At 41.7% G+C, this 144,179-nt stretch overlaps 4 protein-coding genes across 7 annotated transcripts in view; 2 read left to right on the plus strand and 2 right to left on the minus strand.

Annotated features, from left to right (window-relative positions):
• Positions 1 to 6,089: 6,089 nt before the first annotated feature.
• On the minus strand, positions 6,090 to 12,778 carry LOC118771253 (annexin A13-like). Its single transcript, XM_036519194.1, has 11 exons — positions 12,687 to 12,778; positions 11,183 to 11,258; positions 10,697 to 10,791; positions 10,150 to 10,320; positions 9,795 to 9,828; positions 9,191 to 9,270; positions 8,899 to 8,967; positions 8,264 to 8,365; positions 7,908 to 7,983; positions 7,391 to 7,503; positions 6,090 to 6,688 (listed from the first exon to the last, which is right to left on the minus strand). The coding sequence occupies exons 1-11, from the start codon at positions 12,699 to 12,701 to the stop codon at positions 6,569 to 6,571; spliced, it is 951 nt and encodes a 316-aa protein (XP_036375087.1). The 5' UTR covers positions 12,702 to 12,778; the 3' UTR covers positions 6,090 to 6,568.
• A 13,269-nt stretch (positions 12,779 to 26,047) lies between these two features.
• Positions 26,048 to 88,062, minus strand: gpr158b (G protein-coupled receptor 158b). Its single transcript, XM_036519131.1, has 11 exons — positions 87,049 to 88,062; positions 79,197 to 79,302; positions 60,157 to 60,259; positions 56,583 to 56,812; positions 54,236 to 54,304; positions 39,600 to 39,709; positions 36,885 to 37,123; positions 34,336 to 34,474; positions 28,837 to 28,942; positions 28,567 to 28,713; positions 26,048 to 27,947 (listed from the first exon to the last, which is right to left on the minus strand). The coding sequence occupies exons 1-11, from the start codon at positions 87,930 to 87,932 to the stop codon at positions 26,106 to 26,108; spliced, it is 3,975 nt and encodes a 1,324-aa protein (XP_036375024.1). The 5' UTR covers positions 87,933 to 88,062; the 3' UTR covers positions 26,048 to 26,105.
• Positions 88,063 to 105,988: 17,926 nt separating this feature from the next.
• LOC118771246 (hypoxanthine-guanine phosphoribosyltransferase-like) lies at positions 105,989 to 125,674 on the plus strand. The gene is made up of 9 exons (XM_036519184.1): positions 105,989 to 106,104; positions 107,570 to 107,676; positions 109,495 to 109,678; positions 117,304 to 117,369; positions 121,260 to 121,277; positions 123,401 to 123,483; positions 123,621 to 123,667; positions 124,056 to 124,132; positions 125,405 to 125,674. Exons 1-9 carry the CDS (start codon positions 106,054 to 106,056, stop codon positions 125,450 to 125,452), a joined length of 681 nt encoding a protein of 226 aa, XP_036375077.1. The 5' UTR covers positions 105,989 to 106,053; the 3' UTR covers positions 125,453 to 125,674.
• A 9,543-nt stretch (positions 125,675 to 135,217) lies between these two features.
• The window catches only part of LOC118770857 (rho GTPase-activating protein 21-like), an 82,661-nt gene continuing 73,699 nt past the window's right edge, over positions 135,218 to 144,179 (plus strand). For all 4 annotated transcript variants that reach the window (XM_036518601.1, XM_036518602.1, XM_036518603.1 and 1 more), the window contains exons 1-2: positions 135,218 to 135,566; positions 136,958 to 137,199. In XM_036518601.1, coding sequence (XP_036374494.1) covers positions 137,125 to 137,199 — 75 coding nt within the window. In that variant the 5' untranslated portion in view covers positions 135,218 to 135,566; positions 136,958 to 137,124. The remainder of the gene's footprint in view (positions 135,567 to 136,957; positions 137,200 to 144,179) is intronic.

Here is a 144,179-nt window from a genome sequence, read left to right on the forward strand (position 1 = left end):
AGTTTCAGTGCTAAAGTTCAAACAAACTCTGAATAACCTTTAAAAGCCAAGCACTCTTTATCGTTAGTCTGTAAGTGTCTTCCTCAAACACTCCACCAAAGTTGCCCCATGTGTGGCAATAAACGATTACTCAGAGTGTGGCATGTCTTGCAGAAAGGAAAGTCGGAGCCATCCGCTGCTGTTGTCTCGGCTTTGACACTGGGATGAAAGACAGGTCAAAGTTAAAGGACACTGCAGCCGTAAACGCCCTTGTCAAACTTGACCTATGCCTGAGCCGAACTTTGTTGTTTACCACCGTTAACTCAAGGCCTCTTTTTTGGTAGAGGTAAGAGCAGTCAGTAAAACATCAGTGCTGTAAATACACAGGACTGATACAGCATGTTAAGCCTCAGTGACTAAATGGGGCCAGCAAGCGGCCCTGTGACCTGTGATACTCTTAAACCTTTGTCCAAGGACCTCACATCAAGCACTTCCAGGAGGCTGGGAGCGGTGCACGCATACCAAAAGGAGTGATGGACTGATTTTAAGGAGAATGCTTTAGAGTTATAAGTACCATGCCCATTCAGTTCAGTTCATTCAAATGTCTGAATACACCATGTCACCAAAATAGAAAGCAGGCATAACCCAGAACTCACTGTCAAACTTAATATTCAAAATTCTAACACTGAAATGTTCAAAATTCTGGGAAATCTCAGGAAAGAATGATTGACACTTTTTTCCTATTCATAACCGTAGTGCAATTGTGTATTTTTAACAATATTTTTCATAGTTGTATCAATAATTCAGAATTATCATTTTGAACATTTGTATCTACTGTATATCTGCACACACAAAAAGTTGAAGAGTGGATTAAGTGCACCCAAAGCTGTTATTAAAGCTATTATTTTATTCTAAGAAATGGTACTTACCTGTAATTTTCATGTTTTCTACGACAGAAAACGTCCATAACATATGCCTAACTTTTTTTTTTCTGTAAAAACAAAACCTCAATATGATGCCTATTTGGAAATAAAATGTTGTCTGTGTTTGATCAGATGCTTGTATCCATTAAACATTTGTGGTTATATTTCATTTCAGGACTTGCAGATTAAACAGGCAGAACCAGGAGTTTGGATGAAAGTTAAAGGTCAGAATTCATGAGGATAATTTCCTTCTGCAATAGATGATTAAAGTATTAAAACTTCATTTGTTCACATGAGATTCAGTGTCTCAGAATTTCTCTCATATGACATATGTCAGGTTAGGCCACATAATGGCTGACTATAAACAGATTTGTATGGCCATCCAGAAATGTAATGTATGCATGACATTTTATAAGAATATTACCCATCACATTTACAGTGATATTTTCAGTGCAGAAATTTCCTGTTCCTGTTCTCTGACACTGATGTATTCAATGTGAAAACAGTGATATTTTTCTCAGGCTCATTGATATTTAGGGAAATAGGATCAAGTTTTGATGGATAGACATTCCTATGCTGAAATAATTGCATCATAAGATTTAGGGTATGGATAGGAAAGTGTAACACAAATACATCTCTTAACATTCTATTTTGTGCAATGTCCTTACAGAACTTTGAAGAGGAGTCTCATTAGCTCAACCTCTTCTGATTTCCCAGGAAAAAAAATGCACAAATGAATCAACATTGATTTCCAGCTCAGCTTGAATTTCAGAAAGGGGACACTGATATTCATAAGAGATCACCCCTATATTGGTTCAAAGACATTCAATGTTCAGAAAAACATGAGTACACAGGCAAAAGTTCACATTCTGCAGAGCTAGTTTATATATAGAAAGAGTATTTGAAAAAAAGTTGCCATAAATCAATGAGCAACATCCTGAAATGTCAAGTTATCTGCCATGTGTGTATATATATATATTTTTATTGCATTTCTGTGGCGTTCCTCGATAGACCCGGGGTAAAAGCAAGGCTGTTATTCATGAGACTGTAAAGTGAAAAGGGCTGATTCAGTAAACATCACAGACTCTGTTGACTCTGGTCGAGAGCTGGCAGACATTCAGGCTCTGGATAAAGACACAGACCTGACCCTGTTTTTTTTCCCAGGGTTTTCGGAGGTCGAGGGGTCAGCTCCCTCCGAGCTGTCTGTTGTAGGACAGACCACTGTCGAGCTAGGTGATGGAGGTGAGGAGCCCGGTGGTCCCCCACAACATTCCAAACAAGAGCTCCACATATTCCATATCAGGCTAGCTACCTATGTGATGAGCATTTTCAAACTACTGTGAAATTAGAACCCTCAATATTCATTTATTTAAAATGATTTGCATCCCATAAATGACACCAAAAAGAGTAGCCTGATTGGGAGAGGCTGGAAATATCCATCAAACTAAAATCTGATATCCAATCAAACTAAGAAATTTTAATATTGATACCCCCACCCTTTAAATCTTTATTACATATGTTAGTATAACAGATGAAATTGTTCTGTTAAATGATGGGAATAATTGTTGATGGCATCACACACCATGCTTGCCGTTGTCTAAAGCTAAACTTAAAGCCAAGTGGAATAAATTCCCAGACTTTCTCAGAAGGGCCTAAAATGTCAGTGTAACATTTCAAAATCCAGGAAAAATTCAAAAGACAGTAGACATCAAAACCTTTTGGTAACCCCATAAACTCAACTTCCAAGATGATATTAAACAAAAATAGCCAGGTGACCCCAATATAGACAGTACTACTGGCTGTCGTGGCATAACCATCAAGAGAATAACAAACATTAATTATCCTGACTTTGAACCACCACTGGTTTCTGTTACTGGGTGTGGCCTCAGAAGAGCCCCGCCCTGAGGGGCAGCCCCAACGCCTGTGATTGCCACGGTCCTGTACAACCAACGTGTGTTCTCTGAGCTGGCTCCCCCGATACACATCTCCACCTTAGCTCGGATGGCTCTCATTTCAAAGGTGTTCAGAGAGCACAAACACGCTCAGTGTCACTCTCACACACACACACACACACACACACACACACATTTTTGTGAACGTACACTCACAGACACACGCGCACAGAGCTGTACAAGAGCCACGTGCACAGCTTACCGCCGCGTTTGAAGGGGAACAATCCCCCATTGTTCCCTGAAGACTCCGGTATGCTTTGAGACAGTGAGTCTGAGCCACTGTAAGACTCGCTAATCCGGCCAGTCACTGCAGTAACTCACACATGCGGCCCTCCCCTCATGCGGATGGAGTTTAACACCTAAGGATCCTCACATGATAGACTCTTGGTGTCTGGATAGGCATATGTCCCTTTATGTAGCTGATGAGGACAAAGCTTGGCCATGTTTCAACTTTTCACCAGCTTTTATGGCATTCATAGCAACTAAATTGCATTTGTTACAATACATTTTATGTACGTATTTTTTTTTTATCATGGCAGAATTTCCAAAAATGTTGGCGTCATGCAGGAAATAAGATTTTCCTTTCATTCCTCTAAGATGTCCCTCTAAAACATTACTTTTCTTGTCACTCATTAACTTCTGTCAACAAAGCGACATTTAGACGGCAGTCTGGAGGGTTTGTGCTCTGAGGACCTGGCTGCACTGAGCCTCTCCCTGCACTTGAGTTCTGTGGATTTCTGAAGGTCATTCACAGACAGAATGACCACAACAAGGCCACAGCCCTGTACGAACCCACTAGTCCTACCAAAAATCCTCTTGTGTTATAATGGCAATTCTGTGCATATGTTCACTGTAAATGGCAGCAGTGTAGCATATTGGTAAGGAACAGGATTCATAACCAAAAGGTTCCTGGTTCAATTCCCTGCTGGGGCACTGCTGGGCAAAGTACTAGTAGCTTCTGTAAATATCCAGCTGTATAAATGGGTAATGTAAAAAAATGCCAATAATATAATGTAATGAAAAGATTAACACACCCACATTGTACAGAGATTGGAGGTTCCACATGGCACCCTCTCTATGCTGATTACTGTGAAAAAGCAGGCTGATTCTCAGATTCTCATGCAAGTAGGCAACTCTCATTTAAGGGAGTCCATCTCATGCGTACAGTTAAAGATTTATTACTTCCTGCCCGGTACACCAAACATAAATGGAAAACCACCTTTTGAATTAAAGATGCCTGTGGTTTGATGTTTCTCATACGAATTTGTACCACAGAATTTGAGAATGGGAGAGGACCAGCTGTTCCATTTGAATTCTTAGTGCGTACAGTACATCTGTACATGAAAAAACTGTGTGAAACTGTTTTTTGAAGGCTGTCCAATATGAGTCCAGGGGTGGGGCTGCCCATCTAAATCTGTTCTCCCTTTTGGTAGGAAAAAAAAATCCATCTGGTACACTGAGATATTGGGACACTGTCTCCACCTAGTGGAGCCAAAGCCCAGGATAGGTATGCACTGTGGTAGATTCATAGTCATTGTTGGCTCTGATTTGTCAAACCTTTCTAGCTTATGGTGGTTATAAGGTTGGTGGTTTCTAGCTTATGGTGGTTATATTCTAATCAGTTTCTGTAAAAACCATATTTATCTCAGCATAAAAGCATATTTTTATGATAGAAATGTAATCTTGGAGTTTTGCATGTCCAAGAATGAACTACTTATTGAAATAAGTAGAGTGCTCTCATTTAAGTTTTTCAACCAGATAGTCTTATATGACAACCCTGTATTTATCAAGGGGATTTAGGAAGAATTTAGGAAGCATTTGATAAGTTAGCTTTGGAATAGAGGTTGTTCAGTTTGTGTGAAGCAATGTGGCTACAGTTATTTATACATGTTTTGTAAGTGTGTCCCCTGACTTACAGAGATTAATAACTTCAGCCATGTGACTGACTTGGTGCTTTTTGTGGAGACTTGAGGGTAACCTTTATGTAGGAGACAAACTGTCAATTTGTGCTTTCATTTTCAATTAGGCTATCAAGCTTACAACCTGTGGCAGTAAATCCCAAAGGAATATACGTTTTTACTGTTACTGAATAGCAGCCTTATTTAAGTTAAAATAGATTCAGTTTGACTTAAGTTATATAAGGCTAAAAACAGATGGGGTGTAGATAGAATTTCAGCAACTACATTCACTAAAGATGCTCTCAGATGTGTTTCAGTAAGGGTGAGGCACTTCAGTGCAATGGTGGTATTCTGATGGCAGCCTTAATACCGCCGATTTTATCCCAGAAGCTTATATTTTAAGTATTAATGTAATCTACTTCTGCAAAAATCAATTTTACTGAACTGATAAATAAATAACTCGGCTGTAGGTCTTACTTTTTTAATAATAGCAAGAACAGTAGTTGTAGTAGTACATTAAGCCTTAGTCTCTGGGTGTTGGGATGTGGGGGGTTGCTGTTTGGTTTGTTGTAAATGAACCTTGCAATTGCTCAGTATATAATCTGCATATGCATATATTTTAAGTAAGTTATTGCCCTATCTTATTGGTGTAAATGCATAGACAGTAAATGAATCAGACAGAATGGTGTGCTCATTTTCAGAAGTCTTATTCTCAAGAAAACAACAAACAAATTTTTAAATACCAGTTTTAATATATTAATATTGAATCACACATCTTTGGATATACTCAGGCTGGCTCTGGTCCCAGTTCTGTTCTTTTTCCTGGACCATAAGAATTACATTCTCTACCAGACCAATAAACTCTCTTGTATGGAATATACACAGGTAGCCAACAGTTTCGGTAAGTATTTGAAAGAGTAGAGTAAGATATGTCTGGTGCGTCCTTACATGACACTTGTTTAGAGAGATATGAAAACCACTCCTGTGATGGAACATACATATGGGTGCCATTAGTGTGATAAGTATAACTTCAAGCTTCAAACCTTAGTTTTAGAAAGGACACTGCATTACCTGGTCATCCTGTTATGATGCACCTATCCCTCAAAGCAAAGTAATATTTTACATTTAAATATATATGCTGATTATGAAGCATACAATATGAAGATTAATATTTTTTTTACTAATTTGTTCTTACAGAAATATTAGAAATATTAAAACAGTCAAAGTGTACATGATTTGTCAAGGCAGTTTTTCAGTGTAGTAAATTGATTATAACAATATATATTATTTGAATTTAGCTGAAAAAAATGGAAAGTGATGATGATTTTAAAGCCAGAGTTTATGACAAAGATGAATCTTGTATGGTCCCACACAATGGATGCATCCAGATTTGATAGATTCATATGATAAATGCATTTGATATGAATGGTTTTCATAAAACAACTCCAAGTAGTCGGCACTTGAGTGGAGACAGGCAGGACTGCATATTAAAACATATTGTACTAAAACAAGGCATCACTACCACTACAGGAAGTGAACAGTGGCGGTGCATAGTGGTACCAGAACATCATCCCAGCTGAAAGGAAATGGTGCACTAAAAACACCCAGAAACTTATTTCTCTACCTGACTAAACATGGACTACACTAAGGTTGAAGTGTGATTTAAAGTCAGACAGATCTGAAGTATCCAGCACCACTCCTGTTAAGCACTTCCTGTGTCAGGGGACAGTAAGGCTGACTGCTGTAAGTGGAGTTAGTTCTTTCAGTTGCTGCTGTAGCCAGTCTGAGCCAGTAGGTGGTGCTGTTCTGCAGCGTCTCAGTGCAGAATCTCGAGGAGGAGCCTTTTGAAATCACCACCACACTCTGAGCTGAGGGCATCCTTCAGAGGGACGTCATATTTCTCCAAGTACATGTCCTTGATGGTCTCCAGGTCAACCTGGCAACCACAAAAGCATACTGAATGCAACCTGTCTCAGTTCACCTTTCAGGTGCTAAAGATATTGGTACTGTGGTTTAAAAACACAGTAGCGTGACTGCAGGTCATACCCTTGGCAAGCTCTCAAACTAAAGTTCAAAAACAGGGTGTGAGATGGGGAGCATATGATCCAAATCAACCTAATACACTTTTACAAAGCCACTGCAGTTATGTAAAATCAAAGTTACATTTTAAGAATGCTGCAATTAAAAGCAACCATACAGATTAGTGTTGCTTTTTCATCTAAATTTCCAATGTTAATGTACTCATGTGAGAGTTTATCAGAACCAATATTTTGACATATTTGTGTTGGTAGCTGGAGCCTGCGTGAAAAACCCAGCTGGTGTCAGAGTTGTGGAGTGAAGATATTTCTATGGGTAACCTTACTCATACCAAGGAGATTTTGAAAAGGCCACTCTTTGGGGAAGTTATGTTTGTTTCATGTGATTGTGCACTCTAGAAAATGTTAGCAATTTCTCAGTTTTATAGTGTTAATAATTATTATTACTTTAAAATGCAACTTGCTTGTGTTTATTGCATATTATACATCTACTGTTACATAACTAAAGCAGAGATAACTATCATTTCAGTGAAGGGATTCTTTGACACTGTAAATGATCATACCCGTCTGTGGTTATCAGTGGATATGTGAATAACTCGTACCTCAGAGCGGCCGACGATGATGCGGATGAGGGTGTCTTCATCAGTGCCCGCTCCCTTCATGGCGGCATTCAGACGCCGAGCAAAGTACAGCTGCGGATTCTTGGCACACCTCACTATGGAGACACCCAGGGGGATGACCGTGAGTCTGTCCCTCTACCCTCACACTGTCCTCATAATGCCCCCAAACACTGTCCCCGTACCATCCCCAAGTCTCCTCCCCATAATATCCCTGCCCCCCGTGTCGGGGGTATTCAGGAACCTCCAGCGCCAATATTGGTAACAGGATTCTGATGTCAATGCAATAATCATACATAATCTACTAGCAAGGACTATTAGGAATGCAGCTTGTGTTGTAAAGACATCACTTCTCCGTATCATTTTGCTCACGTCTTAATTAATCTACCTGGCTTTACTGAGTCGGACTGACTTTGTCTGAACAATAATTAACTGTGGCAGGGAGACGCTGATGCACCGGGGAGAGATCTTCTGGGAGATTTAGCTGCGGGTTGATACCAACCGAGAGTGATGTAGCAGTCCTTTAGAGTTCCGGCAGCTTCATTGTCAATGGCATCCAAGATCTCAGTTCCAGATAGCTACAGGGCGAACAAAAGCACACGCAGGAGTGATTGCCAAGTCAGTTACAATAGAAGCGCACGCTGGTGACTGCGGTCGTCTAGGGGAGCTGTCAGCCTTTTGTTCTTGCGAAAAAACACTGCAGCAAGTAAACGCCACTGCGTGGCAACTCTGTTTAATGAGCTACCTGACTTGGTGTGATAAACCCAAACGTACGTTTTGAATTTATAATGCACGGAAGAGGTCTGCAGGTATTTTCTTTTACAGGACTTGTTTTCTGTCTGAAGTGGGAGGACGTACCGACTCGTAGATCTTGAAGGTGGCCTGGAGCTGCAAGTAGTTCCTGTGGGTCAGGATGTAGGTGAAGGTCGATTCGTCCGTGCCAAAGCGGCCCTCCCCAGCCTGAGAAAACAAGATACAATCAACGGGCTAGAGTCAATACGGACGTGATGAAATGAAGTTTCCTATATGGCTTCAGTAATGTGTAAACATGCTAATGAAGAAAACAAACGTTAAATTCCACTCTTTTAAGAACTTGCAGTTGAGGGATGAGACTGTCTGATACCTGGTCTGTCACCCACTTTTATCAGCACAGATGTGTGTATAATGCAAATGGCTTCCATGATTAGGCTTTCTCTTCCCCCTGTCTATGTTTCTTCTTGTAGTGACAGTCAGAATGCATTAAATTGCCCATATAGTGCAATATTTGATGATGATACTTTATTGATATTGCTAGATGGTAGTTTTATTGATATTCAAAAGGCTGTACTCAGCTCTGAAGGGGGCTGGGATATGCCTTAGTGACCCCATGACCAGGTTGCGGATGTTGTGTAAGCCTGGATGTCAGTCTGTGAAGTCATGAATAATCTCATTCAAATACGCTCAGGTCTGTTCTGAATGTCTGAAAACAGCCCCGACCTTAAACGTGACCTTACCTCAAACAGGGACACTGCATCTTGTTCAGCCAGCCCCTCATCCACCTCGTAGGTCTCGTCCCTACTGGCCTGGTGGTTGGGAAGCCGACACAAAGCACTTAGATTTCTCAGGGATTAAAACAAGACGGGTTTCAGCGCCTAATCTAGTACGTGTTTTAGCTCTTGAGAGAAGTTACCACTTGAGGATGACAGAAGGGTGTGGAAACAATGAAGGCGGATTAAGTGTTAAAACCCGCCAATATAACCGGAGCAAAAGGGCCAGTGTTTAATTGTATTTAGGCACAAGCTTCACCTGCAGGAGAGAGACCAGCAGGTTTTTGACATCCCCACTGGTGTCCCCTTCGATGTCTGCCTCCAGGTCCCGCTCAAACACTAAGAGAGGAGAGACTGAGACTGTCGAAAGGTGACAGACGCATGACCCCAGCCAAACACATTATGCATCCATACTACATAAAGGCTGTGCTGTATAGTGGTGGGAGTACTGGAGCCAGGGCTTTGGAAGAATTTTGTTTGGACTTGGGCTCAAGCTTGGCTCAGAATAATATTTTTACCCCGAGTCTCATTCTTTCCTTCTGATAAGACATTAATCTGAGGTCCAGACTCACTTTAGTGATTAATGATCCATTGGCACTCAATGTAAGGAGTAGAGGGTTTTGACTTCAATGAACAGAAACATGCAAAACTGTGTGGAAAAAAAAATGTTTTTTTTTCCGCTACAAACAGCACATGACGTAATCCCCCAAGGGTCATACAGAAAATCATATGAGTGTATTCATGTGTGGTTTGCACATGGTGAGAATTTCATGGAAGAAATGGCTAAAAAGCTAGGCAAATAAAATAAAACTATAGATAACACATCAAAGTTATTTAAGTAGACCTGCTGTGAGTGTACTTACATTGGACATAGGCTTCTTTATAATTTAAAATATCCTGTTGGGAAAGGATAAAGCAATATGCAAAAATGAATTCAATGGATACAAACTCATTCCTCTCTGACACACAATTGATTACTCTGCTTCAAAGAAGACAGGTTGTTCTCTTAAAAATGAACTGCAATAAATTACTGCTGACTCTCTCAAATCTTATTTACATCTCAAATAGCAATGATATTTCTATTAGTTTCACCTTTTATTTTGACAGTTTACCATTCCCTGGAGATGAAATCTGTCCACAGTTCTGATGGAAAGCACCTATCACTTTTTTGTACTTTTGGCCCTTTTCGTCTAGTTTGATTGGAGGAAAAGGACTGACCTGATTGGTGCTGGTACACAGGATCTCGACGAGGACATCCTCATCAGTGCCTGCTCCTTTCATAGCCCTCCTCAGCTCCTTGGCCATGTAGATGTGGGGCGGGTCCAGCATGGCTATGATGGCCTTCTCAAAGTTTCCTGCAAGCTCACTCTTTAGGACCTCCTCCAGCTCCTGGAGCCAAACGAAGCCACTAAGCTTATGAAAGCACTGCCCGTTTCTGTCCTTCTTACAGGACATCTCTAAAAACTCATGTCTTGATTCAGTCATACTACATTACCTTCTAGATTAAATTCTGAAAAAAGGACAGAAAGTTATGATGTTTTGTTACTTATACACATTATATTGTTTTGTTGTCGCTGAAACGAACAAAAATGTTGTGCAAGTAACAGAAAACAGGAGACCTTATATAAATTATGTGTTATAAAATTAAATTCTGATGCAATTCTGATTAAATTCAGGCTCCAGTCACCAGTCTGGGGGAAAACGTGTTACCAGTTTCCAACTGATTCTGAAAAATCATGCAGTAAGGAGGAAACATGTGACTTACATCATCATACTTCTCAAAATAGGCTTGTTTAATCTCTACACGTTGAGCTGATGAGCGATTTGCTAATATGTTAATTATGGTTTCCTCATCCGTCCCTGTAAAAAAGAAAAAAAAAAGACATGTTGATTAGCAAATTATCAGATTTTAAGAAAAGGCAGAGAAAGTGTTTTACCAGTAGAGCTGTTACTGTAACACCCTCTTTTCCCAGAAAGTATGAGCTGCGATGTCAAGCCTACTCTGGTGTCAATATGCACATCGTTTAGCTATATTTAAATCAAACTGGAAAAAATGGGAAATTCCATTCTCTTTTGGGTTACAATGCAACCTGTAGACATTTCCTGAGTGAAAACAGTATTGATGATACAGATTGACCTTGACACTGATTTGGATTCCATGACATATTTCAGAGTCAGTTTGCTACAGTATGACATCAGCAGATCCACAATCTCTCAAAGGTGGCCAATGGACAGAAACTGCTCAACCTACCCATCCCTTTGCAGGCTTTTCGGATAGCCTTGATGTCAGTAACAACATCAAACTCTTCGAATGGCACAATTGTAGGCTGGCAAAACAAAAGTACAGAGCATGCATTTTTAATGCAATTTAAACAACAGTTTAGGACTGCATATTGTGTAAAAAATGAATGATCAAGCCACAACCAAGAGAGACCTCCCAAATCCCATCGTTTCGGTTTAAATTAATTTGTTTTAAAGAAACCACGGACTTAAAAGTTTTTTTTTTCTGATTTATAAACAAAATGCATTTTTTATACAAAGAATACTGTCACCTAGTGCTCACAACAGAGATGGACATTAACTGTGAAGTACATTCATAAAGGGGCGTGAATTCATTTCATTGCTGTTGCCCGTGTTCGTATATTTTGAATGATGCATGATGTAGATGAAACACAAGTTTCATTTATTTGCATTCTATTTAAATAATTCTTTCAATTTCAGCCTTCAAGAGCAAGCCTAGATAAATCTTCTGACTGTTATTAATTAAAAAAAAAACTGAAATCATTGTGGGGCAGTAACTTAATTATATTCCAACTTCTGCTATGCTGAGTCATAAACCTCACCAAAAGCCAGCACTGAGGAGTGTTCGCTGACATAAAAATACATATTTTAAACACCGAATAGATGAATGCGCATTCAGTTTGCAGAAACACAGGTGTAAAACGCGCAGACGCGAGGAAGGCAAATCTAGACTCCAAACGCACAACGTAAAGTGACGTCTGATTTTCAGCACGGCAAGGGTGTCAGTTCGGGGGCCCTGGTGACTCGCAGGAAGGGTGTGTGTTGGAACTGGACTGAACGTTCCAGCTGTCATTCCCACCAACCCACCCACCGCGAGCTGTGACAATGGAGGCTCATTGATTACGGCAATACCGAGTGATACTGATACATTCCACACGGAAACCGCCGCTCCCTCTCCGTCTCCTCCGGACACAGGTCACGTGTTACGGTGCTGACAGCAATGCAATTTTGTATTCTACTACATACTGACGGGATATGAATTCACGAACTACAAATTAAGCACACAAAACCATACAAAACGTGCATAACCGTTCCATTCCATGTGGTCAAAATGCAGAAAGGTTCTACTTTTATTTTAGGCTACAAATTTCTAGATAACCGAGCTCCCATAATCCAAGTATTTTAACTATATTGTTATGTATTTTAAAAAAGCATTTATTCAGACTGCTGTTCCCTGTCTGCCGTGTATTTTGTGCATTGAATTTAAATATCTATTATTTAAACGTGGCAGACCAAGGAGGTTTGTTTTTTGTCTATGTAAACCTTATTTAGGCTAGACATGTCGTAGGTAGATCAGAAATGGTTCTTTTAATGGATGCACTTGGCAACGTCATTCCCATTCATACTCCTTTATCCTAGCTATAAGCTACATTCAGGTACTGTTCGCGCGTTTATGTAAACGAGACAGGTGTTATCTGGCGCTCGCAGAAAAGGAAATAGATGATGATACCCACTTGGACGTTGCCCATTTTTGTGATGCTGCTCTGTCACCGTGGAAGCCGGTCAGTGCCGCTGTGCTCCTCTTTGCTCGACTCCCGCAGAGGCCCGGGCGCTGCCCCACTGCACTGCAGCGCTGACGTCACCACAGCTGGTGCGCGGAAGAGACTGCCCGCTGAATGCTTTTACAAGCAGGGTGGAGTCCGTTTCATAATAATAATAATAAAAAAAAACATCTCCATAGTTGCATGAGTTGTAACGTATGCGTTACTGGAATATTAAAGTTTTAATTAAAAACAAAACAAAAAAAAAAAAATGGCCCCCACATCTCACCCAGATTTGGGCGCCTGGATTCCCCCCAACCATACCCCCCCCCCCCCCCCCTCCCCAAAACACAATCGAATTGAGATGGTAACTTGGTTTTAATTTCAAATGATGGCATACTGTACAATATGTACAAAGAAAAAAACTGAAATGTGCTAATTACCTGAAAAACAGTGAGAGCTGGATATAAATAGCCACATGCAGCACCATGATATAAAGGACACAACATTTCACTTAGTTACAGTTAGACACCCACACTTTTCAAGGCATGCTTTATAACCTAAGTGATCGCCGACATCCAGCACTTTATTTTATGGTCAGTCTATGCCTTTCTGTCTTCCTGACAGAGTGCTGCACCGACAGTTATTAACTGATTCACTCCTCTGCATCTTACAGTAATGTCACAGTTCACTTCTTGCAACTAATAATGGTCCTTCTGGTTTTTAGCATTGCAACTTCCCAAAGAAATATTGGACTTGTTGTACTGAATGTGAAGAGGCAAGAAAAATGGATAGATAATGAGAATTAAGACAAAAGATGCCAGTTTACAGGAGTAGCTGTTGTGACAAATGACAAATTTTCTCTCTCTCTCTGTCTAAAACAGTTCTGTGAAGTTGCTTTTTTATCCACATTGTGTACAGTATATTAAAACACCCACTGCCGCATGCTTTAAAAAACATTGTGTAAAAATAACTATGATCTAGGTAGAAATATCAACATGTGAACACAAAGTAACTATTGGTGCTTTAGTTGTGGGCTGGTTGGGGAAAAAAGCTTTCATTGTTGATCAATTGGAAACAACATAGCTTCAGCCCACAGACACTGAGAGTCTTCAGGATTGACCCCTTTACTCCCCCCACGAATGATTAGCTGTGAGCTCGCTAGCTGATGAAATGAAAATTTAGTGTTGAGTGTTGTTTACTTTTATGAAACACGTGAGACTGAGGAGGAGGAGTCTGTGACCTATGGACTGAGAATTGGATCTGAGGAAACACATGAACAAGCTGAGATCATAGATAGACATGAATGAGATCCAAAGTGTGGCTGCCTTTTTTGAAAGTATTTTTTTTCCCTTAAGTGCACCTCTGCTGTCATCATTGATTGCTTTGGAGTGTCTTGTACATTTCCAGTTAGTGTGCACAGCGTCTGGCTTTTCTGGTTGGTATGTTTACAGAAGCTCATTTGTGTGCTGTAAATGGTTAAATGTGGAGGATTTGTCTGTATTGTGCTGAGAGCACAGCCTGGCGCCTGTGGGGAAAAAATATTAAAATCACGTGGCAGGACCAGGGCTACAGTAGAAGACACAATTCACAGCAATGGTTTTTTTTTTTTTCTCCCTTAGCGGAATTAATATTTTATGTTTCAACCCATCCATTTGCTTAGGTGAAATAGGAGAATTAAGGATGTCACTGTTTTTTACTATTTTTGCACGTTCTCATTAATTTCAGTTACTCCCAAACTCATTTTAATTAGTAGAAAAATATTATTCAGTTCATTGCTTGCCTCAAAATTGAAGTACATTTGTTATAGGTAATGAAATGTGGATCGTTCCAGATGTATAAAAAGAATAAGTATGCAGAACAATTAGCATCCTGCTTGTGTTTTTCTTAATCTGTGCTTAATGGCTGTATCCCTTATCAAACACCTGTCCGTATGTGAAATGTAGCCTGTGGAGTGAATCGTTTTATCCTTCTTTATACACTGTTTCTACTAGCCTGCCTTTTTGCCAGCCAATAACATCTTTTCTCGCATCGATATTCTACCCTGTTACTGCCTGTGTTGATGATTCTGTATGAGGATTCCAGACTACTGAGGGTGAATTTCTATTTTCAAATCTCTGTCACTGACTTAGTGGTGGGCCATATGACAGCAGTGTAGGCACCACAAGGATAACGTAGGACCGAGACATCGCATACTGTACATCACTCAGTAGCTGTTAAATATGATAATGTCCTGACACCTGAGCAAGCCACTGCATGTTGATTGTTAGTCAGTAAATATTGCAAATGAGTATGTGGTTTTAGTGGAATTCTGGGTAAGGAATTGCATACCTTTCAGAGCAACCCATTACTTCAGTGAGATGTCAAGGGAGCGATTAGCAGTTAGCGTCCTCTGAAGAGAGGCCCTGTGGAGTTACTGCCTATATGTTTGCTGCTGTATGAGTTTTTGTGTTTGTCTGCATCATTTCTCTCTCTCTCTCTCTCTCTCCCCCCCTGTGTGTGTGTGTGTGTGTGTGTGTGTGTATGTGTGCTGTGCATGCATTCTGGGTGGGGAAGGAAGGTGATTAGCATATTAGTTTAATAATAGGTGTTTCACATGGCACGTCATTCCCTCTGGCAGTACACAGAAAGAACAAGTTAGTATTGAAAATACCAGTCCTCTAATAGGGTTCCTGCATGCGGCGATCAGCAGTGACTGCTGTTGTCTGAGGGAAGGCAGAGGAAGACATCAGCTTGACTAAACAGAATAGGAATGAGAGGGGGGAAGTAGGGAGGAGGAAGTGTTGCAAAAGAAACATCACAATCACATGGATAGAATATATGGTTCAGAGTTCTGTCTGTTATTGAGGATTCTGAACTGAGGTAGAATTTGACAGGCTGTGTTGTGTAACAGCTTGGTGATTAGAAGTGAACTCACTGGGCTGTGGAGAAGTGGCGCAGGTACAACTTGTTATCCCTTAACACCCAGGTATTTAACAAAACAGGCAAATGCGTTTTGAATGTCAGGTGAGTCAGGTGTGTATTTCAGCATCCTTTAAGCTCACCTAAGAGCCACTGAGTAATGCTTACCTTGACCATTTCTTCATTTTAAAGTCTATAGTCTCTGTGATCCGGACAGTTGAGTCATAACTGTGTTTTAAATTTCAGAAATGGAAAGTAGTGATGAAAAAGGCTAATTTGTAGGTTACATTTCCAGAATTAGTCTGTAAGTAGTCCTATCCACAAATACAGTAGGTAAATTGTGATTCCAGTTTGATGTTCAAAGACAGTGTCTCTCTTTAAAAGAATGTCACCAGAAGTCTCTCTGCTTTGGTTTTTTGCTCGTTTTACCTAAGACATTTTGTAAGTCGCTTTTGTAAGCCACACTGGGTAAAAGCTTCAGCCAAATGACTAAATGGGTATGACTAAATGTAAATATAGACGTTTCAGTTCAGGAAGACCTTGATGTGTTTCTTGCATGTCTGCAGTATGTGTCATCACTCGGCAGTGAAAATGTTATTTCCATGTGACTTTGACACACTGAATCCAAGCCAATCCTCTTATCTTCCTCTCTAGAGTGTGTTATGTAGAAGTCTCGAATGTCCCTCGTCCGCCTGCACGTTGTACCCCTTGCATGGCCTGTAGAGGGCAGTGTTGAAGATCTTGGCCTTTTACCAATGCTTTTTCCCTTCTGTGCAAAAAAAAAGCAGAGAATGAATTATTCAGACACTTCCTTGATTCAGCGCGGAATAAGGAGGAGCTGTGCCTTTCGGAGAGATCCAGAGTCATGGTCGCATCGACTTCCCACCAGTTCTGCCCTCGCTCACTGCTCTATTAGGTCTCTCAGGTGGCCATAAAAAGCCTTCTCACGGGGAGAAGGCTATTTAAGGATAGCCTGGAAGGAAAATAAATGGCCACGAACACGGAAGCGAGACAACAAGTCTTACACACAAAAAACAATTACAAATGACCTCGTTTTTGTGCTTCAGACAGCAGATTCACATCCTGATGTGAGCCATGCTGGAGGTTGAAATGGAATATTATTGTAAAGGAAATGACCATCTACGAAAATAGAATAATTATACATCAGTCAAGGCAATAAAATCAGGCTCAGATGATTTCTTGTGTGTTTCTTTTCTTCTTACTGCCCACACATGACATGCAATAGCAATTAAAATGTCCTGAAATAACTAGTGGAGGATGATTCATATATAATAGGTCATATACACCTATTTGCTTCTTCTTATGCTTCTTCCAAGCCTCAAATTGTAAGTTTTGCACATGAAATACTTTTATTTGTACTTATATTATTTGTACTAATGAGCCCCACATGATACTCAAACGATGAAACATACAAACAAGTACAGAAAAAAGCAGATATCCAGCTGTATAAAATAAATCTGATAAAATTTGTGTACTGATCGATGTGTTTTGGATTCTGTGATCCAGTGACTGTGATGTATGGTATAATACTTGGCTTTGCTTGTCTAGTCAGGTTGCACAAGTTAAGTTGTGGTAGGGCTTGAATGGTGTTATGCTCACACTCACTGGTCTGGGAGTGTTGTTAGTCTGGTCTGACACAGCTGCTCTTTTAACTTCAATGGATACACTGCTGTTCTTTTGTGCAGGAAGTCACTCTGGATAAGAGCTTCTGCCAAATGAATGTAAAGTAATGTAAAATTTAACTTTGGCTCTTTAAAGAATTAGGTTGGTTATTAGCTCTATTCTCTTTTCTTTGCCTCCACCCCCACACATTCAAAGTATAATATCAGATGCATGAGAGAGGCCACAGAGACATTATATTATCTTAATTATTCATACTAATTGTTGTTCCTTATGCATTACTTATGTTCAGCGTAATTACATCATCATGTGTCCAAATGTGACCAAAGGATGTGTTTCTTTTTGCCACTGGGAGGCAGTGTTTCACACAAAAGTGCAGGAAAGACTTTACATTGGGCCCAATATCAACTGCACTACAGCTATAGCAATTCTCTATATAACTATGATCTGTGTATCGTCTCCAACCCCTCCTAGCTAGATGGCTGCATTCTTAAGAAGGTGGCTTTTTTTTGTTTCAAGAGTGAAAAATAGCACGAAAAGTATGATCTAGATGTAGACCTTTCTCAAAGAGCCCCGCTGCTATGGAACAGCCTGTCAAATTGTGTCTGTGATTCAGACACAATCGCAAATCTTTAAATTTTTAAAACTTTTTAGTATGTCCTACTGTCAGTTTTGGTGCTGAGATGGAGAGTAGCTCTTAGCTATAGGAAATTCTGTGCTCCGAGCTGTCTGCACTCATCACTTTTATATGCTGTCATAGTTTATCCTTGCTGAAGCCACAAAGCTCCTATTTCTGCATTATGTAATGTATCTAATTGCCCTTCTGACCAGCGCTTTTTTCATTTACTTAATAAGCCTGCATACTGAATAACTCACTCCTTAGTTCATTTTGAAATCACCAGAATGAATTAACGGTCACTTGATTTGTACAGTTTCTGATTCTCAAAATATTAAGCACAAAAAAGAGAGGGAGAATCTGCAAGTAAAGTGCCATTCAATTCTGACATCTCTGACAGTATGACAAGAGTGTATGTCATATTCACTTTGGGCTGTTTTGGTTGAGTCTATTGCCTTTCTCACGTTCATATTCCTTTTATTGCACACATCATCCAGTGCATTGTCTGTAGAAGTCACATGACAGGGCTTGAATGACAAACGCACTTGTAAAAAGTACACCTGCTTTCACCTTAACAATGCTGCCAATGACCCCTGAGTGTCTGAATGGGTTATGTACAGTGCTGCTGCAGAAAAGCAGGCTTGAATTGAAATGGTAATATCCCTGTTTGTGGAGTGAGTCACTCTTGTAATGCAAATGAACACCTGCACATTGCTTGATTCAATATACTTGATAAATATATTCATATCAGACTAGTCGTAATAGACGTTTACCTATTCAACAGGTAAACAACCTCATTTGTGTTATGTCACCGTTGTTGTTGCTTAATAACATTGCTGACTTTTTTTCTTGCCCTGTCCAAAATTAATTATTTTTCATTATTAATATAATTTAAGTGATTTCAGTTTAAATAAATGTGTTCGGTTATTTGTCTGCATCCACAATGCGACGCTTTACTGGTGTGTTCATTTTCCTTCCAGCCTAGTTCAGTCTTTAAAAGCTGCTCACCTCTTTTAACCTCAATTCTGTACATTCAAACTGTACATTCATGGACCTTGACGGACAAAAGCGGAACATTTGTCCTTCCCGGGGCTGCAGAAGGTCATCATCATCGCTGTGACTGGTTGCGCAGCATGTGAGGTTATTGCTGAAGGAGGCAGGCCCAGGCAAAGCATCAGTGGCTGGTGCTGCGGTGTGCCGGGGCTTTAATGACTCTCCTAGCGGGGGGATGACAGATTGAGTGGGTGTCGGGATTAGAATTAAATCTGTTGCGTAACCCGAGCGACCACGGCTTTCCCCGCTTTGGGGGCTCCGTCGTCATTTCTCCGCAACTCTCAAGCGCACAGAAATGAACGCAGTTCAACCTTCCCTAATTTAAAGAGGGAGACGGCTGGGTTTTTTTACATCCCTCAGCCCAAGGAGCAACCGCTGACGACCTTATTATTCGCCCTTGAAAAGGTACCCGGTGAACCTCTGTCCTCTTTCGCCAGCCACCTGCCAAGCGTTGATGAGGTAATCACAGCGCACCTCTGGTGGTTTCCGCGGGGCACGCCGCAGGCCAGTCAAGACTGAGTCATGGGCCGCAAGGCAGGCGGTGACCACCTCGACCCTTTCATATAGCACCCCCGCTGAGCGATGACTCAGTCTTGTACCGGTGCTCGCCTGACCTGGCAGGTCTCTCAGTACCGAGGCCACAACTTGACCCACTTTCTACAGATTTCTGTAAATACATGCACATCTAGAACTTTGTGTGCATTTAAACAGATTCTGTGACCTTCAATGACTTCCTTCAATGAGCTGTTATCTGAAAAAATCAGTTCAGCATCTTTGTACATTGAAGGGAAAGAATGTGCTTCCATAAATACAATTCTTTTTATTTTACTAAAGGTATTGGCATAGTGCATATACTCATAGATACAGTATGTAGTATTACAGATACAATAAAACCATTTAGATAGATGTCCCCCAGAAAGGGAGGAGGGGGAGAGGCGTTGAGATTAGAGTACAATTACAAACTGAGTAGCAGGAGGTAATGGAGAAAACTTGATTTGCTGTGAAGAACAGGGTCACGTTCTTCAATGTGCTGTCTTTAAAAAAGAAATCTTTAGAATATCCAAAGCAATTAAATGCAATATTATTATGACAGAACTATACAATGCAGTATTTTTTTTGTTGTTATTCTAGCTTTAGGCTGTCTTGTGTGTTTGTCTGATGCTGTTATATCAGTGGCATTAGTGCAAGGTGGAGGTTAGCTTTTGTGTAACAATCCACAGTTAACAGAAGTTAAAAGATCAATGAAAAAATATTCCACTTTTTCTACTTTTAATCGGTTTCAATCGGTTACCGGTTTCCCCCGAAACACACTGAAGTGAAAGTAGTGCTAGGTTTCTTTTGATTGTCAGTTTAGCTCAGTAAATATATGCACATGGTACTCTCAGCTTTGCTGAATGGCACCTACCCTTTTCACGACTGGCCTTGCAATTTCTGTGGGGTCCCTGAGCAGACCATTGTAGGGGCCTCCCTGGCCCTTGACAGCCTCTCATGGCTTGCATAGCTCTGGCAATGAAAGGAACGACCGCTCCTTTTGGCTGCTCAGAGTGTAGTTCACCACCCTCCACAGTCCCCTCACACACATCAAAGGGTGCAAATACTTCTCTTTCTAAATGAATGGGTTTCCCATCCTCAGCACTTTTCAGACTGGTCTTGTTCCTTTGGAAACCATTTTGTCAAACAGTCTAAACCCTACCAGAGAAAGCATGTCATCACTGTCACACTTATGAATTCATTAACTAGTTTCTGTTTTTCTGTATTTCACAGAAATCATCTAAGCAATACAAACCACAATGTTATTCCTTATTGTTGTGGGAAATGTCATTATGCTCACACACTCATATCCCAGACAAGCAGAAGCAGAAAGAAAATAAATGGAAAAAGACAAAGGACTTGTAAAGGAGTGTGAAAAGAGATGAGATTTTATGGAAAATGAATGAATATTTTAGCAATGTTCAAATGGAGGGATACGATAAAAGAAAAGAGAAGAGCGGCAGGAATAGATTAGCGTCGATAAAGCATTTGCTGATGTTAAATCACTTCAGCTGACTGGCCTCGTATAACCATTTTAAAACTGTGAAATTTAGGGTCCCTTCTCTTCAATGTCACAGCTATTACATAATTGTCATGCAATAATTAAGTTCAATTTTGTAGTTTGTATCATTTACATGTTATTAATCTTTGGGTTCAACAAGTATTATAAAGCCTACAAGAAAGAAAACTATATTCCTGGACCGCAACCAGAGGGCAGGATGGATATTATGATGATGTTTGCCTAAAATAGAGCAGAAGCTGCACAGACCATTTTCTGGAGGAGTCAAGGAGACAATTGTTAAAAAATTCACAACATATTTGTTTTTCAGACATTTTATCAATTTCTGTGAAAAATGTGGCTCATATTTTGATGTATTTCCTATTCAATTTGATTGGCAGTAACCCCCAGTCTCTTTGGTCTCCCAGGCATGTCTGTTTCCATGCCTAAGACATCTTCACAAACGTCAGTCATTCTATTCAGCAGCTTCGGAGCCAGCTTAATTGAGAGCTCTCTCCATGAGACAGCATGGCTTGGGCATAAAAATTAATCAATAATGAACTAGCTGAAAAAAATTGAGAGGTTGTTTTAGTGCCATCATTTTTCCTGCAGTTCAGGTTCAGATTTGGATAGACTTTTCTTTTGCTGTCAGAATGATGGATTTCCAGTGATGGTTTTAAATATAGCCAAGAAGATCACTGCTGCCTCAATTTAAAGTTTAATGAGAATTATGAGCATCAGAACACACTTAGTTATAGTTCACATGACTCCACACAGATCATTTCCCTGGCATGAACAAAAATCACAACTAATGACTGACAGGCTGTGTTGTCTGGTTTGAGTAACAGATCATAATGGGACATGAGGGGAAAAAAGGTGACTTAAAAATGAACTAGAATTTTTCACTAAGAAAATAAACAGATGTTAATTGAATGTACCAAGTACCAGCCTTGCGGGGTTGTTGGGACTAATTTTCAAAGACTTTGAAAAACATGGCTTCATCTCATTCAATTCAAGTGCCAATGGAATCCACATGCTTAATAATAACTGATGAATTGTAGTGTGAAGTGCATATATTTTAGGTGCTCTTTAAAGCATTCAGTGTATGGAAGGAGATACAGAGAGACAACATTGAGAAGGTACTTGTGGTCATCAGTAGTCAGGTGCAGAACTGTTTTCTTCAATAATCTAGATTCTGTATTTGGTTTCATAGAAATATTTATTGCAGAGAAGGTGGTTTATTTACATGCTATCACAATATAACACAATATAAATCTACCAAATATTTCCATGTGGATGCAGTAGCTTGTCATACAACATTGCCATAACAAGCACATTATGCACAGGGTAATGTACAATTTCACTCACCATACAGACCATAACAGTCCAAGATCAAGGATTCTGGGGGCAGTGAAATGCCAGTCTCATTAATGTCATGCAGAAGCCACTGGGACAATAGCTACTAAGTTACAGCATGAATAGTATCCCCTACTGGGCAACATCTTTAATTATGTTTGCCAAAATAGATGGGTAAGCAAACAAAAAAATCCAAAAAAAGCAACATTATAGCATATCAGGGAGCAGTTCAATAATACCATAGAATTCAGTGCAGCAAATAAAAAAATCTGTGCTACTGTGTGTCATCACCTGCATAAGATTAGATAATTTAAGATAAGTCAAGTTAATTGAAAATGAGATTGGTGTCCAAGACAATGAACAACTTTGTCACCGATGGTTCAAGTAAAAAAAGCTCCCGGTTTATTTGAATTTTCCCATGAATATCATTACACATTGGTTGCTATTATCATCATAGAGGCTAATGGTAACAATGGAAAGTTTTTAATTTTAAAGGGCTATTTTAGCAATAAATAGAATATATGTGATTGGGACAATTACTTCCCAAAACCTTATTTTAAGAGGTCAAACTGAAAAAGGCTGCTGACAGTTGAGATGCTTCAAGAAGTTTTTCTGTGAAACGGAGGACCAAAAACTTCTCAATTCAGAGTGAACAATGTCCAAGAAGTTGCTGTATCATTTAACTAGGTTGTCTCTCATCTAGATTCAATTCCTGTTATATTCAGCTGCAATTGCCCGAATGGTAAGATTGATTTTTGTCATTTCTTTAATTTCGTGCTTCCTGATAGCCACAGGCTATTTTAGACCAGATGACAGGCATGGTTGGCCATTTGACGGCACAGTTACAGTGTAGAGGACCATAGGATAGCGCTCAGGCTGAATCTCTCAGTAAGTAGGCTTTGACATGATAATATGTGGTGAGCCATTTTGTTAAATCTCCATGGGATACATGGAGATAATGGGAGATTATCAATGAGACAGAGAGGATTTGGAAATTTCCAAATGCGTGCAGGTGTCACGTGTTACCAGTGAATCAGATTTTAGCCTGATTTTCATAAAGTTTTCCTGTGGAGCACACAATCTTTTACTTCTTTCAAACAATGCAGTGATTGACAGACCACAGTAGCTCCACCCAACATGGAGCTTGCAAAGCCTCACACTTCCTTCATTACCCAGTGATGAACTTCTGATATACCATAATGGGACTGATGGCCTGGTGTTTGCACTCTGTTAATCAAAATACAGCACAGACACATTTGCATTTGATCTATAGGCAAAGCATACTCTCTGCAAATTTAGAAATGAAATATCCATACTTCCATACATTACTATTGCTCCCAAACTCCATAGCCTCTGGTTCTCCTGTGAAAACATTATGCGTTCCCATGACCCCCCTTCAAAATGTCATAGCTTTGATGTGTTTTAGAATATACAGTGTAGTTATGAGATAACCATAACAGAACAGGCCTCTGTGCTCTGATGCAGTGCAATATTTTGTGGCTAAAACATGGTTATTCTTTTAATAGTGTCATGCAGAACTGTATAATCTTCAAATTGATGGTAAAAATCCATTCAAGGAATTATTAGCACAGAAATCATTAATTGATAAATGTTGTTGATGTTGACACTGCAAACATGATACAGTATGTTTTTCATACAAAATATTCCCAATTTCATGATTTCCATTATGTCATTATGTCAACTAATAATAATCCAAAGATATCTTATTTTTTTTTACTGTGTATTACCTTATTACCCTGCCCTACCCTTACAAAAAATAGTAATTGTTGAAATAAAAAGTCGGCTTTACCTTGGACAGAAAATTGCTGCACTGTTAGTCTGATGGTCTCTGCTAATATACCTTATATGTAATGTGACACTGGGTACTAGAAATGCACATCAAAAAAATCTGAGGAATGCAAGCTATCGACCAATCTACCATAGAAATATCAAATTATTACAGCACCAGCAAATTATGTTCTGTTTTTTTCATTATTTACTTCTGAACACCTAGATTCAATGATACGAACAGGCTACAGGTATCCTGCGAGAAGTTCTATGTCTAGATGGAAGCAGTTCACCACAACAAGAGATGGCAATAGGTGAGTGCTGGATGAGCGCTCATAAAATGAATGCAAGTGTCTCCCCAATGTCATATTCATATATAAGTACATCAATGGTGAATGCCTTTCAAAGAAATCTATTTATGAAATGCAAGGCATCGATTGACATAGCAATGTTTGATTATAGGGATGTCATCTGCAAGTGCACATTTATTGCATTATGTTCACCTAGGTGTGTCTACAATGAGATTTAAAGAAAAAAAATATATTAATGGCAAGCAGAAGTGTATTCCAATGTATTATCTCTTAGAAAATGCTTTTGAAAAGATGTCTGGCACTCCTGTTACACTGGGAAACAAAAATATGAACATTTTGTTTGAATTCACGAGAATTGATTAATCAGCTTTTTACTCCTGAAACAAAGGAAGTTTAATGCCAAAATTTAAAAATTTCTTTCTTACTCAAAAAGTGATACGTATTGTAATGCAGTACATGAAAAATAGTAGTAGTTCTTACTGTAGGATGATCAACCGCAGAAATCTGAATGACGCTGGAAGTCCCATGGAAATGAATAAGAAAAAATATAAACGGTAAGTACACCAAACGTGAATTGCAAAAAGATTTGGGTAGCTCTGCACACTGTGAGTGTGTGAAAGCAATTATTTTCTGTTGTATTTGCACAGATGCTCCCATCAGATTCTTAACCAATGTTATTCCATCTACCAGCCACACTCACATTGCCAAACGAAATCATGAAAGTGTGCTGATTTGAATAGACCACAAATGCCTTTTACCCTTAAGTCACAGAACATGCAAGATGAATAGAAAGTGAGACCAGTCAGGCAAGAAACATATGAGTGGATCTGGAAGCATTGTTTTCTAACAGGGCCTCCAGACAGGTTTTACCAAACTAAACAAGCACAGTAAGTGACTGTTCATAGGAGTTAAACCTATCACATATCTCCTCACACACTTTTGAGTTAACAGTCTGAATGTCTTGAAATGAATTTGAACCATGGTCTTTGTAATCCACAATACTGTAAACCTTTTTATTTTGTTAGACGTTTAATTCCTTCTATTTCCTTGCTTTAATTATCTGCATTCCTTTTCCTCCTTATTATCTTGCACTTCATGAAATGAGGGACAGGAAATTGGAATTTGAACTGCTGTTTCTGGCAGTTGTGTACAATGTGCTATTTAGAGGGCTATGACCACTGCTCAGCCACTGTGTGTTTATCCATAAAGAGCATTAAGGCATTCATTTACAATGTTCCTTGTCCAACTAATACAATTTGAGCATTGTGTCACAGCAGTCTGTCACGTGTAAATAACTCAAACATAGTGATGCACTTTGTAAATAATGCACAAATGTAAACAAAATTACATTTAAAATGTGCCAGTTGTATATCCTACAGGTGATATGAATTCATCCGTATTTTCTATTTTGAAGATAAAGTGACTAAGAGTTGCATAATTTCAACATGTCTTCAGAGTTCAGGCAATCCTCAGAGGGAATCTGGAATGCTTGTTTTTAAAGATGTGACAGTTTCTCGCTTTTCTTCAAAGCACAGAAAAAGAAAACTAGGAACACTGGAAAAAAAAGGCAGCTTGTGCAAAATTCGTATTTTCTTCCAAGTCACCTTTAGTTTTGTCAGTAGTTTACACTGGAGGGGTTTGTACCGTAAAATGTACAATGAGAACTTAAAATTCCAAAAGGTCTGTCAAGTGAAACGTCATGCGTTTTTCCCTGACGTTTTGTCATCAAAGTCCCATGGGCAAACGTCAGCCATGTTGGCGTTACCAACTACCCCTGTTTTTGAATTCAGAGCATTTTGTTTAGCCGGGGAAGTAATTTTGTCCAGTTCTTTACTATCAGCTACACCCTCAAAATCCCAGGGGCAGATATCGGCCTGCTTGCTTTTGGCTGACCCTGGTTCGCTTGTGGAGCTTTTCCGCCTGCCAGATTTTGAGTCGCCTAGACTGCTCCCGCCATCACAGGGACAGCCCTCCGCAGCTTTGGATTGGCTGGTGCGGCGTTTCTCCGTGGACTTGCTGGAGGAGCCTTTCTCCTTGCTCTTGGATCTGCGTCTCCCGTCGTCTTTGTCCTTCGCCTTCTCCTTCTCTCTCTCTGACGTCCTTCCAGAAGAGCTCCCCTTCCTCTTGGAGTGAGAGTCGCGGCGCGACGCCGAGCCGTAGGCAGCGCCGGACGCCTTGTCAGAGTTCGGCGAGGGCGGGCCGTCGTAATCCCAGGGGCAGATGTCCACCCTCATGGTGGGTGGCTGCAGCAGGCTGCCGGTGGATTTGGAGTGGTCCGAGTGGAGGACCTTCTCTTTCCCCTCCGTCGGGGTCACGCTCTTCTTCCTCCGGGTCCTGTCAGGGGACAGACCCATCTCGGGCACTTTGGACAGAGGCTCCTCCGTGTCCCACAGGCGCATCTCTCCTTTCTGATGCGTTTTCTCACCGTGGTTACGGGGCGATTGGGGCTTCATCCCTTCTGACTCATCCTCCTCCTCCCATGGGCATATGGCCAGCCTTTCCACTGGCCTCTGGTTTGAACGCCTGCTATTCGAAGGGGACTGCTCCATACCTCTCTGCTTTTGTTGCGACTTCCCCTTTATGGCGCTTCCATGCACCACGGTTGTCTCCCCCGGCGCAATGGACACGTGCTTCTGGACCTTGCCCTCTGACGGAGTTGGCAGATCCTCCACCTCCCAAGGACACACCTCAGACAGGTCATAGAGGTCCTTGTTCCTCCCAGGCTCAGAGCAGATGGATGGCTGGCTGCCGCTGACTTGGTGTTTCATGATACCGGTCTTGCTGGCGGTCTGCTTGTACTCCACGGATTGGCTGATGATCATCTTGGGGTAGCACTCTGGCTTTTCACTGACTTCAGAGCGGGCCTTGCTGTCTTTGCCCCTGTGGTGGCCCTTCTTGCCGCCATCCTCCACACCGTGGATCTTCCCTGTGAGCCCCAGGGTTTTCTCCTTGGCGCTAGCGATGACGCTCAGGGACTTCTGCAGCATGGAAGTCCTCAGGTGGATGGGCTTCTTGTCAACGGTGAGGTTGTGCGCACTGGCAGATTTGCACACGAGAGGCACGGACTCCGTGGACTCTCCCTCCGCCTTCTCCTCACCCACCTCCTCCTTTGCCAGCTTCTTCCCTATGAGCGCATCCAGCAGGGAGTTCTCGGTGGTGGACACCTCCATCTTGTCGCTGGCCAGGCCGTTGCAGTCCTCGCCCTGGTCCCGCACGTGGTCGTAGCTGCTGTGGGACTTCTGGAGGGAGAACACCTTGTTCTTCATCGAGTCCTCCTTGGTCTTGGAGCCGTGCGAGGGGTCGAGGTGGTTCCTCTTGAGGGCGCAGAGGCTGGCGCGGGTGCCGCCGTGCTCGCCCGCGTCCTTGTCCTCCCGGCTGCACTGCCGGCTCACCGTCTCGGGGATCTCGGTGATGCGGCGCATCAGCGAGCGGCCTAGGCCTTTCTTGGAGCTGCGCTTCTTCTGCAGGTGGGGGTTGTTCGCCAGCATCTTCTTCCGCTTGTAGATCTCCAGCTGCGCATACAGCTTCTTCAGCTCCTCCTTGTGGATTGTAAGCGCACATCAGAGAAAACAGTAAAAAAAAAAACATTTCAAGGTTTCTTAAAAGAAAGGAATTTTCCAGCTGAAACTTTAGCCAAAGCCGTTGAAAGCTAATGCTATTGAACTTAAAACATGTAAAACATATGTAAAACACTGCAGAAGCTGTAGAAAACTGTTTGAATGATGCATAGCATTGTTCTTGAATATGAATATCAAACAGGATAAGGAAAGATTGTGTTGTATGGCTGGTTCAGCAAAAGCCTCTTGCCTACAGTGTGTAATATGTTTTAAAGCACAAGCAAAGGTTACCATCAGATGCAATCTGTCTCTGTGATAAACAGGTATTGAAAAAGGTACAAAGGTAAGATACAAGGAGGCTAGCAAGAGACTTCCTTATCTAACAAAGAACAAGACCTCTGCTTGCATTTTTCCATCTAAGTTTTTTTGTTCCTGCTGCAAAATCTTACACCAAAGCCATTCATAGAACTGAACTACCTGCAATACTACTACTAGACTACTACTAATAATATCAATAATAATAATAAATATCACTACCCAGTACTATACTGTACACCTCCAAATAAAACCAGGAAGAGGAAAGGAGATGCTGTCCGCTTACCCGGATGTCTTCTGGGTCCAGACTGTGCTCACTCCAGGCTGACGTTATGCTGCTGTTGAGATACGACCCGGACCGGCCCATGTCCAGTTCATCCTCATAGGCTTCGGTGGCGATGTCGTCCCTTGTGTGAGTCCCTCCAAACAGGAACTGCAAGGCACGGAGCAAACCTCAAACCTCTAAGGTGCTTTTGGCAAGCGCCACACCAGTTTCAGACTGTGGCTTTCGATGAAGAAGGGGGGTAAAGTAAGATGGAGAGAGGAAGGGACATACCTTAGGAATGAGCAGGAGCCCGAGGGTAACAGTCACTGTCAGGTGAGTGTGAGCAAAGAGCAGCATGAGCATCCAATCAGGATGCAGCGCTGGTGCCAGCGTGAACCTGGGGGACAGGGCAGCGAATCATCAGTGACTTCTAGAACCCACCTACTGCACATCACACACAAGTACTTCAACAGAATATAGTGGTACAGAAATAAAAAAGTAAACAGCCACTGTTTGAAATCTCCCCCAAACCATCTAGAGGGCAGTGGTGTGGTGTAGTGGTAAGGATCGGGGCTTGGAATCCAAAAAGGTTTGCCAGTTCAGCTCTCTGGTGCGCAGCTGTTGTAACTTCAGGCAATGTATTTAAACCAAACTGCCTTAGTATATACTGTACATATCCAGCCATATGAAGGAATAATGTGTGAAATGGCTGCTGTGGTTAAGCAACTGTTATGTAATGCCTATGGTGATGCTTCCTCATGAGCCTTATTGAAGAGTCAAAGGGTGAGGGGTCTTGTTTTGGAAAACAGGAAGTAGATGAAGGGTAGCGATTTGTCATTAGAGGCTCTGAATCAGTCAGTTCAAAGATACCATGGATCTGTCTATCTGTCTGTGCTAAATAATGTGATTCAGGCTCATTAATCATCCGAGGCAGTCAGGGTTTTTTTCTGGAAAAACAAGAAAGAAGTGCCCTCCAAACAACAGAATATACTGATTATTCCTGTGATTTGAGCATCATCACAGTATAATTAGCTGACAGTCTGTGAGGTTTGCATAGCAAATATCAACAGGTATGTTGTTCATGATTGTGAGAGGCACAGCTTGTCTTTTTTTTCAGTGACATGTCTGTACTGTTAGCTGAATCAAAAGCTGCATTGGTAGTTTATATTACCTATCTTGAATAAATCTGACATGGGGTCAAAACGTAGGCCAGCAGTGAAATAGTGATGTCATCCTCAGCAGAGAAGGATTAGGAATGAACACCTCTGTGGAAAAATGTTCTCATAGCTACGTACAAGATTCCCCTACATCTCAATATTGTTATTAGTATACATTATTCAGGAAGTTGCATTGTGTTTATTGAGGCATAACACCAATTTGGTATCTCTACTGCCAGTAAGTCAAGTGGGTGGTTAATGGAGGGGAAAGATTTCATCATTAATCCAAAAACTATATAAGGAAAATTATTATCCCAACTGGACGAGGTTAGTATGGCACGATGCATTAAATCACCACAGAAACAAGAACCACAGTAATACAGCTCTAGAGCAGCTAGGATTAAAGTAAATAATATTAAGTAAACAGGCATTAAGGTGTAAACTAGTGTTGAAATAAAAACACAACATGCATAGTTTCTAGCAGTTATCTAGTGCAATATAGATGCATCATTCTGGACTGAACGTAGCATAATGGTGTACCATAAACTGCATTTGCAGTTTGCAGTTCTAGATGACTAATAGGATGATATTTATATGGGTATTTTTATCAACAGGTCTGTAACCAAGAAAGCACTGCCAAGAATGTTGTCATTACATAAAATGCCCCAAATACTGTGATTCCCAACACAATGTAAAACTTATGAAATACCTGAGATGAGTTGAAACAATGTGGAAATTTAGATAGGTCATGCCAAGTTACCTCTTTTTGTAACCTTATTTTGTAATAGCATTTTTTTCAGGTGTATGTTTTTAAATTTGCCCACATTTTATTATTAACATGGTGGCTCATTTCAGGGTTAATCACTGTGTGATCACAAGATAATTATCTTGGAATTTTGGTAAATTAAATCTTGTCACCAAGATCAGATATTAACATTATTCAATGCATCCTATCATATGGATAAGAAGCTTTCGCTGTTACTTCTGGAGCAATATTGAGTGACATAGCTTGCGTCAATGTCGTATCTGAAGCATAATCAACAACAGAGAAACATGATCTTGAATTGACAAACCCAGGGCTGGAATATCCGAAAGGTAAAAAGGATAAGCAACATTTGAGGAGAATATCCTTAAGAAATAGAATGATGACAGGCAGTGAATTGGCAGCAGCAGTGGAAATGGCAGAAGACTCAGGTGTCATTGTCCATCTGTCAGCCCTGTGCAGGTCACTGTTGAAGTCAGGGCTTAAAGGATGTGTGAGAAATCCTCTGCTAAGAAACCGGGAACAAGCCTCAAAGGCTAAAATATGCAGAAAGTTTTAGCTGACCCATGCATCAGAGTACAACATGCAAAACCCCCGATGCTTTCACTGGTGTATTTACAGTGTACGTTGGACATCCCCTATCTTATTTCAAATCAGTCCCTGTTTTGCCTTTATTTGAAGTGAACAGAATGTCTCAACAGAGGCAGAAAAATGCGTTGCAGACTGCGAGAGACAGTAACAGGATATAACAAGTTTATTTTTACCCCAAAGTGGATTTATGCGCTGTCTGCCTGGTTGCAGACATGTTTTATTCACCTCTTTCAAGCGGCGTTTCCAGCTGTCCCGACGGGCGAGCTCATTTATTTGATGGGAAGTGTCTACACCTGGGCTATTCTCTGAGAAAATGCGCTACTGTTTTTTCCACCCTACTCCCCGAATCTTGTCACCATTTAATAATGATGGAAAAAACACAGAAGGACCCCCCCCCCCCCCCCACCGCCCCCCACAGAAACTGGCATAAACAGAGTACAGGACTTAACAAATGAATAATGGAGAGCATAAAGGAACATGAATCTTCTGTCCCGCATTATAACAGCCTTTTGAATCATGCATAGTTGTATTATTCTGAGGCAATACATTTTTGCCTTTCATCTTTTCTTAGTAGAGTGTATTCAGACGGGTGCCGCAAGACCATTAATATACATTTTTTTATGAAAAGGAAAAAAAAAACACATAACACCTTGAGGTGATAATTACTGTGTGTTCAGTATATAAAAACCTAGATCTGCATATCCACATTTTTTCTTATAATTACTTTTTAATGACCTGTAATGACTAGATGTGTTTTTTATGAGGGTAAACAAATATTCTCTAAAGTTGTTTGGTGTGTCCCATCACCCCCCTCCCCACCCCCACTCCCGCCCCACCCTCTCCCGGGATATGTTACAACAAGACGCTCTAATCAGGCGTAGTTTTAACACATCTGCAAACAGAAAATAACAGCCTTGCTGGATCAAAGAGGATGATGCGGCCGCTGAATTTAACACGCAGTTGAAACTGCCAATTAATGGGACCATGTGACCAGCATGGGTCATGTGACTCCACACATTCTAAACGTCATTTTAAATTATATGGGCAGGTACCATCTGCCATTGTATTTAGGAAAAATGTGGCTTCTGCACTGGGAACACAAGGGAGATGAGACTTGAACTTGTGTGTGACATCACAATGTCCTGGTGTGCGGCGTGATCCCAGCACCCCCCTCCTCCAACCTCTGAATATTCATACGACACGTCTGCTGTGGGCTACACTCTCTGACCACCACAAGAACGCACATAACTGCAGTTAAACAGGAGAAAGTTCAGCAGGACGTTCAGAAGCAAATTCACACCCAGCTTATGTTGTGGATGTGACATGTAACCTTAAACCGGGTCAGAAGTGGACAGTTCCAATCCTGGACAGTCTGGGTCCTGAAGAATATTCCTGCAGTTTCCTTTCAGCTGATTCACACCCGGAGCACCAAGTGAGATAACTTTCTATTATCCTAACTTCCTACAGGGGTGGCAGTGTAGCATAGTGGTAAGGAGCAGGGCTCATAACCGAAAGGTTGCCGGTTTGATTCCCTGCTGAGGCACTGCTGCTGTACCGTTGGGCAAGATACTTAATTATGTAAGTCGCTCTGGATAAGAGCGCCTGCTAAATGACAATAATGTATTGTAATGTACATGTCCAAATTTTGGATTCAATCAAACAAGTAAAGGCTGAGGTAGATCAAATTCCAACAGATATGGCCGCCACCCAGGGCTAGTGCTACCCCAGTTCTGCTTCACTAAGGAACAGTGGAATTCAGGACCATTAATACCCTAACACGCAGTGTTCATTGTGGGAAAATGATATAGCTAGCAGTCCCAAGAGATGTCCTTTCATCTGCGTGACAGGACTAACCAATACTCGGGGCTGTTTTTGGTCATCTGCCCCAGCCTTGTCGAGAAATTAGAGTATGCCAGCTCATATGCAGAGAATAATAATGTCGAGGAAACCACCCCGCTGACCGCAAATCGCTCCTTCGGGGAAGATTGTTATGCTGCAAGCGGGCTATAACAAAATGGTTTCGCTGCTGCATAAAATCTAAACCCTTTGAAGACTGCTGCTGAATCTGCACCCCTGATACCTCACAGATCTATTCTGAGAAATACCTTCACTGTTAAATTGAAATGTAACTGTCATATGCTATAAATACCGCAGGTGTATGAAAGTATGCACGAGGAAGATAAGCCTAATTACTGAACTATTTGAACTAGATGAGATTCCAATTATGTTATATCCAGGAGGGAAAACATTTCAACTGTTAGCTGAATAATGCATTATTGGAAGGTATTTCTGCTATGGCCTCATGCTGGTTTTATACTCTAGGAACAGAGAGTGCAGAGAGATGCCATTCAAGACAGAGACTGGGGTTTACAATTCCTGCTGTAGGCAAATTGAGTTTTCGAGCATATATTTTGCAATATTAAGCCCATGGCTTGTCCTTTAGAAAATAAAAATTCTTCATCTGTATTTATTAAAACTGTGAATTCCTAACAGGAGTTCGTATTTACAGCTATAGTCCTTATCCCCTGCATATTTCGTAATCACAATGTACACAGGGCACTGCAGGGTCTAGTGGCTGTGGTTAGGCATTGAGTTTGCTTCAGTGTTAGTTAATGTCAATTTTCAGTAACTTGGTGAAAAATTCAGGCAATGCTGTCAGCTTAATCAGAACTGAGGGGTCTCTTTTGCCCTTAAGTGTCCTTAACTCTCTGAGTTAAGACATCTTTTGGAAGTAAGTCATTTTTGTGACAAGAGCACTCTCTCTCTGGTAGAGATCATACGTTACAGAAAAACAGTAGTGAAAGCTTTTGGCATTAAGAAACCTTACCATGGCATGTACCTGTGTCTGATGGACATGTTCCAGTTAAGTCTTCAATAAGTATCTGATTTGTTTTCAAGGGTTCTGTTTTGAATGATTATACCAGCTGAGAATGGTCAATGAGGTAAATTTTATATGGCATTTAGCATAGGTAAGGTTTATTTCCATTCAGATCGGGTAAGAATAGGGATCCAGGAGCACAAGCACACAGTCCCTCATTAACATGCCAAAGACCACATACAGATCTGCCGATGTTTTTAGAAATATTGCTTTAAATACATAAACATGAAGAGGGTTCACTAAACATTCCCATCACACACTGCTGCATGTTGTCTCTAGCACTGAAATCAAACAAAAAATAAATAGGCAAATCATGATGTATCCACAAAGGGGACCGAATCAATATTATCTAACGCAATCATTTTTCACATTGTAAACAGATGTGTTAGCAGGCTGCTTACCTAATGACTTGGAATATGGCGGTGATGACGAGCTCGTTATAGATGGCGACGGCCATGTAGCGTGGCTCGTGGAATGCCGAAGGCACCGTCCGCACAGCGTAGCAGAGATACACCCCCCACAGGAGGAAGAGGAACTCGGCTGTTCAGGGAAACACAAGTGGGACACGAGGGGTTAATGACCAGGCCGTACCCACTGTCCTCTAGTGATCTCTAAACCATAAAATACCATGAACAGTCACCACACGCCTCGACTTAAAATTCATATACACAGCCTGAGAGTGTGGCATTTTGGGTACAGAACTGGATATAATGAGAATCCGATTTCCCTAAAGTTCAGTGTCTGATCGGCAATGACCATTTTAATCCCTTACAATGAGATACTTTTATGCTCGAGGTAAGAATGGCAAGGTACTTAAATTATATTCAGTGACTATAATCACGGACCTGAGGGGGAAAAATATCAAATTAACCAACCAGCCAAGACTTTTATAATACAAGAAAAGATCCAGACCATGAGTAGGGATTCCTAAAGTGATCCTCCCTATAGTGACAAAGCAAGAGCAGTGTATGTCATTAAGACAATCATTGCTGCAGATTTAGGAAGGACCTTCTTGAAAAATAGTTTTGGGGGGTGTCTCATGTTCAGTTTAAATTATGCATTTTTTTACTTGACCATTTTAAAACAGGTATATTTAAATTACATTTTTTTTTTTGGCAGACGGTTTTATCCAAGGCAACTTACAAGTGACGTAGAATACAACACAAGCAAAAAGCCAACAGTATTAGAAGCACTGCATGACCAAGTTTCAGTACTTGGCCAGACAAGGTACACTCTAGCTGGTAGTATATACACAGAGGAAAAACTTGCCAAATAATTGCTTATTTCAGCAATAGAAGTAATAATAATAATGGATTCGTGTGTATTCTCTTGTTTTTGTATCTGAATGAGCTTTACAATGACGGTGGGGTGACTCGCCTCAACCACCACTGAAGTGTAGCACCTACCTGTGTGATGCACTTACAGACATTTTGTGCCAGGAGGTGTACCACTTGAGAGAAGTAGTTTTTTATTATTTTGACAATTAAACTGGGGGGATGATCAGATGCCCAAATTGAACGACCAGATTAGGAACTTTTCACCCCTTTAGCAACCGGCCGGAGCAGGCCGAGTAAGTCTTAGACCGGCCCGCTGCGAGAGGGAGAGGCCATTTCGCACCTGTGCCTCGGGTCGCGTTGCGTTGAGAATGCGGCACGCGCACGCCCCGTCTCTCTCTCTCTCTCTCTCTCTCTCTCTCTCCCTCTCCCCCGGACCTGCTCGCTGTCTGTCAGGATGAATCACCGCCTCCGCCGCCTCCAAGCCGTTTCCCTCTCTCTCCTGGCCGTTTGGCGGCACGCCGTCTTCAGCCTCCTCGAAGGCACAGGCTGCGTTTCTGCACCTTATCTCGGGCTGACCCCGGCCGTCCTTTCATCCCCCCCCCGGCTGTCAGCGGAAAACCTGTTCTGCATCGCTGCCTCCTCTCCTCCACTCTCCTCTCTCCTCTTTCATCCTGCTGCTTTTTTGGGCTTATTTCAAACACTTACATAAACCCCTCCTGCCTTGAAAATGCTATATTAACAGTCAAATACTAATTGTACTGTTTTTTTTTTGTCTTCCTCAGGTTTATTTATTTAAACATTTCTCGGGTTTATTTATTTTTTGGAAATGCCAGGAGCAAGAGTAGCCAGGAGCAGTTCCTAAAAAAACATTAAGAACTAGAGGAAAACCCCAAGCAAAATGGGAATTATGTGGGGTATTACATGTTTTGGGGCATTTAGGGTGACAAATATTAAGTCTTCTACCTAGTCTCAGTGTTGGTTGGGATTTATAAAAAGCTACAGTGGCAAGCCTCGTTTAACCATTTCGCATTCCATAGTTAGATGCCTCCTGATTAATAACCCATAATAGCCCAGAAATTTTAGAGGAGAGGATGGCTCCCTGTCCCATGGATGCTAAATATTTTTATCATTATCTGCTGTTCAAGCTAATGCAAGGAATTCCAGGATTTGGTGCGATTCCCGCAAAAGAATCTAAATATATGCTGTCCAAATCACAAAAAATGGCATCTGTCACTACTCTTATTTTTTTAATCTTACTCTTACTTATTTTTGCATTGATTTATATCTTAAGTAAAAACAAAACTTAGAATAAACTAAAATGTTATCCAGTCCTCTATGCAGACAGCTTTTAGTTCAAAACTGGTTTTGTGCAAGTGCAGTGGCACATCACTGTGCATTTTAATAAAACGCAGACACCACTGCTGGCGTTTGGAATGTCTGAAGATTGTCCCACAAACCCAAATCATAATAGTTTTTTCCCATTCTGTACTGCATTTGTACCCACCTCCTTTAACATTCACTCCAGGAATGCATTTTAATAACCACCCCTGACCTCTCTGACCTCTATAACAGGAACAACATATTTCCACTACTGCAATATAGATCTGCACCGATAATGAGGTCCTGACTGAGGAAAGGGGTCAGGTGTCCTGTTAATAATGCATGAGACCTACCGACGGCCATCATGTAGTCCCAGCGATCCAGCAGACACATGCTGAACTGGAGGCCCTCGGGAGTGACGCCCACGTCGATCAGGGACAGGTCCCTGTCCAGGTTCTGGCACGCGGCCGAGGTCCAGGCCACCAGGAACCAGCAGACAATGAGCAGGATGATGGTCAGCAGGCGCAGGACCCGGCAGCTGGTCATGTAGGGGATCCTCTGGGCCGTGCGCGACAGGAACACCTTCAGAACCCTGCAGCGTTCCGGAACGGAACAAAGAGGTGAGTAGAACACCATCAGTGCAGCACAGCACCAATAGCAACAGGAACACCTTCAGAACCCTGCAGCGTTCCAGAACGGAACAGAGGTGATTAGAACACCATCAGTGCAGCACAGCACCAATAGCAACAGGAACACCTTCAGAACCCTGCAGTGTTCCAAAACAGAACACAGAGGCATGTCATATGTATCTTAGCAGCCAGACAGGTTTGTGCAGGGGGTATGAGGTAATCTATTATCCCACGGCATTACTACTCAGTTTGAAACTTTCTTTCACAGAAGATGCAAAATGTGAATGACAGATAAACAGATCCAATAGAAGAAGGTCCATATTATGAGTGATGTCACTTGGTCATAGTGAACATCATGTACTATAATGTGATGTGATGGTTGCACCTGTAACACAAGCATGAGACAGCAACCGGGGGTACCTGTGGCTCACTGTGAGCAACTCTACAACTCTCATTCATGAACTGAAGAGAGGAAATGAGGAAGAGAAGAAAATCTGTCTCATTATAAATTCACTCAATTAAATCATCCCTTCAGAGCTACCACATCAATGCATTTCCCAGAGAACTCTGAATGTGGGTCAGTAGAAGATGCATCACATGTGTGTGATAACTTTAACCCTGGCAGCTTGGTTTCAGTTAAGCTCTCCTAAGAAAATATCCTTTTCCTCTTTATTTACATTACATTACATTACTGTCATTTAGCAGATACCCTTATCCAGAGCACCTTACATAGTTCATAATTTTTACATATTATCCATTTATACCCAAGGGTACAACAGCAGTGCCCCAGCAAGGAATTGAACCAACAGCCTTTTGGTTACAAGCCTTGTACTTCATCAGCTCTCAGGGACTTTCTACCTGACCCGAGCTCTGCTTTTCATTGTAAGAGCACCATTTTTTACAATGTAGGATCAAAGGCCTCATGTTCTGAGGGAGAAGTGTCTGTGCCCTCGGCCTGTGTACTTCCAGCATTACATCAGTCTCCACAATGCCCCCACTGAAGCGCTCTTTTTTTCTGCTTCTTCTTTTCTGACCTGTTCAATAAAAAGTCGTTCATTATTGAAGCCAGAGCTCCTCTGATAGTTTCCCCTTCCATCGACGATACACTCATTGTCTTACTTAAAGCAGCGATAAATCTTTTGTGAGCCTCATTCCCTGTGGCAGTGGAGGTGCCAGTTACATTACTTCCATGATTTATAAACCTCTAACAGATAATTAGAGGAAAAAACGACTCTGGCACAAGAAGTGGAGACACAGTTCACCACAGCCTTCACAAAGAAAGAGTATGTGCACTGTTCTGTGTAGGAAAAAGACAAATCTTGTCATGAAAACATAAATATGTGATTGCACTGACAATATTTGTTTTAATAGCGTAGTTAGCATAGCATTATTTTAATAGTGCTTCTCTCATGTCGTTCAGTCACTCACTCACTGTGTGTGTGTGTGTGTGTGTGTGTGTGTGTGTGTGTGTGTGTGTGTGAATGCACCCGTCTGTGCGTAGGCATGGGTATGTGTGTGTGTCAGGTTTACTGTGGAGGTCACAACAGGCCTAAGGCAACAGAGGGGTGATTTTTGGTTCAACAACCTCTGACATCTGGCGAATAGCACAAGGCTGGCCAGCTCCACCTAGCTTGCTCTCTGTGTTTGCTTTATGATACTTGCTGCTGACTTTACCCTGACAGAGGTGTAGAAATGGCTGTGCCCCAGCCATAAAGATCCTGGTAGGCCAACCCATAAATTACCCATCACCCCCTGCTTTCCCATGAGCGGGAGTCCAAACCGGAGACTAAAGTGCGACGAGAGATTAATTTGGCTGTTCTATCAACGAGGATATCAGTCACTCTTTGATCTGTCTAACTGCTGTCTAATCTGTCGCCAGGCTGCGGCCACCCCTCCTTCCCCCTAACTCTGTCCCTTCAACGCAGAGATTGGGACATTTTCAGCTGTCACTGTGAAATGGCAAAGTCAGGCACAAAGGCCAGCTCATTCCCAAAGGAAGAGTGGGTACACTCTGACATTTAATGGCACGGCCACCAGCGAAATGTCACTGAATCACTGCGTGGGGTTACAGCAGGCTCAATCCCGGTCATCAGCCTCAGTCATATTTGAAGCGTGTTGCCGGATCCCTTTGTGAGGTGGTCCACATCATCCCATGACATGAGTGCCAAATATCTGGGGTGCTCCTTGATATTGTCTGTTAACAACAGCCGTCTAATTAATTATTTACTGACTATTGACCAATATTATTTTGTGTTGTTGGGTGTTTTTCCTGGCCAGCTGCAGTGGCTTCACTGATGTGTTTTTGTATTTCATCCATCAGAATATTAACAGATGCAGCCAAAAACGCATCAACAGACAGAATTTTATATAATGCAGATTCTTTCCTAGTTTTGGTCTAAAATGTGTTCCTGACCGTTTCTCGCACTGGAGGAAACCTACCTGTAGAGCTTAAGAACGACCGTCCCGTAGACGATGGCGAAACCCAGGAGCCGCACCCACCGCAGGAGAATGCACCGGAAAACACTGGGAGGGAAGTACAATATCACCACCTGGAGACGGGGAGAGAAATTAGGCCAACAGTGCATCCACTGGACACATCTTTGCAGTGATATTAATGTTAGAGTCAACACCTGTTGTAGTAATATTACTTTCAGCCCTAATTGAAGGACACTAGCAGTCGGTGCGGTTACTTTAAGCAGGACACAATGTGTAACATTGCATAGTTGTATAATTTTACTGTTAATCAGGACCATGTAAAGTGTATCAATAACCATGCACCCTAGAAGTGGGGCTCTTTCAAAGGCAAGGCAGCAGGTGTCCTGATTGGCCAATGCGCACACACCCTTTTTACACCCTCTCCTCATTAAACGGTATCACTATGTACTGTTAAAATACCAAAACTGATTTGGACGTGCCCTTTTGAATTACAGAGCTACACTGCTGTTGCTTAAATAGCAATCATTGTGTTAAAAAAGATACATTTTGTTCCAGCCCCCCCCCCCCCCCCCCCCCCCCCCCCCCATCTGTCTATGTTTTGTTCCATGTGAATCTCAATTCAGTTCATTACCAAAAAGTGCAAGCCTTTTTTTGTCATGTAAATTGATGTACATATTCACGACACAGTAATACATTTGCTGAGCATGGCTAAAAAGTTGCGCCTTTGTTGGGCTCATTTTTCATTTTAATGCAATAGCCTTCCCACTGCTGACTACCATACAGGAAACTACTGGTATATACAATAAATTAATAGTACAGATGTTTTCATGCAATTTATAAGCTATTGTTGTACTAATGTTATCTAACACTAGTTTAGGTATGTTCCTAAAGTCTGTGTGTATATTTTTGCATTGTTACACCGCCTTTACTTGTCAGGGTGTAACGCAGTGCTATCAGTTACACAGTGAGGCAGATCTTCACTCTCTCTCAAACTGCATTAATATGCTTTTCCCCGTAGAATTTCACTGTTTACCATCCTTTTGATCACAACCTGTCAAAGCAGCAGAAGTGGTAAAAATCACCATATACATGCCAAATCATGCATTTCCATTTCAAAATCCAGCTCGACCCCCCCCCCCCCCCTTCCTTTTTCTGACGAAGCACAACCAATTTAGCAGGCACCAGAAATCCTCCATAATTGAAAACAGTACCAAACATCTGTGCCTCAGCCTCTAGCAGCGATGGAAACATCTGTCAGCCCTCCGCAGCGCACTTGTTAATGTGCAAATGGGGAAATGTTCCCTCTGTATAATCAAATAAGGGGAGCGCAGAGTACCGCGCACTTCTTGCATGCAAGAAAATTCGGTTAGCCCAGGAATTTCATCTGTGCGGGTTGATTGCCGAGAATTTGAAGCACCCTGGCTTCTTCATAAGGATTTAAGTGGATATTCAACCTAACCCCTCTGGTGCTTTTTCCCTGAACCTCAAGTGTGTATATATATATATATATATATATATACACATATATAATGTATATATATAAATACACACATATATATATGTATATGTATAATTTCTCTCACTTTTTTAGTTTGTTTTTATGACTACAAAACCTTTAAGGAGGAATAATTCTTGCTTCAATCTGTTACAAGTTAAGAATGAAGCCAATCGTGATTACACTGTGAATGGCCACTAACAGTTTTGATATATTAAGCATATCATATACCCCTGTTCCAGTTCTCCAAATAACTCAGTGAGAGAGCTTTCCCCCCAGAGACTCTCGAAAATGGGCACGCATAAATTAAAACCGACATCAATTGATCTGATCATGCCTCATTTTTTGAGTTTCTGACATCCAGTATAAGAGTATATTGGCAATATTATTTGTTCCATATGCTACCCATCAGGGTGCCTCTCCTCTGAAATGCGAAATGCAGGCTGCAGAACATGCCTATCCCTCTTATGCTCAGCCACTGGTCCGTGTCGAGGAATGCCAAGAGTCTGTTAGAAGTGTATTTAATTAGCAGGGAGGCTTTCAAGGATAACTACTTCTACATCCTTTTTGGAAGTTAATCAAGAACAATCTTTTTTGTAGGAAGTGAATGCTGATTACTTGTTGTCCTTGTTATATCAGTGAGGATGCACAAATTAAGTGGAACTGTGCAGAATGCTGTACTTCTTGAGACATTGACCTGATGTGCCTCTCCCTCTCATGTTAGCTGATCAAGTTCCCCCGAGGTGAACCTCTTTGATCTGTGTATAAGGGTTTTATCCCGGTTTTGTGTGGGCTAGGTGCTGTCTGCTACTGATAAGATATCCAGGATAAAGCTTACCCTAACCCAAATCAAGATACAAACCATTATGAGCAAAAAAATCTGTTACAGAGCCAGGGCCTACTCAATATAAAGTGTTGCCATGATCTCTACAGTTATGATTTTTCTCAACTTTTCACACACAAAAATGCCCATCAGATCAATCATGAAGTACAAATTCCAGCTGATATTTGTTTCAAGGCATCAATGCCAACAGCCATACAATACCATCCCTTGCCTGATTGTTAAAGCCAGTGGGGCTTAGCTTGCACTTGGATGGGAGATCTCCTGCGAAAGTTACTGCTGAAAGTAGTGCTGGTGGGCCAGTCTTCCCTACGAGTTAAGTAAGATAGATATATATCGTATAAAAACAATGCCCCTATGCAGTGATGGGGACACTGTGCTGTAGCAGATGATATTCTTTGGATGAGCTGTTAAAATGAAGTCCTAAAATGAAGACCACTCACTGTGGTCATTAAAGATCCAGTGGTACGGATTGCACCTGTAAGGGTGCCCTATTGTCCTGGGGTGAATGTCCTGATATGTGCTGAGCGTTCTGATGCAAAACTGCCATCGTAGATCATCCAGGTGTCTCCCGGCTCCCTTTACTTTTAAAGTGCCTTGTGATTGCTGACAAGGTTCCAGATCAATGCAACTCACTGTTATTGTCAACTGACGCTGCAGGGGTGTGAACTGAATAAATACTGACACTCAAAAGTTGAGGAAAAACATCAAGCCGTCATGTAAACTGTATGTTGCAGATATGCTTTTCCCAGAATGCATTTCCCGGTAATCTGATTAAAGAACGCTGTCACACATCTCCCCGTGACTGTTTCTGAATTAGGCAACACTAAAACAAACCGCCACGAGTCAAACGCTCGCGATTTCCCGCTGCACCCGGACGGGAACGGCGGTATCTGCGTCTATCGGCGTGAAATTCTATTCCTGGTGTGTGTGATTGATGCGCGGCAGGGTTATGATGCGTCCTCATGATGAGGCCTGCTCTCCCTGCGCCAACAGCCTCATGAATCTTTCACCGGCGAAAAGCACCGTGCAGCCATGCATACGGAAGGGGGAGAAACAGCGAAACAGACAAGCAGGACTGGGGGGGATAGCAGAACCTGCAGAGAGGCCCATGGCCGCACTGAGGAAACAACCCCCCCCACCCCAAACCCATCCTCCAGTAATGCATTCTGATCCCCACTGCGAACCAAGAACCTGTGTTATGCTAAAATATGGATATGAGCATCTAAAAAGTCCAGAATTCACCGGTCTTATTCTTCATAGAAACTCATACATTATAGCAGCTATTACCACTTGCAGTGCGGTACGCAATTTAACAGCACAGTTAACGAATGCCTTCATAATATTCACAATGTATAATGAGGCTCGGTGAAGAAAAGAGCCGCAGACACATCTCTTTATGTCATAAATTAAAATAAAAGAGAAAATTATGCACAGCATGCTGCATGCTGTTACAAGGATGCTGGCTGGTAGCTTGACTGCTTTTACCTAGAAAGTTCTCTGCAGTTGGAACTTCCATGCTGAGCCTGACTGCGCCAACAATACAAACTAAGCATGTTTCTGGCAACATGATGTGCATTAACCACTTACAATACTTGTTAATATCATATATGCCTACAGAACTCCTCTGGTAGCAGGTACTGTTTCAGCTTTTTGTGTGTAAGTGTGCAAGACCAACACAGGTTTTGTGATTTTGCATCCTTGATAACTTTCTTGATCAGGAGCAATTGACTTAAGAGACCAAAGGTTTTTTTTTTTTTTTTTATAGAAATATTCTGCAAAACAAAATTATGCCAATTTTGAGCTAGGGCCCAGTGCATGTCTCCAGCTGACAACACATCTGCCTTTTTTGACTCTCTGTGCTTACATTATTAAGCAACCTTCCGCTACAGCGCCCAATTCACTGACACATTAATGCTCTGAAAGGATTTTTGCTGGAGGAGAGCCCTAATGACTGATTTATAACAATGTACCAAAGCGCCAATGTACAGATCATGTGGAGGGATCCTAACAGACACAATGGCAAGTGCAGGTGTGAGGACTAACTCAGTTTCAAAAAAAAAATAAAATAAAAAGGTACCGATTAGTGTGTGCAGGCAACAACTGCATTGACGGCCTTGCAGTTCGCTGGACGAGCAGAATGTGTATATTTTTATCCTTATGTTGATATAATCTACAACCATCTTAGATACTGTACTGCTTCATATCACACACCCCTGTAACTGCACTCCAAGGTGCTGTGTGGGAGGGGAGCAGGAGGTCAGGCTGGGCTGGAGGCGTTTCATCGGAAGGCGTGAGAGCTCGGGCTGGCAGAGGAGGAGAATAAGACCCTTTAATAAGAGCCTATCTTCCTCTCCACCCACAGTCCCCCGGTGCATCTGGAAGGCTTGGCGATCTCATCGATACACACTCCCTCAGACAGAGGGCGCTGTGGGCATTTTCATCTTGAGACTATCCAAACCGGCTGCAATCAAAGGAATGTGGCAAAACTTGCAGCAGACTGGGTGAAGTAACTTTACTTACAACCAGAGGGTTGCCGGTTCAAACTCAGGGCAAGGCACTGCCATTATGTAAGGTGCTTAGTCTTTATATCTTGTGGACCTGTGCTGCTGAATGATTTCTGTGCTGCTACAACTGTCAAGTTTACACTAAAAGCACTTCTGGGTAAGCACACCGAATAAGCAAACAAACACTACAGCATACTCTACACATCTAAGAATACCCACAGTATATCGTAAAAAAAGTTTCCTCATGCATCAGAATACTTTCATCTGTGTTTCAGTTTGATTTGCGCTCCTCTTCACTAATGCCTCATGTGATTTCCGTACTTTTTCTTGGGATTAAAATAGTCGCAGAGCTCATTAGGTGGTAAAACGCTGAGGTTGCTGTGACATGATTCAGCACTAGACAGCATTGTGCCATTCTTTTCAGTGTGAGCTCATTAAATCTCACACAAACATCTTTTTTTTTTTGAGCCACCTTTCTCATTCAGAGGACCATTCTTTAAGCACCAAGGGCCAGGAATGTGCTCTCCGTGATTAGCACATTGTCCAATGTTGAGACGGTTTTGAATTCATAATCTTCTGAATCTAGTCTCCATGGGCCTAGCGCAGTGAGCGCAAATCATTGTTCGTGGAGATTTTTATTACGTTTTCTGGTTTAACTTACTTACTAGTAATATTTTTATTACTTCTTTTATTACTGATTTGCATCCATTTAAAGTTTGAAAAGCACAGTTTGTCTGTCCATTCGTGAATTTTCTTCATGTTTAAACAGCAGTGTGCTTAATGGTTCTCTGTTCTCCTTTAAAAATATATATATATCCAATCTAATGGTTTTACTGTACTTGTATCCCTGCCAGCTAGCTTGTATCTAATCTGGCCAACTACCAAAACCTGGTCATGCTGCGCTTCTAATATTATTGAGTCCTTATGTGGCTTTTTGCTGGTGTTGTACTCTGTCTCACAAAGCATCTGCCAAATGAATTAATGTAGATGTAATGTAAATGTCTCTCTGTATCTTCAGTGCAGCTGCTCAGAGATATGCTCAGTTTCCGCAACTATGGGGCCATCTGTAGCAGGCTGTCAGTGCCATCAACTCTCAGCAACTGATCAATTGTTATCAATGCTGCCAAAATTCAGGTGTTGGGAGAGAGGGGTGATTACTCTGAGTTTTGTGCTTGCTTATTATCTGTGTCAGTCTACCCTAATTAGGCCAATCAGATGTTCGTGACAAGAGTTTAAAGGTTCAATGTGACCCAGGAATAAAATCTTAAAACCCTCTGCTAACGATTGACACAAACGAGGAGGATTCAACAGTCCTGTTATCGATACTCAGGGCCCTAAGCTTGCCATCCAAAAAAGTCCAAAAACAAAGCATCACTCTGCTGTTGATACTGATGCCAGATAGCTGTCATCCACAGACAGGGAGACGAAAGGGATTAAAATGGATAGGAAAAACAGCAACAGAAAAACAACATATATTGATTAAAGAGGTGCTTGTCCAAGTCTGGGCCATGCTTTATTGATCAAGCATCAGATTCTTTGTTTCCTACTTTTTCTGGTTTCTGACATGCTTTAAAATATATAACATGACAAGGCTGATGATGTATGAGTCCATAAAGAAGACACAGTTGACTGAGAGCAAAAGTGAGCGACATTCTATCAGCTCAAGGCGATGTTGGTGACAGAAGTTATCTATACTTGTATCGGGTCTCTGATCTATGGCATTCCTCATAAAAGAGGGGCATATTATGGAACATGTTTAATAAGAGGTCCTGGCTATGCCACAAGGGGAGGGGCGTGGTTTTATTTTCCCAGTCGATAATCGGCTGTGAACTGAATAGGGCTTCTTGCGTGAGAAGGGAAGTCCTGTGCAACACAGCATTGATGGATGATTGCCTGGGAACCTAGACTAGTCCTTGGCTTGCTGTGGTCAGTGACCTGTATCACAGAACATGCCTCCCCCAGGAGATTTGAGGCCATGGAGGATTCAAAGGCAGAGAGGTTGGGTGGGGGGGTTGTAATCAAGTGCTCTTAAAGGCTGAATGACAGTCACTAGAAGTCAAGGACAGGTCAAAGTTGAGAGCCTCATAGGGTGAAGCAGAGGATAGAGAAACCACGTGATTGTTAGAAATCATTCAGTTAGCACTGGGTTTGCCTCCAGCAAGCTGAGATTTGATGGATGATGATCGTAAAGGCAGCCGTTGTCCTCAGAAGTCCCCATGATCTGCAGTTTAAAATTTAATGTGCGGTTTACGATGTGTTCAGCATGTCCATTATTTTTCTATTTTTAATGCCCCGCTATTTTTCCAGGAGTTTAACTCAATTGCAAAGTAGTGATAAGGGAATAATTTTCAATTTGTTTTCTTATTGGTTAAAGCATTTGTTATTGTTTTGTTTAATTTTGGTCCTTCCACCATAAATCTCCCGTGTCAAAACAAATGTAAATGGTGCTGTACTAAATACAGTTTAGTAGAGATGAATTTCCATATAATCAAAGCACAAAGGTTGCATTTGATGTGGATATAGTGGTAGTTTTCTTTGCCTTGGAGTGAAACAAAGGGATCGCAGCCGTTGCAGGTTGATGGTTGTTAACCTCCCATTTGGAAATTATAACAGTGGGATATAACAGTATATATAACAGTGGAAAGACAGGGGGAGTCGGGTGGAGGAGGGAGGTTGTGAACAGGTGATGTGGAAAGGAAGCAGTGAGCGGGATTGGTTTGCGTAATTGGGTAGGGATTGTCCAAAAATTCTCCTCCCGAATCTTCATTTAGACCTTCAATTCAATTAGCTGATTGATTCTGGGGCGAGAGGTCAGGCTGGTTCTCCTGTGTTAATGGTTGAGCGGAGGTAAAATATGCTCTAGTCCATGAAGTGTGATGCTGTGTGATGCTACAGCATACAATTCTTTACCTGATGCTACCACCATCCCCCCCAATCAGTGACGTCAGCGCCTGCTCGGGTGACCCCGGTCTCTCTGTAAGGTTAAGCTCGCCCCGTGACGCCTCCCCTGGAGAGGTCACTCCATTTGATCACAGCGCTCCCCTCTCCGGAGAGCAGGGGGGTACCTGTGCTCAAATACCACTCCGTTACACAAACGCCGCGGGGGCCTGCGTTTGAAATGCATGAAGAGATAGTGTTCAGATCCTTCAGATGCATCCAGACCATGGCCCGATCTGAACTCACAACAAAAGGAGCACTCCTGCTTTTTCCAAAGGGCGCTGTTGCGGTGCAGTCGCCCGTGCATACTGAAGGTCACAGCAAAATGATTCCAGACAAAGCAAACATTTCACTTCAAGAAAATGCAGAAATATTTTTTCATTGGACGATGGATGCAGGATAGTCTGATGGCTTGTATTTTACGCATTAACACAATGGCCCTCATATCATTCACTTGACATTTCAGTCCCATCATTATCATAAACTGAAATTCCATGTAAGATTATTACATGTGGGAAATCATCATTAGCATGTACATGTTTAATTTTCTGCTGTTTAGTTACTGATGGTTCTTTATGCTGCAACGGACTATAGGGAGTTAGTTTTTTGTTACTCTCAGTACAGAATCTTTCCCATCACAGCATTACACAGAAGATCCAGCTCCTATGCAGCCACCCGTGTTGACCAGCAGATACAAAATTCCTCTGACCTACAGCCGAGGTCAAGCAGCTGGATTCGATCGAAAAGCAAAACCTGGCTTTGTAGCTTAGCTAATCCTTTTACTTTGTGTCGCCGAATTGAATTCCGTGGCGTGTCCACTCACAGCGAGAGACGGACAATCTCTCGCAGCAGAAATCTCCTTGGTTTGTCTGAAAAGCTCTCGACCGTGAGGCCAGCGTGTTGATGTTGACAGGGGGTTGTCAGTTAAGGACAGCGTTTACAGCACAGTCGCATATCGGATTTGTCCTTCATCCATGGCTGTAGCCGTAGCTTTCTTGCTGCAGCTGTTGTTTGTCGTTGAAGACAGCTGATGATCGTATGGTGAATGAGTCTGAATGTGCTTCGTGTCTTTCGTGGTACAAAGGTACTATACTTTATCAAGCACACCTGACACGGTTGGGTCATAAACCTTCTGAAGATGCAAGCTGTCGTGAGTACAGCGTGTCTGAATGTAGGTATACGTCATTTATGATGTTGTTTGAGTCTTGACATTGAGATATCATCTCTCAATGGCAAATAAATACTCACCTTGACAAGATAAGGGCTTGTTTTACTTTTTGACTTTATCTGCTCCTTTCCTATTTTCTGGGCACCTTAGTATTTTTTTCAGCTTAGTTAAATTGCAATACAATGCAATAAAAACAGCTTGGTTACACATATTATTAGGGCTGTCTCAAATGGTGATGACACCTTAGTTAACAAAATGCATGTGTCAAAGAACTGCAAAATATGCACTTTCAAAGACATTATGCACACTATTCTACAATGTATTATTACATATTTGCATTAAATTGCAATACAATACGATGAATATTTTAAAGTTACTGATGTAACGCTTATATAAGTATCTACATTATGTTCCTTTGTGCTTCTTTATATTCCTCAGCCTGGTCCTTTTATTCTGTTCTAAACTATAAAAAGAATTGCCCAAATATATATTCAGATGGAAGCTAAATCCGCCCCTGTCCCCAGGAGAGGATTCCTGCCAGTAATGACTGAATTCTATGCCAGCCTCACATAGTTCCATTTCAACTTTGCACGGCCTCCACAGACATAGCATTTTGCCACCAGGACTGAAGTCCCATACATCCTCACTCATAATTGTGCTCATTAGGACATTTTCCAGACTGAGAGGGGACACAGTTTAAGAGGGAAGGGCCTCTTCTGTATAGTAAGGTGAGGTTATCTTCATGATCTACAACGACAGCAGCACAAACCTGTGAATGATGCAGTAGATACTGTGTATTTCAAGGCCTGCTGAAGCTGATTGCAGGCTAAAACATATCACTTCCAGCAGAGAGAGTTAGAGGAACTAGGTTGCAGAAAAAGCTAATACATGGTGCCAAGTGGAAACTACGACAGGGACCAAACATTTGGGAACAAAGGCAATGACACATTTGTATTACCACATTTGAGATGAAAAGCAGATTTTTCAGTTCAGCCATTAATTAATCAGTGGATTTATTTTTAAAGAGTCATGCTAGGACTTGATGGACCATTTAAAGATGCATAGAGCACAACATGGGACCAAAAGATGCACCGAGTAGCACTGATCTGAGTGCAAATGTGTAAAACTTCTGTGCGTACTTGGCACTGTGCACTGCGAGAACCAGTAAAAACTGGAACTTGATGAGACTGTGGATATCTGGTCTTCGCTAGTATGGACCAACATTTCTCTACAACTAGTATGAATGTGAATATGTTTTGAAAGGGCTCTGCATTTTACTTTCATTCAACAAATCGGTTTTCACCTCAGTCGGTGTGTGTGCAAGAGATTATGTTTGATCTTATGATTTAAATTAATGGGGTTTGTGAGAAGAGAGAAGGCAAGGAGAGAACAGGGAGTTTTGTTTAACGGTTTTAACGCAGATTAAACCCTTTTAGTCCTTGCTTTAACCTTTTACGTAACCTGTTGTATTTATTTATAATAACTTCATTTTATGGGTATAGCTCTGTTCCTGTCTTTTTTTTTTTTTAAGGAAAATCTTTTTCATGTGAGAAGCCTTGGCCAGAATCATAACAAAGACAGCTTTTAAATAAAGATTTGAAAGCACTGCAGCATCGTCATGACAGCGCTCTACAGTTAGGCTTAAGGGCTCGCAGCCGTCTAATACATCTGACTAGTACATCAGACTACCCCATGCAGATGACTGTGTCCAGCTGTGTGGCTCCTGTAAGCCCAGCCTTGGAGGTCTGATTTAGCACCTCAGACAGATTGAAAGTGACAGCCTCCTGTATGGAAAAATACAGGGGCCATATCACATCTCCAGAAGGCCAAAATACACCGCCCCATGGGCACCGGTGCCTCATTAGCCTTCCAGTATGCCGTGAGTCTGTGCCAGCCTTGCTTGGGAGCCTGTCCAATGCAGGGAACAGGGTGTGTAAAGCGTGCTGTGTTCCATTACCAATGCGCCCTGTATGTGCCATTTCCCATAATGCACAGGGCAACGTGCACTGAATATATTCAGGACAAGTGTGAAATATGTCTGCTTCGGTGGGATTACCACAAGGCTGTGGAAACGCAGCTGTATGGATCACAGAAACAATTAATTTGCAATAGGTGTCATGGAAACACAATGGGTTTGCTATAGGTGATGCAGAACCAGAATGGATTTGTTAACGGGTAAAGCAATGTAATGCAAAGAATGCAAATCATTTGCTCTCAGTAAATTTTACGCAAGAACCAGAACATCACCAGGACAATACCCTGTTTTGTTATAATATTGCAATTGAGGATGAATGCATTTTTTTAAAGGACTCAGCTTAAAATTTCAAACAGAGTTCTTTATTGTCCTTTCTTAAGTACCAATGCTGGACTAGTTTTCCAAAGTATGGTTTGACTTCTTACTCACCTTGGTAAGTGTAGTCCCATGAGAATTCTCCACTTGGGAAAGTTTCCTGATATTACCTTTGGAGAATTTACAGCTATTTTACCTTGAGTTTTAAGCTCATCAGAGAACCACCTGGGGTTTCCATTCAGCCTCTAAAGATTCCCTGCATAACAATAGTTTTGAAGCCGTTTACTTGGAAAAAAAACATTGCACATAGAAAAAGTTTAACTCGAGCTGCTAAAAGAAAAAAATGTAATTTTTTAAATATGTGTACAAATAACTACTTTCTTCAAATAAATTAAAAATCCAATATATTTAAGATAAAACAGTGCACATTGTACTGTATAATGGCAGTTGTGTTAATTCATTTGTTTATCAAGTTATACTTGCATGACTGCCATTCAAAATGTAAATTTGTAAATCAAATCACTTATGTAAATCATATATTTATATATACATACATCCTTTCACCAAAAGCTGAACTAATTTTACTGTGTAAGATACAAAAAACAGTAATTTAATCCATGTTATCACTGAAATGTTATTATTATTTGATCTAGAGGGGGAATAATTTCAAAGGCATGATTTGCAATAAGAATGTACGTTTCCTCATTTGCAAAGTTAGTCGTCTAATTTAATGCGTTCAGTACCACAGCAGCACTTGCCTGAATCCACAGGTTTCGGTTTATTTTATATTGTACCTATCGGAGTGTGTTCACAAAATGTCTGCAGTTGACAAATCTAATTGCAGCTTTTTCCTGCTCTGTTTCCCTGTGGTGTAGTGATGTGTTGCTCAGTGGTGAACAGAGTGACAGATGAATTCAAACGGACAGTTTTCATTTTGCCAGGGTTCTATTTTCAGTGCGGTGCTACAAGCACTACCTCAGCCATGAACATATCGAATGCAGTTGACTCCTTATATTGTTGTTGAGTATGCTCTGGCCCAGTGTGATATTACACGTTATTGCATCTAAATAAAGTATGCATACAAAAGGAGTGTGGTAATTCAACACGATAAAATTGCACAAGAATTGCTTATATGCATGAATTTCACATTCCTTAAACAACCCTAACCCTAACCACTTTAGATGCACTAAATTTCAGGCCAGCTGTAGGAATGAATTCAATAAATAATTAATATACAAAAATAACCATTTTAATAAGCATAGAATGCAAGCCTGAATACATCTTGAGAAATTATACCTAAGGACTTGTGTACCTATCAATCTTAAGCCTTAAGTTTGCTAATTTTGTAAAAATGCCAACAGCATTTTGTACAGTATCAATGCAAATATGCATGCACATGGAACATGGAAAGAAATTGTGGTGTGCATTATTGTGTTATTATCCATTGCAAGACCAAAAGTAGTAGCAGGAATTTTACCAGTGCATATGTAACCCTAAAATATGGCCAATTGTAAGCATACCAGCTAAATGCAAAGCTTTTAAACAGACTTCATGAGGAGTCCTCAAACAATTATGAGTAAAGTTTACCTGTCGCAATGACTTCAGGTGTTATTGTTTGTGTCAGTCAATACAGCCATGAAGCTGAACTCAGGGGAGACTTGGAATCAAATATGGTAAACTACAGTATCTTCACAAAAGACTGAACAATTGTACGCAGCATTAGCGGTGGATGCGGTGAAGGGAGACACTGGGACAGAGAGAGAGCGCGAGGCCGCTAATCCCCCGGACCGAATGCTAATGCGTCTCTTTCCGAAACGCTACGGAGAGAGAGCCGCAGAGCGGCAGTTCACTGAGTCGGCAACTCTGTTTTTTTTTCCCCCAACATCTCAGACTTATTCCCGACAGGGAGTGATGTTTCCGCATGTGACACACTCAAAAAATCAAAAATGCATTACCCTGCGAAGCGGAATGCCACCGGAGCGCTGCGCCAGCCTGTGCTCCGGCTCCTGATATGGTGGTAAAAATAGTTCGGCGCAGCGCAAGAATTATTTAGGCTCAGACCGAAAACGAGGCTCCTACCGGCCTGGCTTTACTGTTGACTCAGTACTGTAGGATCTGCCTCCAGATTGATTACTATTTACACAGTCAATCTGTGAAGCGCTCTGTGACTAATTCTTTTGTTAATAATAATAAGTCAAACTTGATTGGCTGATGGAATTGATTGCAAATAATCAACCAATCACCTGTCTGCTGACATTCTGTAGGGCCACAAGCATCTGATATAAAGAAGTCAGGTGGCTGAAGGAGCTAACCCTGAGGTTGAATCGATAGCTTGAACTACTGCTTGTTTAACAGTGCTTACACTCTACGACCTTGGAACTGCTAATTGCATTGATTGCCTGCTCTGCATAACTAAATCAATAAATGTCTGTGCATGTTTTCATGCAGGTGCAAGCATTCTGCATGAGGCAATGATGGCCATACCGCGGGACCCCCAGAGCTGTATATCAGTATTTATGTCATATCAAAGAAAAAATTACACACAAACTAAGGAAAACATGTAGAAATGATTGTACAAATTAGCACACCTTTTTCTTCGTTTTGTTTTCCTATTAATGACACATCCAGATATTCTCTCGCTGTACATTCATTTCCTTGCGTTCTAAGTCCACAGGAAACCCAGTCTGCTCGCTGTACTGCTCCGCATAATGTTTTAATCTGGACAGCAGACAGAAGCCAGGCCAGTTGGCACGTAGCATTTCCCATGCAGACCGACTGTTTGCCTTCAGCGGTGTCTCTCCTTCCTGCCAGCTGAATCAGGGCGCACACCGTGATACATAAGGTAGATGGTACGCAGCCATATGCTTTTATTACAGATAAAAGAGATTTTACCATTTTGAGTCTCTGGCTTGTTTCAGCTACATTCACCTGTGGTCGGACAGCGGCCACACCAAAAAGGCTGTTTCTTCTTGCAGCCCTTACAGGTGAGGCACAGTACCAATCCAGGTTTGGACACACCTGATCTAAAGACCTGGCCTAAAGACTTATGCTTAAATACCTGAAATTTGTTTCTTTTCAAAACATTTTAATTTTAAAAAATATTTTTGGCTACTTTGAAGAATCTAAAATAAAATTCTTTTTTGGTCGCTGCATAATTCAATTTGTGTTATTTCATACGTTTAATGCCTTTACTATTATTCCAAAATGTGGAAAATAGTAAAAATAAAGAAAAAAATCTGTCTAAACTTTCGACTGGTACTGTAGGGTTGAAAGCAAGTCATTCCAGGGACAGCTGGTTATATAGTGCATACGCTAGGTACCACAATACCCCTGTACTCTCATCTAAACTTCAAGATGAATCACAGATGTGCCAACACAGCAGTGAAGAACCAAAGACTTACCGGAAAGTAGAGCAGCAGGGCTCCAATCATAATGGCTTCGAGTAGAATTAGACCCGAAGCTCTGATTCTCTGGAAAGAAAACACACACACACACATATCATGCATATAACAAAAAATACATGTGGAAAATAAGCGGTAGACAAAATTAACAAAACCATAAGTTACGCACTGTTTTTGATAGTGTTTCGTCACTGTATTTTTAAAATTCACCTAAGTTTAAGTAAGAACAAGAACCCAAGGTTTAAGATATGAGCAGGCTTTTCAGGAAGCTTGTGCCCTGTTTCTTGCTCTCTTGAGAAGTTATACCCTCATTGTTGTCAAGTTATAATTCCCCCATATTTATTTCAGATCCTGAGGGAGCTTCCACATTCATGTTTTCAGTTCACAGAATGGCAGGAAACTCTCCCGGGCCAGTACTGCTACACAATGCTAATCAGCTGCAGCAGTCTTCATGCAAATTCCTTAAGAGAGCCAGGTTAATGACAAGCAAACCAAGCAAAGACAGACACTTGGTGGGTGGAGAAAAGGATTGCGTTGTGTTACTGCGTTCAGATGTGTACATCTGCACACTGACAGGGAACACCGCACACTACAGCCCTGACTGCAGGCTCCTGCCATGATACGAAATGATGTGCGCTTGTCAGCCCTTCATGCGCTGCCATAGCTCCGGGACATTGCTGCGTGGGATCTGTTTTCCAGTCACTGATGCAATAGACCTCATTCACAGAGGAAATGCAGTCAGCGAAGGCTACTTTCTGTGGACACGTGGAAAGTTATGTTCACTGAAGTTGAGCATTTCAGTAGCCTTGGGGATGGTAACTAAAAGTAAAGATCAGTACCACCTCCTTAGAATGACTTTTATGAAAAACTATTAGATAAAGCAACTACCAGTGTGGCTCTTTCCATTGTCTCTATCAGTGTAGCTTTTCACTTAGACCAGAGAAAGGTGTTAGTCACATGCTAGGCTGTGTGCTCATAAAGTTGTGTGCATAAATATTGGCCTGAATTTGGTCATTTAGCAAATGCATAAATTTGGAGCTTAGATTATAACGCCTGAAGTTAACCGTCACAGGGACAAGACGTACTGTTTTATCAGTTCTTTCACATGTAGAGATTGTTATTTGATCTGAAAATGGAGGCAGAACAAGGTATGTCAGCCTGTGCTTATAATTTGTGTGTTTTATATTGGGTCATCGCTGCTAAAACTGCAACACTCTTTGGCAATGACGGCTACACTGCATGCGTTGCGGGACTAATCAGACTTCTCCATTGTGAGAAGACAGATCTCCATTTCCTCAAGAGGACTGAAACGGCTTAAACTTGTCACACTGTCACAGTGAGTCCAAGGATCTCGCCAAGGGCCTAAAACAAAATGAAACGCAATCTTTCAGGTGAGATTGTGGTAATACACTCTGTCCTTCTGCGGCAGCCTTTACATTAGGGTTTTCTAAACTGTCCATTACCAAGGCAGAGAGAGGCACAGCGCACCAGATGGGTCTCTCTGTCAGATTTATCCTGTCAGATACATTTTTTTCTACACCTGTATTGTTCCAGGAAAGCATATTTAAAAACACCAATGTCAGGACTCAGGCACGGACTCAGACGCGGACCACGAGTGCTCCAATTACAGGCGTTTATAAGCAAAATCCTCAAACAAGCAGGCAGTCCAAAAACAGGCAGGGTCAAAATACCAGGTAAGCAGTCCAAGGGCAAAACAGGGATCAAAAACCGAAACAGGCAGGGTCAAACCTTGAAGGCAGGCAGATCAGGCAATCAGGACAGAAGGGCAGGCAAAAAACGAAGTCGAGGAACAGGCGAGGCAAAAACCAGCAAAATCCAAACAGGGTAAACAGGCGGGAAACGAGACAGGCAGAAACACTGAAACGATCTGGCAAACAACACAGAGACAAGCAGGGTAGATATAGGGCTGGGCTGATTAGGAGATGGGAAGCAGGTGTGCAGGCAGGCGGGTGGAGACAATCAGGTGGGCGGAGGCAGGGCGGAGAGCGGGGCAGGGCTAGAACACAAGGAAAACAAAGGCACATGGACAGGGAAAAACAAAAACACAACAGCTAGGGGGCGGGAGCCCTGACAACCAAGCCCTTTTACAGAGAGAAATGGAAAGCTATCTAGTTATCTATTTCTGAAAGAGCCTCCCTCTCCTTTCAAACAGCTGACACAGTAAACACGGTGGGTCAAATCTGGCCCCCATAGTCCAGACTTTGGGCATCGCAACTTGGACACCTCAGTAAAACTGTCACGTACTCAAGGAATTTTGAGTAGAACAAAAGTTTAAAAGTTGCGGAAAATCCAGTAGAGCCTGGGAGAAGGGCTGGGAAGATCTCACCTTGTTCCGGCGGAAGTGGTAGGCGACCACCATGCTGATGAAATCTCCCATCATGCACAGCCCCTGGAAGGCGATGACAGCCATGCGGAGCGAGCCGTCCTCCTGGGCGTGGCAGGGCGTGTCATCCCTGCAGTAGGCACACCCCTCCCTGCAGGGGAGGCACTTACTGGGCCCCTCCCACGTCCCCTCCCTGTGGGAGCCCCCCGACACAGCCGAATTCTTCTCTGTCCCTGGGGGAAGGGGGGGCAGACACAAGAGGGCACCCGATTTAATTGGATCTGTTGATTGACAGAAGCTATTACCGGCTTCCCTGAGCACCGTAGCCAGGGCAGCCTTATTCGTCAAATGATTACTGTGACCTTTTTTGTCCACCTGGTGGTCATGCTTGATGCCTCATGTATTGATTTGAAATGTGCTTTTTGTTTAGTTTCCTCAATGATGTGTTCGTCGTGCTAGCGCCTATTAATTAAATATGAATTATCTTTGGAAGAATTAATGAACAGAGTAAATCAATAATCAACAGGTAGTAAACAGATAATATGATTTATACAATTTCCAATTTGTTTGTCGGTAAGCCACTTTTGTCAGCAAGTGATTGCTTACGCTTGTAAGTGACCACTAACAATGCACATAGGCCCTTACAATAAAGTGTCCCCTTGTGTTTTTGTAGCAAGGTCACTGGCATTATTGTGCCCAGCTGATCGTTCAGATTATCTAAAAAAAAAAAAAAAAATCAACCCACTCCTGCTGTAGCCTCACAGTTGTGTTCTGTGATACCCACAACATGCAAGACTGGCAGCCATGCGGCGTAGCGATTATGAAGCAGAAGTGGAACAAAATGAGCAAGAGGAAACAAGACCATCAAGGACATTTTAGCCTTGTATTAACTAGAGTTTCTGTTGACTTTGCACGTAGGAGTCATACTCGGCACACCAAAATTTCACAACTCTCTTTCCACTTCCAAATACAGTATAATGGAAACAAAAAGAGTTAAAGTGTTCTTTTTCTATTTTTTTTAATCTCTGAGCCTTTTTTAAAAAAAAAATATTCTCTTAAAATGCACAGCTGATGAATTATGCCATGTCAAAGGATAATGTATTTTGCGCCCTATTAGAAAAAGCATAGGCGGAGGAGTGATGCTCATATTGTAATGCCAATGCTAATAACCTTTTTATGTAAATCATGCGTTTCTCTGACAATGCTATTGCTTCATTAAGAAACGGAGGGAATCTATCAGTGACTCATGATCTATTTTAGGAGCTCTGCTCCTTCTTTTTGTGTAGATTAGGGTAGTACTTCAGGGCAAAACAATGGAATAGCCCCACCATGGTATATCAAAGCACCTGGAATTACCTTGAAAAAGTAGAAATATTCCTCTCTATATATATAATTTTAATGCCATGGTCTGTTTCTCTCTCAAGTTCCTCTTGCCTGTATTGGTAATTTTTGCCTTACCTTCTAAATCACGATCAGTTAGACAGTGAAGATGATGATAATGACAGTCTGATGACTGGGAGTATCAAGAGAACAGCACACCGACATAATTGGTCAGTCTGGAATCCTCGTGGAGACCAAAGTCCCTTTTCAATAAAGAATCGTGGCACTTTTAAGACAAAACTTTAAGAAGTAAAATAAAATTTGTGAACTTTCTGTAGAGCTAAATGAGACTATTGCAGTCACAGGTTTTCAGTACTCCATGTCCCTAGCAACCAATTCAGGATCGTCTAAGTCAACCCTGATTCGAGACCTACAGAACGTGATAAATGGTAGGCACTGATCCAGGACCAAGACCAGTGCTTAGGGGTTGAATTTATTTATATCTATATAAATCCAATCAGAGAGCACAGTAACCCAACATCCACACAGCTGTCCACCGCTCTGCCTGCAGGTAAAATCCCCCAGAAGCCTCTGCCAGATAGATGGCTGGTGGGCTAGTGCCCACTCCATACAGCTCATTCCCTGCTCTTTCTGCTTGACGCAGACTGACTGCAAACATCAAAAAACGTCCCACGGATGGCTGACTCACTGATCCCAGATCTGTGGCCATCAAGGGCCTGCAGCACATGGCTACTCCCCCACCATCCTCCGCCTGACATGTTCCAAACGCCCTCCTATGGGCAGTCCCTGCTGGGGACCGAATGGCCGTCAAACCGGGGAACAGGTTGAGCGGGTAAAAGGGCATGATACAGCTGTTAAGGTACTAACAGGCCAGCACTTCATCTCAGGACACACGTATCCCTCAGGTCCACACAAGCGATGGAAAAACACTATCAGTTCCAAAAAAAAAAAAAATAAAATAACAACGCGGTTTCAGAAAATATCCCTCGTTTTCCTTCAACGATGTGTCGAGGATGCCCCCTCCGGGATTAAGCGGTTTGTTATTTCCCAGCGGTGGGCTGCCTGGGAGAGGATATCTGCAAAACGTGGCCCTCGCCTGTCTCTAATCGCATTAGCCCCCTTCGCCGTGCAAGAGAGCACGCGCTCCGCTCTTCAGCGCTTGCTGTGCTGTCGTCTGCTTTCGGGGACAAGGGCAGGGTCAGGGGCCCCCAGCACAGGGCAACAGGGAAATAAGAGAGGACAGCACATGATCCGCTACCTAACGGCTCCGAATCTGAACTCGGGGAACCAGAGTGTTCTTACTCATCACAGCCTCTTCATAGACCCCGAGTAGCAAGTCCTTAAAGAGCACCAATAAAGAGCACTGGGGCCCTCCTCCAAAAATTACAATTACAATTATCATTTAAATGACTGAACCCGGAGAAAGGTTTTAACTGCATGTGCCAAGTGCATTGAATATGTCTGACCACAGCGCTGTCCTTAGGTTTTATTTTTACCAAGAACAGTCTTGTGTGCCTTTTAACATCACACCCAATTAATTTGTTTGCAGTTTCTTACATTGCAAAGGTTAGTCTGATATGATGTCCAAATACAGCCAAACCATTGCAGAACTCCAAATCCAGGTCAATTATCATAAACTAATAACAGGAATAATATTCAACAAACAGACCAGAAGTACACTCACAATACTGCTCGCATTTAAATGCAATTGGAACGATGCACAGCTCAAATCCTGTAGAAGAGTAATTAGTTTGGTCCGTGTCTCAGTGGAAGCAATTCCTCAGTCATCGAGTTAACATCATTAACCTCATTAATACTGATATTGCCGTGGTTGGAAATACAGGCTCGGCAAAGTTAATTATGCGCTTAAAGCTCTTGGACAGAGACTTTACTGTCCCGTGGGCATCGATGACTGGATACTCCTCTTCTGATGTCACGCCACTGCTGTTTGTCTTTGCATGGTAACGAACGGTCTCTCAATACAGAGTGCAAATACACTCAGGACCGGGTTCAGTCCAGCTTTTGTTAATATTTATTTAACTTTGAGAGATTGCTTTTTATCCATTTTAAACATTTTTAATTACTTATTTGAAATGTTCATTCCTAAACTATATTCACTACGTTGCAAAAGTGAGAGGGAGCTATTTTGCTATTTTCTGTTTGTTTGCATTTGTTTTATGCGAGTGTTAGCATTTTAAAATAAAAATAGATTATCAATAAAGCAAGTGAAACTTACTTTTGAATCCATTGACAGACACTCTGCTGGGATGGTAGAATCCTTTCTTGCACTGACACTTGTATTTATCCAGTACAAATCCGTGGCCTAGAATGGGCTTGCACTGAAAACAAAGGAGAAAAGCAGGTAAACATCACTGGAGTGACAGCAAGGAGAAGGCTCAGCTCTCCAGGATCCTTAACTGGAAATCCTAGCTGAATAAAAAACAGCATCTGAAAGACACTGAATGAAAATTCCCCCAGGCACAGCATTAATGTCTTGGTAACTGACACATTTGGGTCCAGTGATCACGTTGGTCCATTGATCAAAGTTCACAGGTAAAAGAAAGAAAAGAATGATCAGATATCTGCAAATTGAAAGCAAGTGCAAACAACCAATAGATTTGCTTGGTTGCTTTTCCAAAATGGATTCACATCAAATGACCGTGGCAAAGGCTTTTGCTCGCTTTTGCTACATGACTAGACTAAAACAGTCTGTTCTGTCCAATCTGTCAAATTACATGTGAGAATCAAAGAGGAGTGAGCTAAGTTTTCCTGCAGTTTAACCCTCAGGCACTGACAACAAATGTTTGCAAGGAACACCCCAGCATCTGGGACACCTCCCTCCCTTTGTCTTATTCTGTACCTTTTCACGGCCTTGGTGTCTACTTGACTCAAATGTCTGAATTTATATTAAAGAGCACTGATGTCATGAATTGAGTTAAAAAAAAAAAAAAAACAATGAATGCACAGAATAAGATTATTGTTTCAAATGGTCTAGAAGCCGTGAGATCTAAAGCATACCATTCTAAAACTCACTTTTAATCAGAGAACATGAAATGAACCAGTTTTATGTATCTTCAGGGATATAAAGACAATCTCTGTTTATGTTCTAAGAGATTTGTTTTCCCTAAATGCATATTTCACATTCCCATTATTAAATTATCCACTCTTTTTTCATGAGTGAATACAGCACAGAGGCATTGATAATCAAGCCAATTCATGTGTCCAGAGGAATCCTTGCTTTGCCAGGTTACGTGATCTAATTCATACCAAAACTAAATACAGTTTGCAGGAATAAGAGGAGCGGCTTAATTCTATAACCAAAGGGAACGTGATTGTGTTTACAGTGCCTCTATATCATAACTGGTGACTTTAATAGATATTGGCACTTTTGGAACACATTGTACATATACAGTACAAGTTAAAGGTTTAGACAACTACTCATATTAGGGTTTTATTCATTTTTATTATTTTCTACATTTTAGGATAATAGTAAACACATCAAACTGTAAAATAACAGAAATGGAATTATGCAGTTACCAAAAAAGTGTTTAACAAATCAAAACTTACACAAATCTTATATTTTAGATTCTTCAAGGTAGCCATAAAATATTTTTACTTTTTTTTTTTTTTGGAAAAAAATTTCATTCATAAATATTATATTTGTCTAAGACAAGTAAAACAAATTTCAAGCATTTAAGCATAAGTCTGTAGATCAAAATATCTTCATTTTTCCAGTCTCTTACTTGGGTGTGTCCAAACTTTTGACTGGTACTGTATTTTCACTACATTCTATGGATACTAAAATGCAACTACTTCCAGTCCATTTACTAATGAAACATTCATGCTCTTCATACAATGTCTTCTGGATTTATTATTGTGAATTATCTTTGTGGATTGTCTCCATTTAGAAAAAGTACTGCATCATCAAAATGGTTCATTATTGACCTGTAATAATTTAGGAGACACTTTTGAGCATTGAAATTAAAATTCTGACCATTTTTTATTGACTAAATCGAAAAGCATTGAGCCACGGGTGGATTTGTAGGAGAAGTTCACCTTTATCTGAGAGACTGAGCGATTTCAGCGATAAAACCACTTTTATTTCCTTCAGATGACACAATGTAATCACTAATTTGACTGAAAAATAGGGTTTGACCCAACATTGCAGGGGAAATGACTCCTATATTCTTTGTTAATCTGCAGTTTGTGTTTGTAGGTAATATGATGGCAGTTTAAGAACATAGGTATAATATAAGAGGTAGTTGGCTAAACTGTTTTCATTTTTTTCATATTTCATTCTATGTTTAATGCACAATAGAACAAAAAAGTGTCACAAATAAATTAGAAACCCTTTTCCTCAAATTGCTGTGTGTAGAGTGCATGGCTATTATAACAGTCTGTTTCATAAATGCTGTGATGGAAGAAATGATATTGCTGGTCAAGTAACCATCACCAATTTTGTCTAGAGGAAAGGCTGTTACTGCATTCAGTATAATGAATCAGGGGCTAGTTTCAAATTTGTTTCGAAATACGCTCAATGAGAGGCCAATAACTCAACAAAAGAATGTGAAAGCAAGCAGTTAGATCCATTTGTGTGTTCCAGTTAATAGTCCGCCGCAGACCGGAGGCGGTAATCATCACCTTGGCCACCTGGCCGATAGCTTCCTGGGGCTGGATTAGCCACTGTAGCAAGCAGTGGGGAACATCACTTTCAAACCCACGCCCTACTCACACTCACATTCAGCCACCTGGCAGGCGATCTGATCCAGAGCGACTCACAAAGCAAGTACCAAGTACCAACTTGCATGTAATAAGGCCGTGTGGAAAGCAGTACGTGCAAAAAATGGCAGACCATATCTGAGTATCTGTCAATCAGTCTCATAGTGCTGTAATAACCAGTGCTGTACTGAGTACAAAACAGGAGCTACAATAAAAAAAATCAAGTCCTTATGTGAAAGTGCAATAATACCCTTCAGTAAAATAGAAGAAAAGGAAGTATTTAAGTCTCATAACTCCATTGCAGATGACTCACAAGGGCACTGCAAGTCCTCTCCCTGTATCTGCGTGCCATGCTTATTATTGTGTGCCAGGTCAGCATGTAAATCCAGCATGCACTCTCTCTGTACACAGTGCATAACAGGGAAGCCACAGCTCTTGCTAATAACTGGAAAGAGCATATAGAAGAAACACATTATTTAATCAAATATGACTCAGAACATCAAAGAAGTAAATGTGAGACAAAATGTACAAAAATGAAGGGGGGGAAAAAAAAACATTTATGAAGACATCCTCCTACACACCTAACAGCGTCATTGTGACCGAGTGGGTTTCAGCAATAATAATACAGTGTAAAAAATCGCTGCGAGCAGGGATTAGACAGGTGCGGGCACAGGCAGGGGAGCCCTAAAACTCTTAGAATCACATCCAAGATTGTCTTTGTTAGGACACCGAGCATCGACATTGCATTGAAACTGTGCAGCTTTTGTGACTGTGGTTACAATGCGATGAGAATGTGTTTATGATGGTGATTAGCGTGTGGTTAAAGTGTGATTTTAGCATGGTTAAAGTAGATATTGTGCAACAGCAACGGATTATGAATTTATTAGAATTTGATTCAGGTATTTATTTGAATGACTTTAAAGGCGCAGTAAACCCCAAAACCTTTCATGCTCTTCCTTGTCTTCCACTCAGTTTGGTGAAATGAAAAGCAATAAGTCATTAGAGCAGAGAATCCTTTCACCATTCACCAGCCCCCAGTCCTCAGCTGGCATAGCAAGGTAGTTTGAGACTCTTCTCTCTTTCGTCTGAGGTTTGTATGAGATTTAGATTACCATAGAGTTTGTCAAGAAACCGGGACAGAATTTCAAATGAGCTGGTTTGTTATGAAGACCGCTGTATCACAGGAAACAGTTCAAATCTGCTTCCCTGCAGTGTGAACACTCTGTTCTCTCACTCCCACGTATACCTATACAGCACAAAAGAGTCCTGCCCCTATAAATCATTAAAGTGTGCTAGGTTATGCTGAACTTCCCCCCCCCCTTCCTCTTAAAGAAAACATTCCATAAGTGCTTGCCTCAGAAATTCTGGGGTGTTGAGAGGGTGGTTTAAGTGCGCGGAGCGGAGTGCGATTCTTTTTGGCTGCGTGCGCGTCGTGGTGCAGATGTCTTCACCAAGCGCGTTCCACCCGGCAAGCATGAGTCAGATTACTGAAAAGAAGGAGGGATCAAAGCCAGGGGAAGAGAGGCTCCGCAAAGCCCTCCGCCTCCGCTCCGAAATTTGAGGAGTGCTTACAGTTCCCCGTCCCGAGCTGTCTGTGGTGTAAAAAACCATCCCCCCCCCCCCCCCCCCCCCCCCCAAAACAAAACAGAGAGCTTCCCCTTCACATCAGAGAGCTCCTTCAACTGCAGGAGACACCAGCATTAAAATTTGGAGGATACAATGAGTGCAGCCCTCCATCCTGAAAATATTCCCAGTATTCTAGCTTTATTAGTGTGACACAAATACCTCCAGTGCTCCGCTGATTAGCATTGCATTATCACACACTCTGTAAATGTGTAGACCTTAAAAAAAAAAAGTGACACAAAATGTCAGTGCAATGTGTTGTTTGTAGTTTTCACAAGGCGAGTTGTTTTAGGTGAAATAAGAAAGTGACAGTTTCTCATTTAAATAATTCATCCATAGCACCTACAGTAACACCTCACTTTTTTTGGACTGGGACATGTGATTTGGCAAAAAAAAAAGGTGAGTCATAAAGTGCTAGTGTTTTTGCTTATGAAGAGTAATTCTTAAACAGAATGAGTGGGCCTCTTCTCTCTCTGAATTACATTATTCACTTACTTGGCAAAAGTACTTATCCAGGGCAACAGAGCATGTTATGTTACAGTGCCCCCATGCAATATAGTACAGACCTAACAAACATTACTCCCTAGCGCAATGTAATTGTATATTTCTATACAAATAGAATGGTAAAGGGGTCATTGACAGGTGCTGTTCTACAACAATCAGAGGTGGTTTGTGTACACAGTGACTTGCATAACTTCAGTTCATCCATTGATACAGTTAGCTGATTGCAGAAGTAGTTCTGGAGTTATTCAATGGCACAGCACTGCCCACCCTGCACTTGAACCTGCTGGCTTCTAGTTACAAGTCTCGGGACACAGTTTGCCCCAATATTTTATGCAATTAAAACCTTGTGACAACATAAAATGTGTTCTTATTAAATGGTCAGTGGTTATTCCTCCTTTTAACCTCCCACTCTCTGCTGGGAGTGCCTTTTCCAGGGTGATGTATTTTATTTATTTATAGACCCATGCTGTTCATCAAAAGCTATACACAAGTCAGAGTTGCACATACTGCATGGAAGTAGATTACCACACCACTGACAGCAAAGCAGGCTATGTAGCGAACTTATTTCACCAAGCAAGCATGGAGCCTGAGGCAGAGCCATCACCGAAAAAAAAAAAGCAGAAGCAAGTACCAAAATTAATCTGAACTCATGAATGTCTACCACGGTGTGGCTTAGCAGCATTAAAAAAGACTGTGCATGTTTGTTTTTTATTATTATGTTTTATTATATTCTATTACACACTGTTGTACGCTGCACATTGATTTCTTGGATGATTTCCAATACCAGTATGATTTCAGTTAGGTTTGTTCCTTATATGACCTTATAAAACAGTCAATTCAGTTTGTCTTTGATTAATTACAAAACAAATCAAAGCATTAGGTGCTAGCTGTCACTATAGATAGTGAACTGTTTGAGCTCATTACCCATGCACCCCATAACCCCCTTCAAATACTTTCTCCTAGAGGACTTACTGCGAAGAACCTATGAAAAGAGAGATAGTGGTGGAAAACCAATGAGGATGAGGAAGTCTGGAAAGCACAGCCACTGTTCTGAACCCAGGAGAGCAAATGGAGTCTGAGGCAATCAATATTCATTACGTTTGACCAATATGATGGATGGCTTCTTGTGTGTAACCAGTGATCATATATATTACAGTGACTCAAAGGCTCGTCCTGTTTGTGTGCCTCAGTCTATTTTGTCTATTGTATCTCATAACCTGCACCATTAACCTCCTAGCCAGCAACACAAAGCAAAAGGCACCGCATCCATCCATTCTAATGCCCTTTTTGAAGCCTGGCACTGACAGTAGCTCAGAATGGCAATATCCGCTTCCCTTTATTGTAGCATTTACTGGCAAATTCTACTGTTGTGTATTTTGCAGTGCGGTGGCTACGAAGCCATTTGCCGGGTGTATGATGGAGATTAAATGACTGGCAGCACGGCGATGGGATGGAGAGGGTATGGAGCACTGGACACTACTGGCATCAGACAGCTTAAACACATAGTAATCACAAATCTGTAAGTCCCCCTGCAGCTCTTCTTTTAATATATCCAGCAATTTTTTTTCCGTGTAAACTAACCTCTAGAACTACAAACTATGCATATAAGTGACTGGTATCTACCCATTTAGATCCACCACCTTAATCATTTTTATTATTATTAATTGCTACCTGATAGATTAAAAACATATCCCCCATCTCCATAAGCCAGTAAAAGTAAGTGTGTCAGACGCAATCAACTGCAATTGACATAACAGCGGTAAAAGGCCCTGATACCAACAGAAAAGTGAAGCCGAGTCAAAGGGAGCTTAAGTCTCATATTATTAACTAAAGGGACTCCATGAAGAAGGGGTGCTCTGTATTTCCCCACAGCGGCACTGCAGCTGATTATCTTGAGAACACGTGCTAACACGACTGTGGTTGCGTTTACGTTGTGTTATTTCAAACAACCAGCCATCTTGCCAGTCTTGAAACAGTGACATGTCATACGCACAGACACCAGACGACAGGCTGCTTTCTAATTGTACAGCATTTTTCCACCTGCTTACGATAAGACATGGACAGGTGTTACATTTTAATAGTAACGCCTCTCTGACGTTTAGCGTGGTGCTTTTATGGAACACTTCAATGATATGCAAATCAGGAATGGTCTGTGTTGCCTTCTTTTACAACTAATTCCAAAGCAGCATGAAATACCTCCCATTATGTGGTTTTCTGCTTCCTTAAACAGATACAAAATTTGCTTACAAAAAATATAGGCGCATATATCTGTTGTAAACACAAAATACTACACCTTGGCCAGGTCAGTCATTAGTCATTAAAATCAGGAAATGTTGTTAGTACTCTTATTGCCTGGAAATGGATGCACACAGTCTAAAACTTAAAATAAGCCTGTGGTAATTTGTAACAGGACAGCCGTCTGTAGCAGGGCATGGCTCAGGGTGCTTCCCTGTTCCCCGGGTGACACTGAAGTCTGTGTTCGAAAATGAAGACAAACTGTGACTGATGAGAAATGTCCTCCTCCTGGGCTTTGGCCGCTTGCTCAGGAGCTGGGGCGGCTAATTACAACGCAGCAGAGCACAGCGTCCCAATGACTATCTCCACACACGAGTCAGCTCCGGGCTCTCAGTCCCGGGACGCGCAGGGAGACAGCATATGTTTAAAACAGCAGTGAAGGTGGTAATGAGCATTCAGCAGGGGTTCACGGTCATGCACTTATGATGTGGTCGACGTGGTCCGAACACAACAGCAACATTAAGGAGGAACTTTTTAAAATTTTTTTAAATAGTGGAATTATTTTTTTGTGTTGCACAGCAGTTGTAACTCTTACACTAGGGCTGTGTGATCTTTCCTATGACAGCGGCAAACACATCCCTTGCTTTCCATTAGAGTGAACATAGCTCAAACCTAGACAGCACGACGGTATAACATAAAATGAAATTGTTTTTTTTTTTAACCTCTTTTAAAAAACTGTTAAAGCTTGGGGTTACCTGAACAGTTACAGGAAATTAATCACTATTTAATGAAGCAGTCTGTTCAAAGGGTGATAACCCATGCCAACCTAAATGAAATGATAAATATAGCACGGACATTCATTGCTGTTTTAGTTCTCTGTAATAAGTAAGGATTTATGCGGAAGTGTCTGAGCTGCAAGCTATCGAGAAATTGTAAGCTATCAGCCTATAACAGTTTTCACAAATGATGAGCTGTTAAACTGTGGTACGTTTTCAGTACAAAGTCAGAACACGGGGTCAGGTCTTCCAATGACAGCTGCCCGGAACTCACACAGTGAGGATCCCCCACTAATCCGCTCCCTGCTGTAGGACGTACAGGTGGGATGGGTATTGATATCCTCACAGCCAAGGGAGGCAGGAGGGGGGTAAATTAACCAGTGGCTTCCATTCCTGGCAGGCGTGTGCCGATAAGGAGAGGTATACTGCACTAGAAGCACACCCCACGGGGTAATAAAAGAACAGCGGTGAGCATAAGTACAGAAGAAGGGATTGGTCCCACACGGGAAGGAGAGGGAACCCAAACCGTTGTGGAGCCAGTGTAATGAATCTTCGGCCCGTCGGTCTGGTGAGATTTGGCGCTGTCCTCCTCTGACCCGCCTCTCTTGGTACGCACGTCCCCGACTCCTGTGGGCCAGCGTACAATCCCAACACCCCCCCACCCCAAAAAAATAATAAATGCTGGGCACTGGGCCCCATGATTACAGATGGATGGGCCTTACTCTCCCATCAGCAGTCTGTCTGCTTAATTAAAGCAGATGAACATGGCAGACCTGGCGCTGATCAGCCAGAGCGGCCTCAGATCCCCAAGCCAGGGCTGCGCCTGACAAGGAGGAAAAAGTTCGAGACTGCTCAGCGTGCAGCGTTTTTAATGTCTAGCTGGAGGCCCTCCAAAGCTTGCTGGTGGTGATTGGTCTGGTCCTGTTTTGATTTCTCCAGGGCCCCCGTGTCTCTTCTGATAACTCTCAGGTTTAATAAGAGAAATGAAATATCTGAGAGGAAAATGTAATATCTCTGAGTGGGGTGCGTCTGTTTTTGTCTCTTGTTTACACCAGAGCTGTCTTTTGACCACACTGTCATGAGAATTCATTAATATTAGGGCTGTATCGTCCGCTAAACTAAAGATGTTGGTTGAAGTCCACTCGGCTGTGTACATTGTGTTGCATCCGTCTGTGTTATGACATCCGTTGATTGACGTCAAGCTTATAAAAGCACAACACATCAGCATCATCTAAGCAGTCTGGCTTAATGGTACTTAAAGGCAGCAGTAATAACATGTATTATGTACACACAAGCTGGAATTTAAAAGAATGCCTTCAGGCACTTAAATCAAGTTCTATAATTAAGCATGTTCTAAGCTTCAGCCTTTCAGGTAACCATCAATAAAACACAAATTAGTAATGCCCTTTATAAATATAGCCAGAGGCAAGAGTTAAATGGCCGCATGCCCTGCGTTAGCTTGACCAACATTGTTAAATGGCACAACAGCCCCTATTGGCCTTTGGTGTGATAATCGTTGTTAACATTAGCATACCTCCCCCATCAATTCAAAAAATGTGTTTACCTGAGTGCACTATTCTTGAGATTTATAGTATGCTATGCTAAAGTGTGGTGATGGAGGGTTACCCTCTTCTGAAGCATCGTGATGCAGGGTTAAGCTATACTAAAACATGGTGTTGCAACAGATGCATGGTGATTGCATTGTCAGGTATCTTAGTTACATAAATACATCTACTTTGAAAGTTCCTTTACAAAAGAAGACTTACTTTCTGCTGTGCTTCAAATAAGCTTTTTTCCCCCCACATAAAAGCAATTTTCTTCATGAAATAGATGAATGTGAATAGATGTGAATGCAACAGAAGAAATATTGAGGAGCTATTACATATGGAATTCAGTTTTTTTATTTGTGCACATGGTAAAGGCTGTTCCATACCTTACACAGAGGAAATTATTTTGTATCATGCAGCCGATATTGGCCAATCATCTGTCTCCCTAACGTCTTCCTGTTCTTCCACTGTAATTTCCAATGTGTTCTCCCCTGAGATGGGTTCACAATCCAATCATGCTTTGAACAGCAGATCGAAAGAAGGGGTGGTGTCAAATATAGCAGTAAGCACGAAGCAATGTAGCCCTTATTATACCATAAAGCAGACTGATTCAAAGATGAGCCATTAGACCAAGCTGGATACATTCCTCAAGGTACTGAAAATTATCAGTGCATAGAAACAGTAATCAGGCTGGAAGATTACTTTTTTCACCATGTTAAGGTTTTAAATGGATCTGCTTTTTGCCGAAATCAAGAACAATTCAGGGGGTCATTTTTCTCGCCATTGCATTTAAAGGTAAACTAAACTGCTGCAGTATTAAAGAATCTTATTAAAGAAAAGGCCACAGTTAAGAAGACTGTGAATTTCTTGTGTTAACCTATTCCAAGACACCACTCATAAGAATAAGAAATTTAGTCCAAAAGGCTCCATTTTCTTTAGCTAGAGAATACTATCAACAGAAAGATTGTAGCGTGGTCCCATTAGACAAAGCCGTAAAAGTTAATGGTCTGTGTGAAACATTCTGAAAGCCTATCAACACTTCCTATTAAGATGTCAGCACTTTTCCAAAGCACGGATAGGCCATGTTGGAAAATCACAACAAAATAATATCGCCACACAAGCCCCCAACAGTCATTCATCTTCAAAGGGCACCTGGAACCCAGTGGAAAATCAATCATTAAACTTGAAAAAGGTACTTTATTAAAGGTACAGCACAAGCCCATCGTTTGGAGCAAGTCCATCACCTCTGTGCATTAAGTTTGCAGAATGTTCCGGCTTCAGCAGTTTTCTGAGTTTCCACTGGTTCTCTGACTGCGCTGTCTTGTGAACTGAAGTTGGGGACTTTCCATCTTTAGGTCACTTCTTGATTCTGACTTCACCGGTCAGTTGGTGTGCATTATTTAGTCCATTTAGTGGTCCTCAACTAATGGCCAAAGTTCTGCACGCAGGTCAAGAGAAGTGTACTTTGGGAGGCAACATTACAACATGATTAAACAATCAAGACAATAATTGAAGACAAGTGCTATACAAAATAAGTTCACCATGCTTCATAAGGATCTCTTAAGTGGTGTTAACTGGACATCCAGTTGGATTTTGGTGTATATTCTAACTCAGATCTTAATTACTGGAGGCCCGTGTCTAAAATGGTCTGGAATGTGAATCGACAGGACGTGCAGTTGATACGGCTGATCCTACAGTATGAATGACCTGTCAGTTTGCCCCTTCAGTTTCACAGGATCCTGTCTCAGGCCCCTTGTTCCTGGGACAAGACTTCTGTTCATAGTGACATTCTAATGGCAACATATGTAAAAGTCAGCCGAGTTTCTTTGCTGGCATACCATAGTGCGATGACTGTCCTCAGAATTCATAAAGCGTAGCATAAACAGACCTTGCGGTATTGATGTCAATTTGACAAATTAAGCAAACGTAATTTGACTGATGATCTGGCAAAAATGATTTGATTCCACTGTAAACAAAGATGAGAGGGTGTTTAATGACTAGATTATCACCAGGCCAAATATCCAGGAATGACATACAGTACAGTAGTTATGTTTTTCACTTTTCAATCAAAATGCCTCTTAATATGTATGGGAGAAGTAAACGCTCCTCATACTTGTTATCAGCACCTCACCGATTAAATCACAGGTAAAACCACTGTATATCTTTTTCATGAATACTATTGTAGTAGACTGCTTTTAAAATGGGGAAATGGGCATACTTCTCCATACTATCTCTGCATGTGCATGTTCCTGCTGGCCAGGCAGGCTCCTGGGGTGGTCACTGGAACAGATTAAATCAGGTGTAATGAGCTTTGGTTAACTAGATTGCGTTTTTGTTGACACCCATTTTAATATCCAGCTGCCGCGAACGCTATATTAGACGTCGGCTGGGTTTTCTATGGAGATGAATCGTCCCCTGCCCGCCGGCGCGCTCGGCATTAGCGAGGCAGAGCTGCGTCTGAAATCTCCGCTCAAGCGCGGCTGAGGAGGAGAACCTCATCACCCGGGAAACGGGAATCTGCCTCGCTGCCGGGAGGGGATCGGTGCGCCGGCATCCATCAGAAAGACCCGTACAAGAGGAGCTAAACCACAGCGACGGGTGATTTCTGCTGGGTTTAAAACGCAAAAATACAGCCATATTCCATTACAGAGGTGGCTCTGACATCACTCTGACATCACCACTGCAGTTGCTATTCAACTTTTTCTCTCTTCCCATGCGTGATCATCCAGCTTGGTGCAATTTTTTGCTCTCTGCTTGGCAATATCTTCTCTGTCTGGCAAGGGATCCTGCATCCTTTGCAGACTGATTCACACATCTCCTCCAAAGTCCTGCAATTTCTGTCATTAGGGCTTGAACAGAAAATGTTACAGTCACGTCGACTGTAAATTAACTGTTGTGGGTGAACTTCAGTTTGGGAAATAAGTCTCAATTATAACTTATTAGGAATGTCAGTCATTTTAGAGGCTGAATGAGCTCAGCAATTTAACACCACACTAACGATGTTATTTAGAAATAAGAAAAGACTAAAATCTCTAAAAAATAACTTCTGCTCAGACAAAATGACCAAAGTCAAAGGCGTGTATGAAACTAACAGCACTGTGTATCATCCTTAAGTTTGAGTGAGGAAGTTAAGTAGCTGATAATTTTATGCCTTTTTGCTATGGCATGTAGTGACTTGATTGGCATTACCTGGATTACGGTTCAAAGTCTCATGGTTCTCATGTCTTTATTAATGTAGTGAAGACCATCATGACAGTTGAAACACTATGTTTTTAGTTTTATAAGGAATTGTGAGTACTGCTCGTTATCTTCAGTTTAATATGATTTTTTTAATATCATAATACAGTTTTATTTTTAACTGCCCAAACATCTCAGGTTATTGTAGTAAAATTGTTCAGTTCATTATAAAATTGTATATACTAAAGTAGCGATAACCTATACATCTCGTGAAACTTGCCATTTACTTTAGTACCTGTAAATGTAACATGCAACATGGAACAAAATGTATTCCTTATATTTTGACTTCATATTATGCATTTACATTTACATTTATTTATTTAGCAGACGCTTTTATCCAAAGCGACTTATGTCGCTTTGCGTGAAATATATTACATATGTTCAAAAGGAGCGAACACCTTCAAGGACATCATTTCAGGTCTCGACAGTGACTCAATGACGGCACTGCTGAATCTCTTCTGGCTCCAGATCAAATTGTATAACTGCTACCTAAAACTGACAGAAGTGACAAGTTGTACACAACAGTGTGACTAATCAGCCCCACCAGCCAAAAAAAATAAAAGAAAATAGATCAAATACACCTTCCGGGCTGTGGCTTCAAACATTACTTATGTGGAATTAGCTGGATGACTGCCAAAGATACAAGCCCCTTTTGATGATGGAAAGTTATGGATTTACATTCTCACAGACTGATGAGCTTTTTATGCAAGCAACTGATAGGATTCCACCATTTTCTGGGGAGAGTCCACTATAAGAGAGAGCCCCTCACAGTCAGTCTTTGAGGTTCAGATTAAATTAGCATTTAGTCAAAAACTATAATGGCTAGCATTCCAGTTTTACCAATCTACGTGCAAGATGAGGATTACCACACAATTCCCATCTTGCACCTTGACTTGGCCCCAGGAAAGGTTAAGTTATTTGATCAATTTCTTCACCACCAGTAATAAAAAAGTGTCAAAGTATAGCAACAGCTCAAGAACTCTGAACTGGAAAATAATGATAAAAGGGAAAAAAACAGAAGTCAAAACTCAAATCGGATTAACCTCTGGACTCAATCAACATTTACCCAAATCCTGACTTTCAATTAAAGGCAAGAGTTACGGCCAGTTCAGCAATCACAAAAAAAAGTTTAAAAATCTCTGTCTTGAAAAAAGTTGCACTTGCATTTATTTGCAAGTCAAAGTTAAGGACAAGCACTGAATGAACCCAGGGGTGCATCACCAAAAGAATGATTCAATTTCAACAAAATTTTTAAAGGCAAACATCAAACTTAATCCCAACCATGAATCCCTAATAAGTCAGTCATCTGTAAATGAGTAAAGTGGCAAAACTGAGTGGAATGGGGTGATTTTGAGAACATGCAAATCACAAGCACTGTGTTTGCCCGGCCGAGGGTTGGCTTTTTGGAGCAGAACACGCAAAGCTGGCTATTGGCTGAAAGGAGAGAGACCTCAGAGCTTGTCTGAACAGTTACTATTTTTGTATAGTGAAGAACACGTCTGATACGCGGCAGAGCGTGATTGATGCTTATATATTTACACAGATGTCCAGATAACGAGCCAATAACTTTTACAACAAAGAGGAACAATATTATTTTTTTTTCCTTCTTTAATCCGAGAGACGGGCACAGTAAGGAAGGATCTCTTCTGGCGTCAGAGTGCAGCCTGTGCTCATTACCATCAGCGTATTTATCTCCACCGTGGCATTTCTAAAAGACCAACAGAGAAACGCTTGATTAATATTTATTCCTCCAGAACTCCGTGCGCGCGCACACACACACACACACACACACACGACACATCAAATCCTCTAATTATATAAACTGAGGCGCTTATGTAATCTCGCTTCTGATGGATGCATTCAAAATGAATGAACCTGTTCCACTCGCTGTTATTCAAGAGCGTTCTTTTTAAAGAGGCTGTTAATCTGGACAAATTGGAAGGGGCAAATATTTCACCAGCTCTGTGTCAGCTATTAGGCCAGCATTTCCATTCCATTGTACTGGGGTCAAACACTATGTGTGTTTTCATTACAGCTGAGCTTTCAATTAAGTTTCACTGAGATATAAACTGAATGCTGATCTGGATTTGATATCACTCTACAAGTGTCTTCTGTTGTTCGGTACAGATAGGGGTTACACAGCTGCTGGTGGTGTAGTTGCTCAAACAGAAAGGTGCGATTTGAAATGTTTTTCTTCATTTTATTTCTGTTCTTTAGTTATTTCTGTTCATTTGTGCCCCAGAAACAAATTCGCAGTGCAGGCAGGTATTCAACTTTGCCAGCCAAGGGTACTTAGTTGTTCAGTGAGGCAAAGAGCAAATAATTGAACAACTACAATACAGCTTAATTGAGACAGTGATAAAGAATGTGTTCAAGTGCCAGAAACTAACAATAATACAGTAATAATGTTTATTATTATTATTATTATTATTATTGTTGTTGTTGTTGTTAACACACCTTTGACAGCAAAGTTTCCTTCACAAAATATCATAGAAGATTAAATGTATAAATGTAAAATAAATACCATCCTTCAAATGAATAGCCAATCAAACCTAATTAATTGAGCTCAGCTCAGATGAAGGAAAACCAGCCTACATGGTGTGCCCCTGGGGTCAGGGCTGGGAACCACTAAATTAAACAAGAAAGATGCTGAACGAGACCTCAGGAAAGGATCTAGACCATCTGCAGGACAAGTCTGAAAATAGAGCACTTTCTATTTTTTTACACGGCTACCTTGAAGGCAATGGAAGCTGTTTTTTTTTTATTTTTAAGAGGACCAGGCATACTTGTGTAATATTTCATTTGCCGCAGTGAATCAGCCATTCCACCCATCTGCCCTGCTTTCGGTTCACACTCAGAGGAGACCCACGGCTCATCCCAGACAAAAGGAAAGGTGCTTCTCCTCGCAACATCAAAACTACAGGCTGCGGATGTGGAAATACAGAACTTAAGACCTCACGCAAACTAAGGTTTCCAGTTTTTTCCTCTTGTATCAGCTAGAGGCATGTTATTGCCTACCCTTGTACACCATCCCTTTTGAGACTGGTGTATTTGTTGAAATGGTTTGCTCAAATCAAATCTATCATTTGTATGCTGACTTATTTAATGAGTACATTCTGAGCAATTGAGCAGTGTTTTTAAAGCTTGAGCATTTTCACTTAAACAGTCATGTAATCCTAAAGTAAAAGAGTACAGAAAAGGTAACACAAGGGAAAAAAAGGCAAAACATCAGCTCACAACTCTTTTTCACAAGAAAATGGCAGATGTTCCACATGTATACCAAAAGATCACCTGTAGGATGATTTCCTATAGTCTTCAATAGTTCTTAAGGGCTATTGTCACCAGGCAATGTACATTTTACACATTATCTTTGAGTCTGGGAACATTTTCTTAAGATGAACATTTTCGTAAGCTTTATGCTAATTCATACATACTTATATTTTCAGTATTATCTCAGATTTCGCCACATTTTTGTTTTGAGAGACCTATAAGAACTGAAGATATTTCATATTTCAGATTTCACAGATTAAATAAAAATACAGTAATCCCTGAATTGCAGTGGATTCAAACACTTGACAGCATTTCAGTTCAAACCGAGAGGAAGAGGGGAAAAAAATCTGGTATGATGACTCATTGATTTATTTAAAAAAGACACAGTCTCCCACATGGCAACAGTGAGCTCAGCTAACTGAAACAAAGGCGAACAAACGCCTGGCACTAATTTACTGGCAGTTCACACCACTGCACTTAGCAACCTCACAGTGCTTCCTGCCATGGTATTTCCACGCCGGCATTATTATTCTTTAATTGCTTCTCCTGGGTACCTCCCAATTAAGCACTCCGATATGCTTACATGGTTTGATTCACAAGGAAGCACTTATTAAAATGTACATTCTGGACTAAATGAAGCAATCATCTCCTACACAAAATATTATCGAGTCCAGTCCTCACTCTCTTTTTGATTATTGTTGACTGGAGACAAGACTTCTGTGTGGGCAGGGTGGTGGTTGTCGGAGGCAGTATAAAAAATACTTGGCACCTGTAGGAAATTTAATGTAAAGGTGAATAAGTCAGCTGATGGGGTTGGGGGGAATGGGTTTTCCCATCAAATCAGGGACTCAGAAGCTGTTCCTCTAGGACTGCATCTGTGTCATGAACAAGATAACAGTCATTCTTATTTACATAAAAAAGGCTTTGTTACAAAGCAGTTTTATTACTCTGCCCTCATGGTGTGCTCAGACGCTGGGTCTACACCGCACAGCCCTGCATTCTATATCTATAGGAGGTGCACACTGAATGAGCCCTCTCACCTCTTCTGCCACCAACACCCGATCTCTTACAACAGAATCTGAGGGTAATCCTGGTCAGTGTTGACTCAGTGACTGCATCAAAACCAAGATGCCCCAGCAATTGAGCTGACGGAAAAGGGAAAGGTTCAAAGCATTCTGGGACATTTTTTTTTTTAAGTGCCAGTCCTGTCATCGCACACAGTAAGGTCAGTGTTGTGTAGACAGCAGCTTGACCATCTATTTTAATCCACGCACAGAAATACACACACATACACAAACGTGCACACATGCGCGCACACACACACATTATGAGGGGCGTAATTTTGAACACAAACAACAAAAAATAAATGCACGTGAACCGAATGGAGGCTTTTTTTGCTTCTTAATCCCGGGTGAAGAAAACACACAGACAAAGAGAGAAGTTAATTATTTAGCATGCCAGCTACAATCCATTACACGACATTTATTATAGATTATAGAGCGGGGTCCACTCCACGCAAGGTTTCAAAAATACCATCCTAAATCCTAACCTGGAGCCATTTGGATAAAACCATCAAAACAAAACATCTCATTATTTAATATGGGAAGACGGTCAGATCCAGGTAACACAATTGTCCTCTTTTTATAATTCGATATATTAAGATGAATACGTATGGATTATAAAAGACAAAACATCATGGTGCAAAGATACCCAACATGAGTTACACAGTACTACAACTGAATAGCAAAACACATCACTATTAAGTTAACGGATACTCTTATTTCAGGTTATCTCAAAGCATTTCACAGCACATGAATGAACAGAACTGATAAATATCCATTGCACAATGGAATAACCCCTGTAATCAATCAACACCTGTCTTTAACTCTGACATTAAAGTAAATGGCAATATTACTCTTTTCTACTTGAGCACAATATCATTCATATTTGCAATCAGTGAAATTGCCAACCTGTATCCATGATGATTAAAGTAGTTGTATATAATGGATGAAGCCCATTCTGCCTCAAATGGCAGACTAATTGGGTCTTTCTGCCTGGAGGGGAGTTATTGTTGATGGAGAGCATCACCTCTACAAAAGCAGCATAACCTGTGCAATGAACGACCAAAACATCAAACCCATGTGGAAGCATTTAGCAACAGAAAAGATACATAGGCTACAGTACACATATATAGGCTACACATCCCCATGTCACGTAAACCGTACTGTTTCGCATGGATGAGGCAAAATGTACGCCTCTCTGGAGTTCTGCGTGAAACTCAGATCAGTCATTCGCGGCACGGCAGTGGGACGCTAACCCCTTGCGGCAATCTATTCGAATCGTGCTCCGCGATCGCGCTGCGACTGCCCGTGTGGAGCAGAACCGTCACCGCCAGCTCGCCCATCACGGGCGTGCACGTTCGCGCGCGATCCTGAAATAGAAACGCGTATTACATGCCGACGCTGCAGCACGGCAGCACGCGTGTCACACAGGCACCGGCAGCATCTCCAGGATCCTTTTATCTGCAGCGCCGCAAAATGCAAAAAAAAACACATAAATACGCGTCTAAACAAAGCTTAGCTGTTCGTACATCGGGTTCTCAGGTGTGCGATTCTGGATGAAAGTGACTCAGTTTTGAGTTGTGATGCAACAATCCGCTATAGACAAATAGAACAAATATTATAATGGGTTACTGGATCAAAACGTCCCCCTCAGAACGAACACCACAGACAGTCTATAGACTGTTCATTCTTTGTACATAATTAAGCAAGCAGAAAGCTCACAATATGGATAACATATATGTTATAACGTGGTGTCCCGGGGGCCAATCGCAGTCCAGGTGCCAGGTTTAATCAGAAGCAACAGTGCAATGGGTAATAAAAGAAGGTCAAGAAGCACAGCCTTACGCAGTATGTACAAAAATGTTGCCAGGTAAGAAGGGAAGGAGCCAGGAGGTAAATGCACATAACTATTAAAAAGAAAAATACATGTAGTACCTGCTTCAGACACTAGGAAGCAGTGTCTTGGGCTGTATTCTGAAACCTAAATTACACAGTTCTTCCCAGTGCCTCTTCTGTAGAAGACAGAGAGAATGTGTACCGCTGAGGTGTAAGTATTAGGGAGAGGACTAAAGAAAAGTCTGCCTTTTGGCTTCTATGTCTGTGTGTGTGTACATGTGCATGCAGATATGAATAATAGTTTGGGGTTTCCAGAGTATTTTTTTTCTTATTCTGGCCTCTAAAAAGAAACAAATAGGACAATGCTGGATGAAACTATTTTCAAACAAAAGAGTTTAAGGTTACAGGAGAATGGCATTTTGTGAAACATCCTCTTTCAAACCACCACCCTTCAGAGTGCTGCCTCACCTCCATGCTGGTTAAGTTGCACCTGTGTGTCCCTGCAAACCATCCATTACTGGAGCACTGGTCAATATCTACGTCCTGGAGGTTGACATCCACTCGAACAACCCCTCTAGAAAAAGACAGAGAGAAAACATATGTAAACATGATTTCAGTGTATAACTGCTTATTTTGACGGTTTGCAAATCTATGGGGGCTGCACAGTACAGATATTCTTAAAGGGTCATTTCATTTTTAATTTAATGTTGTTCATCTTCAATCTAAAGTTGTTCTTGGCCTTTTCTATAGTAGCTATCTGCATTTAAAAGCTCCTCATTTGTTTCAACCACAAACATTAGCGAATTTGCAATCCTTTCCTGGTTCCCTAATCTAACACTCACAGAAGACACAGAGTGAATGGCTGTACCTTTTGTTTTCTCTGTGGATTATAGCAAATTGCATCTGCAAATCACATTGTTATTACACATTTTTTAATAATAAAAAAAACCTTCTTGACCACTTAATTAAATGCTATAATTGCCATGTGCAAACAGGCAAAAGGAACACAACCAGCTCTAGGCATTATGGGAAATGGAGTCAGACAGGAATGTAATAGGAACGCAATGTCTTTACCTGGTTTCAACTGAAATTTTTTGAAACCTCAACATAAAAACAGGCTCAAATGCTTCTCCGCCCCTTCAGCAAGGTTTGAATGCTCAAATGGAGATTAAAAAAACTGACCTGTGGCAGGGAGTCATAGATCAAGTGCCCATTCATCACTGATGCATTAGAGAGTGGGAATGTCACACAGTGGCATCAAAGTGAGAAAAAAAACAAGAGGGCAACAGAATGTTTTCCTCTCTGAAACTTGGTCCTTGCCTTTTGGTATTCATACCTACTAAAGCATAAGACAAGAAGCAATTTATCAAACTTAAGATTTTCTGTGAGGCTGCCCTTTACAAATTCCAATCATAAAAATGGCCAAGAAAGTGGAAGTATTAAGATAAAAATATGATAGAAGTGAGGAAACTTTATAAGATGGTGGCCGTTATTGTAAATGCTTAAACTTGATGGTTTATGCTTGAAGGTACATGTAATTATTTTCAAGAGCGTATTATGATGATCCAGATAAATCTGTGTTTTAGGTTTTAAATTGAACTCATTACACAGCCTGACAAACACTAAAAACACAGAATAAACATTAAATTAAATATCCATAATCCCACCTTAAACTGAATTTTGTGCAGAACTAATCTATTAATCAATACTGCCCAAACACTCTACAAATATCAGTGTAAAAAAAAAAAAAACATTCTGCAAATGCTTCCTGCTTAACATTACCACAGGTGATTATAATTACAGCTTATGTTTCAGCTATTCATGATTTTGACAGTAGAGGACTGTTGATGCCCAATAAAACACTGATTAAATTGTACGTGTTCCTGTTCAGCACTGGGATATAACAGAAATACTGTTTTTAACGACAGGTAATGGCAGCAGGTTTCCCTCTGATCACTGGTCTCCAGAGCTAAGACATCATGAACAGTTGTTTTTTTTTTTTTTTTATCAGACCTTCCAATGTATAGAACAGATGTTAAAGGTAGATGGTGAACTCAAAAATATAGTGGGATTTACATGATGATATGTGTACTTCATAAATCAGTATGATTCTTTTTCTGAATTGTATTGAGTCTGTCAGAGAGGAGCCCTTTAACAGGTCATGTGTTGCAGACTTAGAGAAGAGTTCAGCTGGCAGCATGCCATCATTAGTGCTCATTTGGTCTTTTTTGAGCATGTGGTGAAACCACAGGTGTTAGCATCTGGATCTCCTCCAGCGCGTGATTTCAGGTACAGCAGACGGTGAGCGGTCAGGGCCCTGACAGGCCGGGGTGAAAGCTATCATGCTATCACTATTCTGCAGTTTCGTGCATGCTGGTAGACCTCGACATGCTTCTCTGTCTCCGTTTTCCTCCCCCAACCAGACTGGCTCAGCCCAACCTCTACTGAGCAATGTAAAAAAAGAGAAATTAATCATTGTAATAAAATATAGCATATTATGTATATACAATACATAGAGTACATAGAGTACAAAGAGTATAAGTTGTATATTAGGTTGCGTAGTATGCAGCTGCATTTCCACCTGTTATTTACATAGGCCGAAGAGCACATGGATAAAAGGGTTTAATACAGATTTATAGCTGTAGTATATGATTACTCGATGCTGTACTTCAATTTTATATATGAAATTTTACATTTTGAAATGCTGCATCCGGTCCTTTGGGGGCATCAATTTTTAACTATGTAGATATAAATAAAGACCCTTTGCTACGACAACTAAGACATTCTGGACTAGGCCGGGAAAGGGAGTTACCCATAGGATCTCTTTTTTTATTTCCTCCAGGAGGTTCTTACGTAAGTACTTTAAAGGTTTTTTTTTGAGAGGGAAGAGAAATAGCGCAACAGAGCGACACTTAGCGCTGTCTTGCTGGCGACCATGTGCTCATACAAGGCAAAACCTGCCACTTCTGCTCATAGGCACTTAGAGATGGTAAGGCAGCTTGTTCTGCCAGGAAAGAGGGGCCCCCAAAATATACTCCAGTATGGAGGCATCTGCTCTGGGATGCATCTGCCTAAACCCTAGGAACATTTTGTTTGCTCAACAAAGCTCGTCCTTCTGTTGGGCCATCAAAGATCCAAATGAGATTTTTTCTCCTGTCTGCACTTTTTTTTCTTCTGTCCCACTAAGCTTTACTTTTACACACATTATAGGGGTGCGGTTCACAGGTCACAAGCCCAGCTGACACTGCATGAAGAGGCTGTAGTCTAACTGCGTTGCACTTTGTACTTGATGTTGACTTCAGGTTTTGAGCCACTTTATTTTTGGAGCGGTAGCCGAAATAACTGCGCAAGTAAAGGAACAAAAGAACAGGAACCTGCTTAAACTCAGTCGAGGAAAAGGTACGCCAAGGTCAGGCTTACTTACGGCTTCCTTTGGGCAAGTGTTACCTTGTTTTGTCTCTCAAGCAGAATTGTGAATTCAGCAGTAGCAAAAAATAGATGAACCAAGTGCGGGAAAAGAAACCTGCTTAAGTTCAGGTAAGGAAAAGGCGCTTAGAGGTTAAACTGACTCGAGGAGCCCCCCCCATCTCCTCTTCCTGCCACATGAGCGAGGACGCACTGGCTTCAGTTAAATGCACTCGGGAGGAGCTGGAGGCATCAAAGAGGATGATATGGCTGCCATTTTCTTTCGGGTGCGAGGGGAAGCCGAGATCACAGGAGAGAACCGCACACAAAGTGCAGCTTGAACCGGCGGGCCTCCCAGTTCCAGTCATTAAGGTCTAAAGAGCTGACAAGACACTTATCCAGCCAAATAGATCTCTGCTATATGATACACCGGGAGATGGATGTGTGCATTGACTTGACTGTGCGCTGGTCTTGGCTAGAAGCTGTGTTCACTAATCTAGATAATGCACTTCACCCACTGTGCAAAGTAAAGCATATAGCATTACTGTTGCACTGTCAGTATCTAGCCCAGTGGGAATCTGTAATGCTGCAGTCCACATTACTGTAAGTAAAATATGAACTTATAGTAACTACCTGCAAAGGGAGCCATTGGAGAAGCCTAATATTACTGAGGAAATAAATCTAAGTAAATAGCAATGACTCAAAACAAGATATAGCACTTGTGATTTTGAAAAGGTGTAATTGTAATGATATCAAATCAAAAATCCAGGGAGTATATTTTGAATGCATCAGGATGTAATGAACAGGCTATGTTAAAAATATATCAATTATTGACACATCCACATGCCATTTTATACATATAGCTAACAAAATGTGTATATACTGTCAAACACATTCTTTCCAATGAATATGTAAAAATTGTACTTACAAATCAGCCAATTATTTATATTTTTGTAATATATGCCGCATATTTTTGAAATGTGTGCAAATACATTGATTGTATTTTGAATTACATAATTTGACATGTACTACTTTTTGTTCAGTTGCATCACATTTTATGTTTTTTTAACTCGACAGTGAACCAAAGACAGAGGCTTGTTTACTTTTTTTTGGTGCATATACAAGTCATCTTGTTTTGCTTTGCTTGGTCAAGCTGCAATTTCTTGCACATTATCTGCTTCTGTATGCTTCATGCATGGTTTTCACAGAGTGAAAGATTATTTCAGCACAGCACATTCAGATGGACAATGTAGTTACAAGCTGAGCTGATCTTGTTAGACAGGCAATGCTAATAATATTCTCAGTTCCTCTCTTAGTCTGTATGTTCCCAATGCAATTAGTCTGGTAGGATGTAATACCCATAAATTCCTTACACCAATCCCCCTGTAATCTTATTTGGATGAAGATATCAGAAAATAGCCAAAATGTAATCAGAGATGTTTGATCTATATTGCGGCATATAATGCAATAATGTTGCGAACTACATAATCTGTCACTTCATAATGAATAATTTGTCTCCACAACATTATGCTACTAATAGCAACATATGTATCAGTCAGTTTTACAATGTGGAGATAGTCTTGTGTTTGAAATCTTGAGAACATTGATGTATCCTAAATACAACATGTTTATGACTCTTACGGGCAAACATCAAGTTTGTTTCAGTGTCACTGGATGTTATACTATGCAAAAGGATAACACATCTGACATCTGATCATGGCATGACATGAAACACTAACATTGAGCCTCTCATTTCTAGCTGCTCCCAAACCTCTGCTCAGTAAGCCTCTCTATAATACGACTATTCATAAAACCCACCACTCCATTATTCCGAGTTCATTCAACTTCACTTTAACCCTGGTTTCCCTAAATATCAGTGCTGTGTTTGCTCATTATATGAAAGACAACATGAAACAGTTGAGTAAATACTGAGGGTTCATATTCATATTCATATAAATACAATACACTTAATAGGTTGTATAGTCTGCATTCTACAAAATTGTCTGATTTTATGTTATCTTTTTCATTAAAGATCCCTGGCAGATGCTCCCAGCAACTTACATAGGTTACATTTTTTTTTTACATATTGTTTGTTTATACAACCAGATATTTACTGAGGCAGTTTTTTTGGCTTATAAGTACCTTGCCCAAGGGTACAACAGCAGCGTCCCAGTGGGGAATCAAAGCGGCAACCTTTCGGTTACGAGTCCTGTTCCTTACCACTACACCACACTGCTGCTAGTTTGTGACTAGCAAGCACCATCTTAAACAAGAGATTTTTTCTTGTTTTTTTAACTGCTTCTGTTTGGTGGGAGTATGAGATATAAGATAAGTACACTTCAGTTGTTTAACAACCATAGCTGTAAAATCCAGATCTGATCTTGTTCTGTATTCAACTGCCTCTGACTGGTTGTGCTGGGTCCTAATAATTCATATGCAAACACCCAGAGTAGGCAAGAGTTATACAGCGTAATGTGGCCAAACCAATTAAACCGTGTCCATCCTCTCCCAAGTCACCTCTTAAGTCCATCAGCATATCATATTTAATGACAGAGCAGACTGAATAGCTTTGTTCTCAAGACCACCTGCTGAATGTGATAATATGCTTTTTTCCCAATGTGGCTGTCAATTTATCTAATGAAAGTCCAGTAATTAAAGGTCATTACTTTGATGGCTAAATACCAGGCATGTAACATTAATGCACAGTGTTGACAACTGTACACAAAACATGAACTTTAAAAGTCTAATAATAAATATGGCCTCACACAGACTGAGTCAGGTGTAGGCTGGTCTGCTTTCCTGCAGCTGAATATTGAATTTTTCATAAATGAAAAGGTTGATTCCAGAAAGAGACAGCCATCAACCAAAGGGCAGACAGGCAACTGCTTTGCTGGTCAAGATCTGCTCTTACATGGACAAGCACAGTATTTCACAGACTTTGTTTAAATGAAGTTGTACTGTATATGTTCGTGTATGGTTCATTAAATAATCCAAAACGCATATCATCTTCAATGTGTAAATAATATACTGCATATTGCATGGAGGGCAGAGGTGGAGGTTAACAAACTGTGAAAGGCATGTGACGTAGGGACGAGACCATATGACCCCTGCTCTGATAGACCTAGGTTACAGTAGAAATCTGGTGCTGGACACTTGGGCAGGATCCTTCACTTATATTGCTACAGTTAATATTCATGTGTGTAAATAGATTTAAGGGTCTGCAAAAGAATCAAAATTTCTCCAATATAATGGTGTCTGCTAAGCAAAAAAGTACTGATAAAATGATAAATTCTTCACAATATTTCATCCCAGCTACTGCTCTCTTTAAATTCCTTAGTGTAGTAGTATGTATGCATTAATCTGTATGCATATATTAATAAAAGAAATCCCTGAAAGTACATTGAGTTATGACAGTTTTTGGACACTCGCAATAGTATTGACTGGGGGATTTCACTGGCAAAGACCCTGAAAGGTGTTGCTATTGATATGGAGCATCAGTTTCACTTCTTTTCTTAAAAGGAGGTAGGGAAGGTTAAATTTAGCTTGTGGTCTGTAGGAACTGGCCAACCTTGGACAGAGACCAACAAGAATAAGACATGGCCGGATGTCAAGGAAGAGAATACGTAATTGCAGCAATGGGCAGTGGTCCAAATTTGAGTACACCAAAAACTCAAACCCCGCAGGGCAACAGACACATCCGTTTATTTCAGAGGAGAGTCGCAGATGAGGTTAGAGGAGCTGTTCCTATAACACTGGCCTGCACATATTAGTCTGATTTGCTATTCTTGAGATTAATTTTACATCAAACACAAATCAATGTTTGCTTCCCACATTCATTGCAAGCAAATTATGTTATAAATAATGTTCCTGATCATTTGGATTGATAAAGCTGTTATGTGTAGTGTATACGAGTGTCTGATTGAAACTCCATCTAGAAATGTTTTGGTAAGTACCAAAACTATGTGTTTACCTGCTTGTAGTACTGTATTCACACTAAGTTCCACTGAAATCGACGCCTATCATTTGAAATTAAACAATAAGGAAACATCCAGTGACCCTGCTGTTTACTGGGGTATAGCTGAGAGGGTGTGTTCGGCGGAGAAGGCGTACATTAATAATGCACGCTGAACATACGTAAACAACATATTAGTGCCGGTCATTTCCTCTATGGTACACGAGTGCACAGAAACCAGCACTGCCAGTAGCTCACGTTGAGAATCTCACGCAACCGCCGCGTTGTCAGCTGGATCAATTTAATGCGTCAGTTTGCAATTGAACAACCAACTGGTGCTGGGTAACGATGCCCAGACCCCGCGCTGAGGTGGGCAACCGGCGAGAATGTGAAAAAAAAAAATAATTAGGCGACTCGAGCATTGCAACTGAAGAACACTGGCGGTTATTTTTAGCATCATCCTCTGCACCTTCAGTCAAGCGCGGCAAGTGTGGCTGTCAGTGCTGCTGCAAACGTGAACATCCGCGCTGCGCAGGGGCTCGGGGCACTTCGGGGAAGCTGGTGCCTCCTCTCTGAGGAAGAACTGTTTAAAATCTCAAGAGCGCGTTATTACTGCCACATTGCACGTTGCTATATTTACCCGTTTTAATTAGATAGTGCAATTCATCCTTTCACACGAGGTCCTAGCGCAGTGTAATCAAGGTGGTCGTGGGTTTTCGGTTCAATGCAACCCCCACGCACAAGCAGAAGTTCTTAATGTGTGGTGACGATAATCCTAAATAAACACAAGTAAGCTTTCTCCTCTTGGGTTTAATTAGAAACTGTGAACGTTTGAAATACACACGTTATCATGACACGAAGACGTGTGCAAGTGCAAATCGAAGTTTCACATGTTCAACCAAGAGCTCGCAATGAATTTCTCTCATGACACCCAGAGCGCATCAAATTTAAACCCTTACGTACCTGAACTCAGGGGCCAAATTTGGCTTTAGACTGTAGAATCCAGCCGACAAAGTAAGCAGCCAGTGTGGGATGAAATTACCATTTTCGCACTCAAGGTAGGGTGCGGACCACTTAATCTGAGTTTTATCAAGGACATAACGGTCCTCTCTTCTGAGCGGGGCGTCACTGGCTTTGGCTTCTTGGCTCAGCACTCTTTTTTGCACGTGGGGGTGCTTTTTGTCCCTAAACTCGTTGAACCACTCCGATTCTGCCGTCTTGTTCTTCAAGCGATGGTGGGCCGTGCTTGACAGATCTTGGAGAACTATTTCGCTGTCCGTTCTTGTTGCTTGGAGGAAAATGTGGGGACCGGGAGTTGCCGACTCGGTATTGAACGTGACCACAGCCCGATGGATTTTAGGGTCCCCCTCTAAAATACTCCGAACTAACGCGTGGTACCACAGTATGTCTCGTCCGAGGCTGTGCTCCCTCGAACTGTTGGCTTGTAAAATCATGTTTAGGAAGTTGGTTGCGTGCGCCACCGTGTCAAGCACACTGTGTAGGGAATAATGGGAGGTAATGTATGATCTGCCTTTAAGACTGCTCAGTTCGTATCTCCTGGAGCAGTTGACATGTTTTAACGTAGACGAATCTCCCGTGTGAAGAAACGCCGTAACTACCCTGGGTAGGTCCTCCTCGATTCTGTGTGCCACGACCGTGCGCTCAGTCGTGGGCTTCGTGAAATAAGTCGGACTGTGTTGCTGTTCTCTGTTCACATGTGGGTTAGGAAGAGGTTGCTGTCCCTTGATGTCCAAGTCTTTATCCTGGTCTGACCACTCCACGTATCCATAATTTGATCCAACAGCAAATCCCATTTGCAAGAGCAAAAAAACCAGAAAAACAGCCATATCGCTTTTAGCCGAGAGGACACCGAAGACTCTTTTAATTCCCAGCAATAAAGCGTTAACCTAAGAATCCACGCAAATTGTACCATCAATTTGTATTCACCTGTAGAAAAGTTCGTTCGCTCTTGTCTCCAGCTTGGATCTTGAAAATGCGAAGACCGTTGAGCGTAGTGTAGCTCACATCCTTCTCTCAGTCAGATGCAAAAAGAATAGCTTGCGTGCTTCACTATTCGCTCGGCAGTAGTTTTCATTTAAATCGTTGCGTTTGGGAAAAGCAGCTCTTCTACTGCTCCAGACAATCTTGCAGTTATCTTGCCTGGCACGCATGGACATAAACAAGCTGAAATGAGCACTGAAAAAAGAATCCGACTGCTAAACAGCACGGAGCCGTGCATCAGACTCTGGTGGCAAACACTCCGCCCTCCTCTGCCCATAACAAGCAGTAACTACACCAAAGGGACTACTGGAACCAATTGCTCTCAAATCCCGTCTCCTTCATTATCTTATAGGGTTTCTAAAGTGTCCTTGACTCACGTATGGCCATTGCTTCTGCCAATCATTCCTCTCTGAAGGATGGTTAGGTGGCGCGAAGGAGCTGTCCAGTGCTGAAAGCAGAGCGTTAGAGGGGAAAAAAGATATTTTAACAGCTGGTTGTGGAAGAGGAAACGATGTCGACGCGGCTGGAGTTATCGGTTTAGTGAAGAATTTTCGATGAAGCGATGAATCATCTGGACCTTTTCATTCACTTTCATTCACTCACTGCTGATATTACTCGCATCCATTCAAAACGATTTGATTACCACGAGCGGTAGATTCTCAGAAGCAGAATTTAAAATTCAAAAATAAAACGGATGTTTAAGCATTAAACAACTTTCTTTAGTTAAATTCAAAACTGTAACAAAATGTATTTCGATGTACAGCAAGCCTGTACGAAGGTTTGTAAGTATTCGTCAAAAAAAAAAAAAAAACAATATAATGTGATCAACATTAATTATAAAAATGGCACTGTGGAAACTGCTAGCGCAGTGTGGCTACAATGCAGCTCCGCAGTCAACGTCTCGAACTCGAACATAAAATACTCATTTGACTTAATTGCTCCTATATTCGAGTGTCTCCATGATGATTGGCGTTGTGTGGTGTATCATGCTGTGCGCAGTCCCCGTTTGATCACAAACTTGTCTAGTCAGACATGCGCCGCCTCACTGGTGAGCGCCTGGGCGGTTTGTGTTCGTTTTCTGTCTCACTCGTTCTTGCTCTACGCGCCTTTTAGAATCTTAGACAGCCTAGATTGTGGAGCCCGATTTCCCAGCTGCCTCGCTTTGGTTGATCTTTAGACAATGGTAAGACTCAAGACCCATTTGGAGAATATGTACATTCTCTCGGTCACCCATTGGCAGCTGACGGGTTCATTTCCACAAATATTACATCGAAAGGCATTGTGTTTCCTTGATGAACGTTTTGTGCTTATGCATGTAAATATTGCCTTTTCACAGGAGTCTGGTTTTGCTGTTTTACCCGTCGTTCCTGCGGGGACTGCGTGATCTTCAGACACTTTTTTTGCAGAAGTGCTGAGTGTGGTCATCACAGACAGCCCCTGCCGATAGTGCAATTGGCATGCACGCTAGGTGATAAGGAGGGCACCAAGTAGACACCAAGAGGACTGTGTGCCTTCTTGTTTTGTCACAGTGACAATAACTAAGCATGATAAATAAGACACAAACAAGAAAAGGCTATATTTACACCACAGAGAATAAAATAAAATAAAAACAGATATAACTGCATTTTATTGTGATTTGTGTGTCTGTGGGTCTTACTGGATATATCATCATTAGGGTGAAATGTTGTTTCTGAACGTTATTCTCTAGATCACAGGCAACCGACCAGTTTGTTGTAGTTAATTGTACCATGCTCTAACACTGTCCCCATAGTTTGTTACGATCACTTTGCGGGCTTCTGTAAACATGACTTAAATGCATCAGAGGACGGTGTTGGGGTAGCACCAGGAAAAGCATCATTCTCAGGGTGATTTGTTTCTCATCATCCCTGGGAAAAAGTGGGTCATTGTCATTGTAAAAGGGAAGTGGGACAAGGAGAGGTTAGTCATAAAACGAGAAAAAAAAAACAAATTCAGTTTCCATTTTCCTGCCCTTCATTTGTCAGAGGAAACATACCCGCCTGGTGGAAATAAAGATGTGAATACAGCCTGATGAGTCATAGCCTTGTCTATAATGCAAGTCTTCAACTGTTGGAGCTGATGTCCGAATCTCTGATAAGACATCCAAATCCTATTCCGCTGTTGTTGTTGTTGTTGTTGTTAACTGAGAGAGGTTACTGCAGGTGAAATCAGGGAAGGCAATCGCCAGTAGCATTCAAAACAGAACATTGCTACATTGCTTTTTCTCTTCTACCGATGATTCCAAAAGATTTGTTTGACTTTAATATTGTTTACATGTAGAGGACATTTTCAATGTCAGAGGAGACTTGCAGAGAAGCAGTTCCTCCATTCTCAGTGTTAGTATTCAGCAGTGTGGTCATAGTGATATGTCAGGTTTACCAATATCAGCAGATCTTACCATACAGCTACACTGTTATTGGTTTAACAGCCTGATATGAATGCAGTGCGATAGTGTCCCTTATATATCTGATATAAGCCTTATTCTTTCCAGCATCAAATAGATCAATCTTCCTCATTCTCATCACAGCCACCTATATGTATTGCGGTTTTTGTTCCAGTGAATCTCAGTTGCTTTGGTTTGATTGAGCGTTTAATTAAATATTGATCTGGATTTTACATTTCATCACAGCCATCTGCTGTAAATTTTCTGTGAAAGTGATGTATTTCCGTGGGTATATCTCTTCTATTAAAATAAATAGATAGGTTTTTCTTCAACATGTTTTGTTGCTATCCCTTCCCTCAGCTAATGCAGGATAGCTGTCGCAATTGATTAAGCTTGATCATTCTAGACCCCATAACAATTATTTAATTAAACAATTTATTAACCTGATTACTTAAAATCACAGAAAAAATGCATTCAGAAATCTGTACTTTAGTTCATCACCTAAGGTACAGTACATTTCTTTGACAAAGGCCTTTCTCATTCACATGATGTCAAATCTGTATCAGTACTGGATATAAATTGAACTAAACCTTTTAGAACCAAACTGTATTTGAACAGTACGGAACCCACATAGAATGAGCACCTACATGGTTTCCCAGCACTGGGACTGGGACACACTGAACTAAATGTCTTAAAGATCCAATGTTCCTTTGCTTTATGTGTCACTGGTATCCAATCGGAATTGCATCTGTTGATCTGAACGGGACTTAAGAGAAGACAAAATGGCAGAGGAAGTTGGCTGGAGATGTATCAATCGTGCTGACATTATTCTGCAACTAGCCTCCCTAAAAACCTGGTTTAAGGTAAATGAACATGGTAATCATGTCTTAAAGCCAGTCACTCTTTAGAAATGTGCTCATCCTTGCCAATGGCTGGCTTTGCCAGTTTTCCCTCTGAATAGATATAATCCAGAACATTTGCCACAGGCAATATAGCGAGGTTTTGTCTAGCACCTTGTCGTTGGAATGCAGTCAGCCTCTTTGTGTAATGACTGACAGCTAGGAGCTCTGTCAGAAATGACCCGTTACGTTAGCAGGCGGCAGAGTGTGCTGACAGAGAGTGACAGGTCTCCAGACTGACCGGCCGTGTCCGTGTGCGAGGGAGGCGGGGGCAGGAGCGGCAGAGCTGAACTTCCTCGCATACATGAGCAGTCAAATGTGGTCAAGCGTGGTCAAGCGTGGTCGAGTGTGGCCAACCATTCTGGGAGCAGAGCTGAAGATAGACAGTGGTGTACGGGCTCTGGCCTGAGAGAGCTCCTCCACACTCTCCTCTGGCATTGCGTGCTCACCATTTCAGCTGCATCTTAACCCCTGCAACCTTTTATGGCCCGATAAATATTTAAAGTACATTTGGCGCTTTATCAATATTCTACAGAACTAAGGGCCTCTGCAACAGCAGCCAAGAATTCTGTAGGCTGGCTGGCTTTAATTTCTGCCCAGACTTCACTGGCAAGGGAAGTCGGGGCAAGTATCGGGATATACGATTCCGAGATTCTGTTGTCTGCCTGCCAAACATTTGTACCCAACAAGAATGTGCCAAAAATATCCTTTGATTCTAGTGAGGCACACTTTTGCATCTTTATTAGACCAATGAGAACAATGCTAGCAGGAACAGTGTAATTATGTTCACTTGAGGGCACCCGGCGGGGTGTGTGGTGATCCATCCACAGGTGGGGTGATGGATGCTGTGTGTCATTGACACGGCTGCTCCCTGTCCTCTCCCACAGCGCGTAAGACACGCTCTGTGGGTGCACCGCAATGCATCACGTCCCCCAGGGAAAAGAGGGAAGACAGGCGTGACGAAGGGGTGGCGTGTGAAAGTGTGCTCCATTGTGCACGGGACCACACCTCTACAAGGGTAGCATTCTTTTATCTGTGTGTATAACGCAAACACACGCCCCAATTTGTGAACTATTCGTAAATGTATAACACTCTACAGGCAACTGTGTCTTACAAAGGTACTATAACTTACACTCAATTTTCAGTTATGTTTGTCATGGTGGAAAATAATTTGCAGATGTTGTGGTGATACAGCAAAGATTATAGAGTGATGTGGTGAGCTTTATGTCAGAGTAATCAAATGTATTTTATGTGAAAAGAAAGAGAGAGATGGACAGAGGGAGGGAGGCAGTCAGGCAATTAGATGGATGATCATCGTACAAATGAGAAAACAGTGGAGACTAATTAGCGCACAAATACTCTGCTGTGATGAGATTGGCATCTGATAGTTAAGACAAAGTATTTACCTTTAATGATCAGTCTATAAACAAAACTCTTTAGGATAGCGTCTTGAGTCATTACATTTTTTATTTTGGTCAAACTGTAGCTGAATGAGTGCTGCATGAGAAATAAAAATCCATCTGTAGGTAACTATGTATTTTAAACTTTTGATTTTCAATGTCCTCATGGTGTGAGCATGTCCATACTCAGAGTGCATCGAAAGGTAGTGGCAAGGTGAATTTCACTTTGTTCTTTCCCACAATGCCGTGCAAGGACATAAATTGCCCTTCTTTGGCTTCAAACTGTGTGTGAGGCATGTCCACATAATGGTCTTGGCCTAGATTATAAACCTTGCAAAGCAAGACTCAGTAAGCTCATCTCCACCGGCAATTCTTACTGCAGTCTCATCACAGCACACTTTAACTGCTCCCTTCCGATTCACATCGCTGTTATAAACATTCCCATTAAAATTCTGCATCATTCATGGAAGCTCATTTTCCTGCTGCAATACAGACAGTAACATAAATCCTTCTTTGCCAAACACCTTCTCATCTGGCATCAAGACGATCTGAGCATCTGTCCCTGTGGTTTGGCAAGCTGTGGCCAGACGTTGACTAATCCATACCCAAACAGTATATAGCAGAGTTTCAGATGAAAGTCTTACATGGGATATTCTAGTTGTAGAATAATGAGTATCAGGAAATGTTTCAGGGGGTTTTATGCAGTTAATTTCTATAATACAATTTATCCTTTGTAAATCCTCCACTACACTTAACTGTTTCACAAGTATCCAATTATAAAAAAAAATCTAATATTAACATAAACCTGCTCGGGATGGATATTTGTGTATTTCTGTTCATATATTTTTGCATGGGGCAGAACTGGACTAAGAAACAAAGTGTTGGAATTGAAAGTATTGCCATTGTACCCTTGAGGAAGGAACTGGACCTATCCTTGATAGATTCCAGCCATGGTATTGGTCAAAGCTTGTGAAACAAGTCATTTACCCTGGATGAAGCTGTCTAGCAAGCAACTAGAAAATAAAATACCCATACGTACGTACATACGTATCTTAAATCTGGGTTTCAAAAAAAAAAAAAAAAAAAAAAAAAAAAAACAGAATGTAGCTGGCCAGCTCCTTCAATTGCTCAACTGTTTGTGAAAACCAAGAGAAAGTATATTCCTTAACCCATCAAACTGAACGTGATTTTGAGAAGTGAAAAAATATGCTATAGAAGTTTATAGTAGACTGCTGGTGAAATAGCTCTTCATAAGAGCACAATCAGTAATAGTTTTGTGTAGTTTCAATGTGGAAATTGACATTCAAAACCTTTGAACAAATGATCTTGCTGTCATGCATCACAGCCATATATATATATATATATATATATGGCCTTAAATCACCAACATTGTATGAAGTCTGCACTGAGTGGCAGGCTCATACAGTATACAATATCATTTTAGTCCCAGCTGAAATAACATTGGGAAAGTACTCTGTGTACAGCAGAAGTATTCAGACTTGGTTCTAGAAGCGGATCGGGTCTGTTGCTTCTTGTTACAGCTGAGCTCCTAGTTAAGATTGATTGAGAGATTAATTGAACATTGATCTGACATCATTTGACAAGAACCTGCCGTTAGTCTATAGAAACTGATAAATGTAAGACTGTTTGTGCTTGAGAAGTGTGCATTTTCTCAGATTCATTTAGTTCGTGTCTCTTCTACAAGCTCAAAAGTCGCTCCAAAAAGACAGTTCTCTCATGCAGTGTTTAATAATAGATTAGCCAGAGAGAAAGAGTTTCAGTACACATCAGTATTGAAATAGTTATCTCAAACATATCTGATTCAAAATAAGACAACATTGTGCCCCCAGGACCAGGACTGAGAAGCACTACTATCTATGTGAAAATATGGAAGACAGAAGAGTGCTAACTCTGTGCGTTGCCTTCCCAACAAAGGACCCTATAGCTGATATGCTGCCCTCGGATGGTGAAGGAAGGCATTCTGAAGCAGCCACCGCATGGCAGGCAAACAGACGGTGCAGTCAACAGCTGACAGCAGTCTGACGGCAGAAGAAGGCGTTTGAAAGGGTCACAAAGGAGCCAGCGAAGGCATCTGAAAGCCCAGGGAAGCATCTGAGACCATTTGAAAGTACAGCAGGTGAAATTCGATCCTCATTGACAAAGGGGTTTACCGCCCAAGAGCCCTCTGCGTTTTTGTCCAGCGCTGTCATACCATGTTAGGAGCCCCTTTTGTATGCACATAACCACACCTTGGAGTGAGTGAGTGGATGCGAGGGCTACTGTGGGGCAAACTTACCCAGCTGCCCACCACATCCTCTGTTCCATACATATCCATATCCCCCCCAGCTCCGGGTTAAACCACTAATGCACATCTGACTTGCGCATACACTCACGCTCATCTGGAGAAGTTTCTTGTGTGTCAAAGCCAGACGAATGTATATTCCGATTTGCTGAGAGGTGAAAATGACAACACAGATAGGGAAAGTCAGAAATGTCTACACTATGTACTATTTATTTTCAGTTAGTTATGAAAAGGGACAGTGTTTCTGTCTGTGCTTCATCCCATTCAGCATGGTGTGGAAATGGAATCTCTCACAAACAGGGAAGCTTTATATCCTAAGAAATGTTACCTTTTTGCCCATGTTGAAACAAAAATGCTCACACAGCTATTGGGGAACACAGAGACCCTGTCACAGTGGCTGTCAGAAGCGGCCAGAGGGTGGAATTACTCTGTGCCTATGAACATCTTGTTCATCTGAGACTCCACTGCTAATAAATACACCCAATAAGTTTCACCTACAAATATATCTTTGAAGTGTCTAGAAACACAAATCACGGGCCCTTTGAAAATACCATGTCAGTTGGGGTGGTGATTAAAAGCATGAAATCTGAATTAAATTAATTATGATAAATGGATTAAGCCACTGTGTGTTGAATTAACAAACAATCCTGTCTAGCACTAAAGAAGTTATCTAGAACATGATAACCACCGCAATTATCTCCCTTTAATATGGATGTGCATGACCCTCGGCTTAAAAGGTGTCCAAAAGGCTGTCAACCTAAATTAGAATTACAGTATCTTCTCACACCTTTTAAACCTCCTCTACGTGAGGTTTTCTTTTATTACATAAAGGTACATTTTGTGTAATAAAGCCTGGAAAAGGTTGTGGAAATAACATTCCCATAGCTCTTCCCAATTTCATGGGATTACTAGAATGAAAAAAATCAAAGCTCTGCAGATAGAGCTTTTTTTTGTAACGGCAAGTGAGTCATCTCAACTCGAGGGCGTTCCTACCACTGCCTCACTGCAAAGTCTCAGCGCTTAATTATGAAGATAGCACAGTTTAATTGATAAGAGAGGACCCACAACAGATTAGAGAACGGTTTGTTCAGATTGCTGGAAAGCAGAGGAGGATTGTAGTTTGAAATTCGCTCTTCCTTTGAAGTAGGAACTTGTGATTCACCGTGCCTGTACGCAGCCATGACAGAGGAAAACATGAAATGACGTACTCAACCCAGAGGCTGGGAGAGATGTAAGCAAGGACATAAAAGAATAAACATTTATGGGGTCATTTCAGGAGAATTAGCATCACTCTCTAACTATTGACAATGGCTGGGTCTAGACTCTTTTAAAGGATCTTACTTAATATCACATGAAAGGGAGGGGGGGCTGATTCTGAGGGGAGATAATGTATTTTGCATGGAAGACAGGTCTACTACAACTGTACAAAGTACATGCAATTATTCTTGCTGGCTACCTGCACTCATATTGAATATCATTTCCTCCTTCAATCTGCCTACAAAGACATCTGAACAACCACAGCCTGTCCACACAAACATTCCATCCATGGCCTTTTAGGCTTAATTTACTCTTCAAGTATCAAACAATTGATGCAAATCCATTTTCACTGGCCAAAAAGTAACACAGCTTTCTGGTTAACCCTCAATGAGATGTCATGAAAAATGTTTCCAATTGCATTATGCCTGGCAAGCTATGAGAATGGAGTGATGAGTACAAGACGTGGATTGCATTCTGTCTATTCTGGCAAATTCAATTCCTGAATGATGAACTTAAAAGGGAGAGTAATTTTTAACATTTTTCAAAAGACAAAAGCAGAAGAGATTCTCTGAAGTGTCAGACATGGCTAACAATGGAGATTCAAAGAAGGAGCTTCTATGGGATCAGTATTAGTGTCAGTGCTCCCGCCCCCTAGCTATTGTGTTTTGTTTTTCCCTGTCCATGTGCTTTTGTTTTCCTTGTGTTCTAGCCCTGCCCCACTCTCCGCCCTGTCTCCGCCCACCTGATCATCCCCTCCTGCCTGCTTACACACCTGCTTCCCATCTCCTCATCAGCCCAGCCCTATATCTACCCTGCTTGTCTCTGTCTTGTTGCCAGTTCGTTGCAGTGTGCCTTTACCTGTCTCGTTCCCGCTGTGTTTTCTGCCTGATCGCTATTCCCCGAATCGACCCTGCCTGCTCTTCGACCTTGCTCCTGCCTGCTGTCCGGCCTTGCTCACCTGATCTTCCTGACTACCTGGTTTGACCCTGCCTGTCCCCGGCTTTGATTCCTGTCTGTGTTTGGACTGCCTTCCTGGTATTTTGACCTTGCCTGTTTTGAACTGCCTGCGTGTTCTGCGATTTTGTTGTTAAACGCCTGGACTCTGGAGTTCTTGTGGTCCGCGCCTGAGTCCTTGCCTGTGCCCTGTCAATTAGATTGTATGTTGGTTTCAGGTATCCCCGTTAAGACTAGCTAAGTGTGGCCTCTCTTCCTTTTAAGAGACTTTCTCTGACCTCCTGAGTCCTTCCCATACTTTCTTAACTGTCAGTTAAGTGTCAGTTAACTTATCTGTCCTTGGCAGGTTATTAGTTAAGATTCCATATTTCTATTATCCAGTAATGCTGTGAATGTCAGTTGGAGGTGGAGACCAAAATCCCATGAGTATGACAGCCCTCCTTGTTGACACAGAATAGCACATATTTATAGAAGAGTAGGTGGAAAAACAAATTGTTAAGCAAAAACATTTGAATCAATTTAAGCAGATAGTCTGAAGTTCAGAGAGGCAACTAAATCAATGTGTTATCAGTGCAGTTTAATTAGCATTTTTGTTTAGTTGTCAGCTCTATATAGAGGACTGTCTTACATACTTGGCATCATTATGCTGTTGCTAGCATAGATATTTCTTCAGTGTATGGAGGCAAGACAAAATTTGTTGTTGCCATATAGGCTATTATAGAGGTGGACTTATTTGCTACTTCAGCAATAATGACCCTAAAAACATGAATTGAACCATCGTTCCTTGTCCTGCTTTCACTGAGCTCGGGGTGTTCCTGCATTACCTCAAAATCGTCTTCAAAACTCTGGGCATGCAGTCTCCACTGCGACCGTTCGTGTAAAATTCACATTCTCGACCTGATCCAACCGTTTAGAGGTCGCATCTTAAACAAACTGAAGCGATCTCATACCTGGGAAAAAGACACAGACCCCGCACATGCGTGTGACATCTCTAAATATATTATGCATGGTGACATCCATCCATGGATATCCCTTTCTTTTATTAGGTGACCTTAACGTTAATAAAACCTAGGTCATAGCATACATCGCCTGCTCTGTGATGCACAGCGTCTCTTGCCAGTTCTGGGGGAAAATATAAATCTCGAATTTTATTATTTACAGGCAGGTGAATCTCCCACAGGAATATTAAAAATAGGCCAGTCTGGATTCCCCACCACCTGCCAAGTTACTTTGTTTGAACTCGGAGTCAGAGAAACTGCCAGTTGCACATTAAAATTGGTGCAGGAACCGTTATCCCTGTCAGGATAAATAGCACGCTGAAGCGGAGAGATTCTACTCGCCTCTCCATCGCCGCAGCGTTAAAACCGAGAATGAAATCTCTTTAAATAGCTCGCCAGTAGCGGACGCGACGCGTAGTCCATATAAGGCCGATTCTGACAGTTTAATTAGTTGCTATCGAAACGCTGAAAGCGACGACAGCCCCCAGCTGCGATCAATTTCACCGCCGAATACCTAAATTGTAAAATGTCACCCCTCACTAGTAGTTCAGCGGTAACGATTTAATTAAAGGAATTGAAAGCAGTGTTGATGGTGTTTACAGTGTAAAATGTCAATAGGAAATAAAACAACGACTTCTGTTTCCTTCAGGTGAGGCGAGAATTTAAATGAGGCAACGGGGCCACTCTCTTCAGATATTTTGACGTTGTTTGTTCTATACCTACATGTACACCTCAGCCTACAGTCCTTATGATCAATGAAACTTCCATTTCGTTGCCATTCTTTTTCCTGCTCTCTCCCTCACTCTCCCCCCTTCTCCTGCGGCTTAAACCGCCTCCGGACCTAAATTATCTTTTTGGGTAACCAAGGGGATTGTTTCATTTCAGACCATCGCAGTGTTGCAGCACGAACAATTTGCATCTGCGGCGTCACAGAATGCACGCACTGATATTCAGACAGATAAGAAGGGAACGCCGCCAAGGGAAAGCCATTTTGAAAGAGTGCGATCCCGGTGCCCAGCAGGTCTCATTGATTCCACCAGACAGCCGTACAATGAGTTCATCTGTCTTTCTCAGCTGCGGCGGCTCCGCCGGAATTGCAATCTCCCTACAATTACACTGTAGGATCCGTTTACGTCAATAACAAACCTAAAGCTTTAGATAGTGCTACGCTTATATGTGAGATGTAATTCCCCATAGGAATTCATTCACCATAGCCATACATAAGAATAGGTGAATATTGTCCTATCTGTGTTTACTAAATTATGCTGTCGAGCTGTCAGTCAGTTAGGCCTAGCTATTCACAATTGTTCTATTGAATAAACACATATGAAATTATTTTAATAAGAAAATATTCTTTTTTTTTTTTTTTACATTGATTAATGCACCTAATAGTATTGCACCCCAGTAGCCGTTTAGTTCATTTGTGTATGGCCACTGTGATGTTATCGTGCATTTTGTGATTCGCTGATCATCAATTTCAGTTTAAAATTCGATGTAACCTAGCGCTATAGTAGGCTATGTTGTTTGCGTGCTGTAGCGCAACCCAACTAACTCACGAAACACCTTCTTGTGTTGGCTACTTCCCGCAAAATGTTGAAAGACATGGCACACCACCACAAACTCATGTCGACCGCAGCCGTGCTTTGTGGGTGTGAAAAGGCAAGTGTGAATCCCAGATTGGACAGAGAAAGCGTGTAACAGCCAGGGAAGCTGAGACTGTGAACGTCACCCTCGAACATCAGCTAAGAATCGTGATGGCGCCGCGCTAATAGAATACGCGCGCTCGACGCTCCTTCGGAGTTCATTGTCTAATGCGTTTAACCAGTACAGTGGTTTTCTTAACGTGATACAAAAGACCTGTATTAATGTCAATATTCATGTCAGATGTGTCGCACAAATAGATCAGGGAATGTTTTCGGGAAATCTCCTGCTGGCTCTTTCACCTAGACGTTAGTGATAATGGAGCAGTTATTGCATGGGATTGTGAAAAGGGCATAGCTTATTGCCCTGTGTGATGTAGGCCTACCAGAAATAAAATATTATGAAACCTCAGGCAGTTAGCGTAAATCTATTCCCACAGCACTTGGCCAGTGATTTCATGTTGATCAAGTACTGTCTGTGCACTTCTGCACGGTACACATACGCTGCGTTTACTGTATATGCAGAATTTTGTGACCTCGTCTTAAAGTATACAAGCTTGTCTGACTGAATTATTTTGTATGACCAATAGTAATAACAGCTGACATGCTTGGCACAGACTGAGGCACATAGCATTTGATTATTTAGGATTTTAAGTACATCACGTTCTGAAAAGCTTAAGATAGAAATAAAAACAGTCAACTGCGGTACAGAGACTAAGCCGACAATGTCGTCTAAATGCTTGCCCTGTTTGCGGTGAATACGTCTCATTGAATGGTTAAGAGACTCGCGCCCTGCAGGTCTCCTCATTCTCCGCAGCGCTGCGTGGTAATGACCTGTTTGGGAACCTCGCTGAGACCTCTTCATTAGCCGGGCTTTAATGTCGCACGGACGGATCGCTCACAGCTACTGTGCTTTTCTTCTTAACTACTGCCGAGGGAAAGATTTCACTTTAAAATGCATGTTAAGTCATTCTCACTGAAGAGGTAATGATGTAATAGCATGAGTCTGAGTTATGCTAAACGTCTCTCGTTCGTCTCCCTTTTCTCCTGGGTATTCTGAAATGTGTGGCATGCTACTCTCATTCAAAGTGTTCTCTAAGGTTTGCATTTTACCTATTTAGAATAGAATGTTGCCCTTGGTGGGTTATAATTCTCAAACTTTATGAAAACATATGGCAGAATGTAGTACATATTATTTATTTGGCTTAAAAAAGGGAACCTACTTTCTGACCTTCACTACCTCGGAGACAGCCATTTATCATTGTGTATTCCAAGTTGCTTATATGCAGAGCCACATATTACTATGGAATCCACTCTGTCATCTAGTGGTCATCTAAAGTAACTGATAGAGCTGGTGAGGAGGGATTTCAATCAATCAAAGAATTTCAAACGTCAACAGCGCAGTGAAAATTAGTCCACTGACGCTGAACAGCTAGCATGATTTGGACAACTGGCACAGGCCAACTGTGAACCTGGAAAAGAGCCTGCTTCTGATTTTTGTAGTTGCCTGGTGTCCAGAGAGTATGGCATAATGTTTGCCTTTTTGTCATTGAACATGTCAACTTGATTTTTAAATGTGCCAGATCTTCTGCCTGGTCTGAAATAAGAGCAAAACACAAATGAGTAACTCCTCCCGCCATTACACCACAGGAAATAATGAATAAGGGTTCTGTAATCATTTCATTAGTTGCATCCGATGCCAGTTGACCTCTGATGAACAAACATTAAGCATTTTTTCAGTGGCTTGCCGCTTTACCGTCCGCCTGTTTTAGGGGGCTTTCCAACCCTCCATGTGCTACACAGCGGCTTGGTGTTGTACTGCTTGACTTTAGCCTCCTCCTCAAGGGTCTTTCATCACACCCTCCTGCTTTAGGGACCTGGACCCTGAGGAACAGGTGAGGTGGGACATGGCCACCTTGGAGTAGAACTGGAGCTGTAGCACTCAGAAAACCGGCAGCTCAAACCTGGCCCTGTGTGCAATGGAGGGACTGACAACCGGTGTTGAGCCAAAACATGTCACACCCTGTTTAAGTGGTTAAGAGCATTTATTCACACAGGCATATTCTACATAGCTTTCTACCCCAGAACTCAGTTTGTCAGAAATAAAGGATGTGGAGAAAGCATTTCCTTGGCTGTCGGCAGATGCAAATAAGCATCTCGTTTTTTTTTTTTTTTTTAGCCTTCTCAGGTTACAGTTAAAACACAAAACATTTTATCATTCTTTCTGCTTTGCTGATCACATTGATAATGTTTAATTTGGTAAATTAGCTAAGATATTATGATTTTGCAGGGATGGATTTTAGCACCTTCACATGCTAAAAGCAATCACAGACAGTGACAATTAGCCCCCCAAAAAGCTCCTCTTCAGAGCACTTGCCTTCCAGAGGGATCATGACCAGTGGCAGTTGGTGAAAAAAAGAGAAGAAATGTCCTTTCTTTATCTTCCTGAGCCTGTTTATGACTGTTGTACAAAATTAAAAAAAAACATGACGATTTAAATAAGAACTACCCAGCTGCCGCTGATTGAATCTAATGTGCTTTAGCTCAGCCCTTTGGTCGCTTCACATAAAATCATTCCGCTGAGCATAGCTATGTGTAAAAAAAAAAAAAAAAAAGAATTTCAGTGCACTCAGGGTATCACTGCTACACCTGATGGGTAATAATGACTATAATTGGCAGGCATTTCCATCACTAAAAAAAAGTTTCAGACTGAAAAGGTAGTAGGTTCAAAGGCACATTCTCTTCTTCTTCTTGTTTGTAGCTTCCTGGCTGCCACTGGTCTTGATATATTCTCTCAAGGAAAGCCATCTTCACCTTAAAACATTGTTTTTTTTCCTCCCAGCGGAGAGGAGTTCCCTAACGAGCTGCCAGTTTGAGGCATGAAAGGCAAACCTTTCAAGGTCGGACCGCTTCAGAACATCAATTGCCAGGCCAGTTTGGGCTGCAATCCGCCTGCCTAACAAATTGTACTCCCCGACAATGATAAAGCCTCTCGCAATTTCTTTGTGGCTGGAAGCTCAGATTATTGTCATAACCGGAGTCTCGCTGGCGCAATCAGCAGCCAAGTAAAGTTATCCCTGTGGACCCTGAGAGCCACTCTGTACAGCAATGTGGAAAATGCACAAGCCATTTTCACATTTCAAGCAAGGTTACTGCAATTTCTATATGATTTATCCAATGCTCTCAGACAAAAAAAAAAATAAAAAAATTGAGTCACATGTTGGCTACTGTCTGGAGCCAACCCCTTTGACAGCTATACACCTTTATTCTTCGCTCAAGAACTACAAATACTTCTGGTGTAACTATTTCCTCTCATTATCAGCTGGCTCACCCTCTCTAGACAGATTGCTTCTGTCTGAAACAAAAGGACTCATTCTTTGAGTGATGACAACCCCACAGCTCTTCAGCTACCTGTCCCTCCTCTTTGGTTGTAAAATGGCTGTCGCCTGAGCGCAGTAGTTTGGCTGAGGTCGGTGAGATGACACAGCCAGGGGCAAAGAAGCTCATAGAGCCTCAGTTGATCTCATTTTAAAAATGTTCACCATCGACTCGTGATGGCTTGTCTGTACCTTACATGTTCCATTTCCTCTCTCTAACATCATAATCAGTACGAATTACAGGAAGTACCAGTCTGAGGGTCCCTGCTCTTATCTTCCATGTTTCATATAAGCCCATTAGTAACCACCCACTCCTGTACAGACTGTGCACAGTACAGACTTTTACTACTAGTAGCAGTATTCAGAAGAAGCAATCTGAAAGCAGACCAAAATTAAAAATGGTAATCAGTTTAATTGCGTGACCCCATTTGTAACGACTAAAGATTTTATGATGAAAGATTTACCATAGTTATTTCTCCTCAGCAGGCAGGGAAATACTGTGAGCCTGATGTCCTTACATGTATAGAATACACATGCTGACACGACAGGGTTTCATTCTGAGAGGGTGTTTTTTTTCCATATGCATGCGTTGTTTAGTGTGTTTGCCTTGCTTTTGTGCAATATCCCTTTCTCACTGTCATTGCTGCGCACCGTTAACAGATCACTTCAGTAGTGAGTTGTACAGCCTTACTTTGGTATTATGATTTACTTTTTTATAGTTGCCTATATTTTAGTGCGGGCAACCTCTCAAGATCTACTCTTCTACTTCTGTTCTACCTCACCTCTACGAAGATCTGCGGTCGACTGCCGCAAAATGTTTCGTATGTACTGAAAAACACAAATATAGACATTTAATATCTGTGCGTGTTATTTTCAAAAAAAGGAACGCCACCGTTGTTTTTGTCCAGCAGGTGGTGCTGTGAATTTGTTCAGATGTTTTCACAGAATTCTCATGATTTTCATACAAGGAAATCCTTGTATTAAAGTCATATGGTTATTAGAGTCAGAGACCATGTGGATGTTTCCCCCATATATGATTACGATTATTGTTATTATTAATATTGTTGTTCTTCTTCTTGCATCCTGCCTCAGTGCCAGTGGAGAAGACCAGACGTCACAAATAAATATATGTGATCAATTAAATATAAATCATCAATGAATAGATGAATAAGATTCTCATACTTTGCTGAAATTGGATCGTAATACGCAGCGGAGTTATGTTCCACCGAACCCCGGGGTTTTAACCTGTCAATAAAATTTCTCAGATCAAATTTCCTTCACTACACGAAAAATCTATTTATGTAACATGAAACGGAACCCCTGTTGCGTTGGCCTGCGCAGGTTGCGCGTTCATGGCCCCAGCTGTAATAAGAGCTGTCATCCCTACATGGTTTATTGATGGCTTTCCAGTGGCAGAGGGAGAACGGGGGGGGGGGGGGGGGGGGGGGGGTATAGTTATGGCATCACTGCGGGGGTCGGTCTGTCGTCACGGAAACCACCCACAAGAGGTATTTCCATGGAGAGGATGGCGCTGACTACGAACCTACTGGAGAGTGGTGGCTATCTGATGTGAGAACCGAAAGTGGATACACTACAAAATGTTAAAAAGAAAGAAGGGCTACGGTGAACAGGTCATCCCGCTACATCACGACTGACAGGCAAACAGGGACTTCGTGTTTGGTGTTATCACTCTCAGCTGCACCCATGACTTCTTTTTAGAAGTCGTACAAAATGTGTTCACGACGACGAGCTTATTTTTTTAATGTATTCCCCACAGATGAAGTAATTCAGTTCAAGGAGAGTTCAAAGTCTTATTCGTTTCATACACTAATGCAAACTGAATAACCACTTACATTAATCTGTCAACTCCTAAAAATTGTTTGCATTAACGTTGTATTTATAACACAGCGCATGCACATATATATATTTCATTTGCATGAACTGCAGTCCTGGAACACAGTCAACATTTTTGGTGGTGACCCATATAGTAAACAAAGACATATTGAAATGGATGAGAGGTGAAATATTGACAAGCAATGGAGGGTCAGCTGGCTATGTGGGGCCTCTTCTCCTGGACATGAACAATGAGCATCATTGTCCTAGATTTTTTTTCACTCTTTCTCTGAATTAATCGTTCATCACAGCAGAGCATGTTTTAATGGTAGATTTGTGCATTGGTAAAGCGATGCATATAACAATCTGTAACGACACATCGGTAAACGACTCAAGCAGCGTAATTGCAATTACTTTTTTTCGCGCAGTTGCTATTGCTTTAAATGCCACCGAATGAGTCCACTGCCGGCGAAGGAAACAATTTCAGCGAGAGTGCATTATGCTTCTCTCTACACAACTTCTTGCAGATAGTGGCAACAGTGCCCTTTCCCAATCATTAGCAAAAGTACAGATTCACAAAACAATCTAGAAGTGACTTGCATGCAATAAAGATAAGTTGCAATTGATTAATTCCAGCCTAGCTCAGTGAGAACTTTCAACAGTCTACCGACTGAGGGCTGCAGGGGTGCAGAATTCTGTAAACAGCTACGTTGTTAGCGTAAACCGTGGCTTTGAGAACAAACTTCCAGTCTTTTAAAGACATCTTTTGTTGTGAATCTGGGCGGAGAGATGCAGTCCTACACAGTCGTGTCCCTCCTCCTCCACTTTCCCTCTCCGAAGCTAAGCGCTTATCTGGTTTAAGTTTTCGGACTAGTGAGGCAGCCTGACAGGTCGTGAAGAACCAACATGGCAGACGGCCGTATAATCAAAACCGAAGGAAAAGTCGGGGGCATTGTGGTAAATAATTTTTTGGCCTGTCTCATGTTTCTGCACAAAATAAACAATAGCGTTGCATAGCATCTGTCCAGTTCTGTAAGAAAACGAATGAACAGACCGTACTATGTTGGGAGTATTCACATCGCCTCAAATGCTGTGCATTTCCAGGGACTTTTAACTTTTAGAAGACAGTCCAACCCCTTGCTGTGTTCTTAGGCTGCACGTGGTTTACAACATTGCTGTGAGATGAATTTAGTTGTGAAGATAAATGTAGCCTCATGTTGTAAATATGCTCCGAAGGGTTCTTGCATTTACACATTTGTAGTGGATGTAGATGTATAATTGATTGCAATGAAATTAGTTCGTGAAGTGATTGATTGGACTGATCGTGTATACGTGTCAACATAAACACCACACTGCAGCTCGGGCACAACTTTAAACTCTGTGGCTGACACTGTAAATACATTGATGCTGTTTTTGGGTATTTTGTACCAATGTGATGTAAGCGATTGCGTTACAACTCTGATGAATCTAATATGTGCCTTCAGAGCAACCAACTTAATTTGAGTCAAAATACGAAAACGAATTCCGTGTGCATTCGTGTACATTCCACGTGCTCTGTACGAACATCATAAATCAATGAGTCGTGAGCACTTTGGAGTATGTGTAGTTCACTTGTTCGTAATACATTTGTGCATTGTATAGCGCTCTTGCATAGCATTGAAAATTTATATTATGTTAATATTAATTATATTTTAAAAATTAATTGAACAGTTACCCCCCCCCCCCCCCCCCCCCCCACCCCCCAAAAAAAGCATTGTAGTTGAATTTGTTGGAAAAGTCCGTTTCAGTGGGAAGATTGAATTGATACAATCATTCAGTTAATGAAACCAATGGCAACCAGTCCATTGCCATGCCAAGGAACTTTCAGTTAGTCCCTTTAGGTTGTCACTGTCAGGTAATCCAGTTTGAAGCAGGAAGTAAGATATGTTTATTTTTACCTTGCTGTGTGGAAATAGAGAGAAGTGAGATGACAACAAGCTGTTGAAAGTTGATAAAAAGTTGACAAAAGTTGTTTCTTTTAGACCATCATTCAGTCTAAAATCCCTGATTGGCACAGAAAAGTGATCTAAGGACTGTTGAAGCAACCTGCCAGATCAATAATGTTATGTAAATCAGAAGAAAATCATAGACAATGCAAAACATTGTGTTTTTCTCTTTGTTCACTTGTTGTTGCATTGTCTGTTTGAATGACTCAGTACCTAAATATCTGTAGCCTGTTGAGAATATCGGTTGTGTTTTGGGGTTCCTTTAATACACACACACACACACATATATATAATATATATATACGCACACACACACACAAACAGAACAATATGTCATCATTTGTCTACAACCACTCATGGGCCACTCTCAGTATAGACTGCCCTTCAATTAAAGTGAGCGATTGATTTGTGTATTTATTTATTGATTTGATTTCTAGATCAGAGATGATTGGCCAGGCTATCGTTTGGACCTCTTTACTTACCCCGAGCACTACTCTGGGGACTTAGAGTGTGTCTACATCCCTCATGGCATCATCATGGACAGGTAATCGGCCATTACTCAGCCCTGATCCAGAGTGATTGTAAACAGCTGGTAATGGAGTCTAATGACTATTTGCACGAGTCCATTAACTGCATATGCACATCTGCCTGCAGATAAAGGTTTCTCGACCCTGGTTTCTTGATTGCGTGTGTATGTACGTGTGTGTGTGTGTGTTCTGTGTGTGTTGTCCAGAGATATACATCAAAGATACGTTGCTAAGTACCGCAGTGTTGCTTGCATGGATCGCATGGACGTTAGCGCAGTTTAGCTCTTAATGAGAATTGTTATGGACCGTGCTTATATGTTAGCACTGTAATTAGCCTAATAGTCAATCACTGTGTTTGCTGGCTGGCCTTTGCTCTTATTACTCTTGCTGCTTCAGTGCATCTGTCCATGATGGCCTTGTGAAGCACACCTGAATCACAGCATCTCCCAAATATGTAATAATAAGAAGAAGACAAGGAAGAAGCGGAAATTGATCGTATTTGGATGGTACACTGAGCACACAAAATGTGCAGAAAAATGAATGGGTGATTTCTGTGCAGTGGTGCGCCTGGGCTAATGAGAAGAGTCTGAGCTTGTGGTAGATCATGTGACCATTGATGGCTGTTGCAGCTAATAAACAGCAGCGAAGCCCTCAGCACGCCTGCTCTGTGGCCCGTAGCACGCACTTCTTAAAACCAGTGTCAGGTTTCGCTCTCGGTGGAAGCCATTTATTTATTTATCAACACTTAATTGGGATCGCTGCCAGTGCCAAGGTAAGGAGTTCTGTTTCTTTCACTCAGAGAGGAGTCAGAGCCTGTTCTGAATTTGACATTTGTGGAAGCCCTATCTTTGTATATATACTGGAGGCAGAGCAGTTAAGGAAAATCAATATGTTTATTTATCAGACACACACACACACACACACACACACACACACACACAGACAGATACACACAACATCATGTGATTTAGCCATATTCTTGGAAAAATTACTGTTGCTGCACATATAACATATCATGTGTTATATGATACGAAAATCAAGCATGCGAAATCATGCAATTACAAAGCTCTATGCTAGGTTTATAAGGAGCACCAACACATTTTAAAAGTGTGTGCAAACCACAAAATAAGTAAATGAAACAGACTGTGGCTACTGTCACTCACCTTGTGCTTGGAATATCTGAGCTCAGCTTTGATAGTTGAGTTCTTGCCTCTCTCTAGCTGCACAGGCTTGGCAAAATGACATTGGCATGCCTTCCTGAGGGGAACGATGACTTCAGTAATGGAACTATGCTAAGCCCCTCCCACCCCTGTCACTGTCATTCCTATAACTGTCATACTTTGGCAAGTCCTCAACTCATCTCAAGTTCTACATTTTTTACAGCAGCCAATTTCAGCTCCACTTAAGAAGTCCTAATGCAGCCCACCTGTGACATTCTCAATGACAATGAATAAGAAACCAAAAATTAGGTTTCATACCTATCGTATCTATATTGTAATGAGGTCTTCTCATATTCTCATCTTTGCTGTTCGCATATGCCAGCTGTCACGATATGGAGCGGTGATATTAATATTTGATTATGTTAGAATAATGCTCAAATAAAGCCAAACATGTAGCTATTACTGAACAGCCTGTGCATTTATCTGATCCTGCACATGTGCATTTTTGTTAATTTCTGGTAAGATCTACAATTTTCACATACATATTCCTATGTAACTGCACTGCATCCCATACAGATATGTCATGTGAGTTCTGGGCCCCGATTGGGCATCTGGTATGTTGCAGGCTGGGAGCTCTTGATAACGACAGGGGCCCCATTCTGGTTTGACTTGCAGGACGGAACGTCTGGCCAGGAACATCATGGATGACATCGGGGATCACGACATCGTGGTCCTGTGTGTTCTGAAGGGCGGGTACCAGTTCTGCGCAGACCTGGTGGAGTTCATCAAGGCCCTGAGCCGCAACTCCAACAAGTCCCTGCTCATGAGGGTGGACTTCATCAGGCTCAAGAGCTACCTGGTGAGCATGTCAGCCGCTGTGCCCCATGCCCGCGTGCTTTGATAATTCATCTCTACCCACTCAGAACCCTCTGCAAATAGTATGTGATTCATTTATTTTTATTTTTAAAAAATCCCTCAATTTTAAATTGTTGAGTTCATATAAGTGAGTTGAGTTGAGTTCATATAAGTGTAGGCTGTTGAGAGAGAGAGAGAGAGAGAGAGAAATAACAAAGTAGTCATGCCATGACTTTGTGGCCTAAACAGGCTGATTGCATTGAAAGACGGCAGTAAAAAAAAAAAGAGTTAGAAATTCAAACTGGAGGAATGCTCTAGTTACCTGGCCTAGTGTTATTCACACACACGGATATGCAGAAGAAATGAACTAATAAAACCACACCCCCTAACAAGTAGGAGTCTGCTGTGATAGGTCAGTGGGTGTGTGTGCTAGCAGTGTGGCCCCTCCCTATTCAGAGCAGTTGGATGATGTCACTCCTGCTGCTGTCTTTATTACCCTGTCTGACTCATTCCTCTCTCAGCAGTAGCAATGGTTCAGCGAGATAGAGATCCCTGACCTCACTCAGTGCAGTCCTGGGATCGAATCTCATCTGGCCATACTTCCCCATTTTGCTCTTTTTTTACCGTTTTCACATGGGAAGTTTGCCTTTTATATATATTTTTATTATTTTATTTAGTGTCATACAATAACCCCATTTGACCAGTTTTATTGATAATTCAAGTAAATATGATCAATGTGTCCCTCCAAAATCGAATACTTTCTTGAAATTGAAAACACATAATCCAATGAGACTTTGAAATATGTCAAAATATTCTAGATGTATTTGAAAATGTTTATGATTTCCACAGCTTGTAATACAGAATGTGATATAAAATATGTTCAAATTTATATGTGAAGTGAGATATATTAATGTGTCAATATCTGTTATGGTTTGCAATTTAACATGTATGAGTGACGTAGCTTCAAACATTTAGTGTCTTTTTTTGGCAATGTCATATTTTTCCATATAATTGAACTTAGTTGCCTTTCTATACTTGAGAAGGGTCTGTTTTCCCAAGCAGAGCAGCCCTTTTCTGTTGTGTTATTATTTATATTAATGGCATATTCATTGGCATAAATTATGCTGAGGGAATTCTACATCCTACAGTACAATTATTAGAGGATTTCTTTTTCTAAAACTTGTCCAGTCTTTTACTGAGCTGCATTAATTGTTCTCACAAATACACCTTGACACTTGTTGGTGTGCTTGGCTTTAACATGGGTTTAAAACAACGCAATTGCATTAGAATAACTCAGCTTGAAGGCTAATGTAAAAAATCAAAGGAAAACCTTCACGACCTAACACAGTGACATTAACATTGACTGATTTGCTGGTGAGCCAAAGTAACTCAGTGTTCCCGCCCACAAGCCCCAGCTCCTGCTGTGATAGGTCAGCAGGTGTACACATTACCTGTATGGCCCAGAGAAGGTGGATGATGTCACTCCTGCTGCTGTCTTTATTACCCTGTCTGACTTGTTTCTCTCTCAGCAGTACGCTATGGTTCAGAGAGATAACGCTCCTTGACTTCACTCAGTGCAGTCCTAGGATCGAATCTCATCTGGCCATACTTCCCCTCTTGCTCTTTTTTACTGTGTTTCCCCATGGCCCGGTTTATTTTTGTTCAGTTTGATAACTTTAAAATGTATGTATAGATAGCTAGAAAGATTTGTCTTTTTCATTGACAAATACATGTGAAAGAGATCATTAGCATGGAGGCCTGCTTCAATTTTGGCAACGTTCTTAATTTTGTCCAGTCAAACCTGGCTCATTTTTTGTATCATTAATTATTATTTAGTGGTTTTCATAGAATTTTTTTTGCGTGCTTCATGTCTATAGATGGACTTTAAACATTAGCATGTTTGTATTAAGCAACATAATTATAAATATCCTAAGTGTTTCCAGCTTTTTGTATACGGCACCTCGACAATCCTGAGTGGCATTAAGCAATACTCACAGACAATATTTAATTGTCCTTAAAAACCATGATGCTCTCTCTCTCTCTCTCTCTCTCTCTCTCTCTCTCTCTCTCTCTCTGTCATTTCATCTCTATCTCTTGCTCTCTATGTCTGTCTGTCTCTGTCTCCTTTTCTCTCATACTCACTCTCTCTTTCTTTCTCTCTCTCTCTCTCTCTCTCTCTCTCTCTCTCTCTCTCTCTCTCTCTCTCTCTCTCTCTCTCCTCTTTCTCTCTCTCTCTCCAGGAGAGCCCTGCTGTGAATATTCACTCTTTGTGACTCGGCTCACCTGTCACTAGACAACCCTATTAAACTCTGATCTTGGCTGAGCTCCATGTTCAGCACAAAGAACAGCAAGCCCCAGCTCTGGGGAGGGGGACAGGCCACTGTTTCTTTTATACCTAGGGCTGCTAATCAACCCAGGCCTTTATTGGCTGTCTTTTCAGGCAGACTGTTTTAAGAAAGCTTTGTTCCCCGACTTTATGTCTGAGACAAAAGCAGCGAGGCCCAAAAGCTTTCCACATATTTTCGCTCAGTTTTTAAGGCTTTGCACTTTGAACAGGAGCTGTGCTGCCTTATGTCTTATGTTTAATTTATGGGCTACAAAGAAATCTTTCGTTGCAAGCTTATTTGTATTGAAAAAAGAATTCACAAGATTAACTTTCTTCTTGGGCCTCTCTTTTTCTTTGTTTTTCTTGTTTTGTCCTTATTTAAAAAAAATCTGTTTTTACAAAAAGAATGGGGTACGAGATTATCTGATAATCAGAAAGTGTGTTCAAAGAAGGGTCCTGTTCTGTTCTTACTCTAGACAAATCCTCATTAAAATGAGAAGGTAAGAGTTTTTTTGGATATAGTGTCAGAGTTGCTGAGTCGAGCTTTTTGTTGGTGCTCTATACCGGAAAACAACTTAAGATGAACACATACTGTATATGAACCATAATATGAACCTACCTTAAGGTTTGATAGCTGCGCTTGTCTGAAGAGCAGGGAAACTAATGATTCGTGGATTACATCATCTGTGTGAGCAGGCTGCCACTTTTGCATCGGATTAGATTCCGTGTTGAATGCAAGATTTCTTACGTAAGGAGTGCAGGCGTTTGAATTATTCAGCATTCGTCTCTCTAAGCTCATGCCGAGGCCTATCCACTGCTCCCAGCCGCGCTTTACTAAGAGGGTTCCCCCCCAAGCCTTCAGCAGTCCTTTTACCGCTGATTTTTACAAGCACTAAGTCGCTGAGCTTGCAGATACTGAGATGGGATCTTGCTCCATTCTCAAACCCCTCTCTGACAGTTATGGGCCTCAATGTATTTATATCCTAGAGGAAGGACACTGGGGAAAGGGGCATTTAGCATCAAATGCACGTCACTTGACTCAACGTGAAATGAGACGGACTCGGGTCAGATTGTTAACGTACAGTACCATTCAAAGGTTTGGAGACACCTGATTAAGATAATGGGAAGCACGCATTCAAAGACTTTTTGATCTAAAGACTTTTTTCCAAAAAAATTTAATTTTTAAAAATGTTTGGGCTACTTTGAAGAATCTAAAATGTATCATGGTTTTTATTTTATGCTTTTTTGGTCACCGCATAATTCCATTTGTGTTATTTCATAGTTTTGATGTGTTTACTATTATTCTAAAATGTGGAAAATAGTCAAAATAAAGGAAGAAAGGTGTGTCCAAACTTTTGACTGGTACTGTTCATCGACTCCTCATATTTACCAGAAATATTTTTGCCATCCACAGAATTAGGGCCATTTTGTGCCATCATTAAAATGCAACAGTAGTCAAATAGATCTGGAATCTATCAGATGGTGAATATTTTCACTTCTGAAAGGACTGTTTGAATATTTGAATGTTGTATGTGTTTGTATCTTCAAACATATTGTTTGTCATGTGCGAATATAAATCAAGGGTTGCTGTTTTATGAAAATACAAAAATATAAAAACCCCTTGCTAGGGTGGAAAGGGGGTTCTAGGAAGTGGTGCTGGTGAGAGGGGAAGGGGCAGTGGCAGCAACCCGATCTGGAATAACACTCCACGCCAAGAAAAATGCATCCGCAATGAAGAACCCCGTAATGGAGGTGGAGCTTCAATGTGCTGTCAATCACTGAATCACATGAACCAGTAGAAGACTTTGCTCTTGACGGCAACGCACATTGATTGGTTCAAATCAGTGAGTCATTGATCGTATGCGATATCTCCTCCCATTTCAGGGTTCACAGAGCCTCACTCTCTCTTCCGTGCCGAATGGTGCATATCACTGATTTGTTGCGGAAGGCGGTTGGGACAACGGCCACAGTGTCTCTGGGCTTAGCTCCTCACTCATGACTGGAGAGTGCGGGTCAGGGCTGTTTGTGGTCATAGATTTAAGGGCACAGAATGCCTATTGATTCCCTGTGTCTGAGGGGCAGCTGAGATTAACAGGGCTGTGGCCTCCACTAGACTCTGCATGTCTTTGTTCTTAGGCCAATAACGAGATTCCTCCCATTCACAAGTACATTAAAGCAAGCCATGTGGGTGTACTGAGGTCAGTAACGCAGCTTTGAACACTCAGAGGAGTTAGTCACTATAATTTTGCTTCCACGCTAGGCATCTTTTCAGTACTGCCCACTTCAGCTATCTGAGGATCATAGTTCAAAATAATCTATTTGAAAACCTGAATAGGAGTTAGTCAGTTAGACCAAATCATGGGATACCACTGCTCTGCCAGGGCATTTGCTTTGGAAAACAAGTCTCCTCTCATTGAAGATGCCATCAGGTTAACCCTGTATTCCCAGTAGATGTTCATTTGTAGCTGGGTGCTTTAGATGGACAATGTGTTTTCATGGTGGTGAATTACTGTCTCTGACTGGGGTGTACTGTAATGAAAGGAACTCATCTGGGAGAGGAGAGATTGAGCAGACTGTGTACATGACATTACTGTGAATCACTCATACCCGGGGCATCATTGTGAATCACTCAACCCCATGGCATCATTGTGAATCTATCATACCCCTGTCAAGCTTTTTTAAGATTCTACCATAGTGCACCATTCATTGTCGGTTAGGGAGCTGATATCATGCTGTCAGACACTGGTAGTCATATGTAATTGCTTTACTGAAGAGCTGTCCGTCCTGTTTTAAAATCTTTCAGTTCTGTACCTCCCTTTTCTTAGTGCAGACTGAGTCAGAGCCAGACAGTGGTTGGAAGGAGATGATGTACTATAAATATAAAAAGACAGCGAGCAGTTTTTTTTCTTCAGTTTCGGTCACAAGACAGCTGAGCTGTGTTCAATGAAAACCCCTCAGTGAGTGAGAGCTGTTTTGTTGACGCAGAGTGGATTTCGTTCGGTCTGCAAAATTGCCTCCGTTATGCTGGCTAGCATTCCAGATTAGCTCTCCTCAGGCGCGGCGAAGGAGATAACCCCTGAGAGCGCATTGATCATTTACATGGTAAGGCCTTTGCGGTGTGTTGTTATTGGTTGATGCCTTCCGCTGCAGAATCAATTTCTGTTCCCTGTGAATTTTGAGGTGAATTTTGCTGACGGCACCTGTACGTCAGCCTGATCTGCACCGAATATGAATTGAACTGAATTTGTTCTTTCATGAATCACAGTTACCAGTGTCTACTGTAGTACTACATTACAGTCAGCAGGGGGTGCTGTTGTAAAAGTATAGTGACTGTTGTCAGGATCAGCAGACCTTAAAGATTTTGTGGAAAAAAACAGCTCTATCTCTTGTTGTGGGTCGGCACGGCCTGAAAACTGTAGGCATTCCACTGTAGTCGCTGATGTCACTGAATCATTGCACATTCCATGTTATATTACCGCATGACTGTTGTTTTTGAGGCTATCATAGGAACTGCTGGAGGAATGCTGCATCTGTCAAGCAGTTTAATTACCTAAATCTGATTATGCCAATTATACACAATTAGTATCACGCTTGATAAATTAGAGCTGACTGACCACTCTCAAAAACATGGACGATTTAATTATGGCTGGTCAGAAATGGCAACGATAAACTCCTCATTGGTTGTATGCAAGATATTCAAATGATGTTGTTGCACTGGGTAATTCTGATCAGATGCTAGATCTGAAGCTGCAAGATGTTGTTACTCCATTGTTAGAGCTGGCAAGACTGATAGACAAGGATAAGATGATTCTGTCTCCTCCCGATGTGGAGGGTATTTGAGGTTGCCAAGGCGAATCCGGGCTCCTTTCCATCCCATTGCTTCCCTGTGATGTAAAGAATATGTGAGGTTGCCAGGGTGGATGCTGGCCTCCCCCTTGTTTTACATCCTCCTTGGGATGTATGGAATGTTTGAGGTTGCCAGCTTGGATGCTGGATTCCTCTCTGCACCCTCAGACTGAGGGTGTTGGGATGAAGTCGTAAGAGAGCACTGAAGTCATGTTACAGCTCTGCTGCAGTACACTGCTGCTCACTACATGCCTAATCTATCAATGAAGCCACCTGACAACCTTTCAGTTATATATAATGTAAAGTATGACTGACAACGTATTGATTGATTGATTGACTGATATAGAGCATAGAGAACCTGGATTGTTTTATTGATTGATTGAAGCCCTCAGTTTTTTTTGCCTGGAGTGGTCAAGGAGCTGGGCTTATGAGGGGAAGGCCGCAGGTTCGATTCCCTTGAGTAAGGTACCTACCCTGAACTGCCTCAGTAAATGTCCAGCTGTATAACTGTATAATATGTTGAGATATAACCCCTGTAAGCTGAACTCAATACAGTTATCCACTAAGCAAATCAAAACAGAAAACCCACACACCTTGTGTTCGTGCATCATTGAAAAGAATTACACAGTGGAAGCAAGGGCTTGTCATGTGTATCTAAAGATAGCACCTGTTTGGATCTGTCAGATTTGTTATGAAGATCGATGAAGCTCATAAAGAGTATCACTTTCTGCTGTGAGACTCAACTGAGGTCATAGCATTGAGCAACATCCTCTGTATCGGACTGTTTGGTTTGAAGTTGCTATGCACGACCGGAAAAAAGACCATAGAGAGATAAGTGTGTGATAAGAAAGTTTCCCTAGTAACAAATACAAGCCCAGCTTAATGTACTGGTACTGTATGACTACAGATAAGAACAGATTGCCTGGTGGCATCAGGGGTATTCTGGTGTTTTTGTTGATCTCACAAACAAACGTCACATACATTCACAGTCTGTTGGTGAAACATAATTCCACTTTTATGTCTGAGGTGCAGATGACCATTTTATTGACCACAGGGAAAGCACACATTTAGAGCCCAATAGAATAACCCACTCTGGCTCAAGCTGCAACATCCTGTCCCGGTGGTCCTACTTCGACAACACGGTTCACATGCCCCACCCTTCTGTGCAATGTTCTGGTCAGTGTGAGAGAGGGATGGTCCTATCCAAGCAAAGCATATTAGCTGCGTCTCAAGATCAGAGGGCCACTTGACTCTTTGAATCTGGCTTCCAGCAAGCAGAACCTGTTCCAAATGAAACACGTTTGTGTTGCTAAGCATGATGGAGGACTCTCTCTCTCTCTCTGACATTAATGGCAATATTGTGGATGGTAAAATTCCATTTCACAACTGGACAGTTCATTAGTAAACTGTTGCCTCGTCAACCCTTGTCTTCATAGGTGCTTTTCTCTCTCTTGTAGAATGACCAGTCCACAGAAGATCTGCATATCATAGGAGCTGAGGACCTTTCTGTTCTCAATGGAAAGGTAATGTGCAAGGGAGTTTGTCATAGACTAGGCCTTATAATGATAATCAAATGTTTGCCTGCCTCAAGAGATGTTTAAAGGGATTCTTTAAAGCATTTATTCACAATACAACTGCAGTTATGACAAATGAGGCTATGATCTGAATTTGCAGAGCACGAAATCAGCGTGCTGGCACGAGCCTTGACTGTCTGATCACGAGTATACGTCAAACCAGACAAACGAGAAACATGTGGGGATTACGGCTCGTCTGTATAGCTAAGCGATCCCCATTTTTCATTTCAAAAAATTAAATTAAAATGATTCATTTTCTTGGCTCGGTTTAAGAGTCATTGCCGAATCAAAGAATTGTACGTTGCCATCTCTGGCTGAAAAACAAAAGGCTTTTATTCTTTGTTGACACCAAAGATTTTCTAACTGGTTGTAAATTTTCAACTCGTTGTCAGATTTCTGGTTAAAAAAAGATTTAGTTCTGTATGATTCAACACTAAACCAGCCAGTAATAGGATGAGATGTCTGTTGCACAGTTGTACGGTTCATTCAAGGTTTTGTCAGTTATTCACTTTCAAACACTTACTGCTCTCTTCGGTAAAAAAGGCCTAAAGTCACCCCACTGAAGCAGTTTGCCCTGTTAAAAGATATGACTTAGATTAAGATGGCAACCAGTGGAAATTATTGTGCTTCCATGGAACCGTTGCCATTCTGAAACGGGAGATTCCCGTGACATGACTCTCACCCCGCAAAAGGGTTTGCACTCAGGCCACAAGGGGGCACTCTCCTCCACAGGCGGTCCTTCCTCCGGTGGAGGAGAGAGTGGAATTTCCTCTCTGTAGGGAAAGCAGAGGCCGACCAGGCCCGGGGATCTCGCTGCGTGACCCCGTTGACCTTGTCAGGGAGTGTGGTCACTGAGGTCACAGGGTCAGGCTGTAACCCGACACAGGAGGAGAGGGGAGAACCACGTAGCAGCTGAGCTCTGGAGGGGCTCTCACTTCATGTTCTGCTGACAGAGGGGGACTTCCAGCTGCCTATCCATCGCTGAAGCCAAGGGTCAGGGAGAGTGGCATTCTGTGAAAGAGGGGACAGGATCTCTGACTCACACCTCACTGCCTCTATCTGCAGAGTTATTATGGTTGTCAGAGTGGCTGAACAGATATTCAGCCCCATTGCCAAGGGTGACTCAGGCCTGGACATCCATTCAGTGGTGTAGCGAGGGAAAGGGTTTGGTTTCATGGCACTGTGGACACTGTATTTATTAAGTTTGTCTTTTAAGGGCTGTTTATTAGGTCTATAGACATCTCTCTACACTGTCCAGTTTTTTTTCCCAATGGTCCAATGACATGTTTCTTGACTTTTTCTAGAAGACCCACTTTTAATTTCATGCCCCATTGTAAGGTGAGCTACTGGTCTGTTTCAGAGTAAAGGGTTGGGTGCCTTATCACTTATGACCAAATGGCCTCATCTGAGTTACTTCATAGCAGTTGTTTGCAATGTGTATCTGTGATAGTGAGTCATTCCTGTATCATGTCACTCCTGTACCAAACGTCACATACACTCTAGTGCTTAGGTGAAAGACTGAGTTGCTTTTTGGTTGTTAACTGTGTGTAGCATAAAATGCCACATACTTTTTTTTTTTTTTTACAATAAACTCTTTATTCACGTTGTGGCTTCCATACATACACATGTCAAAGCTATTCAGCTTATTAATTTTCTGATAAGAGGACAAAAATAATCAAGTGAAGGCAGTGAATTTGGACAGATAGTCATATCTGTATGGATGCTGTGAAGTCCTTATTATGTCACACTCATGTCATACTGGATAACATCAAGCATGTGTTTATGACCTGCTTGGTTTTCACACTGTTTCTATTGAAGATATGACTTGGCATATGGCTCTGGTTCTGGTCAAAAATATGATCAACATCCAACTTTTTCCCACAGCTATTCCAAAATTGTCACGAGAGGGGACAGTAGGACATTGTGGGGCATCTTCTGCTCTCTCACAATATGATCCCCTCATTGGATACAAAAAATTAAGACTTTTGGTGAAGCACAGTTCTGTGAAAGAAATACAGTTCCTGCATGTTTTGCAGTAAAATGTACTTACAGCTGTTTGCTCAGAATTGCACATGATTAATGCAGTTTTAATAAGGCTGTGTGTTAATACTCGACCATCTGTCTGCTTCAACACGGTCAGCCCTCATGTCTCTGTCTTCCGCTGCTTTCAGAGGTCAGAGATATCCGCCACAAGAGGGAGTACAATAATTTACTTTACTGACAGTCAGGAATGTTTGCACACTGAAACCCCTGTGGGGCCGAAAGATTCTTTCACATCTCCCAACATATTATGCTGTTACCGCCCCAAAGACGAAGGGGAAGATAATGGTTTGATAAAGTTTATTGCAGTATACCTTCAGAATACATTTCAACATTCATTCGTGATATTGATATACAGTATGTCATATATTTACGATAGTGGCCCAAAAGATATGTTAAAATATAAAAATGAGTTTATATATTTAAATACATATGAAATGTGTTGTAAAACATACTGGAGCATAAACAATTTTTAAAAGCTATTTAGATAAGACTATGCATAAGTTATTACTTGTAACACGCTCTTAGCATTTTGCTACGTATCCGTGAAACTGTAAGCCATGTCGACTGAACAGGCTGATCCTCGGCTGTTGACATCATCAGCAGCTCATTTCAACGCCTCCATCACACACCATTACATCATAGTACGCAGTAAAGAGTGGTGCCAGGGTTTTGGGCGTGGGTAGTGATTCTGTGTACCGCTGCCAGTAGGCAAGCTGTTTGATTGGCAGCTGTGCGGTGCTTATATAACTCTGAGTGTGGGTGTTTTGAAGGATATCGGAGCTTGGGAGCGCCATGTTGGGTCGTTCAGGCCTGCTAACGTGATTACAGCAACGCATTGCGTCTGTGCTTGGGGGGGGCAGGAGGTTGGAGTGCCCCTGAACTGTAGCTCATGACTACATTCTTCTGTGAGCTGGCCGAACGGAGCAAGAATGCCACGTTGTGGATTGACCTTAGTTCAGTAGTTTTGCAAGAACCCCCCCCCCCCCCCCCCCCCCCGCAGGAAGAGGGTTGTCATGACAATGAGTCAGACCATTCCGTGCACAGGTATGACACAGCAGGTCGATGGCCCACAGGTGTGACCGTCTTTGGTAATCCAGCACTTCCCAGTGTTACACAGTGCCTCCTGGGGTTTGCTGGCTTAGAAGGCAGTGGCTTAGAAGACTAGCCAATGTGCCTTCCTCTTTTCTGCTTTCGGGCTGCAAAGCCTGTCCACAATAGACAATAGACACAATAGACTGGACGCTCATGCTCAAAAATGTATCATTATGTTGCCAGGACAACAGCCATTAAGACTGTTTGGTTAACACAATGTGTCTAAATGTTGGTCGTCAAACATGGCCGTGCCCAGCCTCGTAATGTGGACACAAACCTTATTTACTGTTTGAACACAGTTTTAGAGGGCTTTGCACAGTCTGGTGTATACACAAACACATTATTTGAACACATGGTTTCAAAATAGATTGCAAAGAAGAAAAAAGAGGAAGCCCTCTGAATCTTTTTAGACGTTGTTGGTAGGGGAAATCATAGGAGAGCCATGTACAGAGGCAAATGTGTATTTTGTGGAAGAAAATGAGAGGCCTTCAGTTAGAACGAGCTATCTGAGGGCTTGCCTATAACTTCCTACTGTAACCATAGGTTGTCAGGAACAGTTTCATTTATCACTTTAAGGCTCTAAATCCTACTGGTTTGACAGCGGTAATTTTAGAATTTGTCAGGTTCAGAGGTGTGATTATGCAATTCATGCCTAACCAAACATAACATTTGTTTCTTTTGTTTTGTTTTAACATGCAATGAAGAATGTCTTAATTGTGGAGGTAAGTCAACAATATTACATTTTATATTTTCTTCACTGAAAAAGAAATCACCATTCTGAAAATAGGCTGATAGGCTGTACTGAATTTAGATGTGTGTGTATACTGTAGATGTGTCAGGAAAACAGGAAAATACCATGTAGCTATTTCTCTTTACTGTGAACCAGAAAATGCTGTACATTCAGAGACGTTTGCTCAGTAGACGTTTTGTAACCGATATTCTCAAAACTCATTCCTACAACTTTTGGAAATTTCAGCAAACATTGTTATTTTGAATACTGAACAGATTCATACATTTGCAGCCTGCCACTATGAATCATGTAATTGGCATTGTTTGCAACAAAAGATATACAGAAAAAACAACCCAGGTTAAATACAAATGCATCATTAACATTTCTGTGAGGAAACGGTATCCAGTAATAATGTCTTTCAAATAACAATTGAACAAGGGATTTACCTATTCATTTGTACAGAAACTCAGAGTTAGTGGCTCACAGTATAGTCAAAACAGTTATTTCAAAATGTACCAATCAACGTAACTGCACTCAAACTACTAGAGAGGCCGCAGCCCTTAGCTGTAATTGGGGCATCATATGATTTACCAAAGAATCAGCCTTATGTAGTCCTGACCAATTATTTTTAAAGTTTTCCTTTTTTTAAAGAGTGTGACCTACTTCTTTGTTTTGTGCTACTCTGGATGTTATCATTGGATGTGTTTAGAACTGGGGTACACCTTCCCGTGGCTTTGGGCCCCCACATGCCCCCCCCCCCTTCCAAACTTCGTGTGTGGCCCCAGAAGAGAACGTGAGGGAAAAAGAAAACACCCATTTCAGATGGGACTAAAGCTATGATTAACCTGTTATTGCTGGGTCCTGTGAAATACGTGAAATGCTGCTGCCGTCTAGACAGGCACGAGAGGGCTCTTAAACAAGGTGTGTTCAGGTTACCCATGTGTAGCCTTTCCGTCACCACCCGTTGGTGTCCATCATAAAACAGATTTCACATTCGAGTGGATACATTTATAAGGAGCACAAGCAGATGTATTAGGGAGTTCTCATTATAATAAATATGGTATTTAAAGAGTACTGAAGCATTTACTATGGCCCTTTTGTGACAATGAAAGTTCATAACATGGTCAATAAAAGAGAATTTCAGCCAATAACAGCACCCTCAGTCCCGTATGGAAAGCATATAAGATGCGTAAATCCTGCCGCAGTCATTTTAATTTTTCCGGAATTAACACAGAATACTTGTTGATGAGAAGTTTAACAATAAGCACACAGTGCAAGCTTTCAGGAAGCATTTTTGTATTTTTGTTACCTTTCAGTGTCAATCGCTTTGAAAGACACTTTTGTTTCAAAGGTAGGCTGGGAGACAAAAAAAAAAAAAACAGGTTAGTAGTTTACGGTGGCCGACGCCCAGTAAGCTGAACCCCTAACACACACGCTGGGACAATGAGGAAAGATAATCATGTGTCGCGTGTGAAAGGTGAAGGTGCACAATAGGCAGGTGAGCCAGGAGAACTTTGAGGGAGAGCAAAGAGTGGCAAGGTCTGTCTGAGGGCCTCCCGCTCCTCTAGCAGGTCCCTCCCTGGGGCAGACGGGGGTCCTAGGATTCCCATTGCTGCATCTGGGGCGTGCTGTGAAGCCACATGCATGCTGACAGTGAGTCTACAGAGACGACCAGTGCAGGACATGCTTCAGACCTGCCTCTTTTACAGTGAAGGGCTGCTCCATCAGAGAGGGAGACATGGCAATTTGTCATGAAATGCAAGATCAGACCTATGGGAAGCATGCCTAATATACGTACAAATATACACACTCTGTAGAATGTATTTATCTATCTGTCTGATGACTCATCCCATCCCAATTGTATTAACAGTCATTGTGTAAATATATGCACACAATTTGATATTGTATATTCTGTTTGGGGGGGAAAATGGCATCATTTCATTAAAATGTTACCGTGCTCCAAGTGTGTGGAATGCATAGAGGGGACATAAAGAGAAAGCGTAGATCTTCCAATCAGATGTCCTTTATTCTGGCATTTGTAAGGAAACAGATGACACGTTGGCTGTGACCGCTTAGTGACAATTGAATTTTTGAGGAGACCTCTTACCTCCTCAGGCGATAGTTGACACTGGAAAGACCATGAAGGCCCTTCTGAAGCACGTGGAGAAGTTCAGACCGAAGATGGTCAAAGTTGCAGGGTGAGGCAAATCAATGGACACTTCATTAAAGCTTCTGGTCTTTCTGTCCAGGCCCTGTGAGTGCTTATTGGGGCTGTCAGTCTTGGAATGAATTGAACTGAAGGCAACATTCAGTGCCTCCATGATTTGTGTTTCAGGTTGCTTGTCAAGAGGGTCCCCAATGGTGTAAGCAGCCTACCAGACTGTATGTGCATTCAACTTATTTCCATTCTTGGTGGGGGGGGTGGGGGGGGGTGGGTAGGAGGTGGGGTAGGAGCATGATTATAATGTACATATAAAACATTTGCATTGCTTGTCTGGAATATGTACTGCATATGACCCCATTTGACACAACATATTTTGAGTACTGAAAATGAACAGTTGCCAAAAAGGAGGTTTGCAAGCTTCTCAGCTGTGCACTGCGTATAAAAATGTAAAACTTGTAACTGATGATAGAATATTTATGAATTTCCATATTTCTTCTTTTTTTCTTGGTGTCTGGGATGCTTTTTCAGTTGTAGAAAGCACTTTAAGTTACCCTTGACATAATATATGAATATTATTTTTTCTATCTCTGTCTTTCATTTTACTAGATGTTGGGTTTGAAATCCCTAATCGTTTTGTCGTCGGCTACGCCTTGGACTACAATGAGTATTTTCGTGACCTCAATGTAAGTTTGTGTTACCTTCAAATCCTCAGACATATCTGAACTTGTGCACAGACTGTCAAGTTGAGAGGAAGTACAAGAAATATGACGCACAGTTGAACAGTGTACAGTATTTTACACAATCTGTATTTATAGAAGCTGAGCTCACAGGCGATTTAACCAACAAGCTGAACTAACACATTCCCTTCTCATAAGAATTTCCATGTGCTTTGCAGGCATTTTGCATATGGACTGTCAACACGTAATAAGCAGGTTTTTGTGTGTGTACACTATGCACTACATTACCAAAGAAAATGTTTACCTTAAAATAAGAATGCACAATATCGTTTTTTTTTTTTTGTCATTGCAAGCCTTGCCATTGTACAGTTTACATCTCTTAGTGGAACTGCATTTACAGTTATTTCAGATACTTAATGACTTATTTTTGTTGCATAATGCTTTATAATATGTTGTCTGTCATCATCAGTTAAATGATAGCAGTTGAACAAGTTACCTGCTTCCAGGGATCCTCTTGCATCAGAGTGGATAAAAATCGAGTTGCGAATGTGGCAGCTTGCTTCCTTCCCAGATAAAGCAGTGGATTGTGGGTTACAGGGGATGTGTATGAGGTCTTAGGGAGCTGAGTGAGAAAGTGCAGAAATATGCCTCTTGATTCACTCAGAGTGCCAGTATGCAGTCATATTGACACAATACTGTATAGCACTTAAATAAAAAATTATGAAAACTCATGCAGAGCCATTTGATCCAAAATATATTAATAATAATTGTTTTCTTAAATATGATCTTTGTCGGCTCTACTCTACTTCAGCTTACCCTTAAAAGTGCTTATGCACTTATATAATCATTAGAAGCTGGAGTGATCTGTGGCATGGTCTCCAAATTCCAGAAACATCTTTGATGCAGATGAGGCCAATCCAAAGACTGCAATACTCTTGTGAATGCATGTGGATAAATGACTCACTGTATTTGAAGAAAACAGGGAGAGCAGAGCCAAAGCTGGACAAACTCCTGTTAGAATAGCATACTGTCCTCAGTGGCCAATCCTTGATGCTCTTTGCTTACACTGTCATTACCTAAATTGAGTCTTTAAGTACTGTGTTTCAACACATCAGATCACGAGCCAAGCCATATAATGTCTTTAACCCCCAAACATGCATTCCAATAGATTGATACGAGCAAATTTGCATGCTGGGAGATTTGTCGGTCTCGCTCGATATAAAGGTGAGGTGTAGCTTGTTTGATTAACCGTGCAGCTGGCTGTTCCTCCTCTTTCAGCACATATGTGTAATCAGCGAGAAAGGAAAGATCAAATACAAGATCTGACGCAGGACGCGGGCCACGGACGCAGGCTGCGGGGCCTGCGTGCTCCAACAGGAGGTCTGGGCCGGAGTCAACTCGTTCATCAAACGCCTTCACTTTCCCTCTGACAGGCTGAGGTTTGCTAATTGCGCTCCTTATCCAAAACCCCACACCACAAGTTTGCCTTAGTCCTGACACTATAATAAACACTATAATAAACGCAAGGCCAGTGACGGTTTCTGTATGCAGTTTGTTTAGAGGAGCTTTTGACTTTTAGAGGAGTTTTTCCCCAGTGTTCTTTCCGAGAATGTTTTGTCTATGTTATAGGAACTAAACTTATTAATGAAACCTGTGGACTGTCTGAACACTTATATATAAAAACAAAACTTAAAAAAGAATGTTCTGTTATTTGTTCTTTGTTTTTTTTGTTGAGTTTTTAAAAGTAATATTTATGGTTTATTTCCTTGTGTTCTGTTGCTATGGGTTTGTCAGCTCTCAGTCTGCTGGGCAAAATTAATGTGTACTAGTGTGGTCAAAATACTAATTATTTTGTATTAATAATAATTTTGCTAAAATGTTTCTTTGTATATTAATTGATGATAGAATATCTGTTTTCTGAAAATCATTAGCTGGATGTAGAGACAACTGATTATTTAATAGAAAATCAGTGGTTTATAAATGCTTAACTGAATCCTGTGAATATGTGTGTGACGACCAACCGTATCCCCCAGGTGATCAGAATTCTACTTCTCATGTCTGTGAATGTTCTTTAAATTATAGGAATTGCACTGTTTTATGGAGCATGTATCAGTTTGAGGATCTTGGAAAAAATAATTATCAACATATTAATGTTACTGTTATGTTATGATGTTAACATTTCAAACACTGATAAACTTGCTTCATTTGAAACATGCCTACCCATCAATTTCAGTGTGGCTGTAACTTTGCTTATTATGTCTCTGTAAAGATCAATATTCACTGAGGGCAATAGAGGTAACTGTAGCATAAAATTGCAAAATTACCACATTTCAGCATGCTATTATCCATTCATCTCTGGCTGAAAAGTAAACGGCAACCTAAAATATTTTACACAGTGAACACCGACTCTATAGTTATCTCTCTTTTACTCACAGACTTAACCTGTAATTGCAAACCTTTTAGGATCCTCAAAGTACAGTCAGCACATTGCAGAACCAGTGTCCCCACCAGAAATACCGCATGAACACAGGGACAGGCTATACAGAATAAAATGTGTCTGCATCTGCGGTCTTTAGACTTAACAAAAACACACCATCTTTTTTCTCCAGTAACTTTCACCCTTATGGGCATAAGCTGATGTGGATTTTGTCACTGTAAAGGTAAGAATCTCACCTTGAGACCCTCAAATGATTTGCAGCTTCAGAGGTGGATATCAGTGCCTTCCCAGTGCCTTTTGATGTCAGGTGTTCTATCTTGCTGTGTTTATGTACACATCTGTCAGTCCTTATTTCCTTAGACTTTTATATGTCCATTATTGGTCTGGGGTTTTTTGTGGTGTGTTGCAATACTTTCTATGGAACTACACACATGGTGACTGCTACATTCCATTTTATCCTGTTTAAAACCCATTTTCAGAGAATAAATTGTCACAAATTTGAAAGATTTGCTTAAACCTAATAGTTCTTGTCTGAAAATATGTGTGCATTCTGGATCGATAAAGATTGCTGAAAGCACAATAACATTACAAGCACACTGCTTGGGTTAGTCATGAATTATGTATGTACACGTGGATTTTAAATTGATTCTGAAGTGAAGTCCTGGAGACGGCTATGTTCTGCGAGGGTTAAATTATGGTACGTAATGCCCTTCAGGAGGGAGTCAGGTGTTCCAGCGGACACGAGGATTGAGCAGTAATATGCACCGTGCTGAAAGAGCTGGGTAGACAGGGGCTTTGTGGTTCCTTAAGGGGAACAGAATGTTCCAGATGGGAAAGCCTACGAAAACAAGGTCATGAATGAACAATAGATACCAATCACATCGTACCCAGCGCTTAGGTATGGTCAGACAGAAGGACAGACTGTATGTGGTGTAGTTCTGGTCCCAAGCACCATAAAGGTCAACTTCGGCCGAGATTTTGCCTTGCAGAAAGGCTTATTGTCTAATTAAAAATCAATATTCTTTATCGTTTCAGAATGTTGATCATTTGAAATCTTTGGTTCTATATGCACTCAGTTTCTGCTTATGTGCATTCTTTTACTTCGTTGTAGGGGCTTAACACATTCCACGAACAGAATAACAGATCTGTGCAGTGGTGGACTTAACCACAATCCCATACCGGATGAAAATGAAAAAAGTAACATGCACTGATGATTTAAAATCTGACAGAGAAATTTAATGTATTTGTTGTCTATGTCTATATACATTGCAGATATGAAATAAAAAAGTTGCTACGCTTATGCACAGGAAAGCTCTGTGTTCAGAGAGAAAATGATTGACTTCTGTGTCAATGAGTTGCCTTTTGGGGGAAAGCAATGCATTGCTAACCTGGAACTCTCTGTTTCTGAGGAAAGGCGTGTAGATTGAGAAATGTTTCATAGCTGGTGACCAGTAAAACGTGAAGAAGCAAGATCAAACTTGGGTGTACTTTCCAGGTGTATTTTATTCTGCGTATGATAGCTACTGTGGTATTACCATATAGTGCCATTGGCGTTTCTCCTCTCAGCTCGATGAATAGTTTCAGAGGTAATAGAGTTCAGATCCAACCAGTTTATTGTAGGCTAAACTGCCATCTATCGCACGCCTTCTGTCTTCCCTTGAGCCTCCAGAAGCCCTCTGGAAGCTGTGCCCAAACTAGCCCTCTGACCTGAGGGAACCCAGCTATAACAAGCTGCACCATGCACAGAAATTATTGTGCACAGACGCACCTCTATGATAGTGCCTATGGAGTAATAGCAATTTCTGTATATGTTAAGTATCCAAGGTGGATTAATCATGCATTTTTTTTTGGTTTAATGCTTGTACGGATAGCTTGAAAAGAAGAAGAACCCCAAAAACCTGGACTCATTAGCTGTTGGAAGATGCAATGTTGCTAGATCTAGATCAGCTGCAGCCTGGTGATGTTGACTCCTTAATGTGCTTTCCTGTCATTCCTGTTCTACTTTTAAACATAAATTAACTTGTCCCTTCTAGTGGTTATGCAAATAGTTATGGAAATGTAGCCCTTACAGTAATATAGTGATGCCAGGCAAGCACTGTATTCTAAGGACGACAGGGAATTCTGGAAAAGTGATTTTATGCTGTTGAAGTGCTGTTTTCCTCTTTCCTGATAACTGCTGTGTGTTCAAGACAATGTTTCGCAGACTTCATGGTGCATAACAAAGTAATATTCATGAGTCACAACCATGCATCACATGTCTGTTCGAGAGAAAACATATCTCATATTTATTCCAAAGTTAATCTGAAGTTGAATAAATAGAGTTTAATTATGATACCTGGGGGGGGGGGGGGGGGGGGGGGGGGCTCACACTCAGCAAAATACTGCTAAATATTTTTCAGAAAGGGACACTGTGTCTCTTTGCCTGAACTCAAGACCTCTGTTATACTCAGACCTTCAAGCACTCGGAATATTGGTGGATTGAATTTCACATTAAGACCTGGAAACAAATGCATTCACAGCACTTGTGCCATTAGAAGCTGGCACCTGCACTCTAAACACGATGCACTCAGCTAGATCAAGTTGTACAGAAATCTCATTTCCTCAGTAACCACCTTCCGCTTTCCTGATAATTCCTTCCTACAAGATTTCCTTTACACATTGAAAGAAAGTGCATGTCTCATCATACTTTTGGTAAGACTCGAAAAGGTTTTTTTTGCCTTGAATTTTCCCCATTCCATGTCAGTCCCTGAAACATCCTTTCCCAACCTGTACCACCAGTTCTGGAGAAAAAACAGATGGCTCCACATACCAAGCTGCTGAGATGAATTCTTCTTGTAACATAATGATGTTTATACGAGATGTGTGGGCTGAGGCTTTTGATGAAACTCAGCAGAATATTCCCTTTAAACTGTCAAAATGCTCATAATGCAAGTAAATAAAGTTTTTTCTAGTTCAACAAGTTTCTTACAGAGAAAATGGTAGTTAAAACTATGATGGAAGTGCCAGATAACAGGCTACAAAAACCCAAGGAACAATTAAACATTGTTCAGTCTGACCCACGAAATGTAAAAAGCAGATTCGTGTGTAATGTAGCACCTACTTGAACAATGAAATGCATTTTATATTTTATAATAAATATGTTAATACTTCAGATGTCATAACAATTGAGTAGATCCAACAATGATGTTGATTTCATTTCAGTTTGAAAAATAGAACATATTATTCGAGTTAGGATGCAAAGCACTGTTTAAGTTAGTCGTCATTTTTTTTTCTGGTAGACTTTTAGTAGTAGATTGAACTGGAATCGACCATTTGAATCAGTAATAAACTTGCACTTTGGCATTACTTAGATTAGTGCTGTGAATAGTATTTGAGGTACTTGTCAGAGACATAACTGTTTTCAGTCAGATGTGATTGTGTGGTGGTTCTAATGGTTTGTTCTGCTGAGCTCCGCAATGTAACACTTGACACTGTGAGAGTGCCTCATTCTCCCTTGTGTGCTTAAGCGACGTTCTGCTCCATTCATCTTCAGAAAACACAATGGATCCAGACACAGTGGGATTGTCACCTGCAAAGAGTCAACACAGATCCCTGTCCACACCTCTGCATCGTTCAAACAGAGCAGAGGGGTGATGACAGAGGCCTCACCAGAGAGTCACTCATGCAGAATGCAGAGGTGACAAATGGGGGCTCTCCCTCCGAGTTGCGCTATGCAGAGGACGGGAGAGACCTCTCACTAAACACTGCGGAAAAACCCCCGAAAGAACAGCGAGGACACTACACCAGCTCCTCTCTCCCCAGTCTTACTCCAGGTTTAAGAACACGTCGTTCTGTACTTTCTACCAGAACAGCATACAGTCATTGAAATCTCACCATAAATCTCACTCCAAAATGTATGAGGTGCACTTGCGTAAATGTACACATAACTTGAAACCTGTCGCTCTGTTCTGAGTGTAGCAAGACAATAAAGAAGCTTAAATAATGAAGGTCAGTGTTTTGAGAGTTTGTTCTTTGTTCTGTTTTCTTCCTGTGTTTGAGTCAAGTTGGCTTCCTGTCATAATATATACCAGGTTATTATTGTTTGAAACCGTGACTGCTCAGTTTTACCTTGTTTTCCAAAGAACAGGTGTTTTGCATTCACTCCCTGCCTCTCGCTTGGCGCTTCAATGGGGATTGTGTGTCTAAAATCTATGCTGCGGAAGAAACAATATGACTCATTGTTCTGACTCGTTTTCCCCGTCCTTATCGCCGTCTCGTCAGGCCGTGGATGCGGTTTTGTACCCCTGTCCTCGACACATTAAGGGTCCGTGGGAACCCGTTTGCCGTGGCCTCTCACCTTGCTCTGAGTGGATCCACAGTGAATGAATGAATGAATGATTGAAAACTGAGATCTTGCATGGAACACATTGTACAGTGAAGTTTAGCGAGCAGGTAAAAGCCCTGAAAAGAAGGGTGCCTGGCAGAGGAAGTGGAAATTTACAGGGGAGCGGCAAAAAAAACGGCAGGTGTTTGGACTGCCGAATCCAAACACCTGACATGCGAGAGTTTAAATGGGAGAGAAGCATGGACTGCAGTGTGCTGTCCCAGCAAACAGAGGTGTCCTGTTCAGTTATGTCAACGTTGCCAGATTCTGTCCTCGCGTTGACAGTTAGGAAAAGCAAAGCCCTTTGAGAGGTCTAAGTCAGCACAAAAGCCAAACTTGCTAAACTAGCATTCCAGATCCACTGTGTTCTCTGAGGTGAGGGAGTTTTTAGTGAGGCTGTATTTGAAACTGAGTATGTTTTCTCATTTAGAAATAAACAGATATGGTGCTTATCTAACTCTCAATCTGTTATTGTTGTGTGGATTTTAATTATATACAGTATGTCATATTGACACTGGATTTGAAACACATGGCACAATGTCATATGTTATATGTGGTTTAAGGAAATCTATAATGTGCAGCTGTACAAGTTGTTCTGAACTGTGTGATTGGAACGCACCAGTTTTTTGCTGAATGAACTAGATACTATTATAGCAGTAATCTGAATATTTTTCAAAAAATTAATTCAAAATACAATTTGAAGACCAAAAAGACCTTTGAGGTGGTTGCCAACAGTACAGCAAACTGAGGCAAAACTGGGGAGCAGCTGAAGTCACACAATGTTTTCAGCATGTTTCCAGCTGAGAATAAATTTGTACTATCACCTTGGCTGTTAGGAGTTTCCGTGTAACATAGCCACGTAAGCCATTTCCATGATTTGTATGATCATTTGTGTATTTTGCACATACAAAGTCCTACTGTTCATGTTCAGCTTTAGCCCGACAGTCACAAAGAACAAGAACAAAGGCCACAGAATATGAGACAGGTGGCCCCTCTGCAGGGAGACAGAAAGAGAGAGGGAGAGAATGATTATGTATGTGTGTGTGAAAGAGAGAGAGAAAAAGGCCTGAGAACACATTCATGTGTGCCCTTTTCAGTTCTAGAGTTTGTAGTAAATTTGCATACAGAAACCAGTCAGGTGTCAATGGTTGTGTTGTTTCATATTTTGCAACCTAACACCTGTACATCGGTTACTACTACTACTCCTACTAAAATGTGACTTTCAAAAACGATTAGCATACACGAAATAATATTGGAAGAAACTTTTTTGGTTTTACATTTCTGTTATGTTAGAAGTACTTTTTTCCAGAGATTTTGCATCCCCGTCTCTATAAAAATTGATCTTGCGGATTTTAAAGCTGGCTAGGCAGCTCAAACTCACACCCTCAGTAGTTTTAAAATGTCTGTTTAATGCTGTTTGTTATCAAGAATTACCGTATACTGTGTGTCTGCCAACAGCACAACTTTCAGCACAACTCGTAATAACTGGGAGATAACTGGGAAGTTCATGGAGAGGCTGTAACATATATGCACTCTAAAATGGTGCAGTGTCATCTGGAACACCACAGAAATGGCTGTATCAGGTTAATATCATATGGTAATAGCCAGTCATCACCCCACAGAAACCTACATGATAATATCATTATCGTCACACAACTGTTCTAATCACGTGCTTCTACAGTATGGTCAACACTGACTTCTTTAAAACGGAGCTTTTTTTTCTGTGGTGCGCCATTAGTTTCGAAAATGGGCAGAAAATATGACAAGAGCTCAGTGTCAGCCGAGAGTGTTGATTGGCTGTTTGCCACCCCTTCACCCCACCCGCCACGGGCCCATCTTGGCATGCTGAGAGACTGGGTAGGATGTGTCTGGAGGGAATCCACAACCAATGCCATCTACTGCCCGGGTCTGCCATGACCCTGCTTTGAACCTGGAGGTCATGTGACCCTGCTGTAATCCACCCAAATGCCAGGGCCCACTGCCTCTCACAGCTTGTAGTCAATGCTTTGCACCCGTCATATCAGCAGCACACTCTCACACCCTAAAGAGGGGAAAAGAAAAAAATGAGGTTTGCAGTAGGAGATTCGGAGAGCTGTATTAATAAATATTAAAGGGAAAGGCTGTATCTTATCGCCATGAGAAACTGCATGTTTGGTCATTTGAGTTTTTGACCATGATCGCTTATTGATAACAAGGTTCGTAGTCGGATGGATGTTAATTAACAACCAATTTCATTGAAGAGAGTTGTTTCCTTTCTCATCAATATTTATTGCAGAGTGCCTACGAATCCTGCATAAAACAAGAGATAATTAATTGAAATGATACATTTTTTTCTGCCTCAAGATGTGAGAGAGTGTTGATCTCTGTGCAATAAATCAATATTTACATGCAACTTCACACTTTGCTTGAGGTAAAATGGCAGCTTGATTATTTTACAGTTCCTCTTGGGAGCCCAAATATAATATTTGAGCATCATGACTTCAAATGCATTTCTAATATCGAAACTGAACAGTGCTTCCTGAAATATGTTCATGTAATCAGGCTCAAATCAGGTCTGTGCGTGGGATATCCAGCCTCCAACAATGTTAAAAAGACCGGATATGTGAGTTATGTCATAGCAATTTCAAGGTGGGCTCCCTAATCCTCTTGAAACAGCAAAAAAACAAAACCCTTACATAAATTGTACCGCATCAAACTGATTTAATATTCAGTTAGATACTACGAAAGCTGGCGATTTCACTTTATGAAATGTTGTTAAATGGTCCATGAATTCTAAAGTAACACTATAGTTATTTATTTATTTATTTGCATTGGACAATGAACATTACTTGCAACTGCTGCAATAGCTGCGTAAGTCAAAGGTGCACAAAATGTCTGGACTTTGTTTTGCCAGATCTTTGGCATAAGTATACTGTTGCCATTGCGTGAAATGAGCAATGTTGTGAAATGTGTGTATAGCTTGCAAAGCTGTATCTCATATTGCAAATACACAAGAAAACAAAGAGGTGATAGAGCACATCTATAATTACAGTCTGTAGGGAGGATATGTGGATTTGAATTAGTCTCCATTGGGTAAATTGCACATTGTTCTGAGAAGGAACCAGACTATTATTCTGTACTGTGTGAGATATGTTTGGTCTCTTGAGCAAAAGGATTCTCTCTGAATGGGTCAAAGGAGTCCTTTTATCATTCAGATGTATTGTGTTACAGATGACTTCCCGAACAGGTAACTGTCACCTTTTATCTTTGTCTATGACTGTTACAAAACATGTTCATGCACTGAAAAGTCCCATCTGAACTTAGTGACCTACTTGTGAAAACAGGACAGCAAGGAACTTGACCAGATGGAAAGTATACCTTTGGTGTACATGGAAACCAGCAAACCAACGAAACCAATGGAACTGAAACAATAAATCTGGATAAAAGTGGACAATCATAGTAAATAAAATTAAGAGCAAATATTAAGTCCTCATATAATTATCTGATACATCATTATGTATAACACCATGACTGGGATGAGGAGTGTGGAGTGTGCCTTTAGGTATGCCAGTCAAACTATGAAATATTCTTCTGGTAGAGGTAATAACATACAAATTAAATTCAGTGGTATTGAACACAGATCCTACCAGAATAATCAATTGTTACATGGTAAATCAAAGGGAAAATTAAGTACAGAGTAATATGAGGGGTTACAAAAATGTGAAATAATCCATGAAAAGCCTAATGACTGCCATGTTTAAACATGCCCAATATTAACAGAAAAGGTTGATATTTTTATAGAGTGGATTACCAATTACGGCAAGAGATTTATATGCTTAACATAGCTCCATCGTGTAGCAAAGACATCCGCTGCTACAACTTCTGAGCAGGACATTAGTTTTCTCTGGTAATCGTTTGTTTCATAATATAGGGAACCGCAACACCTACATGTTCCGTTTCACTGGACGTGAAAGTTTTCTCTACCCAAATAAACCACAAAGTAGGCCTAACTGCTAATTTCAGGCTCCCAATTATGAAAGGAAAACTGTGCAGTTCCTTCTTGAAATGGGTAAAATCGGACGTGAAACCTTTGTAATTCCCCTCGTGAATTACTTGTGAGACTGCATGTTCGGCTCACATTTTTCGATGCCTTCGCTATCTGCGCGAAAAGTGCGTTCAGTTGGCCGAGTTTGAAAGACGAATTGAAAAGCTGAATGTGATTGGGTGGGTGCGCCGCGGCCGAGATGAGGGCGGCGTTTCCACAGGGCTCCGGACTCCGTATTCCCTCAATTCTACAGTCCACCGTGCGCGGCAACAAGCGAGGGCATGGCAAACAAATTTGTTTTGTTACCCATTTAAACACCGTCAAGTTGGACGCGTAGCTATGGACTATGCACGGTTTCCTTCGATTAGTGATCTCTCCGTTCAGATGATGATAGAAAATATTGTTGCGTTTTTTAATGGGCGTTTACCACGTTGCCTCGGCAAACAGGTTGGTAGTTGGGCAAAGTAGGTTAGCGAGCTACTTTTTCACCTATTGGTGTTACATGGTGGCTTTTCCCTAAAACTTCTGCTGTCCAAAGGAATTGTTCTACGTTTGGGACGATGCATTATTTTGTTGCACCGGTTTTTCGCCCTGGATTATTGAGTCGCTTATCAAGGTAAGTTGGATAGCTAGCAAACTAACTGGACGGCGTGTGTGTGTGCTATCGGGCTAGCTAACGCAAGTCATTTCGAATAGCCTACAAGCAGAATAACAATAGCGATCCGGCATTGCAAGACGTGGTTAGCTTCTCTGGCTGCATACGCGGGGACGAGTGGATTTTAAAATAATAGACGACTCACCACCTAGGAAGTTAAAATAATTTAGAGTTAAGAAAAGCGTTGGGAATAATGGGATACCCAATTCCCGGCATTACCCTATGCATGTGGTCAGCTGTGATCAGCTAGATGAACGGATGCCTTTTGAGATAAAATGCGAGTCGACTCTGAAGTTGGTTATACACCTTGTTAGACAGATAGGTATCTGATTTGTCAGCCAAGCGAGGCCCGAAGAAAGAATAAAGAGAAAGCGCTGATGCATTTTCTGTGCAACTGAGAACGAAGTTATCTTGGGTGTAATAATCCAGTCACTACTTTCTCGAATTTCACACGTCGTTGTCGTAGCCCTGACCAGCTGCTCACTTGCGAGGATTGTGTAATTTAAGACACTATATAAACAGTTTCCCCGTGTGGTAACATAACATTGTATCTTCATAGTGGACGCTTTCAAAAGTTTTCTTGGTCATGGTTTCCGAAACGTGTCGGGGGCAAATGGGCGTAGAGAGATCTCAAGTAGCCAGCTAGCTAGTTGCTAGCTAGAATTGTTGCCCTTTGTTGATGTTTCGAATGTGACAACGGTAAACTAAGTAAATCCATACAAGTACTCTGTTTAAATTAACTGTTCTTATTAGGTAAATAATTTACCACTTGTGGTATATAGACTTACTGCCTGTATAGTAAACTAGCTCAGCAAGTTTACTTTTCTGTAACAAAATATTATCGCAGCTACATTCTTTAGTAGCCATTATTAGAGTGGATTAAACTGCTGGCTGGAACAGGGTGTGTAACTATTGTAATCGATCGTTTCGTCACGGTTTGTGGTATTCTTCTATATTGGCAAAGCATTAGTAGCTGAAGTCATGCCTCTTTATTTATTTTTTACAAACACGTGCGTTCTATTCCATAAAAAAGTAAGTTGAGTTGAACAGGAAGATAGATTAATGGTGACCAGTTAGACAACTAGGGTAACTACGTAAACTTTCACAGTGAGGTTTTATCCAGCGTGTCAAGTTAGGCAACATTCCCTTCTTTTTAAACCACACTCAGACATTTTTCAAATCAAAACCATTTTATCAGTGATTAATGAAGGTTGTCACTGAACCGTAGTATTGATGATTGGGTGGTTTTGCGGCTCTGTAACCCCCGCAAAATGTGATGACTTGCCAGGGAAGTTTGCGAGGGTCAGTGCTCTCTCTTAACATGTCTTTGAGTGTTATTTATTATGTTTTAGGGTTATATGACCGAAGACATGAAGAAAGAAGACGGTGTGGATTAGAAATATACCTGTCTTTTTTTTTTCAACGTCTGGACCAACTCTCACTTACTTTCGGATTTCCCCCATTCCCTGCCCGATGTGGTCTCCCGAGGGTGTCTGCCTTTGTAATTTGAAATGAGATAATGGCGACACGTTGGACAGATCCAACCGATGAAGATGACGAGAGAACATACTCAGCTGGGTCTCCTACTTGGGAGGTAAGAGGAATGCATGACTTGTATGCTTTGGCCAAGTAACTGGAATTCTCTTTCCCACTGTTTTGGTGATGGTTACCTCGTTTTGCTTCATTTAGTGTTACCTTCAGTGTAAATGCAGGCTGCAGCACCTTTGGCACGAAATCCCGAGATTTTAGCGATGAAAGGTCAAAACCGAAAGCGTGTAGTCGGTGACTTCACTTGAAAAGGCATGATATGGAATGGATTTAACTATGTTGATGTTGTGGTTCTGCAGGATTCAGTTGCCGTGTTTGGTGTGAAACAAAAAGCAAAGGTTTCTCTAGGTTTTTTAATGTATGTTGGTGTATATGTATGTGACGTGGATCACTAAAGAGGGTTACAGATGTGAGAAGGTAGAGATCCCCCATTTACTTTGACATCTTTGGAAAACTAGGTTTTAACAAACGTTGCTAGAATGCGTGTTAAAATCTGTCATACAGACTAATGCAACAACGTAAATTTCCTTTGTAGTGCAAACTCAACTTGTGTGCCGTTTCCGTATATGCGTGATTATTGTATCGGTGTTTGTGATCTGGCATGCAACGGCATTGGACAATCTCTGAAATGCTAAGCATTCCGAAAGCGTTTTTGAATCCACAACGCAAAGTAGCATGAGAGTTACATGCGGAGCTAAGGCGAGCGGAAAACGCTGGTTCATCGGTCGGCAGGGTTCACCGCGGTCACCGCTGCAGACCGCCGCTTTTCGTGTCACGGGATCCAATAAAGGCCGGTTTTCATGGGCTGGCGCACTCATTTGCCTTGTTTAAACTGTGAGGGCTTCCTGCTTGTAGCAAAAAAAGTGCAGTAGGAATGTGTAAGAGTCCTGACAGTTGTGTGTGCGCTTGCTTACAAATCGAACTTTTCCCCAAGTCTCTCAGGTCGACTTGGACATTGGAATTCTCTTCCGTTATCGTCTCGGTTTCTCAGAAGCTAACCCAATATTCGAGTTTTTCTTTGTCCCCTGCCTCGCTGTATTACATAAGAATAGAATAATTTGTGAATTTCATTATCGTAAAGCGATTGGCTGCATTGCTCGGATTAACCCTTTAGCATAAGTCATGATATTATACTGTATATGTTCTATGAAATCCACGTATAGGGTGCTAGGTTATAATGCGGTGGTTTATTAGCCATATTGAAATAGGAGGGCTCTTACAGAACCTGGCTCTTTCGGCTGAAAAGTTGAATGAGTTCAAAGCTGGTGGCACTGTGCCATGAAAGCTGGGTGAGGTTGGTGAAAAGATCTGTGCCAGAGTCCTAACATAAAAGCTATACGCTTTTTTTCTTAGATGACTGCCGCTGAAATTGATGACTGAAAAGAGGAGAACTGCTGATTTAATTGTCTTACTTTCCAGGTCTGTCTTAATCAGTGGTAGCTAAACTATAAATCATCCAAACAATTTTCTGTACCACATCTGTAGGGATCTGCCTTTTTTCACAATTCACAGGAATGGAAATGATTGAACTCTCTGACTCTTCACTGGAACAGAAAGCAGTGTAGTTCATTGTCATGAAAAGACCATAGAACAACAGTTTGGATATGCCTGAAGAGATCCCTTGGCAGGTTTTTTCATTGTTGGCCAGACAGTCTCTGAGTCTCTGAAAATAGTGTGAAACGAGTGTCCTCAGTGGTGTTCCTGTCTGGTACCTTTGGCTTCCTGACAGACTCCCTGTCCCAAAGTAAAACTTCAACCAGGACTTCCAGCAGGTTGTTTGAAGCCCCTAGCAGACTCATAAAAGAGTCTGGAAGTTTAGCTCTTCCCATGCAATGGGCACGCTCAACTCATTGGTTGAAATGTCCCGTGTGACATGTCTGGGCCAATCATAGGCGGGTGTTTGTGTGTGTGAAGAAAAATGCAACTTTTCTGTAAAAGAACCTAGAAATTTGTGCCTTACCTTGCTGTAGCCTTAAAAATCACAGGGCTGTATTCTCTCCTGAGTTTGTTTTCGGTTTGTGTCTCTGTCACTTCATTGTGTAAGCCATGGAATGCTGCCATAGTTTCTCATTGCAGTCCCAGAGATAAGCTTAAAATGGAAATGTAATGATGTGTGAAGAACAGGATTCAATTGATTTGAGCCCCTTGGTACTATGATGCAATTTCTTCCTCTTAAAAAATACCTCTTGACTGAGTCGAGCAATTCTGGTCCATTGGTCGTAGATGGGCAAAAAAATGGTAATTGGGTGTCTGTGTTAACAATTAAACCGTCAGTGGAGCGGGAGACATCCCTCTGAGACATATTGGTTGGCCTCAGTCCTGTAATTGCTACCGTATTGTGCACTGAATGTCACTTTAAGGCCCGGTGTCTGGCCTTGCGTTTGAGTCTGGGCTGGCCCCCGTGGCCCTGGGCAGGGTTTGCCTAATGCGCTGGCAGCTCTCACAGCCCAGAGGCCCAGACACATGGCCCCGTGATCCTCTGGCTCTGTGTTAACAAACACTCCCAGCCCTGGTGCAGGGGGTGGGGTTTGAGTGGGGATTACAGGCCTATCGCGAATAAAGGCCATGCATCATACAAGCCTGGGATTCCTCCCGTCATGAATGAATTAAAAGATGGCATTTGTAGTATAGCACCTTTTGTGGACCTAAAAAAAAGAAAAGAAAAGAAAGGGGGGTTGACGCATCTGGGTGATGCATGGTAGACGTTTCTCTATTGTTTTGCACCCGAACACTCATCATACATCAGCTGAAAGGGAGAGGGAGGGGTTTATGTGGGCAATTAAGACGGATTGGGAAACTGAGGAATGAGAAGGATGTGTGTTGGAGGGAAACTCAGACTGGGTGTGTTCGTATATGTGATAAGAGAATCTGCACCGGTGAGAGAGGTTTTGTGTGTGTGTGTGAGTGTGTGTGTGAGAGACAGAGACAGAGAGAGCCTCGTCGGTGCTGTGACGTACCTGGCCACTCCCCAGTGTATCCTGCACTCTGCCGGTTCATTAATGTTCAGCCTCCCCCCACCTCCCCAATGATAGAGACCTCACGGCTGGTTTCCCCTGCGGAGACTGATTTGGGCCCAGCTGCTCCAGGTCATTAGGAGACCCCCCCTGGGGTGGAGCTGGGCCTGGGTGTGGTAGCAGCTGAGACCCTGCTCACGTCACCCTGCCCCTGGGAGTCATGGCGGAGATGGAAAGCACAGTGTGGCTTTATTGAGGGGGTGGGGGGTTAACAGCACTCCAAATTAGGAGTGTTCAGGCCCAAGCCAGTGATTTTTATTTTCCCTCACACAGACCCAGCACAGCCCTCCTATTTCTGTTAAGGACCTGCTTGCACTTGCCTCGTTGTGCCAGAGGGATAGAATGAAGTGAAGTCAACATTTTTAATGTGTTTTCTTGGTAATGTGGGATGGGGAATTTTTTAGGAAGTTTGCTGAAATATGCGTTGAACTGAAGGTGAACCGTTAAACATGACATCCAAGACTGTTTTTCAGGAACCATTTGTTTATGATGGCTGTGATTTTTTTTTTTTCTTTTTTTGCATTGTCTGTCCACACCAGAATCCCTGTCCAATTATTTTTTTTCCATCCTAAATAATTTTCACCATCTTTCATCTTTGGATGTTTAATTGCTTTCCAGTGTTTTGAAAGAACACTGGCATCAGCCAAAAATCTCTTAATTTAAAATTCTCTTTAGTAAACAAATGTACTAAATGGGGATTTTACGTGAAGGATTATATCATCTTTCCTGTGCGTAATGTAAAAGTACCATTCATGTAAAGACGAATGGGGACAGGGTCCTGGCCTTGAGCTGAAAGTGTCTGCATTTCCCGGTGCTTCCTTTACAGTATACTAGCATTTCGGAGGGCTCGGCTTTGACCTCCACCTCTCCCAGACGAGATGCTTATTGGTGAGCACGGCCCCTGGGGATGGGCGGAATTGTCTTTGAGGGATCGTCCTTCGTATCCGTAACAATGTAAACAAGACCGCTCTTCAGATTACCCAATTACGCCTCTGCGGCATCTGCCCCTCCACAGTCGTGTTGTGGCGTCTGTCATGCGAGACGCAGACCTCTCCAGAGTTTCTGTCTCTCTCCCCCCCCAGCACTCCCCCAACCCCTCCTCTCGTCAGACGGAAGGTCACCTATTTATGGAGCCGTTGATTTCGGCCGCGCATCACAACGCTAATCTAATACGCAGCGCCGTTTCGGCTTTCCTTCCTTTGTTGAATAATAGCCGCGGGGAGGATGTTATCTCTTTACTAGGAACGAGTGTGTTCTGATAAGCGCAGCGCCGGGGCCGTCGGGAGAGGGGAAAATATGCAGGAAGAAGGATTAACGGGTGGAAAAAGGAACACGCCGGTGCTTTCATAAAGGCTCAGTGTCACGGCCCCCTCCGCTCGGACGTCCCGGCCGCTCCCCCTCTTCCCTCCCCCTCAGATGAATGGAGGATTGGGGGGGGGGGGGGGTTTGGGCTTGGGGTCGGTGATGCGGAGCTTGGCTGGGGTGTACATTACAGGGCCGTCCTTGCTGATGGAACCTCGCAGGCACGGTCCCGACCCCATCGTTTTGCCAGCCCCCCCCCTTGGTTTTTTAGGCAGAAAATGTCATTCGCACAGACAAGAACCAGCTGTGGCCAGTGAGTCCCTGCCGGCGTGGGATCTGTGGGGCTGCGGTTACATGGCAGTGCAGGAGGTCATGCTGGGTAGTTACCCTACTCCCGCGCTGGCTTTCTCTTATGGAGACTGCCACCACTCTTCTCTGGCCCGTCACATCCTTTACAACAGCGTTTGGTGCCCATCTTACAGAGGCACATTTCGTTCTGGTTGCCCTAATTGTTGAAGGTAAAATAATTTAGAAATTCAGTAGACCAGACAGCTATGAAATGAAAGGATTTGCTTGCTGCCATACCCGTTATGTAATCTTTAGAATACCTGATTGACATAGCTGGTAGGAACAGCTTTTCTCCATATTGAGGTGTAATGCTCTACAGCCTAGTAATCAAACTCTGCTCTCGGTGCAGTGATAATTTGGGCTTTGTGGCCTTGGGCTGGAAATCCCATGATGTTTCCTGTCTGTGTAACTACTGGAAATGATCCTGGGTTTTTAGGGTGAATGAATGAATGCCTTTATTCCTCTGCGGAAGTGATGTTTTTCCGCTCGGCATACGGGACGTGACCGGCGTGCCGCCTTTGGCATAAACAGCGCCTCCAGCCTCGGTGGGGCTGGAACGAGGCTGACAGGGCGCGTTTGGAGCGGGCGTGTACGGTCGAGAGTGCTGAAAGCACAGCCCTTTAAAAAGGCTTTTTATCCCAAAACGGACTGAATATCCGAACAGCATTGCCGTGTCTCTTTCTCTGATTGGTCCTTCTAACAGGCACAGAGTGTAGTGCTATGAGGAAATGAAACTCTGGGACATTGCATTACATTATTAGCAGACTCTCTTACCCAGAGTGACTTACATGTTTTTTTTTTTACATGTTACTCACTTACACAGCTGGATATTTACTGAGGCAATTCTAGGTTAAGTACCTTGCCCAAGGGTACAGCAGCAGTGTCCCAGCGGGGAATCCAACCAGCAACCTTTTGGTTATGAGTCCTGCTCCTTACTATGCTATGCTACGCTGTGCTACACTGTCGCTGGGACGGTGCATGGTTGGACGCATGTGATGATGGTAAATTGCTCTTACGTTGCACTTCATGTGACAGTCCTCTTTGTGCAGGTGGTGTAGTTGTGGGCAGTGTTTTTTTTTTTTTTGTTCTTTGCGAATGCAAGTGAACACAGCCCTGTAACCCTGCGTACTCCCGTCTCACACAGCACTTAAAGATGTTTGCTGGCCGTTGTGTTCGGAAAATCCCTTTGATTGCCAACCATTTAGGTCGAATTGCAAGGACCACAGGCAGCGGTGGAAGTCTCCAGCTCCCTTTCCCTATTCGCCGTTCTCTGATTGGTTAATTATTGAACTGCTGTTGTCACCACGGTGCAGCCCCCTCCCAGTAAGTGATTAATGACCTAGAAAAAAAGCGGTTTTGGATTTCTGCGGTGCTGTTGAGCAGCACCAGAAACACCCCCAATATTATTTACGCTGGGCAGGGATGTGGCTGCTCCTCGGCCCAGCCGTAAATAACTCTTGTCTGTGGCTTGTTCGGATGACAAAAGGTCACAAAGGGGTCGCGCTGTGTAATTCCACACAAGGGCCACGCCCCACCCCTTTGAGCTCGCTCCGCATCTGCTGTCAGGCATTATTACAGAAAGCCCGTTCGCTGGTCCTCTCTCCTATAGGAGACCACATGCCTGTGTTCCACCCCACACAATCCATAACTGGGATTGATCGCATTGTAATGGGGAGTCAGTGAATCGCCAAGCTCCAGCACAGGCTGTTTTGAAAGGCGGGGGGGGGGGGCTTTAATGGGACATTAGCCCCCCTGCCTCATATTTTCTCCAACCAGTCAGTCGTGTTTCCGATAAGCAAGGATCCAGGCACAGCTATTTCCCCAGCTTGCTTGGTTTTTCTCCAGCTGTTGACCACAGTATTTCACCACTGGATTCAGCTGGATTAATTTCAAGCTCTCCATGGTTAACAGATGGGCATAGGTTAATAGAACCCGACTAGGGTGGAAAAAACAATGTTATCTTCTCCTTCTTTAATGCCTTCCTCTCATTGACATGCATAGGGAGGAAAAAAGAGGCAGGCTTGACAGATCTGGCCATTGAACGGACCGGAAGACAAACACTTCCCCTCATTTTATGCAGCGTTATGCATGCCGGCCCGAGATTGCTGTTCGGGCAGAAAGTGAGCAGGCAGGAAGTGTACCGCAGGCCAGTGTATTGTATAACCCTTAGCCGACAGTTCGCATGTATCCCCTGTGCTTCGATAGGTCCTACTTCCCGCCCCAGGTTTAATTTATGCAGTGCCTTCTGTTTGAAATGCACAGAACTTCAGGACACTGACTCAGACATTTGTCAGGGGCGGCAGTGTAGCATAGTGGAAAGATGCAGGACTCCTAGCCGAAAGGTTGCTGGTTCAATTCCTCA

The sequence above is a fragment of the Megalops cyprinoides genome, chromosome 24, assembly GCF_013368585.1.
Source record: "Megalops cyprinoides isolate fMegCyp1 chromosome 24, fMegCyp1.pri, whole genome shotgun sequence".
NCBI classification, from domain to species: Eukaryota; Metazoa; Chordata; class Actinopteri; order Elopiformes; family Megalopidae; genus Megalops; species Megalops cyprinoides.

Excerpts from the sequence above, each read along its gene's own strand:
- LOC118771253 (XM_036519194.1), bottom strand. Across the intron at positions 10,321-10,696 it reads ATTTTGAGAAGTATGATGAT|GAGCTGGAGGAGGTCCTAAA; the intron begins GTAAGTCACATG and ends GTTTGGCTCCAG. Across the intron at positions 7,504-7,907 it reads GGACTGCTACATCACTCTCG|TGAGGTGTGCCAAGAATCCG; the intron begins GTTGGTATCAAC and ends GTGTCTCCATAG.
- gpr158b (XM_036519131.1), bottom strand. The coding sequence starts at position 87,932 with ATGGCTGTTTTTCTGGTTTTTTTGCTCTTGCAAATGGGATTTGCTGTT. Across the intron at positions 37,124-39,599 it reads GTCGTTCTTAAGCTCTACAG|GGTTCTGAAGGTGTTCCTGT; the intron begins GTAGGTTTCCTC and ends GGAACGCTGCAG. Across the intron at positions 28,943-34,335 it reads GCCATATTCCAAGTCATTAG|GTTCACGCTGGCACCAGCGC; the intron begins GTAAGCAGCCTG and ends CCTGTCCCCCAG.
- LOC118771246 (XM_036519184.1), top strand. The coding sequence starts at position 106,054 with ATGGCAGACGGCCGTATAATCAAAACCGAAGGAAAAGTCGGGGGCATT. Across the intron at positions 123,484-123,620 it reads AAGATGGTCAAAGTTGCAGG|GTTGCTTGTCAAGAGGGTCC; the intron begins GTGAGGCAAATC and ends TTTGTGTTTCAG. Across the intron at positions 123,668-124,055 it reads TGTAAGCAGCCTACCAGACT|ATGTTGGGTTTGAAATCCCT; the intron begins GTATGTGCATTC and ends TCATTTTACTAG.